The sequence below is a fragment of the Mirounga angustirostris genome, unplaced genomic scaffold (genome assembly GCF_029215605.1).
Source record: "Mirounga angustirostris isolate CCGP_5_RB_7025 unplaced genomic scaffold, mMirAng1.0.hap1 SCAF_15, whole genome shotgun sequence".
NCBI classification, from domain to species: domain Eukaryota; kingdom Metazoa; phylum Chordata; class Mammalia; order Carnivora; family Phocidae; genus Mirounga; species Mirounga angustirostris.
Genome location: NW_026991723.1, coordinates 24,168,624 through 24,312,802, shown reverse-complemented (window position 1 = coordinate 24,312,802; position 144,179 = coordinate 24,168,624). Strand labels below are relative to the sequence as shown.

Genomic DNA, 144,179 nt, shown 5'->3' with positions numbered 1-144,179 from the left:
ATAGGAGGTCTTAAGTTGGGGATGATGACTGTGCTTCAGAGGGTATAGGAACTTCCTGAGATTATAAGTAACATTTTATATTTAAGAAGCTGTGTGTTTTCTTAAGGAGATAATCTATAGCTTTCACTGGATTCTCTGACAAACATGAATCCCCAAAAAGTTACAAACTATTGGCCTAGGTCAGTACTTGGCAAATTTTTTATGGAAAGCGCCAGATAGTAAATATTTTAGGCTTGGGAGAACATACAGTCTCTATAAACAAATGGGTGTGGCTGTGTTCCAATACAACTTTTTTTTTTTTTTTTAACAAAAATATGGTGACGCATGGGCTATAGTTCTCTGACCTCCGGCTTAGGCCATGACTTGGTAGCATGAACTTTCAAAATACTGTGCTGAAGTAAGTTTATCTAAGTTTTCCCTTTTATGAAAATCATATTTAATATAATGAATTTTATTTATTTTTGTTTTTTCTTATTCAAGTATAATTTACATGGAGTAAAATGAACACATCTTAAGTGTACTACTCAATGAATTTTTGCATGTGTGTACATCCATATAACCACCACCCACATTAAGATATATTCCATCACCCCAGAAAGCTCCCTAATGTTCCTCTTCAGCTATAATCTCCCCTCCCTGGAAGTAACCATTCTTTACTCTTCTATCACCATAGCTTAGTTTCACCTTTTCTTGAATTTCATTTAAATGAGATTATAGTGCAGTGTGTATTTTTTGTGTGTGTTTAGCTTCTTTCCCTCAACATAATATTTTTGAGGTTGACCTGTGTTTTTGAACACACAGATTTTTAATACAGATGTCCTGGTTCTTTATATTGTTGTTACTCAAGACCCCACTTGCTTAACTGGCAAGAATTTATTGGTCCTTTTGGTGTTTATAGTGCTAGATTAGGGGCCACAAGGAGATGCAGGAGAATTCCTGTCTCTACCCTCCCACCACTTGGGAGTTAAACCACAAACAGACACCACAGAAACTGCAATTCAAGAACTCTTAGTTACAAATAACATTAACAAATTGAACTGAGTACTCTTTCTCATTGAAGAATTTAAAGGTTTAAATGTATACTTTTTTTTTTTTTTAAGATTTTATTTATTTGACAGAGAGAGACACAGCGAGAGAGGGAATACAAGCAGGGGGAGTGGCAGAGGGAGAAGCAGGCTTCCCGCCGAGCAGGGAGCCCGATGTGGGGCTCGACCCCAGGACCCTGGGACCATGACCTGAGCCGAAGGCAGACGCCTAACCGACTGAGCCACCCAGGTACCCCGGTTTAAATGTATTCTTAACAAGTGAGGGCTCTTGTTTCTCTTTACCTTTAGATCAGTAGAAGCCAATTTGGTTTTACACTACCGTTGGCCCATAAAATTGTGAGGAAGTTTCTAATGTCCTTTGGCCCTGTGCTTCTCAGACTTGTATGTGCATATGAATTACCTGGTAGTCTTATTAAAATGCAGATTATAATTCAGGGGGTCTGGGTTGTGGCCTCAGAATCTGCATGTCTGGCAAGTTCTCACATAGTGCTGATGCTGCTGGCATGGAAAACATGTTTGAATACAGGGCTCTCATCTAGTAATTATTACTGATGTGGTCTGGACCAGAGACAATGCTATCCAAAGGTAGTGGCAGTGAAAACTCAGAAAGAAGTAGGATATTTATGAGTTAAAATGGGAGAGAAGTTGCTGAGGAACTGGAATAGTACATGAAGAACAGAAGATACTAAGGATGATTCCCAGGGGTTGCTTTATGAAATTAGATAAATGGCAGTAGCTCTGGATATCTCTCTAGATTGCTGTCCACCTCTGGATTGCTTCTGGCCCTGGGTCTTTTGCAGCTACGGGAACTTATGGATTTGGGTTCTTACTGGAGCAACATCTATTTCCCATTATTTCTATGTCTAAACTTCAAAGGTCTGAACATGCTTTGTCTTCCTCTACTGGTTTGATGGTGGATTTTTTTCCTCAAGGAAGTCCTGCATTCTCCAGATCATAATATTTACCTAATTTGTTCTCATGCTGCTACGTAATCACCTCTGCTTTTATGTATTAATTTTTGGTGTAATGTATGCATTTAGATTGTTAACACATGTAGGGCTTATAATCTTCATATGGACTCATGTTCGTCACATCTTCCACTGCTGTCTTTGTTAAGTAAGGCTTACTTTATTACAGGCACATTTTTAGACTCTTCTGCAGCAGGCAGATCTTTTTATAAAAACCTGTGATATTGTTGATTTTAGTCTTTTGCTTCAGCTTACTCACAATCATCTCCAGGAACTATTGTTTACATCAGCTCATGTTCATGCGTGTGTTACCTCTCCACTGAGCCCCCAAACACACTCAGGGTATTTATTTAGGGACTTCATTTACACAATGCTTCTGATTATTAATTCCATATTTTATAAGAAGCACAGTCTAAATTAGTACTAGCAGGTTGTACTGCACTTTTCCCTGTGATACCCTTCCTACCCTTCTCCATAATTCCAGAGCTCTTTAGATGCTCACATAAACATTTCCATTACAAAGTCTTTCTTCTATCTTTTAAAAAAATTGTGTGTATTTGAAAAATCCCTTGCATCTAGACAGTTATCTGGAGGCCTTGATGAGATGGAAGAATGGCCATGGCGAGAGAAGCTAGAAAAGTAGTTGTAAGCTGGAAGGAAAAGAGGTCAAGATCTAAATAAGGGATGCCCTAGTTAGTAATTTCAGGATATGACAAAGTTCAAGACCATACTAATGGAATAGGTGGCTGATGGGGGTGCACAGAAGATCATAATAGATCAGGGTTGGGAACCCAAGGTCAAGGTATTCGATGGGCCATCCACGTGGCTACTAAAGTCACCCAGGCTATTGGCAGGACTTGGTGGGGGCGGGGAGGAAGACTGTGCCCTTTCATAAATGGTGGTGATTGAGGGATAAAGGAAGTTGATGTGTGAGTGCAAGGGTGATAAATGACAGCTAAGAGGAAGTTGGAGAGACTGTTATGTATCATGTGAGAGGAGATGATCATTGTTGGCAAGTGATGGTGGGGCACACAGAGGATAAAAATCTCCATCCAGATTTTGAGCTCCACGGCAGTGAGAGAATGAACAGTCTCCACTTGTGAGAGATGTGGGAAAGTAATTGCATGGAGGGGGATGGCTCTCCCTTAAGGCAAGGTAGAGGGATTAAGCAAAGGAACAGATAACTTCATAGAAGTTATTTACATAGAATGGAGCTCAATTTAGAGGGATGGTCTGGGTCAAGGGCCCAGAAGTACTGACAGAGGGATGAGGGTAGAGGAGAGAAAGGATGGCCAGGGACTCATACATTGGTTATCCCTGGTGAAAATACATAATGGGTTTTCAGTTAATGTCTTTGAGATGAGTCAGCAATGGGCCCGTGTGCAGATGACTTCTCTTAGATGATGTTAGTCCCAGCAGCTGCAATTTCTGCAATCACTTGGCCTTGGGTGGTGTTCTTCTAGGCTGCAACCCTGCAGCTAAGGCATGAAATGGTGTAAAACCCTTATTGTTATTCAGCCTTATAATCAAAATTCCTGGCTATAATTAGGTTTAGCTTTTATACCCTAGCATCACACTTGCTTGCCATAAATTGGCTGGGATCTATAATAATGTAATCATACACTTTCATAGTGTTTACAGGCTTTGGAACAGTTTTCAAGGTACTTTCAAGTACATGATCCCATATAATGCCTTGCATTTTCTGGTTAGAAACACAAAGCTTTTCTCTTGTGGTTTATTCGTAATTATGGGAAAACTCAGGCTGAGAAAATAGAATTTTATTTTTTGTTAATTTCAGTTAAATTAATTGTTTTATCAAGTGGAAATGAAAAAACACAATGAGGGGGATTAAGATGTGAAAAATAAGCTTGAGGAGTGAGAGGCAAGGTGTACACCTTGTCAGTTTTCAGTGACCCTGAATGGGTCAAGTTGAAGCTAATTTCAGCAAGTGGGTCTTTATGTTGTTCTCCAAGCTTGATGATGGCTTCCACTCTTTATTTTTTCACTTTTAACATAATGGTCCTTAGGGCAGGAGACTGTTCTCTCATTTAGCTTTGTGACTCTTCAAGATTGGAGGCAGGTGGCAGATACTATGAATATTTGGCTGGTAATGTAAAGCTCAGCTTGGCCTTGGAAGTAGCAAAAAGAAATAAAGCGTGAAGTGTGGAAACTTGCCCTCTTACTGATGCTCTTAATGCTGAAGCTTGAGTCAGCTACATCATAGATCCTGAACCCCATATCCTCCCTATTAACAAGGAAAGTTAATGAAATTCATTTACCCGGAACAAGGTAGACATTCCATAAATGTGAAGCTTTCATTTCTTCCTCTTAGCTGAACTACTGTTTACACTTGGCTCTAAAGTGACGTTGGAAAGTATAGGAAGGGTGTGGAGGTCTTCTGTTCAAGGCAAGCTAGCCTTGGTCGTGGGGAAGTATTAAATAATGTGACCTGTTTTATTTTACACTACTTGCGTGTCCCAATACTAATTTGAAAAGTTAACTGTTTTCAGAGAGCAGACAATATTTTAGTATCATTGTCAGCTATATTAAAGCACACAGACAGGACTAGCTGCTCTCCAGAGTACAGAGGTAATAGATGTGAGGGGCACTGGGGCTTTCTTCTCCTGGCCAGGGTCCATGAGGTTCCTTCCCACAGGTCATCCTCACTCTGTTTGGGTTCCCAGGAAATGGGGAGGGTGGAGAGGGTAGGTTCCTGGTACTCAGGACTTGATCCTATGGTTGGCCTGTGGTCTAGCTGTTGCCTGGCTCTGTCCCTCCCAGTGACTGGCCCAGGCTGAGTTGCTCTTGCTAGGTGGGCTCTATCACAGGGTCCTGTGCTTGTGGAAGGAACCCCATCCCAGGAATGAGGAAGGGAAGGATCACGACCCCTCTAGTGGGTGAGGGTATCAGCCAGCCATGGAAAATTCCTTGGCCTGGTCGCTCCCTGCTCTGGCACGTAGGGAAATAGCTCTCAACTTTTTATTTTTAATTTTTGTTGGAAATAAATCCTTAGTTAGCTAAAAAAAAAAAAAAAAGTATGTAAAGTTAAATGAGGGGTTTGAGAGTTGATGCTATCTACCAAGAATGTAACTGTTTGGAAAACAGAGAATTGTCTGGTCAGATAAAGCAAAGAATTTTCTAGGATTTGTCACTGAGATTTTCTTGTTACGGGAAGAAAAAGGAAATAATTCCTTATAGTTTGAATGGACTGATAGCACCAAGTATATTTGTATAGATTCATCCTCTCTCCTTTTCTCTAGCAGACCTTGATTATCGAGTGCTTTGTCACTGCATACAGCATTTTGATTAAGGGATCTCTTATGTTGTTCATCTCCTCTTATTGCACAGACTGACTCAGTGTTTCTTCAATCTCTTTCAGTGGCTTTGCACATATCATGAAAAGAAGACTGTCCAAGAATTGCCTCTTTTTTAATTTCCTCTGTTGATTGGCTTAGAATTATGGTTTATAGTTTTTTTTGTTTTTGTTTTTGGGGGGATTGTTGTTGTTTTAAGGATTCTTATTTTTTCAAACAAGAACAATGAATTTGGGGAAGGAGTTCGCTCAAACCAAAAAGTTGGTCACTTTTTGGAAAGTTTAAGGAAATGCTTATGTAAATCCAATGCCTACAATGTGCTTAAAGAAGTCCACTGATACTATTAATATCAACATATTTTCCTTTTCCTTCTGTTGGTAAGTCTTCCAGGAATTTTCACTCCAAGATTTCTGTGTGTTGTCTTTGGAGGATTCTTTCATCAACTTGGCACAGATAGAAATGTCATCTTGACCTTGTTTCTGAAGGATGTTTTAACCTTACTAATTAAGCAACCTCCACTGCTATTCAGTGAAGCTCTCTTGAGAGTGAAGAGCCTTTGATTTGGGAAATTTCCTAATTGGATAGGACCTCTCATCATAAACCAGTCATAACATGTTGATTATAGTTTTACCATTAGGAATTCCATTGCTTAACACAAATGGATTATAACAAGAATTTGATTAACCTAAGTCAATTTTAGCCTGGAGATACTTGGAACCATTGACAAGATCAAGTTGCTTTAACAATCCAGGAGTCCAAGGAAAGAAGGGCCTTTGATTCATGATAGCAAAAAAAATATTGTACAATAGAGTTTGTGATTTTATGTAATAGCAATTTTCCAATGATGGCTAAAGTCTAATGCTTCTTTTCTCTTTCTCAACTTGTATTTAAAATTTTTGTTATGAAAATATCAGAAATACACAAACTTATATAAAGAATTTCCACATACCCATCATTCAGCCTCAGTAATACCAATATTTTGTCAATCTTGTGTCATCAATCCCCTCCACTTTTTGTTTGTCTTCTGGGGGTGATTTAGAGCAAATCCAAGATACATTATTTTGCCCATAAACACATCAGTATTTGCCTCTATTTATATATCTATTTATATGTTGTTAAAATAACTATAAATGCTTACATAGTAAGCTTATATAGTGCTTTATGGTTTTAAAGTGCCTTATCTCATTGGGTTATCACAATCATTTGTTATGTATTACTATTACTAGTTAGCATATTACAAAACAGAAAAACAAAAACAACAACAAAAACAAAGCCAGAGGTTTTGAGTGTTGATGACATTCTCAGGGGCTGCTGAATAGTGACAATGGATTTAAAGTTTGGGTCTCCTACAGATAGCTCAGTTTTGTACTTGCCGTGAATATGACCACATCAAGTCTAAGTCTACTCCTTGGGTATTTGATTTCACCTGTTCTGTGCAGACACTCCCTTCTTTTGCTCTTGTGATACCTGAGAACCATCTAAAGGAGGCTGAGAGTAGCCAGAGGGAAAGTTGTCATTGGAGATATGACTTTTTATTCTGATGTTTTGACATCTGGGGTCTTGCTGACCCTGGAGAGACTGCTATTCCCAGGGCTCTAGTTACCAGAGAGTGAGAGTAAAGGACTCACTTGCCAGTGTGGTTTTCATATGTGAACCAACCAACCCAAAGCCCATACCCTCCAATCCGCATTCTTTACCTTGCTCTTACACTCCATGCCACTATTTGCCTGTCCCAATCACCATAGGGCCAGGCACCAGAAAACTAGGGACAGCCCCTGTGCCCTAAAGCCCACCAAAATGATCCAAACTAACTAATCCTAAACCTGCTTACCCTGCCTCACCCATTCCATCCCATGGAAACTGCCATAAAGGCTCTTGACTATATCTTCCTTTCACTTCCTTCTGTTGTTTCCCCATGTGGCCCCGTGTCTGTGGTGTGCCCCTCCTCTTAGGAACTGGTGGTCTGTTGGCCTCACTCTACTTGGATAATAATAAAACCTACATTTTCCAACAAGATGGTAAAAGCTGAGTAAAATCTCTTGAGACTAATATCAAGGCCTTTCTAAGATCAGACAAGCTTAGCTGGAAGCAGGTGAGGGTCCAGGGTCAGGTAATCAGGTCGGAGATCAAACTCTATGAAAGAACAGCCACAGGGACAGACGATGAGGTCAAATGCACAAGAACAACATCATAATTGAATGGCAATAGGCATTCGTTACTTTGCTGGCTTCCTGAGGTGGGTTGAATTCCAGGGGGAGCTATATTTTTCCTTAGGTATGAATGTCATTCAAATATATTCCCTTAGGACCAGAAAGGCAGCATTCCCTTGTGCCCTGATGTTGATGTCTCCCCAGTATTTTTTCCCTCAGGCTACCATTCCTGCTGTTTCTGCCTATCCCATCCTATCTTGAAATAGCCAACAGTGAAGGACTGAATCTCAGGCTTTCAGTTTCTGCCTCTACCTCGAGTGTTTCCTCTTCTCTAAGACTTGAGTTATCAAGCTAATGCTTGCATATCCAGCTCAGTGTCCACCTCAGGTAGAATTTTAGAGCAGGCACCCTAGACTTCTCTAATATCCTCATTTTACAGATGAGGAAAGTGAGCTTCAGAGAGGTAAAGGACTAGTCCTAAGAACACAGGCTGCAAAGAAGGCAGAGGCCTTTGACACTGAAGTACACATTCTCTTACTATGCTGGGAATTTTCAGTAAAATCTGACTATTATTCAATTAGATCATATCTCACAATAACAAGTTCTAGCGGGACTACTAGTTGGCGAGAGCACAATCAGTATAATAAATATTTATTTAGGTAACTGGGAAAATGGCTTTCTTAATGAAAGAATGTTCTTAAGATGGTTTATGTCATATTTCATTATAATTCTGATACTGTAATATGCTAGGTTTTTCTTTCTGACTTTTGCTTCCATCTACACAATACACTCGCAAATTTCACTAACATACAACATAAACACACCCCCACATCTGAATACTCACTCTCCTTTGCCCTTTAAAAAAAAAATTCCTTAACTCAAATTAACCTATCTTGTTGATGGGGCAATAAACTAATAAGCTGTGTGTTAAAATACTTCACAATAACTTATTAATTTTCATACGAATTGATCTTGAAATAATGTCCTAAAAGCATGCTATCATTTGAGGTAGTTCATTATTTTGTTCTGGTTCTGGGAGATAGATAATTAAAGCTTCATTATTCACTCATGAACTCACTTATCTGAGATGTAACCATGGATCCGGGACCTGTGCTAAGTACTCAAGTGACCTGGACATGATGAGGAAAATTCCAGAGGCCAGTGATTCTCAAACTAGAGGGGCTGGCTCAACCACAGAATGCTGGGCTCCACCCTCAGAGTTTCTAGGACAATAGGTCTGGGGAGGCCCCAGACTTCTGCATTTCTAACAAGGTCCTTCTGGTTCAAGAACCACATTTGGAGGGCACCTGGGTGGCTCAGTTGGTTAAGCAACTGCCTTCAGCTCAGGTTGTGATCCTGGAGTCCCGGGATCGAGTCCCGCATCGGGCTCCCCGCTCAGTGGGGAGTCTGCTTCTCCCTCTGACCCTCTCCCCTCTCATGCTCTCTCTCACTCTCTCTCTCTCAAATAAATAAATCTTTAAAAAAAAAAAGAAAAAAAAAGAACCACATTTGGAGAGCTGTTGCCAACAGGAGCTGGTGGGAAGTTCCTGATTCCTTCAGAGCCAACTCTTGAGCTTGTAGCCTTATACCAAGTAGACAGGTTTTACTATCTTCTCCTGCTTCTGCCCTGTACTGAAATTCTCTAAGAGGAGGCTCCTAAAACACAGCAAATAGTAACCCCAGGCAGACAAATATGTGTGAAAAATAGACCACAGCACCAGCTACTAGAATAGATACTTCATACTTGCAAGCCTCAGTGCTTTAAAGAAATCAGACAGGCTTTATATGTCCTGTAAGTAATTTAAGAATGAGGGATGGCTCCATATTCCTGTGTAGCATCAATTTATTAGAAATGTGATGATATTTTTGATAAACCTGCACTGCCCTCGAGCATGCCTACCCTGTAATTCAGGTGTCCTTAGCACAAGCTAAGGTCATGCTGCTACTCCTGGAAACTGCCTTTAACCATATCTACTATTGCTGATTTTAGTGTATTGATATTGTTGATCCTCATTATTTGTGGATTCCATATTTGTGAATTTGCCTATTTGCTAAAATTGATCTGTAACTCCCAAATCAACAGTCGAGGTACCTCCCTGGTCATGTGTGGACATGCGTGGAGCGGTAATAAATTTGAGTTGCCCACAGTGCGTGTTCTCAGCTGACATCCAACAGGGCAAGGCTCTGCCTTCTTGTTTCAGTTCTCATAGTGTAAAAGTGTCCTTGAGGCAGTCTACTTTATGCCATGTTTTTCACATTTTTGTGTTTTTTTTTTTGTTGGTGATTTCATTGCTTAAGATGCCCCCAAGCATATTACTGAAGGGCTATGTGGTATTCCTAAGGGCAAGAGGCTGAGGAGTGGTCTTATGGAGAAGATATATGTGTCAGCTTAATTTATTTTGGCAGGAGTTTTAGCGTTGGCCGAGTCCAATGTTGATGAATCAATAATAAATATTAAAATAGGTGTCTTTAGGGGTGCCTGGGTGGCTCAGTTGGTTGAACGTCTGCCTTCGGCTCAGGTCATGGTCTCAGGGTCCTGGGATCGAGCCCCATGTTGGGCTCCCTGCTCAGTGGGGAGTCTGCTTCTCCCTCTCCCTCTGCCCCTCCCCCACTCATGCTCTTGTGTGCTCTCTCTCTCTCAAATAAATAAAATCTTTAATAAAAAAAATAAAATAGGTATCTTTAAGCAAAACACACATTTTTTTTTTTAAAGATTTTATTTATTTTTTTGACAGAGAGAAAGACGGCGAGAGAGGGAACACAAGCAGGGGGAGTGGGAGAGGGAGAAGCAGGCTTCCCCTGCTAGTACGCCTGGTGTGCGGACTCCCTACCTCTCACCGCCACCCCCCTCCACCTCCCATGTCTACTGGTTTCTGTCTATGAGGAAGGACAAGTCAGGCTGACCTCTGGCTGATGCGGGGCTCGATCCCAGGACCCTGGGATCACAACCTGAGCCGAAGGCAGACGCTTAACGACTGAGCCACCCAGGTGCCGCTAAAACACACATATTTACCAACTCACTTCATGTTGGCATTATATAACCATCTCTCAATATGCAGGGTTTCCACCATGAAAAAGTAAAAACATCACTCATGTGACTTTAAGGATCTTCTCATGTGCAGTGGATCAGGGAGCATGGTATATTTTGCTAATTTTTTTTTCTTCCTTCCTTAGTCTCCACAAAATAGAAGTATTTGGCTGCCTTGCTCTTATAGGCAAGAGTGTGGGTCCCCTGGCCTTGCAATGTCCACATCTGAGGACCCGAACATCGGGAGGATCCCCAAGGTTTCTGAGGCCTGCCTGGTCAGGAGCCTGGAGAACTTATGAGAAATAACCACACTTAATGTTGCTAGCTTCAAAATGCTGAGACTTCTTGGACCCAGACTTTTAATGAAGTCTCCATGTTCCTGTTTCCAGAACATAAAATTCATAATGCTTCTGTGGCTTTCCAGCCTCATCGTGAAGTAATGAGTCGAAATGTGCATTTAAGGAGGGGGGAAGGAATCCCATAGTCCCGGGATAGAAGGGGTTTGGACACTGGATTATTTTTTCTACTCAAAAGAAAATGCTGGGGCGCCTGGGTGGCTCAGATGGTTAAGCGTCTGCCTTCGGCTCAGGTCATGATCCCAGGGTCCTGGGATTGAGCCCCACATCGGGCTCCCTGCTCCTTGGGAGCCTGCTTCTCCCTCTTCCTCTCTCTTTCTCTCTGTCTCTCATGAATAAATAAATAAAATCTTAAAAAAAAAAAAAAAGAAAATGCTTTAAACTGGAGAAGCGAATATCTCCTTCAGGAAACAGTGCCATGTAGTTATGGGGCAGGTGACAGACTTAAAAGTCGACCCATTAACTGGATCTTCTACCATTTTTGTAACTGAACTAATATTTACAATAATTCAATAAAACTTTTGAACAAACAAGAGATAGTGATAATAGTTATCATTTATTGAGCCCTTCCCATATTCCAGGAACGATACAAGGCACTTGTTTCACACATTACTCCATTAGCTTCCCATTTATCTTCCCTGTGGGAGAAGAATCATTATCCCCAATTATCAAGTGGAGTCATTGAAGTTCTGGGTGTTGAACAAGAGATATGCTACAGGTCACAAAGCTAGTACGCCTCGTGTGCGGACTCCCTACCTCTCACCGCCACCCCCCTCCACCTCCCATGTCCACTGGTTTCTGTCTATGAGGAAGGACAAGTCAGGCTGACCTCTCCCTCCAGGGATGATGAGCTAAAAGGTGACATGACCATGGGACAGGCTGATTTTCATAAACTGAATGTGGACTGCATTTCCGTGAACTTGGAGTAGACGGTACTTCTGGCTGAGAACATACTGTCATGCTTTTTGATCCTGGTTGATTGGAAGCCAGTGAAAAGGTGATCTGTTGTAAGCAGTTGAATTAAGACTTTTTTTGTGCTCAGTTTTTTCTTTTAAGCGTAAAGCTTCATCTTGAGCGGAAATAAGACTTCATAATACCTCAATTTCTTAACGTTTCATAACTGATTTTATTCTTTTTTTTTTTTAAAGATTTTTATTTATTTATTTGAGACAGAGAGAATGCGAGAGACAGAGAGCACATGAGAGGGGGGAGGGTCAGAGGGAGAAGCAGACTCTCTGCCGAGCAGGGAGCCCGATGCGGACTCGATCCCGGGACTCCAGGATCATGACCTGAGCCGAAGGCAGTTGCTTAACCAACTGAGCCACCCAGGCGCCCATAACTGATTTTATTCTAATAATAACCTAAAACTGAACCTACTAGGCCTAAACCTGACATTCATTTTAGAATCTTACAACTAAGTCCACTTTCTATCATTGGTTTATCAAGGTCTCTCTTAGTGCCTGATTTTATTAACAGGGAACCTCGGTGCTTGCATCAGATAGATGACTGACTCTTACCAGTTTAGTTCTTAACCAAAAGTGCTTTGGAAAAAATACGGGCTTTGGAACCATCAGCTCTAGTCTTGACCGTTTGCTTTGCTACTTCCTTAGGGGCAGGCTCAGCAAGACATTTAACTCCCATGTGCACACTTTCCTTACTGTAAAGTGGTGATAGTGATGTTTATTTTGTAGGACCACTGCAAGGAGTATAGTGAGTGCATACGAAGTGACTAGCTCAGAATCTGACACACCTCAGGCACTCCTCAAATGAACGACTAATGTTCGTTCGTTCGTTCAACGATAATGATAATGCATCTGAAAAAAATGCACATTTTAATCACGAACACTCTTGATTCATTGCCCTGTCTTTGTTGGGCGGAGAGCCCTGTGCTTGAAAATAAATTCTTGTTTGTTTCCTCCTGTAGGTGAGAGATCGGATTGTCCATCTCATTGTAACACAGTGTCCTAAGCTGGACAGTCTGGTCCTCAGCTCTTGCTCTCAGGTAACCGACAGGAGCTTGGTGGAAATCAGCGCCCATCTGCGAACCGTCAGGTAATCTCTCCTCTGTGAGCATCGTAACCAGACCCCAGTGCAGCGGTCACGTTGTTCTTTAGGACTGTGGCTTTGGTCTGTGGGTTTTCTTTATTTAAATTACTGATAGAACCAATACACGCTTGTGGATGGATGAATTAGAAGCCAGGGTTCTGCCTGATACATTTTGTAGCGCAGCCAGCATTATTCTGCGAAGTGACCTGACCCATCAATGCTGACTGGAATAGAACGAAATAGAAAGGAATGGACGCACGATTTGGGGATGTGTGAGATTTTGTCTGACCAAAGATTTTTTGAAGAGCAAATTTAGGATATGATTCCAATGACACAGTGACCATTCTATATTCCTAATGGGCCTGTCTTACAACAGCAGTAAATAGTTCTAACCTCTTCTTCCTTTTACCCTCAAATGTAAGCAAGAAAGGGGAGGGTGAGAAGAGGTAAGGGGAAGGCAGAGCAGTCAGAGAGAAAATGGCCTCCATAACAGAAGCCCACTTAGCCACGCCTGTTCACCGGAGAAAGGCATGGCCTTAAAGCTGATGCTCTAAAGGGTCTGAGCCACAACACTGTTTACTTAATTTATTCCCATCTCATGACCAGTTTCTCCACTTTCTTTTAACTCAAAATTACACAGCTGCATGGGACATGGAGGACAACCTCTTATCTTTATATAATATAGTATTATTAGCCTTTCTTCCAGTTACCATTTCTGTATAACAACCCCCCCACCCCCCGGAATCAAGTGGTATAAAATAACCATTTTATTAGATTCCCAGAAACTATGGTTTGTGAATTTGGACCGTGCATGGAAATGATTGCTCGTCTCTGTTCTACAATGTCTGGGGCCTCAGCTGGGAAGATTGGAAGGGTCTAGAATAATCTCTTACTCACATGTTTGGCATCTGGATAGGGATGACTTGAACTCAGGACTGAGCTAATACTGTCCACTGAAGAGCTTACATATGGCCCCTCCCTATGGTTTGGTCTTCCTCACGGCACGGCAGCCCCAGGGCAGTGGAACTTCCTCCATGGCAGCTCAGGGCTCTAGCATGAGTACCCCAGGAAGCAAGGAGAAAGCTGCATCACTCTGTATGAGCTAGCCTTGGAATTCATGCAGTATCATTTCCTTTGTACTCTAGTGATGGAAGTAGTTGATAAGTGTGCCCACTTTTATAGGGGAGGGCACATAGATCTCACCTCTCAACTGGAGGAATGTCAAAAAGTTTTATGGCCATTAAAAAAAAAAGGCCACTGCCCATTCTATAGTTGAAGCACCTAGGAAACATTAATAACTTATCATATAACTTCTAAAATAATTATAGATTTAGAATTTTTGAGCTGAAGAAAACCTTAAAGATGCCCCTCATCCAAACACTTGTTTAAATAATGAGGATATTGTCAAGACCCAGAGAGGGTGTGGTGACTTGCCCAAGCTCACACAGCTGGGCAACTGCAGGGCTGGGATCAGATCCCAGGTTATCTGACTACCAAGCGCTCTCTCCATCAGACTGAATGAGTATTAGCAACTGAGCACCGCTCATTACAAACAACTCCCTCTGACAGAAGAGAGCTTTGGAATGGCAAATGACACCAGCAGCATCAGTAATTGCACAAAACAGTGACTGCCACCGCTACTGAAAACATGGGGGACAGAGTAACGGCTGGGAAATCCAATATGTCACCTCTTTAATAATACTGCCTCCTATTGTGTTAGCACTTTCACAGACACTTATATTGAATCACCATAATAACTCTAAATGATAAACAGTTATTCCCATTTTTTCCCCCAAGGGAAACTGGGGCTCAAAAGAATTAAGTAACTTGTCCAAATTTGCTTAATTAGTAAATGGCACTGTGGGCCTCCACACTAAGTCATCTGGCTGAACATCCTATGCTGTATTTTCCCCAGCAGAAAACCTGTTTTAATCTTTAATATGCATAGGGGTTCCCTACTTCTATGGAAGTTTGCCTTCTCCGAGGGGAGGGGGTGGGTGTCATGGAATGCATCAGAGGACAAGGACACAAAACCAGCACTTTTGACTCCAGCACCTGCACCTGTCTAGTGAGCCTTCCATTTCTTAAGAACGTCCTGTTTCCTTTAGAAGAGGGAAAAGGGAGTAAAAGGCAAGTAGTGCTGTTCCTGCTGCTAGAAATGCACCCCTTCTTATGGGCTCCTACTGCTGGCTTTCATGCAAACCAAGCAGAGGCATTCAGAAATGCTTATTTGCTTCCTTGGAGAAGCCAGGCAGGTAAGGTATGGTGGTTTCTGGAAATAAGACTCTAGAAGAGAAAACCCTCGAGGTGATTTTTGTCTCATGAGCTTGAAGGGTTATAAACTGACTCTCCAAGGTGACTCTTGAGATTAAATGACAAAAAAAAGAGATTAATAACATAGAATATAAATAATACAAATAACAAAAAGTTAAAATATAGTTACTGTTATATCTGTGTAGATGTTTATATTACAAGCCCTTCCTTTATTATGAAAGCTGAAGCTGTCTTTGTTCTTGCAAACATTTGACAATGATTTCTCATAGTTTTTCATTTAGAAAACTCTGTATTCTATGTCTTGATTTTGATACTTAAAAATACAAAAAGTTGAAAATAGAGCTACCATACGATCCAGCAATTGCACTACTGGGTATTTACCCCAAAGATACAAAAGTAGGGATCCGAAAGGGTATGTGCACCCCAATGTTTATAGCAGCAATGTCCACAATAGCCAAACTGTGGAAAGAGCCAAGATGTCCATCGACAGATGAATGGATAAAGAAGAGGTGGTATATATATACAATGGAATATTATGCAGCCATCAAAAGGAATGAGATCTTGCCATTTGCAACGACGTGGATGGAACTGGAGGGTGTTATGCTGAGCGAAATAAGTCAAACAGAGAAACACATGTATCATATGACCTCACTGATATGAGGAATTCTTAATCTCAGGAAACAAACTGAGGGTTGCTGGAGTGGGGGGTGGGGTGGGAGGGATGGGGTGACTGGGTGATAGACACTGGGGAGGGTATGTGCTCTGGTAAGCGCTGTGAATTGTGTAAGACTGTTGAATCTCAGATCTGTACCTCTGAAACAAATAATGAAATATATGTTAAGAAAAAAAAAAGAAGAAGATAGCAGGAGGGGAAGAATGAAGGGGGGGGAATTGGAAGGGTAGACGAACCATGAGAGACGATGGACTCTGAAAAACAAACTGAGGGTTCTAGAGGGGAGGGGGGTGGGAGGATGGGTTAGCCTGGTGATGGGTATTAAAGAGGGCACGTTCTGCATGGAGCACTGGGTGTTAATGCACAAACAATGAATCATGGAACACTAAAAAAAAAAAAATACTTAAATGAAAGCAGCAAAAACATTTGAGCTTTATTTGAACTCTGGTCATGGAAATCTTGTTTATATTATCTTTAATACCTTTTAAAATAACTCTCATGATCAGAACAGTCAATGAAATTCTAGGTAAGACTAAACTTGTTTAAATACTTAGAGCTCACGGTACTTAACTAAGTAGATGTGGGGGTCAGTGGAGACCGAGCTCTTTCTCTAGGAACGTCAGACTTGGGCAAAACACAATGTGATTTGAGTTGCATTGGTGTGTGCCTTCTTTGTAACAGCAAATTCCCCGGAAGTGTCTTCTCTTCTCAGCTACACAGTTAAATATGAAGCTAATGTTTCTCCATATAGAAACACCAACTCTTGATCTGCTAGCTAGGAAGGGGGAAACTGAGTGTGCCAATTTATGAAAAGCCCCTACGAAATCCTTTTTACTTAAACTCTACAGGTATCTCGATGTGAGTGGATGCCGACGGGTTAACTATACAGGAATCCGTGTTGGCAAGAAGCTGCCACCAGCTCAAATATCTAGACCTCAGCTCTATAGGAATAAGCAAAATAGGGTAGGGAAATGAGATCATCCTTTTTTATCCAGTTGCTTTACAAAAATGAATCATGAGTTAATTATCCACTTCAGTTCATCATTTTAAGGGCACCTTAAATGTAGTCTATAATGCAGACTATGATATGGTAGCCAAAAGGAATCTGACTTTTGCTTACTGCATTCCTGGGCCCCAAGCAAGTCAAGGGATGTGACAAAATGCCTGTTTTAGTGACTCTTAATATTTGATCACAGTTAATACTAGATAGATAACATTCTATCATTATGGTAGCTAGCTCCCAAACTAGCCCCCAATGATTCCCAGCTCCTGGAATTCATGCCATGTGTAGTCCCTTCCAACACTGTATTAGCATTCATCTGTGAGACCAAGAGAACACAGCAGACCACATCTGAGAGTAGGTGATGAAAGACTGAGCCTTCCATCTGGGGCAGCTTTCTCTCTTTCTGTCTCTCTCTACCTCTCTCATTATTTCTTGTGGGAGAGCCAGCTGTTACATCATAAGGACACTCAGGCAATCTAGGAAGAAGTCCACATGGTGAGAAAGTAATTCTCTGGCCAGCAGCCAGGAAGGAACAATAGCAATGTGAGTGAACATGGAAGCAAATCTTCCCACAGCCAAGCCTGTAGATGAGACTCAGCCCTCCCAATAGTTTGACTACAATCTCATGAGGCACCTTGAGCCAGAACCACTCAATTAAGCTGTACTTGGATTCCTGACCCAGAGAAACAGAGATATTACATGATTATTATTTTAAGCTAAGTTTTGGGGTAATTTCGTATACAGCATGTAACTAACACACACGAAGAAGTGTTTAGAGCTGGTATTATTTCCACTTAATGAGTAAGACACTGATGACCTCTGGACAGTTGTTGCCTAAGCTCATATGTCACATCTGGTCACATTTATGGCTATATATTTTAACAAATACGTTCTTGAGCTCTGAATGGGCCATCTTGTAAAAATATGATTTTAAGGGTTTAATTCTACTTCTTTACATCTCTTGTAACTCCTAGCACATTTAGTACACCACAGGGTCATTAGTGTGTAAGCTCTAAATCAGTCTTGGTTGCTTAAAGCATCTTCTTTGCCAAAGATACCTGAAAATATTTTAAAAAATAAAAATAATAAACCTAGAGAGGATATTGGTTTGGAATGTGTGCAAATGTGAAAGGTCACATGAACATCAATAATCACTGAAGTTTTGCAACATCATAAAGGATGCTTAAATTATTTCATCTTATGAAAATTGAGATTTTATATCTATAAAATAATTTAGAATAATCAAATTTATAGAGAATCAACTTTCTAATGATTATAAGAAGTCAATGGATTCTCCACCTTCTAGATATTATTACTATTATTATTTTTAGTTTGCAGTGAAGTCGGAGGGCAGGGTAATGGTTTCCTGGAAGCATTTTATTTTCCTGGAAACATCAAATAATGTTCTTGTACCTATTTGCTGTTATTGGTACATATCTTTAAAATTTTTCAGATAAAAGATTACTTTGTGGTTAAGTCTTTACTCCTTAGAATCACAGAAGCTGAATATTCCAGGAATAGATGTGACAAAACAGTTCCTGTCATTGAGTTTAACTGGCGTACTTTAAATATACAATAAAGTCAAAATAATTAGGTGAGCTGTTTGCAGTGAGGGATAGAAAACAATATCCCAGGGGCGCCTGGGTGGCTCAGATGGTTAAGCGTCTGCCTTCAGCTCAGGTCATGATCCCAGGGTCCTGGGATGGAGCCCCATATTGGGTTCCTGGCTCAGCGGGAGCCTGCTTCTCCCTCTCCCTCTGCCTCTCCCCCTGCTCATGCTTTCTCTCTCTGTGTGTGTATCTCTGTGTCTCAAATGAATAAATAAAATCTTAAAAAAAAAAAAAGAAAACAATATCCCAGACAAGTACTTCTTTCAAGGTACTTATCACCTAATTTAAGAAAAAGTATCTCTCTCTCTCGCTCTCTCTCTCTCACACACACACACACACACACACGCAAAAATCTAAATGGCATACACATCCTTTAAGAGGGGGTGACTTTTGGAAAAGAGTTTAACCTCAGATAATCCTTGAAGGACTGGTAGGATTTAGGTGGCAGAGGAGAGGAAAAGGAAGTCTAGGCAAGAACAAAATCTTCCACATTGTGATTTTTTAAAAAACAGGTTATATTTGCCAAAGCTTCCCTACAAATCAGATCCTCACTGCAATCCTGTGAGGTGCTTAGGGCAGGTGTTAACGGTTCCACTTGCTGAATAAGACATATTAAGACAGAATGCTACTTAAGAACTTTCCAAGTTTATGAATATAGGAGAGAGCTTGAAAAATTGTAGCCAGCTTCCTGTATTTTTAATGGCCTGCAACCTAAAAATGATTTTGCAACTTTAAATATGTAAGAACCTATATGATATCTTTGATTTTGCTCCTTAATCTGTGATTAAATGCAAATTAAATCCTGAAAAGCCTCAAATATTTGCTATGTGGCCCTTTAAGAAAAAGTGTTCCGACCACTGACTTAGGATCTTCAAAATAAAAGAAAATATTTTTAGTTTATTATAATAAAATCAAGATATGGCACTAGTACAATACACTTAAATATGAATCATCCCATAAATACAGTTTTGTGTTTGTCACTTTTCCATCTAAACTTATGCCACGTTCTCCTAATGAACCATCATCTTTCCAAAAACATTATTCTGATGTTTGCTTGATATCCCATTACATAAATGTGATATAATTAAATATTATCTTATTGTTGGGCATAGAGATTGCTTCTGATTTTCCTTATTAAAAAAACACAGTAAAAAATATCCTTGTACACAAATGTTTGTATCCTTGGTTATTTCATTCGTATAAAGCCTTAAAAATAGAATTCGTTCAAAAAATTAGGAAATTAACATTTTTAAGGCTTTCAAATAAGTATTGCTAAAGTGCTCTCTGAAAGGCTGTACAGTGTATTCTTCCTATAGCTGTGTATGGAAGTGTCTGTCTCGCCTCACCCCTGGAAAACTCAGGGCTCTCCTACATGTAGAGCCAACGTGATGGCGGAGTATCTTATTTTAATTTGCTTTGCTGATGCTTCTTGACATTAAATATTTTTAATATTCTTTTTTAAGATTTTCATTTATTTATTTGAGAGAGAGAGAGCACACAAGCAGGGGAAGCAGCAGAGGGAAAGGGAGAAGCAGGCTCCCCCTTTTTTAATATTCTTAATGGTATTTTGCATTTCTTTATTTCTTTATTTATTTTTGTGTATGTGGGTTTTTGGTTGTTTGGAGTTTTTTTGCCCTTTTTACTATTGAAACATGTATCTTGTGGGGCGCCTGGGTAGTTGGTTAAGCATCTGCTTTCTGCTCAGGTCTGAGATGGAGCCCTATGGCAGGCTCTCTGCTGGCGTGGGGAACCTGCTTCTCCCTCTTACTCTGTCCCCCCCCCCACTTGTGCTCTTTCTTTCTCTCTCTCTCTCAAAAAAATAAAATCTTAAAAAAAGAAACATATGTCTAGCTTCATAGATTTGTAAATATTCTTTATAGATATTATGGTATTAATGCTCAGTTTTTAAAAAATTTTGTAAGTATTTGTCCAAGTATACCATTTCATGAAAAGCCTTCCAGGTGATTCTCTTAGGTTTTCTTGATACACTGAATACATTTTAAGGCAGAATACATGAATATGTAAAAAATATACATGCTTTCCAATGTGTTACAATGATAAACACATACCGTTCTATTTTTCTAGAGCTAAGCTGCTTGATTTAATTATTAATTTTTTATTGGGGTATCACTGGTAAATAACATTATATGAGTTCCAGGCATACAACATAAGGATTCAATATTTGTATATACTGCAAAATTATCACCACAATAAGTCTAGTTAATATCTGTTAAACTTAAAATCTCTGATTAAAGATAATATATGAGACAATCACTTATCAATTTGGGAGAGTCACACACAAAGCCCTTTTTATGGAACTCATTTGTTCTACGGTGGTGTTTTAAGGTGTGACCCACTGATGTTCTAGAAAAAATATAAAGTTTATACTTGGTTTCCTCCTGTGGAACTGCATATATATACTAGATAGAGAGTCTGGAAATGGGTCCAAATGGAAAAAAAAGAGGGGCATATAAAACAGACAGGAATTTAAACTACCCAGATCTTTTCCATTCATTTACTACAGATGTATTTACCACGGATCTATGCCCTTGGACTAGCAGATCACTGGACCCACATACTTCTGTTAGACTTACAGAATCGACGTGCTTCCTCTCCTCTTTGCAACTTCACCAATATCAGCCCTCTTTCTAATTACACATCTATCCATGATCTTCATAACTGATGCAGCAGTTGGTAGACAGAGGACACTTGTCAGAGTCCTACAGAATTTTATATGAGAAAAAATCAGTCAAAGCAAATAGAAAGGAAGACATCATAAATGTACTTCATTATAGCCTTGAAGCCTACTTTTCCTTCGGGTTCAATTTGTTATTTATGCTTAAGTCGTGTTACAAATGGAAACTGCCACCCCACCCCACCCCCGCCTTTCTTTCATTTTGTCTTTCATCTATGAATATCTGGGTAAAGACTGTGCTTATCATCCCATTGATGAGCTTACTGTGCGTGTCTGAATTTCACTTATAAATGTCTGACTGAAATATAACGAAGAAAAAAGTGAATATACTGTGTGCTGGGGCCAATGATAAGCCACTGTTAGACTATTACGGATTTTGTCTCTGAGACAAAAGTCGCTCATCTGGGCGATGCAGAACTAACAAAAGTGCGATTCAACCAGAACCAGAATCTTTCCTGTGTTACCGTTGGTGGTGGGCCTCCATGAATGATAGCTCAGGTCAATTCCCTAATTAGGAGACTATCTTCATGTTAGAAGGATGCTGTTTCTCTAATTACACTGATATGTAACCGAGGCTTCACTTCAGAGAGAGCTTCATAAGGCTAGAACTTACTAACAGGCAGAATTGAAGAAATTTTTTTTTTTCATTCTGGCTTGTCTCCAAAGACTGTATCATACTAATTAAAGTACAGAGGAGAGAACGACCCCAGACTTAAGAGCTTATTTTGCTGATTTTCAATATCTTACCGACATGGAGATTGTAGGCTGTGTGTGTGTGTGTGTGTGTGTGTTTCTTGGTGACTATGGCAACATCCCCATTTTTGTTGGCTCTCCTGGCATTCTCTTATTGGATTATCTGCTTCATGCCTCTTCAGGATCTTTCTTTTGTATTTTACTTCCATGTCTTCAATAAAATATTCAATTAATTCAGATGTGAATTCAAAACCAGTTATGTTGCTTTGTTTATTGCACCCAAGTCAGTAGTTCAGTAGCTTAACTTAGAGAGAGGTGATCAAGTAGGTAAATATACGACAGGCACCTGGACACTCTGGTGTCTCATTGTTTTACTGCAACTCTCGGAGCACGGGTACCTCTACGGCAGAGCCTATTTGAGCAGGATTTATTCAATTATACGAGAAAAGAAAGCGATGGGGACTTCCGAAAGCGGTTGAGTAACCTGAGAGAAACATTTACAGCAATATAAAATCTGTCCTTCCGTTGCCTTCGTCATGTAAGTGAATTTGGTTTCTTAGAAGAAAACATGAAACGCTGTTCTCATGCTCATGAAAACACGCAGGGGGTCTGTATCCTGTGGTGCAGTCATGTGGCTTTTACATTATCATTGAGGTTTGGGCCAGAAATGAACAGGAACAATGATCAAACAGAGTCTTGCCCACTCATTTACTAACAGACTCTCAGGAATGAGAAGCAGATTACTTTTTTTTCTGCGAAGCGATAAGATCTCTAACTAAAGTGTTCAGGAAAACACTCATTTAATTCTTTTTGTGCAAGTAGTCTAAATCATTTGTTTCATTTGAGAGGCAGGATTGATTTAGCATGGACTTTGGAGCCCAATTCCCTGGCCTAAACCCCAGCTCTTTTATTACCTGGGTGACCTTGGGTAAGACACTGAAGCTCTCTGTGCCTCACTTTCCTCATCAATAACATGAAGATGAAAATGATAGTTTCTGCCTCAGGATCTTTGTGGGGATTAACTCAGTTAACTCAGGAAAAGATTCAGGGGCCCAGCATATTTGAAAAGCACTTTGTGTTAGGCATTATTATTTGTTTATAAATACCATTATCATTAAAATTTTCTTTACTCAAATAATAAGTATTATTCACTATACATACATTCATGCTCCTTATTTAAGGTGGCTATTTCTTCTTTCAATTGTATTTTATTAAAAAGAAAGCAAAAATTATCATTACTCAATTTTAATAAACCCATTGTAAAGAACTCTGAATTTTCATAATTATTATAGGGAAGACTTATTCCTTAGCACTGGCCTAATCACTCTGTGGAATCCAAAGAGATATCAGAATTTCAGTATTTATGGATATTATCATGACATTTAAAGTCTTCCAATTTTTCTGTTATTAATTAATTAATTAATTATTAATTTCTCTAGAGAAAATGTCTATTTTATTTTTTAAAAAAGATTTTATTTATTTATTTGAGAGAGAGAGAGAGCATGCACACCAGTGGGGGGAGGGGCAGAGGGAGAGGGAGAAGGAGACTCCTAGCCGAGCAGGGAAGCCTGATGCAGGGCTCAATCCCAGGACCCTGGGATTATGACCTGAGCTGAAGGCAGACACTTAATTGACTGAGCCACCCAGGCACCCCTGAGAAAACATCCATTTTAAAGATGAGGACAGAAATTGGAGTTTTTTGTATGTATAATGTTCTTTAACATTGAAAGGCGTAGATTTCTTACTAGAGACATGTGCTCTCACCAGTATGAAACCTGGGGAATTATTTCAGGGACAGTCTAAGGAAGCTTTTCCCCTTGCCCTTGTTAACATTAGGAGCACTCTCCATGGTATGTTATGTGAAACATTCAAAATCCCCAACCCAGATAATCTTTGATACTGACTACAGGCCACACATATTATCTGGGTCTATATCCGGAGAGCAAAGATGATAATACTTAGGATGTTAAGTTTGAAAGTTACTTTGCCTTTAACGTTGTTGGCATGACTCTATCTCTATGGGACCATCTCAGGTTTCTGACATTGACAACTGTCCCATTTCTCAACAGTTTTGGGGATAGTGGAAATATGTTTGCTACAAACCTACTTACCCTAACTTCCCCAACTTCTTGTTTTTTTCCACTCTTACCTGCCTTCCTACAGTCCCCCAATTTTTATATGGAAACCTGGTAACTAGCCTAGCAGAAGAATCTGAAATGGACAGAAGAATTAAGGTTTTTGGAGGGCATAAATACCAAACATGGATTCTGTTAAATCAGAATTACTGTTTCTAGGAAACCCAACTAGAAGGTCAATTAAAAATGTTGCTTACCAGAGATTTTTGACTTTAGTCTACAGATTTATTTTCAATAATCTGTTTCTTAGAAGTAAATTTGTTTAGGTTGGTAGAATCACAATGATTCTCTGGCATCAGTATTTGTTAATCATCATGTCACAGGTGGATCTGATATGTGGCCAAGGCTGTGAACCATTGTTCAAGATCAGTGATTCTCAATTTTTATGTGCACCAGGATCATCCAGAAGACTTGTTAAAACACAGACTGGTGTGGGTCACCTGGGTGGCTCAGTCTGTTGAGCATCTGAGTCTTGATTTTAGCTCAGGTCATGATCTTGGGGTTGTGAGATTGAGCCCCACATCTGGCTCTGAGCTCAGAGCAGAGTCTGCTAGAGATTCTCTCCCTCTGTCCCATCCCCCAAATGCACGCGCTCTCTCTCTTTCTCTCTCAAATAAATAAATAAAATCTTTAAAAACACACACACACTACACACATACACACAGACTGGTGAGCTCCACCCCTGGAGTTTCTGATTCAGTGGGTCAGGAGTGAAGCCCCTCCCCCGCAAATTTCTAACAATTTCTTAGGTGATGCTGATGCTGCTGGTCCAGGAGTCATCCTTTGAGAATTAGCAATTTAGGTTATACACGGATCCCTTATCCTGGAAGAGGACTTTTTACTCCTGAGATCTAGGTAAACATTTTAAGATTATCAAAATTCCATGGTCACGATTTTGACAAATTCTGGGGTGGGGTTTATGCTCTCAAGTTCCCTCCTGTCTTGTCTTGCCTCTTGGGGTCCTGCTCCGTCTCACGTGGACAATGGTAACTCAGCCTCTTCTTCTAGCTCATTTGTGAGCAAAATAAACTTCAGTAGAAATGTTTCAGGGAACCCTAAGAAGGGCCTACATCACAGCAAAGAGAACACGTTCTCTAATCCTCAAGTGTCCCACCAACAGCCTTCACCTTGCTGGCTCTGGCCTCGCCCCATTTTTCTGCCTTCTGTCTCTCCCCCCCTCCATGGTCTTCTTTACCCATCCCTGTCCATGAAGAGTGGCAGAACTATCACGTGTTGTTCTGCAGACTCTTTCCCCCTACAAGAGTCTAGCAGGGTATTAGCCCAAACAATGACAGTTCCCTTCTGGGAGTAATTCTGGTGCCAGATGTTAAGATAATGATCGCTTTTACTTCATGATTACTAAATACCCATCAAAATGACAACACCATAATAACCCTCTGGATTTATCTACTATTATCATCTCTCAGAGAATCTCAAAATAGAATCTGACATCTTTAGATCTTTGCCCCTGTCTTCTTTCCTTTTTTTGTTTTTTTGTGTGCTTTTTTGTTTTGTTTTGTTTTTTGGTCTGGAAATTTTATTAGGTGTATTCATCGTGTGTACTTCTTTCAGGGAGCTGTAGTTGCAGCTTCCATCTGGTTGGGAGGGCAGGACTTGTAGTTGAGGAGGGATAGGATGGAGTTTGTGGACATGCAGGGCCAAGGTAAATTTGAGGTCCGAATTTTTGAAAACTTTGTAAAAAGTATGTGTGAAACTCAGTTTCTGCAAGAATGTCACCTGGATGTGGTTTAAAAACTTTGCAAAAACTGTAGATGGTAAGAAAATTTTGATTTTTGCCCACTTGTGTCTCTTTCAGTCTTAAATGTCATCACAAAATGAAGAGAAAACTTGGTATTAGCTGTGCATTCGTTTGTGCTTATTTATAAATCCTCAGGGTTGTTTCCATTTTATGAACACAGAGTTCTAGCAATCATTAAATATTTCCCAGAAAATAGCTTCTGGTAACTTCATTTAAGACCAAACCAAGTTTTCATGACTTCTCATATGGCACAAAAATTATATTAGTTCCTTTGTACTCTGAAATTCATTAAAAAGTTCAGGGAAAAATACTTGGGGGACCTTAGATACCTTTCAATTATGTTGGCCTCTGCCCTTAGAATGCCATTTACCAGAATGATATACAAACCAGGGAAAGAAAAACATTCAAGGAGTTATCAGAGTTGAAATTACCATTTTAGATGTCCCATATTTCAAGAATTATTTGATTAATCCTAGTCTCCTCTGTGAAATCTGAGCTTTTTGAAGGAAATCTGAGATTTTTGTAATAAGTTAATCTTTCAGGAAATAGAGGAATCCATAGAACAAATACTTCTGTATGGAGCCCAGGAACTCTTTAGGTTTCAAAACAAACAAAATAATGGAACAGTTTGAGGAAATTCAGTTTGCTGATTGTATATCTCTTATAAAAATTAACTAATAATTTGTTTATTACTGAAGAATATGAATTGAGAACTTAAAAGACATAATGGAATTTACATTATTTTCCAAAATCATCTCTAAAGGTATGGCATTCCTCAACAAATGTGTTGGTGGGCAAAGAATTCTGTCTTCTTCCAGTATCTCATTGCGTGGTGCAAATGTGACCTTTTACTTTTATTTTTAAGCTAGATTTCACTTTATTCACCCATCTTCTTTAACATTAAAGATTTGCAAATTAAAGAATACATGTAACAGCGTTAGAAATCCTGATTCTGTATTTCCAATTACTACATTAGTAAAAAATTAGTGTCCTACTTCATTGCTAAGCTGAGACTCTAGGGTATTGGTGAAAAGAGCCTTATTTGAATATCTTATCTTTTGAATACTGAATTATATAATGCTTTCCAGAGGAATAGGGAAGGGTTTTAGAATTTTACAGATCTCTATCTGACTGATCTAGTTTGTCTCATTTTCTACTTCTGGGAACAAGAGCTTTAATTTTTCTTCGTTTTAAAAAAAAGATTAATATTTTAACATCTCCTTGTATTATAGAATTGGGAACTATTTCCATGCGACATACAAATGTACATATTTCTCTGTTATTTTGGGTGAATATAAATGTGTCTCTAACAATGTACACATTGCATTCCCTGGAGCTAAAAGTAATTTTTGAGCATTTGAGATCAAATTCATAGGCTTTCCTAAGAAGAAATCCATTGTGAACTTAGAACATGATCTATCTTTTGTTAGAATATAAGTTTGGGAAAAAGTTGAGTGTGTCTTAGACAACTCTAAAACAAGGCCTGGCCATTCTTCATCAAAGGCAAAATTAATACATTCTAAGAAGAATTTATCATTGATTCTTCTAAAATACTGAGAAACTGAAAACCTTAACTGTCACACACATCAGACAAATTGCACAAGATTCTGGTTGGTCAGTATTTCCTTATTTTAAGAAATGTTAACTAAGTCACCATCGATAGAGTTTTCCACATTCTTCCTTCATGCTACCACCATTGCTGTGGGATGACTGCACTTCCTTCCCTGTAAATTGAAATGTTACGTTTTTATTGGATTTGAGGAATTTTTAGAGGCATGAAGGTAGAGGACTAGTTTGAAAATAAGGAGATTCTTTGCCAGTGTATTAACTTGTGCTATGAGAATAAGTGAAACATGTCCTTTCCTCACTGTTTCATGTAGAGCAGGGTTGGAAAAATCTTTCTGTAAAGGGCCAGAGAATAAATATTTTAGGTTTTGCAGGTCAGGTGAGTCTATTGCAACTACTCAGCTGTGCCCTTCTAGCGTGAAAGTGAATGGGCAGGACTGTGTTTCAATAAAACTTTATTTATGGACAGTGATGGTCACAGTAGCGTCAAACACACCCTTTCCTTCAGAATATAGCTGGTCTTCAAATTCAGATATTCTTGCCATTCCTCACTACTGTGACAAAATTTAAAAATGCACTTGATATTCTCAGGTTTGATGCTACCCTTCTCCTTGAGAAACATAAAGTACTTAACATAAAGACTTTTCTTACCCTTACCATGCTTACTTAGAATCTAGGCTCCACTGTCTCCACTCCCCATAGTCGGGGGTCTTGTTTTTTCACTTTTCTTAGGTTGAAGATTCTGCATCTTTTTGGCTGCACCATCACTTCTGACCTGTGCAAAATAAAAGAGATTTACAAAAGAGTCAAAGGATTTTATGACACTTCTGCCTTTACCCCCTAATGTTTTCAGGAAAATAGAATTTCTAGTAATAAAGACATTGAAAAAACACTAAGTTAAATATGCCCAGAAATTTTCCCAATTAAAGTGAGATATAAATTACTTTTGAGTTAAGAGGTAGATAATCAAGGAATAATTACATGTGAAGTGTTGGCATCTTATACAAAAATAATACACTTTTGTATGCCAAACACCTCTACCCCTCTCATAATGATAAAATAAAAAAGGACAAGATTTTAAATATTGGTATTTTCTTGCCAGTTTGTATTATTTGTATTAAGGTCTTTAAACTTTTACCCGAGATTCCTATTTGGTAAATTGCAATCTACTTTTCTTGAGTCACTCAATGTTTTTGTTTGTTTGTTTGTTTGTTTTCAGATACATTTTTTTTATTCTTATGTTAATCCCCATACATTACATCATTAGTTTTAGATGTAGTGTTCCATGATTCATTGTTTGTGCATAACACCCAGTGCTCCATGCAGAATGTGCCCTCCTCAATACCCATTACCAGGCTAACCCATCCTCCCACCCCCCTCCCCTCTAGAACCCTCAGTTTGTTTTTCAGAGTCCATCGTCTCTCATGGTTCGTCTACCCCTCCGATTTCCCCTGCTTCATTCTTCCCCTCCTGCTACCTTCTTCTTCTTTTTTTTTTCTTAACATATATTGCATTATTTGTTTCAGAGGTACAGATCTGAGATTCAACAGTCTTGCACAATTCACAGCACTTACCAGAGCACATACCCTCCCCAGTGTCTATCACCCAGTCACCCCATCCCTCCTACCCCACCCACCACTCCAGCAACCCTCAGTTTGTTTCCTGCGATTAAGAATTCCTCATATCAGTGAGGTCATATGATACATGTCTTTCTCTTTTTGACTTATTTCGCTCAGCATAATACCCTCCAGTTCCATCCACGTCGTTGCAAATGGCAAGATCTCATTCCTTTTGATGGCTGCATAATATTCCATTTTGTATATATACCACATCTTCTTTATCCATTCATCTGTCGATGGACATCTTGGCTTTTTCCACAGTTTGGCTATTGTGGACATTGCTGCTATAAACATCAGGGTGCACGTACCCTTTCGGATCCCTACTTTTGTATCTTTGGGGTAAATACCCAGTAGTGCAATTGCTGGATCATATGGTAGCTCTATTTTCAACTTTTTGAGGAACCTCCATACTGTTTTCCAGAGGAGTCACTCAATGTTTTATGAGAGAAGAATATGTCAGTTAACTCTGGAAGCAATATTTTCCCTTATACGCCATACATTTTCATTGTATGCACCATGGTTTTATATGTAATACAGCGATGCCAAATGTGTTGATTTCTTCAGGACTTGTGTCAAGGCATTGTGGTGGCTTCTCGGGAGCCCATATATCCCACAGGGTCCTTTTACAAACTGCTGACAAGGCCATGCCCTTTGACTTGAGTCTCTGTAGTGACTATTTCATGCCAAGGAAGTAGCTGTGCACTGTCTTTGCCAGAGTTACCCAGAGGCTGGCATGAGGATTCATGTGGACATGGAAGGTTAGGGAAGTGGGGCAGGTAGAACAGTCAAGGGAAGGACAATAAGCAACAGTGCAACACTGACATCAAGCAACATCACCCAGTGGGTGACTCTCAGTCCTAATGTTCCAGCAGGTCAACTGTGCAGGTCAACTCAGAGTTGTTCTACATCGATGGCAAGGGGGCTTGAACACCACTACTTTCAGAGGAGATACAAATTGCTCAGCTAACTAGACACACAGGCAAAGCAAACTGAAACAGCCTCAGGGCTGACTGTTGGGTGGAATGCATAGGGGATGGGGCAGAGCAAGAGAGCATTTGCTACTTGCGCCATGGAGGGAAACATGAAGCACTTGAATCCGGTGATCTGGGTTTGAATCCTAGGTCTAGTAGCTGTGTGATTTTAGTCATATCACTCAACCTCAGATTTAGTTTTCTTGTCTCTAAAATTGGGAAGCCTGACCTTGTGAAAGGATATTTAAAGGATGAAATTTGTTTGCATGGTGGCAAAATAGGGAAAGGATCCTGGGTAGAGGGAATATTGTGGAGGAAGTAGAGAGTCTTAAAAAGAATGCTTAATGTTTGGGAAACAGTATGGCTGGAGGACAGATCCACATGTGTGTAGGTATGGGGGTGGAAATGGGGTCCTATGGGGACACTTAAGAGGGAAGCATAATGGTCAGGGAAATGATACCTAAGTTGAGGTCTAAAGCAGGGGAGGAGGATATCAGGTCAATATGGTAGACTGAGCTGAAGTGAGAAATAGCCCATCCCACTTCAAACAGAGATGTAGAAAAACAGAAAACAAAAAGGATGTAATATAAAGCCAAACTGAAAGCAAAAAAGGTGTGGTAGAGTAAAGATGGCCAAAAATTCTTTACTATTCCTCTCATTGAGAGATGGTGACTATTTACCCTCCTTTTGAGTCTGGGTTGGCCTTAGTGATTAGCTTGACCAATAGAAGGTGGCTGAACTAACATTTAAGGTTTCTGAGGCTAGGCTGTAAGACGCCTTGCAGCCCTGGCCCAAGACTCTTTGAACACTCATTGTTGGAGCCCTGAGGCACCATGTAAGAAGTCCAACTATCTTGAGGGAGGGACCATGTGAAGAAGCCCTGAGACCCTCTCTATGAAAGTAAAAGCTGGGCTAAAATTTGAAAATTCCTCACTATAATTCACCACATTAATAGGATAATGAAGGAAAAAAACCACGATCATCTACATAGATGCTGGAAGCATCTAACAAAATCCAAAATCCACTCATGATAAATAGTCTCAGCAATGTAGGAATAGAGAAGAAATTCCTAAACCCTATAAAGAGCATGTATAAAATCCCTACTGTTAACATTACAATTAACAGTGGAAGAGTGAATGATTCCCCCTCTGATTAGGAACAAAGCAAGGAGATCTGTTCTTACTACTGTAATTCTACATTGTACTAGAAGTCCCAACCAGTGCAATAAAGCAAGAAAAAGAAAACACATACAGATGGGAAATGAAGAAGTAAAACTATCCTTTTTCTCCCACAGATGATATGACTGTGAAAGGAGAAAATTCTAGGGCGCCTGGGTGGCTCAGGTGGTTAAGCGACTGCGTTCGGCTCAGGTCATGATCCTGGAGTCCTGGGATCGAGTCCCGCATCGGGCTCCCTGCTCGGCAGGGAGTCTGCTTCTCCCTCTGACCCTCCCCCCTCTCATGCTCACTCTATCTCATTCTCTCTCTCAAAATAAATAAATAAAATCTTTAAAAAAAAATTAAAAAAAAAAAAGGAGAAAATTCTAAGAATTCTACCAAATCACTACTAGAACTAATAAGTGAGTTGAGCAAGGTCTCAGAATACAAGTTTGTCATAATTCCAAAATCAACTGAATTTTATATGCTGGCAACAAACAAATGAGGGATATAACATGTTCATTGATAGGCAGACTTAATATTAAGATATCAGTTCTCTTAAAATTGATCTACGAGATTCAACATAATCACAATGTCAGATATATATGTATATATTGAAAAACCAATCTTAAAATTTATATGGAAATACCTAAGACCAAGGAATACCTAAAACAATTTGGAAAAAGAATAACGAAGCTATAGGACTTATCCTACATGATTTTGAGACTTACTATCAAGCAATGTGATCAAGACCATATGGTGTTGGTGAAAGGATAAATGTACAAGTCAATAGGACAGAATAAAAAGTCCAGAAATAGACCCACACATGAATGATCATTTGATTTCTGACAAAGGTGATGCAATGGGGAGAGGATCATTTTTTCAAAAAATAGTGCTGGAAGACCTGGATATCCATATAGAAAAAAAAAAATAAAATTCAACTTTAAACTCACTCAATATACAAATTAACTCAAAATGGATCACAGATGCAATAGTAAATGAGAAATCTACATTTCTAGAAGAAAACATAAATATCTTTGCAACTCTAGGTAGACAGAGATTTGCTGGATGGGTCACAAAAATATAAACTCCAAAATAAAATACTGATAAATTGAATTTTATCAAAACTAAAACCATCTGCTCTTCAAAGACACCATTAAGAAAATGAAAAGGCGGGGCGCCTGGGTGGCTCAGTCGTTAAGCGGCTGCCTTGGGCTCAGGTCATGATCCCAGAGTCCTGGGATCGAGCCCCACATCGGGCTCCCTGCTCGGTGGGAAGCCTGCTTCTCCCTCTCCCTCTCCCCCTACTTGTGTTCCCTCTGTCGCTGTCTCTCTCTCTGTCAAACAAATAAATAAACTCTTTAAAAAAAAACAAAAAAAAGAAAATGAAAAGGCAAAGCACAGAATGGGAGAAGATTTTCTTTTTTTTTTTTAAGATTTTATTTATTTATTTGACAGAGACAGAGACAGCGAGAGCAGGAACACAAGTAGGGGGAGAGGGAGAGGGAGAAGCAGGCTTCCCACCGAGCAGGGAGCCCGATGTGGGGCTCGATGTGGGGCTCGATCCCAGGACTCTGGGATCATGACCTGAGCCCAAGGCAGCCGCTTAACGACTGAGCCACCCAGGCGCCCCTGGGAGAAGATTTTCAAAGTACATATAAATGACAGAGGACTTGTTTCCAGAATATAGAAAGAACATGTACAACTCAATAAGATGGCAACCTAGTAAAAAATGACACATGATCTGAACAGACATTTCATTAAAGAAAATACAAGAATGGCCGATAAGCATATGAAAAGTTATACAATATCACAGTCATCAGAGAAATGCAAATTAAAAGCACAATGGGATACCAATACCCATCCATTAGAATTGCTTCAATTAAAAAGACTGATAGCACCAAGACAAGAATGTGGAGCAACTAGAACTCTCTTATACTACTGGTGGGAATGTAAAATTTTAGTCACTTTGGAAAACACTTACTCATTTGCTTATAAAGCTAAACATATACCTACCATATGATCCAGAAATCTCACTCCTAGGAATTTACCCAAGAGAAATGGACACATGTTCCTTCATACAAAGACTTGGATGTAATGGTTATAATAGCTTTATGAATAATAGTCAAAACCTGGAAATATCCCAAATGTCAATAAAAAAAAATAATGAATAAACACACTGTGGTGTATATGTATGACATAATCCTACTCATTACCAGAGAGGAATGAATTACTAAAATCTGAAACAACACGAATCAATCTAAAATCATTATGCTGAGCAAAAGGAGCTAGGCATGTTAGAGTACAGGCTGAATGATTTACAGGAAACTCAAGAAAAGACAAAGTAATCACATTAAATCTAACCCCTGAGGTCCTAGCCATAGAGCTCTCTCACAGCAAGGCAGCTACTTCTTCAAGACCAGCAGGAGAATCTCCCTCCAGGCTGCTCAGACAGTCTTCTTAACATAATGTAATCACAAGACTGACTATCCCATTGCATTTGTAAGATCTGCTCACTTTGAAAAGGAAGGGATAATACAGAGCATGTACACCAAGGAGTGGGAATTTGGGGCCACTGCAGAGTTCTGCTTACCACGGTTGCTTTTTGTTTTGTTGTCCAAAAGCTGAACTGAGATGGATCTGTTTTCACTGCACTGAATTTCTCTATTACCTTCATATATAATGCAAACTTTTGTTCTGAATGAAGCAAGATGTATGTAAGAGACACAGTTTTCTAATGTGGGAAAATGACATAGGAGCTTTGCTTGGTCATCAAAAAAGGGGATTAGAAGTTTGAAGCTCAACACTTCTCACTCAGTTCTAGCACCGAATGTCTACCCTGCTCTGGTTTGTGAAATGATGTTTATACTGTTTAGCACATTATAGAGTTATTTAATTGTTTATAATTCAAGATTTCCCGAAGTCTGATAACTGCCAACATGTACACACACACAACAATGCTATATACTGATTACAGAAACAACATGCAATCAAAGAGGAAGATCATCTGGATCGATCCATAATGCTGTATTTTCTAAAAAAAATAGATCTGATAAAATGTTCATATTTGCAATTTTGGGTATATGGGTGTTACATTATTCTTTTCTCCTTTTTCCAGATTTACATAAAGAGTAAGTGAATCACTATGATGTAAATTTGCTGACACATTCTTTTTTTGTAAAATATTCAAAATTTTCTCATAACTTCCTTAGGAACAGCAAGCCATGGCAGATATTCATGAGAGAACTAAGACTCAAGGTCTTGCAGGGCGCCTATGTTTGAGAATTTCTGAATCTTCTAATTGGTCCCTCAGTGGTATGCCATTACTTGGATATCTTGTTCCATCTTAACAGGCTTATTGGATCTTTCTAGGGCAGAGTAACTGGAGCGTTAAGTGACTTTGAGGAAGGCTCTTGTACGTGAAGGAAATCTTATAGTGTAGATTACAACAGGCTTCCATTAAAAGCCTCTCCCATTTTATTGGGTGAAGAGGAGGTTAAAGGGTGGTACTCATTCCCCGTTGTAGGAAATTGGGTCAATTTATGATATAGTGGCAAAGGGATAATTTCTCATGACTCATTACTCTGGTCATTGGTTTCCCGAAGTATTTTCTCAAGATCACTAACTTGGTGGAAAGCCCTCAGAGACTGAAACAAAAACCAAACCAAACCAAAAACCCTACTTCCATAGTCAAATACATTTAGGAAATTTTAGCTTAAGCAAGTATAAACAGCTTTCTTTATCTTATCCAAGAAGAGATAGAGTAGGATTCTTTTCCAAATTTATTTGTGTTTTAGAAGTGTATTTGATCACCGTAGTATCTTTTCACTGTTTTGAGAAACACACTCTAACAAGATTATCTCTGATTTCTGAAATTCTTGGGTAGCCACAGAGCAAGCTGATCTTTCTCAAAGTCATGCTGATAAATACAGGCAAGCTCTCTTTACCTACCAATTCATTGGCTTTCAAAGGTTGCACTGTTATCTCCAATTTCTCACTCGCCGTTTCTGGATGCTAGAACAGAAAAGAACTGCTTCCTATTTCTTTCTTCTCCCTCTTTCTTGAAAAAATCAGAGACAGATTATATAACCTTGGCCTTCCCCTGAGTACATTGCTGAGGATATTCAAAAGCATTCCTCAGTAACTTGTGAGTGGCTTTGCAGAAGCATCTCAGGTTTTACATAAACAAGAGGTTCCTTACTCTTTCTATAAATCAACTGTTTTCTTGCTGATTTACATGACAATTTCAGATGGTTGTCAATTTGTACCTGTGCCTAACAAATTAGTCTTAAACTTCATTGCCTTCTCCTCACTCTTCCCTGATCTTCTCTGCCATATACTTAATGATGTATAAACAAACACTTAAAAAATTTTGAAAGGCAACCCAGTAGGAAATTTAGGAATCTTTTTATAAGCTCAAGAGTCCTTTCCAAATGTGATTCCTTAATAGAACTGACTAGAAAGTCCAGAAATAAACCCAAATACAGAGAGGAATTAAGTATATGCAAAAAGTGACATTTAAATCCATGGGGAAGGGATAGTTGAATAAACAGTGTTAAGACAACTAGGTAGAAATCCAGAAAAATAGTAAAGTTAAATCTAGGGGCGCCTGGGTGGCTCAGTCGTTAAGACTTTGTCTTAACCCTACGTCTGCCTTCAGCTCAGGTCATGGTCCCAGGGTCCTGGGATAGAGCCCCACATTGGGCTCTCTGCTCGGCGGGAAGCCTGCTTCTCCCCCTCCCACTCCCCCCTGTTTGTGTTCCCTCTCTCACTGGGTCTCTCTCTGTCAAATAAATAAATAAAATCTTAAAAAAATAAAATAAAGTTAAATCTACAACTCACACCTGACCCAAACCAAATTCCAGATGGCAAGGAATTTTAACTTGAAAAATTAAACCATGAAAAAAAAGAACATTCTTGTGGCCTGTTTATTTGAGCTGACATAATCCACACTAAGCAATGTCTTTGTAAGTGACAGGTCACAATGAAATTGTGGAAACTTTGGTAGGAAGGATCCAACTCTTTCACTGGGGCTGGAAAATGGTTTGGTTAGACAGAAGAGGGGAAAACTGAAGCTTGATATTTACATTTTGTGATGACCATAAGGAGCTATTATGTTAATTATGTAATCGAGGGTGGCATATTTGGGGATAGTAGGAGTGCTGATGGAAACTAAAGGGAGAGATATTTGGGTATATGAAGTGGGACTAGATCATAGAGGACTCTGATTGCCCAGTTGAAGAGTTTACCCTTGGTTCTCTTTTAATTGGGGAACCTCTGGGAATTTATGAGCTAGTATGTAGGTTTTCTTAACCTTTATTGACATTTTTGGCCAGATAATTCTTTGTCATGGGAAGCTAGTCCTGAGTATGACAGGATGCTTAGCAGCATCTCTGGCCTCTACCTACTAGATGTTAGTAGCATCTTCCCCTTTACAAATTGTGACAACCAAAAGTGTCTCCAAACATTGCCAAATGTCTCCTGGGTAACAAAATTATCACAGATTGAGAACAGCTGAGCTCTAGGATGACAGAATAATTGGTGTTTGAGAAGGACTGTCCAGTTGTGGTTGTGTAGAATGAACAGAAGGTCGGCAGGACAGGAACCTGACAGAATGTCTTAGAGACTAGCCCAGTACCCTAGGTATGGTATATTGTTACAGTAAGGGCCTCTAATAAAGTACATCTCCTTGTATCTGTGACCTTGTATAGTCCTCTCTCACACTGATGTAGGGCTTGGCCATGTTGACTTGCCGTGATCAATGGAACATCAGTAACCGTGACATAAGCTGAGGCTTGAAAAGCATTTGTGCATTGGGACTTAGCCTCTTGGACACTGCCCCCATGTAACAAAGCCTATGATAGCCTCCTGAAGACACATGGTCCAACTAACAGCCAACACCAACTTCCAGATGTGAGTGAGGCCCTCTAATGCCATGCAGCTACAGTGGAACCACCATGACTGCATGATCTTAGGCAAGAAAAACTACCTAGGGAAACCATATATCCAAGTGCATGTTACCTGATCCCGCCCAAGTTAATGACAATGAAATTATGAACAAATGAAATGGTTGCTGTTTTAAATCACTAAGTGATTGTCGTATTGTCATGCAGTGGTAGATAACTTATAGTAGGTCTGGAGTAGATCATTATCACTGCAAATGAAAACGTGTGTACACAAGACATTTGCAAGAATCCTTATTTCTTGATGACTTTTCAGTGAAGGGACTCAGTGAAAGGGCAAAGCGGGTCAAAAAATACAAGAACTTAGAAACTGAGTGCAGAGGTCAGAGTGAATTCAGGAATGAAGTTGCATGAGCAGTCTTCAAGAAAACACTTCTGTCTAAGCAGTTAAAAATATTAACTCAGCTATTTTGAAAACTACAGATACTTAGTAATTGCTAACAGTATAATGATAATAATACTTCAAAGGTTCAGTTTAACAAGGATATTTCTAAAGCTTTAAGGGCATTACCAAGCTAGCCACCTCTTCCTTTATATGGAAAAATCAATCTTTAGAATAAACAGGAAAGCACATAAACTCAAAATCAATAACAATTTATATTGCACTAATGATAAAATTCATTTCATCATGAATGTCCACTTGTATGGAACTATATTCACTTAGCAATTAGATTGCTAAGACCAGGGCCTCGAATGGAATGTCTCTCATAATTTACCAGTTAAATTTACAGATGGTGATTATCAGTGGTATTTACGGCTTGATAGATGCTGAGCGTTGACCCTGTTTATTGTACTATTCAAGAATTAACAGTTCCTCAGATGGTTAGCACTTAGCCTTATGTTTAAGAACACCAGCCTGGAGGGATGTCTGTCAAATCCCCTACTTTATTTTAATCATAATAAAAAAAATCAAAGTAATAAGCAATAAAGAAAATCCAGAATGAGATAAAAATGGAAATACAGAGTCATAACTAAAAGAAATGGCAGTAAATAAAAGAAAGTCTAAAGCGTGGAGGGAATGGATAATGTAAATAAAGTAAAAACAACCCAAATGCATTTTCACAGGCTGTTAGAATCACCGAAGAGAACATATGTATAAGTCATATGACAGAGTGAGGGTCTCTTGGAAACAGGGTAAGATTTAAAAAAAAAAAAATCAAAATGGTTGAATTTTTAAGATCTTGTACCCATTAAGCAGTCAGTATTAAAGAAACAATAGCCCTGCTGAAATAAGTGTTTAAAATCAAAGGGTAACATGCACTTGGATATATGGTTTCCCTAAGATTTATCTAAAAAAAAAAAAAAAAGTCTTTAGTCTTTAACTGTCGCTGCCTGCCAAAGCATTTTGGTTGTTAATTCTTTCTCAGGTGGTGGAGACAAGGACTGAGAAAAATTATTTGGATGCGGGGATCTGGAAGATCTATGTGATTTCTAATGTGTATTAACCGGTTGGAACTTAATGCTGGAAGGGCATGGATTAAGGAAAGCCAGTAAAATCAGAAAATGGGGTGTTCTGGTAAATCTTGTAGTTTAGTTTGTAAGAAAACTTGTATATGCGGACGTTTACTCATGTTCCGGAATTACAAGAGACTAAAATACACATAACGTTAACCAGTTTGGAATCGTACCCCTATCTTCCTTTTCTTTTTGTCCAGTTAGCTTTGCACACTCCTGCTAGCTCTTGGCTTTACCCGAGCAAACTGTTTACTTCGCAGGGCCTGGTAACACTAACGCTGCAGCCCCGCTTCTGGCCGGGTATCCCAAGTCCAAGAGGCCCCAACCCAGGCTCAGCCGGCTGGAACCTGGCACAGGAGGGACAGCGGGCTTCGGAAGCGCGGAAAGCCGCGCCACGCGCCCCTCCTACCTGGCTGGGCGGAGCCGGGCCCGCCCGGACAGCGTGAGGGCAGCCCCGCCGGGCGCTCGGTCCCGGGTGGGCGCTCAGAGCCGGACTCCCGGGCCCGGCGGGGGCCGCGCGCCGGACCAGCGTCGGAGCGCCCCGCCCCCGGCGGGCGCCCCGCCCCGCCCGGACATTCCTGCAAGTGGCCGAACCCGCCGGACGAGGCCAACTCGTCGCGGCTCCCGGCGGCAGCAGGTGGCCCCGGACTTCCCGCCGTCGCCGCTGCCCCGGCGGGCCGCGCGCGCCGTCGCGCTCCAGAGCCGTCCGGGCTAGGCTCGCCGGACAGGATGGAGGCGGACGGGGACCGGGAGGAGCTGTCCCACCTGCGCGCGGTCTTCGCCGCCTGCGACGCGAACCGCTCGGGGCGCCTGGAGCGCGAGGAGTTCGGCGCGCTGTGCGCGGAGCTGCGCGTGCGGCCGGCCGACGCCGAGGCCGTGTTCCAGCGGCTAGACGCTGACCGCGACGGTGCCATCACCTTCCAGGAGTTTGCGCGCGGCTTCAGTGGGTTCCGCCGCGGGGGGCGGTGCCGAGGCTGGGCTCCCCGGGACCCCGCGCCCGCCTCGGCCCAGGCGGGGCCCGACTCCGAGGACAGCGAAGAGGACGAGGGCGACGGGGACGCGCTGGCAGCCCCCTGGGGTCGGGCGAGTCCCGGCCAGGCTTGGCAGGACTTCCAGGCGCGACTTGGAGACGAGGCCAAATTCATCCCCAGGTGCGTGTGTGGGTTGGAGGGCGGGAGGTGAGGATGGGGTTATCTGCCCTCCCCGGTGCGCTGCCATCTCCCTCTTAACCCGCGGAGTGGGCAGACCCACTGGACCCTACTTTTCTTTGTGAGTTGCTTTTCTCCGTCCACGGACTCTATTCCAAGAGGAGATCCCCTAGAGTTGAAGAAAGGGAGTGCGTTCAGAGTCAGGGTTTGGGGAGAAAGTTTCACTTGCTCATTTCTGAGCCCTGCAAAGGTCACTTTGTTAATTACCTGGGCCACAGTGAAATCCGCAGCGTCCAGAGTTGGTTCCCAGACAAGAGTTTAGGAGCGCTCCCCATATCTCATCGCACCTTCTCCCAAGGCCCCCTGGCTGCACCCCGGAGCTACGAGTGACCGATTGCCAAACTGGCGTCCTTCATATGTAGTAGTTCTTGTATTTGTTGTTTTCCTACAACACAGAAGACAAAACATGTTGGGCATTTATATTGCTGGACTTATGTATTCATTGATGCCTACCTACTACGTACTAGGCATTTTACAGAGTTCGTTCATTTAATTTTTGCAACAGCCCTGGGAGGTGGATTTTCTTCTCTGATTGATGGAGAAACTTAGACCCAGAAATTTAGACCTTTAAGACATTAAGGAACTTGACTGGTTAATGAAAGAGCAGGGATTTGATGCCATATGTTGTTGAACTGAAAAACTTGCTTTTTATACAATGGAATAAAATAAAATTATACAATAAATTCTCTACTCTCTGGCTCAGACAGAAATGATACCAAGTTACTAAGTTAATTCTCAGGGGGAAAGGGAATGCCCGCAGGGGCAGAGCACGGAGAGAAAGATGCTCAGGTTTTATTCAAGAGTAATCTGCATCTGTCCTCGCCTTCCTGTCATGGTATGTCTTGAACTGCTATTTTCACTTCTTCCTCAGGCACTCCAAAATGTTAATGCTATAAAATGTATTTCTGCTCTTGGTTTGGATTATGATTGAAAGCCTATGGAGCTCTGGCTGTCATTATTAAGAACTGAAAGGTATCATTTTGGCTGGCAGCTTGCATATCTTAGTCATAAGACTCAGAAAAGCAAATAGCCCTAGAGGGTGAGTGGTCTTGCACACCCATTCACAGCTTGAACCCGCTGGCCTGGGAGTCCCACTTCCTCCTCTGCCCAGCTCCTCCCTCCAGTTGAGAGAGTAAGGCATGGAGAGTGACTCACTGCAAGTATGAGGCGGATGGTGTAGAGAAAGTGGGTGTGATACCCATCTTTTCTATTATTTACAAATGAGTTAAAATACAACGTCTCTACCAGGGAAGTAGAAAAATGTAAGCATCGCTATAAACTATACTCTTGGAATTATCTTTTATCTCTAACTTGGTTTGGGTCCAGCTAATTATAAAAGGTAACAATTTTAAGAGTCAGGAAAGGTGAACCCACACCATGGTTTACACCCACACCCACACACAGATCTACTTTTCACAGTTGTCAAGTCTCAGCAACAAATATTTGACACTTAACCTTGAAATGATTAGGATGGTCTTCTTAGTATCAGTATAGAAACCAGGATTTAATGTTACTGGTGATACTGTTATTATCATGATGCCTTTCCAAACTCTTCAAAGTTTATTAAATTTAATGGGCACCAGTGTCACCTGGTAGACTTGTGTTTTAAGTCACACCCCCTTGTGATTGGAGATTAACAAGTACAATATTTGCCTTCCTGTGCTTGTTCAAGTGGAAAAGAACTAAACTGAGTTGCTTCATCTGATTGTTACCATGGCAGCCGGTAACTGTTTTTGGTAAATTCGATTGCTTCTATTCCACTTCCTCATACAGCTGTTCACCTTCCCTTCCTCTCATCCAAATGTGGTAAAAAATCTTTTGTCATCGATAAGGCCGTTGGCATTATTTCAGTCAAATTAGTTCTATAGACGTTATTGAGTGCTTATTTTGTGCCAGATGCTGTTGTAGGTCCTCCCCTAGGTCCCTGGGGACAAAGAGAAGGCTGAGATGTAGTTCATGCCCTCAGGAAGTTTATAGTGTGGGTGAACCATTTCTCAAAAATTTCATCAAAGAACATTTAAAGGCAAGAGGGTTATTTGCAAGAAATTCCATATAGAGTGGACATAGCCCAACAGACTACTGCAACCAGGAGCTGTCTTTGGTCATATATTTGTTCCTTTTACTCCATGATATATCGGGGCTTATTTTAATATAAAACATTATACTTTTCCTCCAGTGGGAAAATTGTTTCTCTAGGAAAGTGTGCCATTTCATCTGGTGGCTTTGTTACTCATTTGACACACCATCTTAACCCTGGTGGCTTCTTGTCCCATGCTTATGTAGGGGGTTTTCATGTTCAGGTTGAGAAGATCAGGTATCAGATATAAGAATGTTTGGCTCCTGATCCCAGGGTCCTGGGATCGAGACCTGCACCAGGCTCCCTGCTCTGTGGAAAGCCTTCTTATCCCCCCCCCCCCAACCCCCCTGCTTGTGTTCCCTCTTTTTTTTTTTTTTTTAAAGATTTTATTTATTTATTTGAGAGAGAGAGACTGAGAGAGAGAGAGCATGAGAGGGGGGAGGGTCGGGAGGGTCAGAGGGAGAAGCAGACTCCCTGCCGAGCAGGGAGCCCGATGCGGGACTCGATCCCGGGACTCCAGGATCATGACCTGAGCCGAAGGCAGTTGCTTAACCAACTGAGCCACCCAGGCGCCCATGCTTGTGTTCCCTCTTTCACTGTGTCTCTCTCTGTCAAATAAATAAATAAAATCTTAAAAAAAAAAAAAAAGAATGTTTGGCTTCTATAAGGCAAAATGTGGTGGTGTTGACAGAATTTCCATTTGTAAGACCATTCAAGCTCCTGGTATAAAAATATTAAGCAAGTTTGGGTTAAACCCCCAGTCACCAATATTGTGATCTTAGAGAAGAAATAAGGTTGCACCGTGAAAGGATGAAAATGGTCTCTGGGATGTGTGTCAGCTCACTCTCAAGTTGGTTTTTTCTTGGAAGATTGAAAGACTCCTTCTCCTAAAGGGGAATGTCCCCAGTAGTCAAGTGACCTGTTAGCCTGTGCTGGGCAGGTGAAAATCATCTACAGGGTCAGGATGGCCATCACCACTTCCCAGTGAACTGGAATTAGGTCAGCCAACAGGTGAAACCAGAATGGGCAAGGTGATGTGGTTCTAGAAGAGAATTCAGGAAGGAAGATTGTACAGGGCCAAGAACACTCCATGAAATAGGGAGAAAATGTTGGGTGAGAGATAGAGAACAGACTTGTAATAACGTAGTCGGGCCAATTTCTTGTGCCAGGGGTGTTATGAGAGAGAGTTTTGTACCTAGTAGGTACTTAATAAACGTGCTCAGTAAATGTTTGCAAAATGAACAGAATAAACTGGTGTTCTTTCATTCCTTGATTCATATACTGAGAATGCAGTTGATGTCATGTGCATTTTCTTTTTGTTTTGTTGATACTCTCTCTTTCTCTCTCTTTTTTTAATGTTCTGGTGTGAGCTGGTCATGGTGTTCCAAGATTGACAAGGAGAGGGAAACAGGGTGTATGTGTGTGTGTGTGTGTGTGTGAACATTTGACCAGGGGTAGTGGGATGGCAGAACTCTCTCCTCTAGATGGACCTGAAGCTTTTCAGTTTTCTCAGCTCCATTTGTTGCAATTTTAAGTGTTATTTGTGAATTGATTTCACTTTGATAAATCAACTTAGAACCGCATGTTTTCACAGACAGAAACGTGAGGATCCAGCTGATACCAGCACCGCAGTGGATTTGTGCGTGGGTATGGGTACTGCCACAGTGGCCAGATCAGGGACCGAGCCAGGGTGGTGCTTGTAATGTAATAGGCCTTAGTGTGATTGGTGACCTGCCAGGCAGGGCTAGGCTGCCATTGTTGTTCAGACACCGAAATCCATCCCGTGTGGTCAGCTGTTTCTCATAGTTTCTGATCTTCCTACATACACACTGTTGAAGGGGAGGCTTTTATTTTGATCATTTAGAAACCATAAGTTTAATTGAGAAGAACCCAAACTACCGACTTGTGAGCTGTATATGGTTTGTCAAAAACAGAGTTCTTTAGCATATCCGTATAACTGTAGCGATGATTAGGAAAATCAAGAGAAAGAGATCAATGGCTGAACACCAATCCTACTTAAGGAGGACATTTTTAAAACATGTACCTACAAGTAGGCAGAAGGATAGTTTCCACACTGGTCAGGGTTTGTTTTACATTTCCCCTTCTTGGGTTCCACGTTAGCCCTTTCCAGTCTGATCGCCTTCTTTCCTAATAACGTGGTTGCTTCACGCACCCCCTTCTCTTCCATAATGTGCTTCATAAGATGGGAGGGCAGAGAGTAGATGGAGGCAAAGAAACATAAACTCAGAGAGAGGGCTGGAGACAGGGAGCAGGAGAGGGGGACAGGTGAGGGGAAGGGAAAGACAGAGATCAACAGACAGATGGACAGATAGGATAGTGCCTCAGTTTCCCCTCTCTTTCCACCGAACGAGTTCATGGCCATGAGCCACCTTGAGATGGGAGAGGCAAATCAGCTCTTGCTCTATTTGATTTTAGCTCTTCAAAATCCTCAGAATGTGATCATCTTGGTGCTTTGGATGGTGTTTGTAGTATTTGAAGATACGTTTTTCACTCACGTGGTCAGGAATATTATCTGGTGTTCATCCAAGGAGATGAAGACTTATTCCAGCCTTGAGGCGTGACAGTGGGTTGGACCCCAGTCCTGGAAGAGATTAAGGGTGTTTTTGCCATTTTTGATTAAGGGTGGTATTTACTTCTGGCCCTGGCTTTGGGATCTATCAGTGTTCTGACCACAGTCTTTGCAGAATTCTCTGCTTTTTCTGGGTTCAGAAGTGGAGTCTTTATAGATATTTATTTTCTAAGTGTTGTTGGTCTGTTGCTTTTCCTTTTTTCCTCTTTAGTATACTCTCTATTGTAATTCTGTGTGTTATTACCCTGCTGCTAAATGGGAGAAACCTGTCTGTTGAGAAAACCACAGCTCTGCCTTGAATCTTGTGAGCCTTGCTCCTGGGCTTTGTAGGAGTCTGCATGGCTTGGCTTTTATGGGCTCTCCTTGCTGGTGGTCCCTCCTGGTTTTGATCTTTGAATTTTATCTCAAGGTAATGATTTCATTTTGGCCTCCCGGCCCCAGAAACATGTTCTGGCCATCCTGTCCTTGGAGGATATCTGTCTGGCCAGATGGTTAGAGGCCCTGTGCAGACTGTGAAATCTCACTGATTGTTCAGTGCTTTGTTCTCAGGTTTTGATGAGAGATTATTTATCCTGCGCTTATGGTGTGGACACAAAGAAAAAGGCTTAAAATGGGGTGTCCTTGGTACCCTCCAGGTACAATAGACTGTTCTTTTAGCTTGTCTTTTAACCTGAAGTTTTGATTGACTCCTCTCCGAAATCACTGTTCAAATTCATGGTCATACTATTCCTGTCACTTTGAGCATGGAGAAATTTTTGCCTGTTTCTTCATTTCTGCCTGGGTTACATCATCTTACTTCATTTGAAAAATGGAAGTAGCTGCATCGCACTGATCTGCCTTGAATGGAGGTTTGGAGGCTGACAGCAGAAATGAGTCCCTGTAGGTGATGAGAAAGAGATTCAAATGCCTGGGTTTTTTCCTCCTAAAATGGTGTATACAGTATACATTCTTGCTTCATGGGTAACTTGCTTACGTAGCTCCCCATTGCAGTATGTAGTTGGAAGCAAGAAATGGGAAGAGATTCCTCATCATGAGTATTTAGGCTCCTTCTATCTGATGCTATTAGTCTTATATCAGGTTGTAAAATGGAAAGCAAACACTATTTTCCACAGGGAAGTTGTCATGGGGGAATATATGTATGACACATGATTTCCTTAGAATTAGTTCCTCAAAAAAGAATTCCATTGCTTTAACTTGTAAATATTTGGGATTTCCCAAATTATAATTGCTTTTGTCAGAGCAGTTATAAAAGCAGAATAGTGAATTTTAACCCTTAAGGACTTTGTATGTCTTATAAAAAGATCTACAGATGCAGTAGCTCAAACATGTTTCTTTTATTCACTCAATGTGCCTGCCAGTGTCCTAGGCACTAGAGAGACTTTGTAGACTTGACCCTGACCTCCAAGGAGCGTACTGTCTCACTTTCTTAAGTATGTAGGAGTTTCTGATACTTGAAGGACCTGGGATTGCAGTATAATCAATGAAAAACTACCTCCTGGTGTATACCCCCAGGCTGTGGACATTTCATGTCAAGAGTGTTTCTCAGATCAGGAGACACAGACCTTTCAGGATCTTTACATGAATACTTGGGAATCTTAGAAGACTGAACATTTTTGTTTTCATTTTGATGAAATATAATACAAACGAATGTGTGCACATTTGGACTCACCTGGATGACTCCTAGCTTACAGATTTGGCCACACCGTTTCAGAGCCTGCCTTTGTGGTTAAGATTGAGGAGCAGCTGCTTCATTCATTGTTACGGGCGATGAGGAAGGCAGAACAGTAGATGGATGATCTGCTCGTGGAGAGTCGCTGACAACGCAGCGTGTTGGGTGGTCTGTGGTCTCAGTAGAAAGTGACGGGAGGGTGGGGCTTTGGTCACATCAGTGTGGCCCCGAAGGGCCACTCGCAAGCTGCACTACCATAGTGAGGTGGGTGATGGCGATTTTGTTTCAGAGTAGATGAATGTTACTAATTCTGATTTCATTGATTCTGCAAATATGTTGGCCTTCTAAATGTTTTGGTGCTATAAGAAGTTTTTCTCTGGTTTATGTTTGTTCATGGTTAAGCAACATGGTATAAACAATATTTACATCAACTCTAACCCAAAGGAGACATTTTAAAGTAAAGTCTGCATGTTAATCAAGCATGAGATAGACTGTTCTAAAAGAATTTGAAATTCTCAAAAACAATACAGGATTGGAAACGTTAGTTTATTTTTCATTGCGTATCAGTCTTGTCTGTGTCACTTGGGGGCATAATTCTGTGAAAGAAGTTCATCGTAAATTGCTACCAGTCTTGTCATTTATCCACAGAAGAAACTCTTCTTGCCTTTTGTATATCTGTCCGTCCTTCCTGCCTCTCTTCTCCTTACCTTCCTTCCTCCCTCCTTCCTTGCTTCTTTCCTTCAAATAATATGTTTCATATCCACATGTCCCCCAGGACTGCACTAGGCACCAGGTGTTTTAAAACAGAACCCTGTCAGAAATCAAAGTTTCTTGGCCAGTTTATCTCTACCCAGGGGTGACAGCATCAGTGAGGATAGAGAGTGGGAAGAATCATGGGTGGATAGTCTGGGTCCAGCTCTTGCCGGTGGTCAGAAATCAAGCAGATGAACTAAATTCAGAGAGTTTCCTCTTGTCTTCGATGCAGAAGTCATGTCCTTCTAGCTCCTGTGGTGGTGCTGTAGTTCCAGGGAGAGACTCTGGGCACCTGTCAGATGACCTCCAGGTTCCCTTCTCTTACCATCGCGTGGGGTGTGACTCACGTAATGGAGGGAGGCTCACAAAGTCAGAGGCTCTGGGGCAGGGTGGTTAACATTGACCTGGTGGAGGAGAGTCTGGGCCCAGTACCAGCCTCCACTTTACCTGGGAGGATGGAGTTACTATCATGCTGGATGATAGGCCCAGTGCTGTCAGTGATGCCAACTTATAAAAAAGGGTGAAAAATTCAGATTTTAAGTGGAAATTGCTGTTTTGCATCCTCTGTGAAGGTCAAAGCATGGAGGTGGGAAAGGTACCATTTCCAGTGTGCATGCCTTGTTTCCTACCTGTGAGTGTGCCCTGGTAAATTCAAGTGTCAGGTATAGTTTCACTTTGAAGATCCATGTTGATGTGAGCATGTGATTGCATGGTACCCTAAATTAGGACTTTAATTGTCCTACTTCTGCTTGCAAGTTGGTACGTAGTATTTTTTGACCCAAAGATAGTCTCTCTTTACTCCTTTTTTTTGCTCTTGGATATTATTGTACTTTTCAGAGTTACCTTGTTCAGGCTCAACAGATGTTGCTGTACAATATTATGTGGCCCTCCTTGGGGAAGGAGGGCTGAGTTCTGAATGCACTGGGATGTCCAAAACCCCTTTGACCCTGATGTCTGTCTTTCTCTTTGTTTGAAGGTGGAATAATTTTTTTTTTAAGATTTTTTATTTATTTGACAGAGAGAGACACAGAGAGAGAGGGAACACAAGCAGGGGGAGGGGGAGAGGGAGAAGCAGGCCTCCCGCAGAGCAGGGAGCCCGACGTGGGGCTCGATCCCAGGACCCTGAGATCACGACCCGAGCCGAAGGCAGACGCCTAACGACTGAGCCACCCAGGCGCCCCTGAAGCTGGAATAATTTTTAAGACATGTCACAGTTTTTAAGCATGTCATAATTTTTAAGACTTGTAACAAAATCTATCTGAATGGAATGACTTCTGATTGTAAATGAAGGAATGTAGTTACAAGAGGTACCACGGTGGTATTTTCTTTCATTGTTGGAATACTTTGTTCTTCAGGCAAAACATTTTTCACGGGGATGAGAAGATGCTCAACATCACTAATCATCAGGGAAGTACAAATCAAAACCCCAATGAGATATCATCTCATACCTGTTGGGATGGCTATTATAAAAAAACCCCAGAAAGTAACACATCCTAGTGAGCATGGAGAAATGGAACCCTGGTGCACTGTTGGTGGGCACATAAAATGGTGCAGCCACTGTGGAAAACAGTATGGAGGTTTCTCAGAAAGTTAGAAGTAGAACTACTCTATGATTCAGTAGTCCCACTTCTGGGTATGTATCCAAGAGAATTGATTGAAATCAGGATCTTGAAGAGATTATCTGTATTCCCATGGTCATTGTAGCATTATTCACCATAGTCAAGAGGTGGAAACAATCTAAGTGCCCATTGGCAGATGACTGGATGAAGAAAAGTATATATATACAATGGAATATCATTCAGCTTTAAAAAATAAGGAATTCCTACAATAGGCAACACCATGGATGAACCTTGAAGAATTACACTAAGCGAAATAAGCTAGTCACAGAAGGACAAATACTGCATGATTCTACTTACATAAAGTATCCTTAGTAGTCAAACTCTTGGAAGGAGAAAATAGAATGGTAGGTGTAGGGGCAAAGGGAGGGGAAAATGGGGAGATGCTGTTTGCTGGGTATAGCGTCTCAGTCGTTCAAGATGAAAAAATCCTGGAGATTTGCTTTACAATAATGTCAGCAATAAGGTCCTGTAAAAATTTTATTAAGAAGATAGAGTTCATGTATATTTCTCACCACAAGAAAAAAACCTATAGAATTAGGAATTTTTTTAGAGAGATGAGAAATTTGAGAAGGTACCAAACCTCTGTGTCTTAGTTTTTGTCTTTTGTTTTGAGTAGTCCCAAATACAAGCTTTGCCCCTTTGATGTACTCTTACCTGTTGTTTCTAGGTGAGCAAGCAGAAACACTTGAGATAATGACACATTCTTTTATTTATTTATTTAAACGATTTTATTTATTTGAGAGAAAGAGCATGAGCAGCGGGGAGGAGCGGCAGGCTGAGGGAGAAGTAGGCCCCCCTTGGAGCGGGGAGCCCGATGTGGGACTCGATCCCAGGATCCTGGGATCATGACCTGAGCTGAAGGCAGACGCTTAACTGGCTGAGCCACCCAGGCACTTCAAGATAATGACACATTTTACGGGCAAACACCGCCCCCCCCACCGACCACCACACACACACACCAAGGGCAACCACTCCCTTCAATTTCAATTTTTTAAAATTTAGTTTGGGGACATATTATGAGATGTTCAGCCAAGAAACCCCATTGTGATTATTTACAATGATAAAATTATGGAGCATGTTCAAGTGGCCATTTGGTTATAGTGATATCTTTGATCAAGAATGTCTTTTAAATGTCTGGATATAAAGCAAAAAAGTGCAAGTGAGTTATTCGGAAACCTGAGTGCAGGGATGAAAGGGTCCCCTGCTGTCAGCGGTAGAGGGGCTCACTGAGGTTGCGGCACCCGCTGGCCGTTGCATCGCTCGATGGGACAGTCACTTCGTAATTGTTGCCTCCGTAGAACAGAGTCACAGTCTGCTCTGGGCTGGGGTGGAAGAATTCCAGAACAGTCACCTGGCATTTGCTTGGAAAATCCATGTTTGAGGACGTTCGTATGTTATGTTTTCTGACAGAAATGCTATAAACCAGTGTTAGTGTGTGTGATGCGAAATATTTTTCTTCTCCTCCTCGGGGATACATGGCATAGCACATACATCTGGCAGGTAGGGTTCGCTTGGGGGTGTTAACGAATGAATTACAGTGCAGGGATTCCTGCTCCAACATGGTGCATGCATTCCAGAAAAACGTAATATTCTGCAAACACACGGGACGTATGGAAAAAGGAAAAAAAGGGATGGGGCCGACCACTCAGTATCGTACACACTTGTAACCAGAACACTCAAAAAAACCCAGTAACAATCCTAATAAGGTACTAGGACAATAAAAAAAAGTCATGTTAGAGTCTTAATAGACACAGAAATATAACAGTCCAGGAATACCTGTAGAGAGTATTAAAAAATGAAAATCTAGGATTTTGTAGGTTATTTTTTTGGAAGATGGATGGAGGAAGCTTGATGGAGGGACGTATATAGGTTGTGGCTGCTGAGTCATAAGGCCAAGGACAAAATGCATAAAGCTCTGAGAGAACCGAGACAAAGCACGTGGATAGTCTGTGCCAAGAGGAAGGCCCCGGGCTCAGTGTCCCATGCTGTATTCGCCTGCAACCTGCTGCGAAGCTTTGGGGGTGGACTTGCCTTTGGTGGCTGTTACTTGGGGGGGGGGGAGGGGGAGGCACAGCATTAATATGCTGGGAAACACAACTTCTACTTTAGCATAGCTCACCTATTGACCTAGGGAATGAGCTAATTAATGCTATAGGAACACAATTGTGGCGGAGCAGTCCTAGTCTTGAGTACAGATTCATGAGGGTCTAGAGCAAGGCACAAAGCCATGCATGACCCTGAGTGAGGCTGGTTTCATGTGGATAGATTTGGAGGCTTTGTACTGGTCTAAAGGGATAATGCATTGCCTTGCTGCTAATAGATATCAGTGAATAAGCTGTCTCCAGGCCAGTAAAAATCTGTAAGTCCGCAAAAGTCTGCAGATCTTTCAGACAGGTTGTTACAATCCTAATGAGCCCTGGCGACAATTAAAATATTATGATCTAGCTAAGCGTTTGGGGCCTTAAAAAGTGACCTACTCCGTCGAACGACACTTAAAGTTCTTACTCAGCAACTGAAAAGTAATTCAGTTCTTACTGAATTCAATTTATTCAACTGAATAAGTTGAATAATTTATTTAACTCTTTTAGGCAGAGCTAGCTTATATATGCTGTGAAGCTGGTACATTTTTGTGTGTGTTTTTAGCCCCAGAGTGCAGTGATTTAAACCACCGTATTATTTAGGGTTCCCTAGAGAAACAGAAACAATAATGTGTGTGTGTGTGTGTGTGTGTGTGTGTGTGTGTGAGAGAGAGAGAGAGAGAGAGAGAGAGAAACTTATTTTAGGGAATTGACTCATTGATTGTGGATGCAGGCGAGTCCCAGCTCTGCAGGGAGGTAGACCAGGAGGCTGGAGACCAGGGAAGGGTGAGTGTGGCAGCTGGAGTGTGAAGGCAGTCTCGTGGCAGAATGCCTTCTTCCTTGGTGGAGGTCAGTTTTTATCATACTGTCTTCAGTTAATGAGATGAGGCGTGCCCACATTATGGAGGGTAATGTGCTTTACTCAGAGTCTACTGATTTAAATGCTAGTCTCATTTACAAAATACCTTCACAGCAGTATGCAGACATATATGACCAAGTACTTGAGTACAGTAGCCTCGCCAAGTCAACACGTAAAATGAACCACAGCCACTAAGAAACTTTTTCGGATATTCTCAGTTTTTGAGATTCCCTGTGTCTTGGGAATCAGTTTTGAAAAGATCAGAGAGCATTTTTTTAAATGCTTCTAGGTTGTAAAATATGTACCAAAAAAACTTTCAGATATTTATTTGAATCTAGAAAGATCCCTGTACATATGTTATGTTCCTCCTGTACCCCTTCCAAATGCCTGAACACTCCAAAACAGCATACCACATTTCTGTGGCGACTTGCTTGCCCTACTTAATGTTCATGGCTCTAAGATACCCCCTGGGAGAAATGGGCTTATTTTTCTTTTCTTTTTTTTTTTTTTTAAAGATTTATTCATTCATTTTATTTTATTTTATTTTTAAAGATTTTATTTATTTATTTGAGAGAGAGAATGAGAGAGAGAGAGAGCATGAGAGGGGGGAGGGTCAGAGGGAGAAGCAGACTCCCTGCCGAGCAGGGAGCCCGATGCGGGACTCGATCCCGGGACTCCAGGATCATGACCTGAGCCGAAGGCAGTCGCTTAACCAACTGAGCCACCCAGGCGCCCCTATTCATTCATTTTAGAGAGAGCGAGAGAGAGTGTGTGCATGAGCGGGAGGAGGGACATAGTGGGTGAGTGGGGAGCCTGACTCGGGGCTCAATCCCAAGACTCTCAGATCATGACCTGAGCTGAAACCAAGAGTCGGACGCTTAACCCACTGAGCCATCCAGGTGCCCCCAAATGGGCTTATTTTTCAAGTTCATCTCTACCCCTCCATCCTTACCCTGCAGTCCCACTCTCTATCACAGTATCTCTAAGTCTGAACTGAGCAGCTGACGAAAGAGGCATTTTGGATTGAAGCAGCCTGCGCCCTGCGGCAAGCCATGCCAACATTCCACACTACTGCCCTTGCTCGAGCAAACCATCCGCGTGCTTGCTCACTTCTCTCTTCCTTCTCCTTCTCCCTTTTTCCCACCTTCCCTCCTGCAAATGCTGTGGGAAAGACATTATGCCAGGAAGCCCAAAGGCTGAAGTTTTAATGAGAAACAGTATGAAATTCCTTAGAGTAGGGACACATTTTTACTCTAGTGTCTCCAACTACTAGTTTTGGTCTCTGAGTTGGTAGTTGCTAACAGGGATGCAATTTGAGAGGCATAGGGAAGCTCAGATGTGTTCCACCGGATAGAGGTCCTAAAATTCAGCCATAAGAAAGCCGATGGTTCCACACTCATATTCCCAGGACAAGGCATTTTTCAGTTCCTAAGAATTCAGCAGACACTGCTTTTAAATCCCATCTTTTCTCAGGCTTTGCTACTCAAGGGCCTCAGACTTCAGCATTGGCAGCACCTGGCAGTGGTTCTAGAACTGTGGACTTCTGAGCCCCACCATAAACCTGTGGAAGGACCTGCATTTTAACAAGGTCCCTGGGTGATTTGTGCGGTATTTAAGTCCGCCAGGGAAATGAGAAATGAGTATGGGATGTGGCCACATTGGGTTGTGAGTTGCTTATAAAAAGAAAAGACCCAGAAAGAGCATGTTGAAGAGGTAGAAGGTGGAAAGGTGAACTTCACGTACTCCAGAATTCTGCCTTGGGTTGCCTCTGGTTGCCTGAAATCTGAATTTTGAAGTGTTTGTGACTGAATTGACCCTGAAGATAAGTAATTGATACTTCACCGGGGATATGGTATATTTTGTGAATGTATTCTTCAAAGGCAGACAGGCATACAGCATAGTGCACAGAGCTTAAGTGCACACACCTTGCTGAATCTTCCCCGATGGAACACCCCCATAATTGGCATCCAGATCAAGAAACAGAACGTTTTACCACATTTGCAGAAGCCCTCAGTGCTCCCTTCTAATCCCTGTTGCCCCCACCCACAGGTTAGTCATTATCCTTTGCCTGCTTTTTTTTTTTTTTAAACTTACATACAGGGGCTCAAACAGTGTATTTACCCTCCTGTCCTCCTCAAACAGTGTATTTACCCCCATGAGCTTGGAGTTGTACATCTGTCATTTGCATTGCTGTAGGGCATACCTCTGTGTGAAGATACGACAATTACTACTAATGGTCATTTGGGAAATTTCTGCTTTGTGGCTGTTACCGCTGTAATGAGCAGTCTGTCACATGTCTTTTGGTAAGCGTATGGATACATACAATGCATTGCTTTGAATAACTTCAAAATAATTTAAGATTTCCTTGCTAACTCACAGTCATCATCGTGAAGCTTTCATTCTGGGCTGTAGTATAGCAATATCCCCAGGATTTGTGGAGATAGTCATTCAGCTTGTCTTTTTGAGTTCCTGTATACGTTTTCTGTTCTTGCTGTCAATCTGGCAGGTTATACTTCATCATTGTCAGTTCTTCCTTCCTTCTTGGTTACCTTCGTCTGCTAAAGATTCAGAAAGCACATGATCACATATATTAGAATGACGTTTTCAAACCCCTGTTTGAATGCTGGTTATTCCTGTACTGAGCAGGGGTGTCTCAGAGGCTGGTTTTCATTCTTTCTTGGCTTTCAACCTTCTTTTGGATTCTTCTTGGTGCCAGATCCCCAAGTTTTAGGTGGCTGGGGCACTGCCGCCATTTTGAATTATCATTATTTTTTGCAGTCTTACTAATTTTTATTCCTATGTTAATTCCTTTCCCCCTCTGTTCATTTTGAAAGTTCCTCAAAGTAGACATGATAGTTCTAAATTATCTTTGTAGAAATTACGCCATTTAGATAAGCACGAACATTTATTTACCTTGTTATGAATACATGTGAGAAGTAGGTGTTTAGCCAAGAGCGGGCGTGGGCTGATGCTTGGATGAACCCATGAGAGTCTGGCAAGGTGTGGGCTTACACCTGTGTCATGGGGCCCCAGCCCAGCAGATGGTCACTGAAATTATTTGGAATGTTCTTTTCTATGAGTCTTGGGGAAATGCTACAAAAACTATTCATGGAGGTAAACAGATACCGTAGCTTTGTGGGTTCTCCTTGTCCATTCAAATGGATTATTATAATAACTCTGTGATAGCTCCTTCTTTAGTACTTGGATTGAAAGCAACTATTCAGCACTTATTTCCATTTTGTCTAGTGGCTTTTGGGTCAGTTGTACCACCCAGAGGGGATGTTACCACACAGATAAGAGCGGAGGGAAGCTCATGCCACAGGGAACCTGAACAGCAAACCAGGAAAGAGTAAAGGTTTGGGATGAAAAATATAAACTGAGATAAACATAAATACACAGCTCACTGAAATTGCTTTTTTTTAATCTGATGAACCGGTGAGTTAAGTTGATGACTCAGTTAAGAGACCAGTTTTTCTTTTCTCAGCTCTCCTGAGGGGTTGAGGTCAGATTCCTTCAGGAGATGGTGTTTGCAAATCTGAAGGGTGTTTGCTCTTCTAGTGGGCTGCAGCTCTGGGAACTCAAAAGTGGATTAGTTTTCAGGACAACTGATCCTGGTATAAGGTGAAAAAGTCAGATTTTAATAGGATTTTTGGCTACCTTCTTTTATTTCAATCACATTCCAGAAAATCACCCTTCGATTGTTGAGAAAATCATATGAAAAGGTAATTAAACTTTCCTGCTAGATGCTGGGAAAGCAATGAAGTGGACAGTTGATAAGCAGTGAAGTGTATCTCAGGCAGCTTCTACCTTGTGGAAAATATGCCCCAGGCACCACTGAATGAGACCAGGGGTCTCTCGGAAGGTCTTAACTGTTGAAATGTCGAATTAATGATGTCAACAACGTTTTAATTTAAAGCGCTCAAGAAAATTTATAAGGAAATCTCTATAGCTAATTTGACTTTAGTTTCGGCTTTTTGATCCATCGCTAAGTAAAACAGAGAGACTGGAAAGCCATTATTGATTTATCTTTATTTGATGGTCAGGCATGAAGGGAGGTAGGTAAAAATCAATGATTCTTTAAAAAAAAGTAGAGTAAAAAATTCTTTGATATGCTTTTTGTGGAGTAACTCGACAAACACTCCTGTATGTACAAATAGTTTTAATTTAAGATGGTTCGAGGATGCCGTAGAAGAAAATTTCCCGTTTAATTACATGATCTTTCAGAGCAAACTCTCGTAACCCTCAAGAGAGGCTTTTAAGAAGGCCAGAGTAAGCTGTGTTCGATCTACGACCGTATCATCCATACTCCAGCGTAAGGTCAAATTTAACTGTCGAAGAAAATGTGACTATAGCTTAGGCACCAAACAGTTATCTTTTTGTGATATCTGTAATAATTTAGCATTAAATGCCAACCAATCAATAATTAGTAGTAGGTTTTTTCAATACCTATTAAATACAAACTTGAGAAATAAGTTTGCTGCAGAGTGAACAGGTAGGTCGCACTTAATCCCAGAATATGCTAATTTTAGGAGAGAAAAATGTGCTCTTTAGTGGTACTCATGATTCTGTAGGATATTAAGAAGTCTTCTGGAGATTTATTTTTATATTTTTTTATTTTATTTTTTATTATTTTTTAAGATTTTTTATTTATTTGACAGAGAGAGAGAGACAGCCAGAGAGGGAACACAGGCAGGGGGAGTGGGAGAGGGAGAAGCAGGCTCCCCGCCGAGCAGGGAGCCCGATGTGGGGCTCGATCCCAGGACCCTGGGATCATGACCTGAGGCGAAGGCAGACGCTTAACGACTGAGCCACCCAGGCGCCCCTGGAGATTTTTTTTAAAAAGACAGGCAAATGCTTATCTTTTATAGAGGCTGGTGGTGGGTAACACAATATTTTAAATCTGTGTTGGTCTATGTAAAATCCTGCGATTTAATTTGTGTTTTGAGGACTCACATGTATATCATAATGTTTAGAAACTTAAATGTACATATTCCTCTGTTATAAATGCATCCTTGTTTATTATTGAGGAAATATATTCAGGATTCACAACATTAGTTCAGCCATTCAGCTGGAGTTCCGATTTCAGCAACCTCGCTGTTGAGAGAAAGTGTATGTTCTTTCCTGTAGAGCTCAGATGTGTTTTCTGGAATGCCCTGCTTTCTCACTGTTCAGAGGGAATTGGCCCTTCTCAGCGTGGCAGTCCGATTTCCCACAGTTAGTCTCGTCCCCGACCCTGTGACCAACAAAGTTCATCTGCTCCCTCCTTAATACAGCCTTCCTTGGCCAGCCTCAGATCCAGCACAGAACTCTACCCTCTCCGCTTCAGCTCCCACTGAGTCCTTCTCCAGGCTCTGGCCTCCTTCATTCATTAATGCAGGATCTGTGTCGGGTCAGATCTCTGGTGCTGCAAGGGAAATGGAGGCTGATAGGGTAACTAGGAAGGTAAGCATCTGCAGAAAACTCAGTCCACAGAGCTTCAGATTAAGTGTGGCAGGAGATTTGAAGGGGAAGATTTCTTCTGGTTGGAACAGTCAGGACAGGCTTCATGGAGGAGGCAGCTTTGGGGAGAGCCTTGACTGATGTGCAGGGTTTGGTTTCTAGACAGGAAATACAGAAGGTTGTGGGGATTTTGATCAGAGACCAATATTGAAATATACTTCACCCAGTAGGGGGTGAAGGTGTTTCCCATGACATATTTGATCTGAACAGTGTCTCCTTTGTTGAAAATTTATGTATTATGTGTTGGGCTCTGTACAAACTGTTGGAGGACAGTGAGCACCTAAGAGTGCTTAGAATATGAGCAGGTTGAAGGAAATGAGATAGGAAGTAGAGTGGTTGTAAAATTGATCCTCCAACCCAGAATTTTCTTGAAAATAAAATGAGAGGAACTAATATACTTAAAATTATGTAACTTTATTGGAATATTATTTTATTGTCTGACAAATTATGCTTTTATTTTACGTGTGGTCCTCTGACATAGTTTTATCAAAAAAGTTTTAAAAATAAAGTTATTTCTAAAATACATACCCATTTTATATACATTAAGGAAAAGAAAATCCTTCTACCAACTATATGAAGATTAAAAAAATTGTATAAGTGGAATAGTTACTTTTGGAAAATATTCTAAGTATTTTAATCAGTTTCTTATCTCTACTTGTAGTACTTTCCTGAAGAATATGTCTTTTTTCATTGTGGTCTTTTATGCTTTTTCCACCCCATAAAATTGCTTGTAACGTTCTTTAGAAGATTACGATTATTAAATTTGAAATTATTGACATCAGCAATTGACTCTTCTCTGTGGGTCATCATGTTTTCAATGGAGAAAACATTCTCTGTCCAAGTGCTGACATACAATCATACAGAAAACTCAGCAATAAGCTTAGAGCAAATTCTGATAAATGGAGGATATTCTCAATTCTATTTAGTTTTGGTATTAAGAAGTGTAGCTATTGACATATGTAAATATTTCCGCCCTTGATGGTCACAAGGTCTATGTTTTCTGCCTCCCTTCAAAGTGCTTTCTTTGACAAACACTTTGACAGGTTTCTTAAGTTTTACAAGACAAGACCTGTCAGATAAGTTTGTCTCCATTTATGACTCTTAGGAATGTTTTCCCATACTAAGATGCTTCAGAATTGTAGGCCTTTTCAATTTCATTTCATTTTGGTACAGAGTATAATTTAATCAAGTAAAAATAGGAGGTTGAGATATTCCAAATCATAATTACAGAATTTTGGGATTGAATTTGTGCAACATTTGAGCTCTCATTTCATCTGTTTAGTTCATCAACGCCTTCCTGTTTTCAAGGCTTATTTTTCAATTAATTCCAATCTGCTAACAGCTTCAAAAGCCGAAGACAGCTTTACGGCTCCCATCGTTGACTAATTTGATAAAAGTTTTCCAACAGATTTTGAACAAAATGCAATGCCAACTTAGGGGGCAGGTTTACAACAAACAGAGGACGATTTGCTAAGTAGTTCTTCAAAGGTTCAAATGTTTCCAAAGCCTGAATGTGAGAAGCCACAGAGAAAAAAAGTAATCACCACAAAAATGTTTAGATGCTGTAATTATATGTGTGAATATATTTGAAATTCTGATAGCAACAGCTTTCTTTCAGTTGGTAGAATATCAAAGCCTGTCTGGATGCCATCAGATGCACCCACCCCAGTTCCACATGTATTTCTACTTCATAGATGGCTTAATTTAGTAAAAATTATAATTTTTAACCACAGTGCTTTACTTTTATATTTCACGAAATTTATAGTAACATTTGTAATAAGTTCAGAAGTTTTACCTTCAACAGAATGAACTTCCAAAAGCTTTACTATGATGCCATGATGTGGATGGAAAAAAAAAACAAACTGTTATTGGAATTAACTCAACTGATTTTCTTTCTGAAGCATTGATCAGAATGATATCAAACTGGCCTCACTTGCCTCTGCAAAGTTGTTTTTCGGCTAGTGGAGGTACATAAGCACCTGTCACTTCACCATGTATATTTGTACAAGAAAACTTGGAAATGAAGATGCACAGAATCAATATAGAAGCACAGTCTTTTGATGGAAGGGAAAGGTCCTACTTTACATGCTCTCATTCTGCAGCTGCATGAGTGACATTGTAGACCCCGAACAGTTTTCCTAAAAGATGTAGATGCTGACCAGTTTTCCTAAAAGATGTAGATGCTGATGCTTTTTCAGGAGATTTGTTTTCTTCTGGTTTTCATGTGGTTAATGGTACCACTCTGGTCCACCATGGTGGAGGCTAAATGTTGACAAACTTAAAAAAACAAACAAACTTATTTTATTTGGAAGAGTTTTAGATTTACAGAAAAATTGTGAAGATAATACAGAGTTCCCCTATAATGTGTACCCACCTTCCCCCATGACTAGCATCTTGTATTGGTGCCATACACTTGTCACAATCAGTGAAGTGATATTGGTACATTACTGTTCATTTAAGTCCATAGTTTATTAATATTTCCTCAGTTTTCCCCTAATGTCCTTTTTGTGTTCCAGCATCCCATCCAGGACACCACATTCCATTCAGGTATCGTGTGTCCCTGGGCTCCTCTCGGCAGTGACATTTGACAAACATTTTGAGCAATTTACACATTTATCACCATCATTCTTGTAGAGAGGAAATTTGGTACTTAATTTTTTTATTAAGCATGCACCTTTGTTGTTCCTTAAGGTCATGGTTGCCAGAAGGGTTTATTGCAAAATATTAAAGCATTTCCATTCAATAAAATAACTAGTTATACGTTTAAATTGTACTTACCAACATGGTTAAATTCCAGTAGCAAGAGCATTCCAGTTACTTTCTATTGCTGTGTGGCAGGCCGGTCCGACTTCTGTTTCTGTAGCCACTTTATGTACCCTGTGCCTCTGACTTCTTAATTTCCCTTTGATTTGGCTAAACTGCCGCCTGGCAGGGTAGCAGCACAACGGGCTGGTCGCCCAGGCGGCCAGCAGGGCAGTCGTCCCCGGGCTTTCTCCCCCATCCTCTGAGACCTGCGGAGTTATCTGTCTCCAGCTTCTCTTATCCGAGCCTAATTTGTTTTATCGGTGAGTATTCTCTTCCTGGCTCCTGAAAGGAAAGGCCTCGTTATGCTGTGTCTGAAAAGGGTCAGGAAAGGAGAGCTGGGTTTATCACTGATTGTCTTCCCATTTAGCCATGTGTTTATGAGAAGTCTCACCACTGCAAGGATGTGTCACACTCTCCTGGGTGAGTAAAAGCTGGAGGTAAAAGGTGCAGATCCACCAACTCCCCTTGGCTTATTGTAATGCAGCTGTTAATAACTTTAATATATAGTTAGTACAGAGTTCAGTAACAGTTACCTACTGTTAATGTAGCTTTTTGATGAGAGTTTATCCAGAATGTTCCTTTTTTTAAGTCAGAGTGGACAAAATACAGGACAATAGCATGAGATTGTCCCAGGTAACCCGGTGACAGATGTCATCAAAAGGAAAATTTTGTACAGGAACTGATGTGGCACTCTTTTATTTTCCTCCCAATTTCCCACCTTTCTTACCAAAATAGAAATTTTCTGTGAAAATATACCAACTTGTGCTAACATTACTAGATTATGCCTACATTTAACTTGACTCCAGGTAAACTGATAGAAGAGAAATACTGGGAGCATGAATGTGCATTGTCAGTACTCTTCAGTAAAGAGGTACATATTGTCACATATATGGGTACACACACAGAGCACACTGACAATGTGGTGTCCGTATATAAAAATAAGTTGATATGCATTTAGAACCAAAGGCCTGTTTTCTTGTGTATAGAAGGCTAGGCCTGCATTGCCCCATCCTCATTACTGTGCTAAGGGCCTTCCTTATGTTCACAGACTAGAACAGGGATCCAGGGAGGGCCCATTTGGCCCTCGGCCTGTTTGTGTAAATAAAGTTTGATCCGAGCACAGTTAAGCTCATTCATTTGTGTGTTGTCTATGTCTGTTTTCATGCTACAGTGGTAGTGTTGAGTATTTGCAACAGAAATTGTATGTATTTTCTGACTAGTGCTTTACAGAAGACTTTTACTGACCCCTTCTTTTGGAGTGCTTGTACCCAATTCCAGCATGGGTGGGGATGAGCCCACCCTCCAAACCAAGCAGTCCTTGGACACCAGCAAGGTGTTCAAGAATTCAACTCAATTCTGACACTATCGACTTGGAGATAGCATCAGATTCCATAGGTTAAGGGTTCAGTCCTCCAAGACTGCCCCCATCCCCCACTTCAATTGCCAGTCACAAGCCCCAGGCTGTTACCTGTGCTTCCGACTGATTGGAGGTTCCAACAACTTCCTCCTTAAGTTCGGTTAATTCACTAGAGAGGCTCACAGAACTCAGGGAGACATCTACTTATATTTACCACTTTATTAAAGGATATGACAGAGTATGAATCAAGAGCCACATGAAGAGATACATAGGATGAGGTCCCGGCCTGAGGAGTTTCTGTCCTCATGGAGCTTGGGGGCTGGCTCGGTGACACATGGAAGTGTTCTGGTTTCCCAAGCATGCAAACTCTCCCCAAAGGACCAAAAAGATGTTCTCTTGGGTTTTATATGGAGGGTTCACTACGTAGTCATGATAAGCTAAGTTGTTAGCCATTGGCTGATTCAACCTCCAGCCCTTCTCCCCTCCCTGGAGGTCAGGGTGTGGGGTGGGTGGGATTGAAAATTTCAACCCTTTAATCACAGGGTTGGTCCTCTTGGCAACTAGCTACCTTCATTAATAAAAAGACTTCCTTTTCACCTTTATGGCTTTGAAGGTTTTCAGGAATTGTGGATAAAGACCAAATCTATCTAAGAAATGTATTTTTTGGTCATCTGAATGACCAAATATATATTTCTTATAAACCATGCTATCACACCTCTGGACTGTGAGCTCTGCAGACTGACCTCAGGCATGACCCAATTTTCATTTCTCGGTTTCCCCTGCATTGACACCCATAAGACAACAGAGGTGAACTTTCTCCGTGAAGAAGTCTCTCCATGAAGTTTCCACACCACGCTGCTTTCTCCCTTTTGCCCCTTTCCCCAAAACACAACCCAGAGGTACACAGGAGATAAACACCTACTTCTAACACAATGGGGTAGAGAAGTCAAGAGCAATAACGGATCATAATAATGGCCAACATTTATCGATTCCCTACAGTGTGCCTGGTATTGTTGTGTGTGCTTCAGTCTGGGTGAATCCTCATGTCATGTGGTAGGTTCCGTCACTCTCCACACTTTATGTCTGAGGAAATTGAAGCTCAGGAGGCTAAGTGTTTTGCCCTGGGTTGCAAAGCCAGGCTGTGGTAAGCAAGCATTTGATTTAGCCAGGCCATTACACTTTCCCCACGTGCTATTCACTCAAGCAGCCCTCAGCTGTGCGGAGTGTGCCCTCCCCAAACCTTTAGCACGGTGCCTCTTGCTGTTTTTGTCCTCCTCCCTCCATTGGCAAACTCCCAGTCACTAAATGTCAGTGATTTCAAATAGGAAACAATTTGCAATTTGAAATGTTTCTAGACTTCGAATCATCTCCCAGGGAGTTTCCATTTTAAAATCTTGGCGGGAATGCTACCCATCTCAGTACTTAGGGAAGTAAAATACTTCTCAGGGCAATGAGAATCCCGAAGGAATTTTACCTGTGGGAGATGTATTTGGGCAGGGGGCCCTGGATGAGTCACTGGTGGTTGAACACCTGGACTGGATCATCTTGTGATTGAGGAGCAGAAAGCAGAGCCAAGGAAGGCCCAGGCCACTGGAGTGGCTTGTCTTTCCCTCTGTGGGATATTGGAACCAAGTTGAAGAGACCATTGTTTTCTCTAGAAGGGAGAGTCAGATAATCACTTTGTGACTGAGTTAATGAAGAGCGAGAGCTTTTGTGAGAACACAGACCAGAATCACTTCCAGTTAGAGGCGGCCAGCATCAGGCGGTTAATGGGCACACACCGCGCACCGTGTCTGGAAAGAGGCGGATTTCACAAAGAGAGCTAATGCCGTCCTATTCTAGGGGCAGAGCTAGATTTGGTTGTTGGAATTTATTTTCCAGTTAGTTGGGGTTTGTTCTGAAAGTATGTGTACTATGTAATAAAAGTATGTTTTGAAGTCAGGAACTTTTCTCTAACTTGTGTGGGGGTAAAAGGATAAGCCTTTCCACTTACTGACCAAATGACAGTACAGTTGGTTTGGGGCATCTGGAAAGATCAGCTGGTGTCACCTGAGTAGGCATATATCCATTTTTCTTACCCCAAAAGAGAAATAAACTATCAGATTTTTTTAAAAAAGCAGTTTTAGGTTTGTAGAAGAATTAAGAAGGTACAGAGATTTCCCATGTACCCCCTGCCCCCACACCTGCACAACCTCCCCCATTACCAGCAAACCCCTATCAGAATGATACATTTGTTACAAATAATGAACCTATATTTACACATTATAACCACTCAAATTCCTCATTTTACATTAGGGTTCACTCATGTACATTATATGGGTTTGGGCAAAGGTACGGTGTGACATAGACCCATTATTATATTATCTTACAGAGTATTTTCATTGCCCTAAAAATCCTCTGTGTTCCACCTATTCATCCTTATCCCCTCCCCTCGAATCCCTGACAACCACTGATGTCTTTACTATCTCCAAGTTTTGCCTTTTCTAGAATGTCATAGAGTTGGAATTATGTAGTATATAATCTTTTCAGATTGGATTCTTTTGCATAGTAATATGCATTTAAAGTTCCTCTGTATCTTCTCATGGCTTGGCAGCTCATTTTTCAAGTGTTGGTTAGTATTTCCTTGTCTGGATGTACCATAGTTTATCCACTCCCCTACTGAAGAACATCTTGGTTGCTTCCCAGTTTTGGCAGTTATGACCAAAGTGGCTGTACCTATTCATATGCAAGTTTTTGTGTAGACATAAGTTTTCAACTCCTTTGGATAAATACCAAGAAGCATTGATTGCTGGATTATATGGTTAAGAGTATGTTTGGTCTAAGAAACTGTCACACTGTCCTCCCAAGTGATTACGATTTTGCTTTCCTGCCAGCAGTGAATGAGAGTTCCTGTTACTCCACATCCTCACCAGAATTTGATGTTGTCAGTGTTCTAGGTTTTGGCCATTCTCATAGGTGTATGGTGCTATCTCATTGTTTTAATTGGCATTTCCCTGATGCCATATGATGTGGAGCATTTTTTCATATGCTTATTTGTCATCTGTATATCTTTGGTGAAGTGTCTGTGAAGGTCTTTGACCCATTTTTTTTTTTATCAGATTGTTTGTTTTCTTATTGTTGAGTTTTAAGGGTTTTGGGGGGTATATTTTATATGACAGTACATTATCAGATGTGTCCTTTACAGATACATCATACATACAGATAACCTCTGGTCTGTGGCTTATCTTCTCATTTTCTTGGCACTTTTTTTTTTAAAGATTTTTTTTTAAGACTTTATTTATTTATTTGACAGAGAGAGACACAGCGAGAGAAGGAACACAAGCAGGGGGAGTGGGAGAGGGAGAAGCAGGCTTCCCGCAGAGCAGAGAGCCTGATGCGTGGCTCGATCCCAGGACCCTGGGATCATGACCTGAGCCCAAGGCAGAAGCTTAACAACTGAGCCACCCGGGTGTCCCGGCACTGTCTTTTATAGAGCAGTTTTTAATTTTAGTGAAGTCTAGCTTATCAATTCTTTTTCTCATGGATTATGCCTTTGGTGTTTTATCTAAGAAGTTGCCACCATACCCATGGTCATCTAAGTTTTCTCCTTATCTTCTAGAAGTTTTATAGTTTTGCATTTTACGTTTAGGTCTGTGATCCATTTTGACGTCGTTTTGGTGAATGGTGTAAGTTCTGTGTCTGTATTTGTTCTTTTGCAAGAGAAAGCCCAGTTGTTCCAGCAGCATTTGTTGAAAAGACTATCTTTGCTCCTGTATTACATTTGCTCCATTGTCAAGTATCTGTTGACTGTATTCAGGTGGGTCTCTTTATGGGCTCTCTCTACTCTGTTCAGGTGATCTCTTTGTACGATCAGATTCAAATTGTCTATAATTTTATACATTCTGTAGCAAAGGAAAGTCAAAGTTCATGAAAACTTCTGAAGTTGTACATTTCTGGATTAAATGACATTGGACTTAGATTTACCTTTATCTCCACAGACTTGTTTCAAAATCCTGTGCTTAATTTTCTGCTTCAGCCAAAACTTTATGAAGATGGGAGTAGTTAAGATGCAAACTTGGTCAAATCATTGCTTCCACTTAACCATTCCAGTGGCTTCCTGCCCTCTTGATAACTGTCTCCTCCTGTGTCTTTGCTGTGCCTTCTGGCTCCTGCTAACTTCTCACCCCACATCCACATCTGATGCTGCTGCCGCCTCCCCTACTTCCAGCTCTCCAGCCCCAACAGCTTCTTCTGGTTACAGGAGCAGCTGCCTTACCTGCTGCCCCCGCACCGTCCCGCCCCTTCAGCCTGGGACAGGCCACCACTCCTTCACCCTTTTCCCACTCGCTGCCTAGTTGACATCTACTCATCCCTCAGGCTATCCTCCAAGTGCTGGTCATGTTCCCCTGTCTATGCTGCCAGAATATCTTGTACTTAATCTTCATGGCGGGTCTAATGGGGGAAGGAACCCCCATTAGAGTCTGTTTGTCTGTTTCTTAGCATTTTACTTCCAGGATCTAGCATCCATGCCTTGGATGGCATGGATGTTTTAATTTCCTGTACTCAGATGTTAGGGTCATAATGTCAATTTTCTTATGCCAAACCCTAGTGTAGGATGATGCAGCCATTGGTACTTTATACTGTTGGCTTTTGTTCATAGAAAACTGTCTTGGGTTTTAGATCTATTTGACTTATAGTTTGAATAACTAGGTTAGCCCCCCCCCCCCCGATTTAATACTTAATGCAGTGAGACTTGGGATCTAAGAGACAGTTTTCCTAATGATCTTACTGGGTCACCATGTTCCTTAGTGTGGAGTGTGTGTCTGTGCTTGACTCTTTCCCAGAAGTGTCCTTGGAGCGGAGGTGTCCAAGCATTCTCAAGGCGAACACTATTCCAGTATATACACATAAATGTTGTTATATCTGTGCTCCTCTAAGTAAATCCTGTGAAAACGTGTGACCCTTTTATAATTTGTACACATCCTAAGTGGACCTGTTTTTCTTCTAAGTTCATGTAATAGTCCTTTCAGCTTCAGTGGGAATATTTGTGATATAAAATGCTTATTTCCCAGGGACCATTTTAAAACTCTAAGTTGTGTTTTTCATCAGTAATTACCCACCACCACTGTCTTTTTTTTTTTTTTAACAAATCATCTTGTAATTTATCAAATAAGATGCATAGGCTCAGGATTTAAACATCTAAAGTTGGTTGGTAAGTCAGGGCGTGTTTTTCTCTGATCTGCATTTCTCTGATATCTTTCTCTACCTTTCATTCTATCTCTTTTCCTTCAGACATAAATGAGATTATTTTTAGTGTTAGGGGCTCTCTTGGCACAGAAGGGTAGAGACTGTGTTTTGTCTTGGCTGACTAAAGCCTATGGCTCGACCCTTAATTTTTACTGAACATTTGTCAAGTGCACCTGTAAGCAAGTCTACGTGGTATTTGTGAATCCAAGTGTAACTGCATGAGGTGAGGCCCCAGACTCAATGAATTAAGAGTGCTTCAGGCCTTGTCACCACCAGGCATCATTCTCAGTCCTCACATATGCCACCTGGGGTCAGGCCAGAAGGAAACAGAGCTTGTGTGTGGCGATGTGTATTCTCTGTTTGCTTAACCTTTGATGTGGGGAGCAAGGACACCGGGGGAGGCCAGTGACTGTGGCACTCCTAGGAGCAGAACAGAGATTGTCTTGGCACCAAGTCTGTTGAGCTGAAGAATCCACATGTGTTTAGCTGCCTGGGCAGGGCACAGCCTTTAAAGCTCACAGAGAGGGGCAAGGTATTATCTCTTGTTACAGTAAGGTGTTTTTTAAATTTTTGTTTTGTTTTCTCCATCAGATGTCAGAATTGCCAAGTGTGTTCTGTTGGCTGTCTCTCGGCATAATCCAGACGGTTCTCTAGTTTCACAGAACCAGACCAAATGAAACACACAGGCATATGGGGGCCGGGGAAGGTGGGAGGGGTCCTTATTGTCTACAGTTGTGCTTTCCTGAAATAGCTTTAAGTAAACCAAATTTTATAAGATTATCTCATTTTAATCTTCATCATGCCTTCATTCTTTAAGGGAGACTCTTTATAATGTGGACAGTCCTTGCAGCAATAATGCATAGCATCCTCCAAAGCAATTTTTAAAAAATCTTGATATGTTAAATTTTCTTAAATGAAGACAAGCGCTTGGGTCCCCTAAAGACCAGTTCAGCATTTACTTTTGGCCCACAGAGCTAGTTCTTCCATGGGGAGCTGGACTCTGGAGCCAGATGGGCTGAGTTGGAATCCTGGCTCTGCTACCAGGACAGTACTTTGCTGTCTCTGCCTCAGTTTCCTCTTTGGTAAACAGGATACTGGTGATAACTTCTTTATAGAGTTGCTATGAGGATTAAGTGAATAGTACATGTAACTGCTGGATCACTGCCTGGACTACATACGTAAGGTGCTTAATAAGTATCTGCCTCAGTATATGATGTTTCGCAGTAGTATTTTGTTCCCTTGAGAGAGAGTGGGTGGTGGTGCTAAAGACTTGCCCTGGTCATAGAAACTTTTACATAGTTAGTATAAAGCTATCAAGTAAAAAGATGAGGAAGTAATTTAATCTGGATGAGGATAGTAAAAAAAAATAGGAAACTTTATGCCAACCTTTTAAGTTCAAACTGACTGTAACAAAGTTCCAAGTCCTAGTGGCTTTACAAAACACAAACATTTCTTTCTTGTGTGTCATTCAGATTGAAGTAGTCAGGTGGCCCTGCTGAGTAGTTAAGCTCAGTGTGGTGATTCAGGAGCCGAGCGCATTCTATCCCATGACTTCGCCTTATTAGAATTCTTCACTTCAGCTGTGGGAATGAGGAAGAGAGATGGAGGGAGGTAGAGAAGGAGTGGGAAGAGAGAGAGGGAAGGGGGATGGAAGGAGAGATGCTGAGAGAGAGAGAGAGACAGAGAGAGAGAGAGGGAGAATATGAATGAATAGAAGCTGAGGATCTTACGAAGGATTTTTGGGGACAAGCATGGAAGTGGCCAACACAGCATTTCTGTTCCCGTTCCATTGACCAGAACTAGTCACATGACTCTAGTCTTCCTGCCTGCGGTTCCTGGAAGGCATTTCTCCTGTGTGCCCTGTGATAGGAGGCAGGATAGATGAGTATTCAGCTAGCCTGTAGCACAGTGGTTAACCATATCACATATTTTCTGTAATGCCGATATTTTCCGTAATTGATCTGTTTGTATATTTCACTGTAAACCATTTCTGAAATTCTTTATAATGTCAAGACCAGCAAAAAAATTTACAAATCATTATGTTTCTTTTTTATTTTTGAAATTTGCAGAAAATCAGGAAAGCTGCTGATCTCTCCTTGTGAACATTTTATTGTGCTGTTAGCCAATAAGCAAGGACTCTAGGTGACAGTCTCTTAATGGCCATCTCTGACAGGCAGGTTCCTGTGAAGGAGAAAGTTTTTATGTTTTGTATCCTGCTGGTGATCAGTAACTGACAAAAGTAATGATCCTGTTATGCACTGAAGTTGCATGGGACAATCTAAGAGTAGTTTTGTTTTGTTTTGTTTATTGCTCTAGTAAATACGGCTCACTATTGTGACTAGTGTTTGTACTCAGCTCTGATGGGAAGGATGGTGGCCACTTCCTGTGTCTTATATCAAATAAAGTGACTTAATCCTGCAGCTTTATTAATAATATTTCACTTGAGCAGTTCTTTTCAATCATAATTGGCCTCTGCACAGACTGAGCAGTTTATTTCTAAGTGCAAACCTGGGGGATTTTATAGCTCATGGACACACCTTGAGGCCATGCTTAACTAAGCCTCTAGATTAATATATACCTCACATTTTGCAGTGTTTCATAGTTCTGTGAATTAATTTTGAATCCCATTTCTTCTGCCACGGTTCAGATGCTTTAACACAATTGGGAAGCAAAATAACGTTATGACGGATCATGTGGTCTGCAGCATCAGACTAGGGTGGAATCCCAGCTCTGTCACTCAGTCTCTCTGGGACCTTGGGTCTTTTATTGATTGCTGTGGTTCCTAGGAATTTCTAGTAACAAATACCAGACTGGTGGCTTAAACAACTGAAATTTATTTTCATACAGTTCTGGAGGCCAGAAGTCTCAGATCAAGGCACCGTGGAGTTGGTTCTTAATGAGGCCTGTCTCCTTGGCTTTTCGATGGCCACCTTTCCGTGTCTTCACAGAGTCTCCTCTCTGTACACTTAGCGTGTCAGCCACTGGACTTGAGTCAGGAGTGCTGCTAACCCCACTGACTCACACCTTTGTCCTCCAGGAGCTGAGCTGCCCAGTTTTTCTTTTGAAACGACTCTGGAATATGTGTCTTTTAATAAAAGTTAATAATGACAAGTATGAGGATTGTCACATATAAATACATGTGAATTTATATGAAGTAATTTTTGACTAAAATAATAGGTACATTCACTCTTATGATCATAAAGGCTGAAATATGTCTTATTAGGGATTGGTGGAACATGTTATTCTTCAGTTTAATGGTTACCTTTTGGTAACCATTGGTTACATTTTTCTGTACAACTTATTACCTTTCTTTTTTCATTTTCTATTTCTATTTCTATTTCTACTCCTTTCTTCTCTTCTCTTCCCTTTCTTTCTTTCTTTCTTTCTTTCTTTCTTTCTTTCTTTCTTTCTTTCTCTCTCTCTCTCTCTCTTTCTCCCCATGCCCAACGTGGGGCTGGAACTCTTGAGATCAAGAGTTACATGCTGTACCAACTGAGCCAACCAGATGCCCCCTATTTACCTTTCTTTTAAAAAAATCCTACAGTAATAACAAAGAATGCCCCTACCTGTCAGTCCCTCCCTATGCATTTCTCTTCCCTCACCAGTCTATATCTTCTAACACTAAATCATGACTTGGAAACCTAAATATATACAGTTTTTATTTATCAGTCATACCTCAATAAATCTGGGAAAAAATAAACTTGCTGTTACATTTTAAAAATAATACAGAGAATAATGCCACAGCATCTCTGACTGCTCTCTCTTCCCTCCCTTCTGGTCCTTCTATATTGTTGCTTTTCTCTTTTTTTGGTTCTTATGTGTCTCATTCCTGAAAGTATTCTGAAAATTTGCCTTTTTATTTTTTACTTGGTTTAATTTAGCTTTTAATTTTAGGTTTTCTTTTCTTTTTTTGGGGGCAGAAAAGAGCAAGTTAGTACCTTATATCTAAACATCAACCTTGTGGAGCCAAGACTAATTCAGCCATACGAACACGTTATAAGGAACTTTATCCGCGAGATCAAACTGCAGAGCACAGAAATGGAAAACCTGGCCATTGCGGTGAAGAGGTATTGAAGCCCTTCCTGTCTTTCTTCTTTTTTTTTTTTAGAGAGAGAGAGAATGTGAGTTGAGTGGGGGTGAGGGGAGGGACAGAGGGAGAGAGAATCTTAAGCAGGCTCATATGCGAGCCTGGAGTCCAGCACGGGGCTCGATCTGATGACCCTGAGATCATGACCTGAGCTGAAATCAAGAGTCGGATGCTTAACCAACTGAGCCACCTGGGTGCCCGAAGCCCTTCCTTTCTCAGTGGCATGTGGGGTCCTTTAACTGGCTCTGTGTCCAGGTGGCACATGGACTGAACTTCACGATCACGTTATGATGTGGATGGACTTCCCGAACCTCGGGCATCTGGAGCTTCCTAAACTGAACCAGCACGAAAAAAGCTGAGTCGGGCAGTACTCTGTAGGGGCAGCCAGCAGTCCCATCAGTAGGTCGCCGTGATCCTATCCTATAAACTTCTCAAGACCAGATTCCCTGCAGAACAGTTCAAAGAGGTTTGCTATCTTATATCCAGCCACTTGAAACATACAGGAAACTTCTTTTCCAGAGAGGCGGACAGGACTGTACTTGAAGGCTGGCCTTGTCACAGGTGTGTGACTTTGGGCAGGTTTCTGTATCTGCAGAACGTGACTGTAAATATTCACGTTCTCAGGGTGTGGAGATGATGTGCTGGGTGTAAACCCCTGCACCAGGTCAACCACATGGTGGGTGCTCAGTGGTGGGACTTCCTGTCTCTGGCCCTCCTCGCCCAGCTTGGACTGGAAGCCAAAAAGCTTGAAACCCGTGCTGTTATATGGTTTGTGTAAGCCACAGCTCGTTCACGTTGATATCTTACTGGCTTTACCAGCAGCCCAGTGCAGAGGAAGAATTTACATGTGTTGCAGTCCAAACATCAGCCTTTTTGCTCCCCAGAAGGACCACAGTCCTTTGGCATCAGTGGGAAAGAGAGCATTTTGTTTGCTGTAGTTCCCGGCTGTTCTGCCCCAAAGATGCTTCTCGCTGCCATCTGTTTCACCAGCATCTCTGAGTGTGTGGTGCATCCTGCTGGTCTCTACCCAGAACTTGTGAAGGCCCCTCTGATAGGATGCGCCCCATCGCCAAGGGGGCAGGAGAGGGTACTCCTCTGTCTCTTTATTCTTTCCTTCCAAATGATGATCAGACTGTCTAGTTAACCTTTTGGAGTTTGAGTGAAGGCAATTAAAATATAGGAGTGTTTTAAAACGATGCTACATAGGACTTTTTATAGTTCTGGAGTCATGCAAGAGTGGAGCTATTCACAGGGAGTTTCTTAAGAACATTTTCAGTTCCCGACTCTGAACTTTTCGTTCAAGTTTGTCTGCTAGGGGCATTCAGTAGGATAGAAGGGTCCTATGAACTCCAAATTCTGTAAACTGGGGGTGATTCACAGACGCACATGTTGAGTTTTTAAAGTGTCCAGGAATACCTGTTAAAACAGACAAACTTCGATACACACACACACACACACACATTTATATGTGACCTTTAAGGATAGTACCATGTAAACCCACAAGGGAAAAAAGAATGGCATTCCTCATGTTCTCATCACCAGCCAAGCTGCTGCCCACCCCCGCGGAGTGAGTATGTTACCTGTGCTGGGCCGTGTCCTGCTTGTCTCCTTCCTGCTGCTTTGCGGTTGGGGTGGGAGCCAAAGTCAGGCTCTGTCCCAGCTGTCAGAGACCTCACTGAAGTGCTTCCGTGATGACTGTGAAGTTCTCTTATGTTCTTAGCGGAGGACCATCCGCCCTCACCTGGGATTTTGGATGGGGGCAGGTCTCTATCTTTTCGCTCTGTGCTTGCACCTGAAGGATGGTCCGAGTGTCTGGATGGGAGCCCTGGACTAGGTTAGAGTGGACAGTCTTCATCACACCAGACATTTCACTAGGAGTTAGGAATTGCTGGGGCAAACATGGTGGCATCATAGACTACCCTGATTTACCAAAAAAAAAAAAAAAAAAAAAAAAAAAATCATTGCTCAGGAGTGAGGAAGGCAGAAAGAACACATTCAGGAACAGTCCTGGATGTCACGAAGGAGCGGTCGGAAAAATGGTCATAGGGAGAGAACAGACTTGGCTAGTTTACAGTCCCAGAGTTGACCAACAAAACAAACTTGCTGTGGAGATACGTAATTCCTAGATTTCAGATAGCAAGTGCTTATAAATGAACCAGAAATAGCTAACTTTCCAAACAAGGTTAACATCCCTTCGGGCAGGCTGTCAGGTAAGGATGAAGAAAACACAAGCGGAAAATAGTAGTAAGTTACTCAAAATTTTATTTTGGAGCCTTCTCCCCACCCCTCAGGACTCATTTGGAACTTTATATAAAGATTAAAGTAATGCATGCACAGAATGTGTTACAAGGGAGTCAGCAGGTAGAAAGCAGGTAACATGGTGTCTCAGAAGCCGTCAAACTGGAAGACGGGAGGTCTTCTGTTTAGGTCCTATTCTCTACTTTTTATCAGCAGTGTGTCATTGACCCTCTAAATCCCGTGGTGGGATTTAGTCTCTTGTCATCTAGTGGAATAGGCAAGACGTATGTATGAGAAAATTTAGATAGTCAGACGTACAGCAGAGAGAGAACAAAAAATACTAAAAATACTTTTTTTAGGGTTTAATCTGCAGCCTCAACCACTGTAAAGTGACAGATGTCTCTATACTAGCCAATTGCTCAGGAAAACTATCCCAGAACTCTCCTCAACGAAATGTTCCCATTTCTAACTTTTTGGCAAATCAGTGTGCTCTGCCTCTATAGAGAGGAGATTTAGGGATGACATTAGTAAAAGAAACAGAATTTTTCTACAATGTAAAGACTGTATTTTTATTCTAGAACTTTAGGGAACCTGATTAGAAATATTTTTTTTTTAAGATTTTATTTATTTGAGAGAGAGAGAATGAGAGACAGAGAGCACAAGAGGGAAGAGGGTCAGAGGGAGAAGCAGACCCCCAGCTGAGCAGGGAGCCCGATGTGGGACTCGATCCCGGGACTCCAGGATCATGACCTGAGCTGAAGGCAGTCGCTTAACCAACTGAGCCACCCAGGCGCCCCTGATTAGAAATAATTTTTGAGATTCCTTTTCCCCCCTTCTAACTGTAGCATATCACATTGTGTGTTTTGTATAATAATATTTCAGAATTCTATCTAAAAATCTGTTTGCCATGGGGTTCTTTTTTTGTCCAGGAATATCACTCAGTCGTGGGAGCAAAAAGGATTTTCAGAATTTATTGAGAGCTTCCCAGTGATTTTGATATCTTTAGCTGTTCTTCGCCATGATCTAGTTTAATACTATTTTGTCTAGTTTATACCATTTACTAAATATCTAGTTTTAATGTTATTTTACAGCCAAATGGTCAAAGTGCCAATCCTGTCTTATTATGTGGAAGGAACAGGGACTATTATTTTAAATGGTGTGTTTCTCCTCATATGTAAAATAGGGCTTGAAATAGATGAGGTTGAAGCTGTCTCTGCAGGTTGCAGTGAAAAGGTGTGCATCCTCTTGCATTTCAGAGCCCAGGACAAGGCAGCCATGCAGTTGAGTGAGCTGGAGGAGGAAATGGATCAGAGGATTCAGGCAGCAGAACACAAGACGCGGAAAGACGTGAGTTTATGGGATTGGCCCATTCTTTCCACGAATCCTGGTGGAGCGCGTTTTACAGACCGGGCACTGGGCAGGGGCTTTCAATGAGGGCATTTTTGGCGGTGGTGGTTTCGGGGGGAGATTAAGGAGAGAGATAATAAATAATCAAATAAAGTAGATAATTTCAGTAGCTACGAGTGAAGAGCAAGTGTGGTCGACAGCGATGGGGAGAAGTCGTCAGGAGGTCAGGGGCCTCTCTGTGGAGGTGCCGTGGGAGCTGAGGCCCAAGGAAGAAGGCAGAGCCCCCCTTGGGTAGAGGAGGGTGGCTCAGCTTTTATGCCACAGTCTCCCTGACCATGTCCACTGCCAACTTTAAATTTCTAGATTGCAGGGAAATTAAAATTCTCTCTACGAACTTCAGTGTTTTATAATGGAATGTATTTTATTCGTCACTGAAGGAACTCTTACGGTTGAAAGTTGTTACCTTCAATGATTTCTGTAGAAGCAATACTTGTCTGTTTTCCTTATAAACTATAGCTGGGTGAAGGCTAATGTTGGGGTGGACGTTTTCTATTCATTTGCCCTGTTACCTCCGAGAGGCAGCAGGATGGAGTGAGAAGGGCCCGAGTATTGGCATCTGATAGGCCTTCAGTGTGCTTCCTGGCTCTGCCTTTGCCTGGGCAGGTGGCCCTGGGAAAATAACTGGACCTCTGACCTTTGTGGTACCATTTTTAGAATGGGGTAATGCCACCAACCTGCTTCACGGAGGTCCAGCCTGGTGATGTATATGAGTGCCTGGCACCGTGGCTGTGGCCGGCCTGCTCTTTTCTGTTGCTCTTCGTGCTTTGTGTCCTTCCAGATTCTTTGCCTCAGACTGCTTTATCACATGTATGACTTCAGGTCTCTTTGTCGTCTTATCTCTTAATGACCAGTTTAGTAACTGTTTGGAGGTCATATTCAACAGAGTGAGTGCCTCGGAGTCCATGGGCCTGCTTTAGTGCAGTGGAGAGCCCATTCTTCTGTGAGCACTCCATTTGTTGTAGTCGAAAAACAGGGAAAATCATATACTCTTTCCTGCCCTTTTCCCCTCTCCATCCATTTAATCTGTGTGCTCATTCCTTCGTCGTACACTTACCAAGTACGCGTGCTCTGTTGCCATCAGTCCCACCACTTCTTCCAGCCACGTATGTGAGGAGCAGATTTGTGGTTGGTGTTGGAGCCCTGACCGGGGCCCCCTCCCCTTGTAACTTCATGTGCGGTTCGTTACAATATCTGGCTCAGCTCGGCTCCCTGCGATTCTTCACCGCACAGCGCTGGTCGGGCATGATCATCGCTCTTCCTTCGCTCCATCTGTTTTCTTTGCCCTTCCTTCCCGTGTTCCCCAACTCCGCCAAGCGCAGAGAAAATCTCCCCTTGATGCTCCCTTGCAGTCCTCTGGCCTTATTCAGCTCTTCCTGACCTTGACTCCTGTTGTACCTACAGTGTTACTCCATTGCTCCAGGTAAGTATTTTAGGTGTGAAGTAGAATTGACAGACAAGGAACTGCACAGGTTTACAGTACAGAAGATGGTAACACTGGGTGTACCCATACACCGTGAAACCCCCACCACAGCCAAGACAATGGGTGTATCCGTCCACCATCTAGGTTTCCTCAGGCCCCTTCCTCATGCCTCCCTTCCTCCCTCCTCTGCCCTCCTTGCTAGGAAACCACTGGGTATCTTCTTCGGTGAAATATGTTAACACCTTTTGTTCACTTTAAAAATTAGGTAGTTTTCTTGTTATGGAGGGTTTTTTTGTTTTGTTTTGTTTTAAATACAGGTTTTTTTTTTTTTTTTAAAGATTTATTTATTTATTTTAGAGAGAGAGAGCGCACAGTTGAGCAATTGAGCAAGAGGGACAGAGGGAGAGGGAGAGAGAATCTCAAGCCGACTCCTCACAGAGCCCGACGACCTTGAGATCATGACCTGAGCTGAAGCCAAGAGTCGGACGCTTAACCGACTATGCCACCCAGGCACCCCTGTTAGGGAGTTTTGAGAGTTCTTTATATATTCTGTTTTTAAAATTCTCTCCCACACTCTGACTTGTCTTTTCAGTCTCCTAACAGTGTATTCTGAAGAGTAGAAAGTTTTCATTTTGATGAAGTCCAATTTGTCAATTTTTCTTTAATGGATCAGGCTTTTGGCCTCTAAGGAATCTTTGCCTAATCCAAGGTCACAAAGATTTTTCTGCTGTTTCCTTCTGTAAGTTTTATTTTTTTAGATTTTACATTTAGGATCCATTTTTGCAATATGGATCAAAGTTCATATTTTTTTGCAGGTGGCTATCCAGTTGTTCTAGCACCATTTGTTGAAAAGGCTATTTGTTCTCCATTGAATTGCCTTTGCACTTTGTCCCAAATTGGTTTACTGTATCTGTGTGGCTTTATTTCTGGGCTCTCTGCTTTGTTCCATTGATTACTTTATGCCAATATTACATTGTTTTGGTGACTATTGCTTTATAATAAGTCTTGAAATCAAGTAATATTAGTTCTTCAACTTTGTTGTTTTTTTCTTTTTTTTAAATTTTATTATGTTATGTTAATCACCATACATCATTAGTTTTTGATGTAGTGTTCCATGATTCATTGTTTGCGTATAACACCCAGTGCTCCATTAAAAATACGTGCCCTCTTTAATACCCATCACCAGGCTAACCCATCCCCCCACCTCCTCCCCTCTAGAACCCTCAGTTTGTTTCTCAGAGTCCATAGTCTCTCATGGTTCGTCTCCCCCTCTGATTTTCCCCCCTTCATTTTACCCTTCCTACTATCTTCTTCGTTTTTTAACATATAATGTATTATTAGTTTCAGAGGTACAGGTCTGTGATTCAACAGTCTTACACAATTCACAGTGCTCACCATAGCACATACCCTCCCCAATGTCTATCACCCAGCTACCCTCCCTCTGACCCCCTACCACTCCATGATACATGTCTTTCTCTGTTTGACTTATTTTGCTCAGCATAATACCCTCCAGTTCCATCCACGTCGTTGCAAATGGCAAGATCTCATTCCTTTTGATGGCTGCATAATATTCCATTGTATATATATACCACATCTTCTTTATCCATTCATCTGTCGATGGACATCTTGGCTCTTTCCACAGTTTGGCTATTGTGGACATTGCTGCTATAAACATTGGAGTGCACATACCCCTTTGGATCACTACATTTGTATCTTTGGGGTAAATACCCAGTAGTGCAATTGCTGGATCATATGGTAGCTCTATTTTCAACTTTTTGAGGAACCTCCATACTGTTTTCCAGAGTGGCTGCACCAGCTTGCATTCCCACCAACAGTGTAGGAGGGTTCCCCTTTCTCCGCATCCCCGCCAACATCTGTCATTTCCTGACTTGTTAATTTTAGCCATTCTAACTGGTGTGAGGTGGTATCTCATTGAGGTTTTGATTTGGATTTCCCTGATACCGAGTGATGTTGAGCACTTCTTCATGTGTCTGCTGGCCATTTGGATGTCTTCTTTGGAATAATGTCTGTTCATGTCTTCTGCCCATTTCTTGATTGAATTCTTTGTTCTATGGGTGTTGAATTTGATAAGTTCTTTATAGGTTTTGGATACTAGCCCCTTATCTGATATGTCATTTGCAAATATCTTCTCCCATTCTGTCGGTTGTCTTTTGGTTTTGTTGACTGTTTCCTTTGCTGTGCAAAAGCTTTTTATCCTGATGAAGTCCTAATAGTTCATTTTTTGCCCTTGCTTCCCTTGCCTTTGGCGATGTTTCTAGGAAGAAGTTGCTTCGGCTGAGGTCGAAGAGGTTGCTGCTGTGTTCTCCTTTAGGATTTTGATGGACTCCTGTCTCACATTTAGGTTGAAAGAACTTTGTTGTTTTTCAAAATTGTCTGGGCTATTTTAGATCCTTTAATTTCCATAGAATCAGCTTGTCAGTTTCTTAAAAACAAAAAGAAAAAAACAAAAAACCCAAACATTCTGGGGGGTTGATTTGGTTTCATTGCATTTATAGATCAATTTGGGGAGAATTGGCATCTTAACAATAATGAATAATTTGATCCATTTATTCTCCATTTATTTAGGTCTTCTTTAATTTCTCTTAGCAATGTTTTGTAGTGTACAACATAAAGATCTTATAAATCTTTCCTCAGATTCATTCCTAAGTATTTGATATTTTAATGCTACTCTAAACAGTGTTGTTAAAACTTTCAATTTCTGGTTGTCCAATGTGAATATATAGAAATACACTTGATTTTTACATATAGATCTTATACCCTATCTTATTGTTTACATTGTTCACACTCAGCAGCTTTTTTGGTAGATTCCATCAGGTTTTCTAGGTAAATGGTATTGTAATCTATGAATAAAGACAGCTTTACTTCTCTCTTTCTGGTGTGAATGATCACTTTATTTTTCTCTCCTTATTGCACTGGTTAGAACAAGAAAAGGGAGAGCAGACATCCTTGTCTATAATTTCTCTCTCAACAAGAAGTATGATGTTGGTGGCATGCTGTTCATAGAAGCCCTTTACTGAATTTTGCGCATGTTCCTGGTTGGCTAAGAGTTGTTTTAATTAGGAATGGAATGTTGGATTTCATCAAATGTTTTTCTGTATCTATTGAAATGATCATGGCTTTTTTCTTTTTTAGAACATCAATGTGGTGAATTACATTGATTTTCAAGTATTAAAACACACTTGTACTCGGGGGATAAACCTCATTTATTTATAATGTATTTTCATTTTTGAATCTTGTTGAATTCATTTTGCTAAATTTTGTTTATTATTTTTGCATCCATACTCATAAAAGATACTGGTTTGTGGGTTTCTCTTAATGTGTTTGATTTTTGTATCAGGCCAGTGCTGGTCTCATAGAATGAGTTGGGAAAGCTTCCCTCCCTTTCAGTTTCCTGGAAGTTTATGATGAGTTGGTCTGAACCACCACCATCTACCTAAGTTACTGTAGTGACCCCCTACCCGATCTCTTGGCAGCTTGACAGGTTGGGAATGGAAAGAGCTACATGGTGATAATTTCCTTTATTGAACTCTGAATAAAATGTTTTTAAACCATAAAAGTTGTTTAAGGTTGTGGCCCTGGATTTAGTGAGAAGACTTGCCTAGTTACATCGGGGTCCACTTCAGTGCCAGGAAGGCTGTCCGAGGTAGTGCCTCATTGGGAGGCTTCCCGTCTTCATCCACCTGTGAAGTGGCGACATTGCTGCCTCACCTGTGGAGCTGGATGAAGTCAAGAGACGCGCTTAGAAAAGGTTACCATGAGTGAAGATGTTACTCTTCTCCTACACATTTCCTCCTAAGCATAGAATATTTAATTTACATGGATTATTTAATTTATATGGATTATTTAATTTACTTGGCTAATTTAATATAATCCTCACATTAATCCAATAGGGAGGGCGCCTGGGTAGCTCAGTCGTTAAGCGTCTGCCTTCGGCTCAGGTCATGATCCCAGCGTTCTGGGATCGAGCCCCACGTCGGGCTCTCCACTCCGCGGGAAGCCTGCTTCTCCCTCTCCCATTCCCCCTGCTTGTGTTCCCTCTCTTGCTGTGTCTCTCTCTGTCAAATAAATAAATAAAATCTTAAAAAAAAAAAAATCCAATAAGGAGATGAAGGCTCCAAGTAAGTTGTCTCAGCTAGACAGCCAGTAAGTGGGTTGCAAGACCCTGTAACTCAGGCGGGTGTTCAGACATGGGGTCATGTCTCCCCTGCAGAGAGGCCTTACCTTACCCCCTAACTCAGTTCCTGTCACATCTCCCTGTCAGCTTCTCCCTGTATTACTTCCTGAGGTCGTCTTACCTCCTGTCTTCCCCCACCAGCATGCGCGTTTGTCTGCCTTGCTCCTGCTCTGCCCCCCTGTGCTCAGGACTGTTGGCATATAGTGGGCTAGCAGGGGATCGCTGCACACTCAATTTCACTGGCTAGTAACATAATTTATTTGAATACTAAACACAGGGCACAGAGTTCCATACTTTGCGAAGAGAAAAAGGACATTTGAAGATGTCTGGGCTCCTGGGACCTGCAGCCCGTGACCTCCCGGGGTGCCCCTTGCCATTCACTGATCCAGGCAGGACACATGTGAGAAGAACCAGCCCATGTGGAAGCACTTAGCATAGAAATTTGCAGGTGATGTGATTTGAATTCAGGTAAAGGTGTAAGCTCTTGGAAAAAGGACAAACCCACTGGACCTTCCTGGGCCCTGATGACATCATAGGGTTCAGGCAAGCACGTGGGCCCTTGGCTCTTGCCATATCTTTTAATAAATAACAGCAATAACTACTTAAACTAGTTAATAGATGTGCCCTGGCCTCCTGTCACAACATGAGTAATAGTCTTAGAGGCGTCTCCTGGTGATGTGTGCATGTCGGCTTTCACTTCCGCAGGTTTCAATTCCAAAAGAGATGTACCTCCAAAGTCATTTGGTTTACTTCCGCCATCCCTTCTTGCCCTCCCTGTGTGGGAGACTTGGGATCAGCCTTACTTTGACACCAAACATTTCTTGCTCTATGGGGTTTTGAAGAACCTGTTTAAATCATTAAAATCTTTTTTTTTTTTAGGAAAAACGTAAGGCTGAGGAAGCCCTCAGTGACCTCAGACGTCAGTATGAAACAGAAGTAGGGGATTTACAGGTGACAATAAAGAAACTCAAAAAGGTATGTTTGTGGCAGTGAGGCTTCTAGGAATAGCCTCAGTGTATCAGTGTGTTTAAGTTATTAGCAACTAAAGACATTGGGAATCATATTAAAGCAGCAGTTGGAATCAGATTTCAGGGTCAAACTGGGCTCCCTGGAAAGATGGATTTTTAAAGGTCCCTGATTTTCTTTTCCGTTTCAAGGGCAACCTATCTTCTGCACAGGTCTAATAAATATTTCTGACCCCTTGAACAGTTGTCCATCAAACCCCAGTTTTCCTTCCTCAGGTGCCCTCAATGCCCACATGTTCAGTGGACTCTGCTCATGACAGGAGGGATCCTGTCTTTACTGGTCACGTATTCCTGTATCCTTGCCCCCAGCTAACCTCAAGGTACATGGTCAGTATTCAATGAATATTTATTAAATGAAGTAAATGCTCTTCTTCTATGCAGAAAGTTCCAGAGCTAGGGGACCCCTGATCAGCAGGAGGTGGGAGAGAACTTGCTGAAATGTGAGCAAAAGTGTGATTGGGTTTGGCCTTTGCTGTGTTTGGTTTCTAATGAGTAGGGTTTGTTTCACCCAGTGGTATGCTGGTAGCTACTTAACAATGGGCTCTGGAGGGGGAAGGGGGTCAGGGAGGAATCTGTAATATTTGCTGATTTCCACGGTGTTAATGCTTCCACCATTAACAATTTCAAGCTACCAAGTTGACGTGACTGAGTGCAGAGTTTGGGAAGAGGTGCGTCACATTGGCTCTCACCCGCCGGCACAGGCTGTCCACCTCTTGCGTGTGGATTGTCTCTATAACGAGTGGAAATACCTTGGCTAAACTGAAAATGGATACTTAAAAAAGAATCATCCCTGAAAGTGGCATTGTGACTTTGGGCACATTACTTTGCTTCTCTGGTTGTTCATGTGATAACCTTTAATGCTGTTTCCAATGTTTATATTCAATGAGATTAAGGGACGATTAGCTGTATTTTGTAGGCTATTGCAATTCAAACCTCTGGGATTCTCTGGGATTATTAAAAATCCTCCCCAATAACCTTCTTGGGAAATTATGATCAGCTCAACCTTTTCTCTAATTGGCAGAGGCCATTAGACCAGACATAAGATGCTTGAATTGCAGAATTTGAACAGACCAGTCCCTTGTTGATGCCAGAGTCACAGATTCTCCTAGCCCCGGTTCTCGGTTATTTTCCTGTCTTCCCACATCTTTAGGCTAGAAGCAAGTTATGCAGAAAAGACACAAAATTTCTTGCCACGATGAGGCATATGATGACGACCACATAGGCCCTGAACAGTAAGAGTCAGAAGTGATGGGACTGGAGTTCTCATCGAGACGATGCTACTTTGTTCCCATTATACCTGGGACAATTGGCTTCATTATCTTATCATTTCGTTTCTCATTTGTAAAATGGGATTAATAATGGACTGTCCTGCCTAACCCTAATAGCTGAGATATTACTGACTTTATAGTTTCTTCAGCTCTTTTTCATAATTTTTAATTCTCAAACTTTTTCTGAGGATAGGTAAGTCTCCTGCTTTCACAGCTGAGGACACCAAGTTCTAGAGTCACAGAGCTAATAAGCCGTGGAGTTGTCTTGCTACACAGTTTGCGCTTTCTCACTTGTACCAGACTTCCCACCGGCTCGGGAGGCTTGTTCTGCAAGAGAACAGATGGTGATTTACGTGAGGGATGTTAAAGGCTTAAACTGGAAAAGTTTACAAAATTGATATGACTGCCATTACCCTATGCCATGGATTCTGAGGAACTAGTTTTTTCCCTCCAGTTCTTTTTCTCTGAAATTAGCATGAATCTGAAAAAATCAAGGGCTCTTCTCAGAGTGAGCCACGTGGCAGTCATGGCCTCGGTGTGTGAAAACCTTTAGTTGATGCATCTGGTAAGATGAAGAAAATCCAGCATCAGATTACTTAGGCTTTGACTTAGAATTGATGAAATATAGCATTCATTTTGGTCAGTGCGTAACTACTCAGTTAATGGAAACCCACGGATCCTCACCGTTCCCAGGGACTGTCAGGAAACAAAAAGACATGTTTGTTGTCCATGTTAGAGATCTCCTGAGCTGGTTGAAAGTCTGGTAATACTAACAAGTCAACCAGAAAGCAAAGCTCCGGTATATATTCATAGAGAATTGTGTGTATATGTCACTAGCTTCTTATCACACTTAAATGTTATTGATTTCAGTTATTTTAATAAGCATTTACTGGAGTCACTGTGAAGAAAACAGGTGAATCTGACACTAACTCTGCTGTTAAAAATCTTAGACTCTGGTAGGAGAGAGAAGGCATTCATAAATAATTATAATACAGGATAGAAAGTGTTAAGTGCAGATGAATTTCTAGGAGAATATAAAGGTCCAGACTCATAGGCAACATAACTGAAAAGGCTAAGTTAAATCGCTTAATAGTTGAATGGCTTCCCAAAAGGACTTTTCAGTTGTTTCGAAAAGAAATTCATTAAGTGATAAAACCCCCTTTTTAAATGCTTAAATTATTTAAAGCAAATTTTCAAATCTTCATGGATTATATGTAGCTTAATAATTCACAAAGTTGTAAAATGTTGAAAATGGAAGACTTTTAGAATTCCCATATCTGTATATTCAAGGATACTCATAAACTTAACTGAATCAATCCAAAGTGAGTTTGTAAATGCACAGCCTTTATTTGCTCTTTCAGCTAGAAGAACAGTCGAAACACATAAGTCAAAAAGAAGATGTGGCTGCATTAAAAAAGCAAATTTATGATTTATCAATGGTAAGAATCACCTTTCATTTACAGAAATACATTTCCTCTTCAACGACTAGACATAGTCATGCTGTTTATCAGTGTTCCGGGGATGGAGAGAAATTAGTACTGCAGTTAGAGAAAGCCTTTGACGTACCTTTGACCAAAGGTGTTATTCAGGCTTTTACCCTCAAGGATACCCCACCTATTGTGAATGCTTTTATTTATTTCTTAATTTTTTTTTTTTAAGATTTTATTTATTTGCAAGAGAGAGAATGAGAGACAGAGAGCATGAGAGGGAGGAGGGTCAGAGGGAGAAGCAGACTCCCCACCGAGCAGGGAGCCCGATGCGGGACTCGATCCCGGGACTCCAGGATCATGACCTGAGCCCGAAGGCAGTTGCTTAACCAACTGAGCCACCCAGGCGCCCGCTTTTATTTATTTCTTACTCAAAGCAATGACGGCATGGCCCTTGCACTTCACATAGTTAACCCTGCATTCCTACAACTTCAGCTCTGGTCTGTGTCCCTGGCTTTGTGAGATGAGGTTATAATTGCCCTTTTCTTCCTCCAGCATTCCTCTTTCTGCCCATTTCCCCCCTTGATGACCCTATCTTTGGTCTTTCTGTTGTCAAGTTGTCAGCATTTGCATCTGTTTTTTCATCATCATTAAGTTGTCTTTATTTTGTTTGTAGGTGGACTCTAGAAGTTGAAAGCCACTAGTGAACATTTCCTTTATTAGGACTCTAAATATTCTCATTGCAGAGCCCAGAAGTGAGCCAGCTGTGCTATAAGTGTGTTTCTTTCTCTCCAGTCATTATCCCTGCACCACTCAGAAGAGAAGGCTCCCAGCTTCATGGTCAAGTTGGAATGCACCATCAGTTCCAAATTCTGCCCCTTCTTAGTTGGCTCTGTATTTGGATCATGACTTTCTTGTAGAATTGCTTATTTTTCTTGCATTTCCTGGTTGAGTTTTTGGTTTCTTGTAAAAAGAAACTCTGGCATCCTCAGGATATCATCCACTGATGCCTTCCAACTTTTTTTTTTTTTATTCTTCCCAATGCGTGGAATTTGTTTTTTCTCCTTGAAAATGTTAATTCTAGAGTCTACAGAATTTCAGTTCTTACTGGACTGATCGTTTTTTTAACTCACTACCCATATGTCATCCTGGAATTTCTGAGCATTTTAGGTAGCTGGCATAGGATTCCTGTGCAGCTAGGTAAATAGATCTGTTTACCTCAGGGCCTCCTCCCTGAGAGAGTGTTTTCCTAGGAGCTGTGTGTGTGAAGCTGGCTGTCAGACTGGGAGACCCCTGATGACCAGAAGGAGTGGGATATGGATATTCAGAGACAAGCCTCAGCACACTGTATAGGGGTCATTCGGTTCTTTTTCTCTTCTTTTTTTTTTTTTTTTTTTAAGATTTTATTTATTTGTTTGTTTGAGAGAGAGAGAGAGCAAGTGAGGGCAGAGGGAGAGGCAGGGAATCTGAAACAGACTCCACGCTGAGCACAGAGCCTGAGTGGGGCTCTGTCTCATGACCCTGACTGAGATCAGGACTTGAGCCAAAACCAGGAGTTGGATGCTTAACTGACAGCGCCACCCAGGCACCCAATTCAGTTCTTTTTAAAAAGACAAGCCCTGTCTTACAGCCTTAGGAATCGACTCTATCTGCTGTTCTTTGCTAGTATTAGAGGGGATGGCCTGGGGCTGGGGGCCGAGTTCCTTAATACACAAATTTAACCTGTGTTTTTAAGCCCCATTTCTGACTGTTCGGGGGTTCTGCCTGGCTAATTGCCTCCTCCTTTGCTCTATAGCACAATCTTCCCCCATGCCTCTTCCAGACCTCCTGTGCTCCTGCTCGCTTCTCTTTTGTCAGCACATTTCCACCCATTTTCCATCTTCCAGAAATGTATTTAATTCATTTGACTGTTGGGGGGCCCCTCTTGCATTCTTGCAACTTGTATTGGTTTATTTCATGTTATTTGGCATTTCATGTGAATGAGGTCTCCAAAAGGAAAGAAGAGTGCTCAGTCCATCATTACACACCAGAAGCCTCCAGTGTGTTTTTGTTTTCTTTTTTTAGGAAAACATAGACATTTTTTAAACTACACTAGTTTATTTTTAAGCACAAAACTTACAAATGTTAGGTGATCGGATTTATTGTAAAAACTAGCCAGTCTGCCTGGTGATAGGTACTATTAATTCCACAGAATATTTTCAGTAGATTCATAGCTCTCATTGAGTAAAACAGATGTTTACATATTTGATCTGAGCTCATTTGCCAGTAACATGTTAAAGTATGTCATGATCATGATTTGACTGGTGTTTTTTGGCACCAGATGTCAGACATTAAAAAAAGAGAGAACAACTTCAAGGATTTAGCTTTTTGAGACTTTAATACTTTATGATAATTTCAGATCACCTTGAATTGATAACTAGTTCTTTGAACACCAAGATTTGAAGAACTATGGAGGTGTAGGTTTGGGGTGCGAGGTTCCACTACACTTGACTCTCCTGGGTGGAAGACACCCCGAATCTAATGGCCTGCGCTGTTTCTTTTCTCCAGGAAAATCAGAAAGTTAAGAAAGATCTTTTAGAAGCACAGACAAACATAGCCTTTCTTCAGAGTGAATTAGATGCTTTGAAAAGTGATTATGCCGATCAGACTCTGAATTCAGAAAGGTATGAAACTTTGCATTTTATTCTTTAGTTTGAGTGGAATGTTTATTTAGATGACCATCCGTGTGAATGAAGTCAGCTACGTAATCATAAAGGGTTATTTATTGACCTTGCTCGTATGTTCTTTGCTTTCCAAAGATACTGCTTTCAGTGTCCTATTTCCTGGTGATTTTTGTGTTTTAAATTTTTTTTAAGAAAAATACTAATTAGTTTAATTATTGACTGCTTTGGAGAGTGCAGGGCTTAGTAGATGTTTGAATTATTGGGAACAGAAGAATATACCTGAAGTATCGGGAGTCAGTGCTAATTGAAGTGCACACACACACACAGGCATGCATTTATGTATATATGCAAATACCTATATAAATATCTGAATATATATATGGATATTTATAAAGGTATTTACATTCACATATTTGCATGTAATATGGATGTATATGCATACAAAATACATACACACACGTGTGTGTGTGTGCGTGTGTGTATAAACATATACACTTGGGAAAAGTATCCTTTTTGCTTTGTTTGCTTGCAAACTTTAATCACAATTAAGGTCCTGTAATGGTCAGCAGTGAAACATTTAAGTACTTACTGTATACAGGTTCCTGAGTTACAGAAGGAGTTATGAGTGTGAAATAAATAAATAAATAAATAAACAAACAAACAAATAAATAAAAATATAAGCAAAGATGTGATCTCTGCTCTGTGAGAACTTGAGATTCGTGGAGAAAGTCACAAAGCTGAAGGGTTATGGAGTTCGTGTAGGAGCTCAGCAGTGTCAGAAACAATCCCAGCCGCAGTGGCTCAGGTTGGGTCCTTTGCCATGTGATGGTAGATAGTGTCCTTTTGATTCAGGGGCAGTGAAGAGCTTTATTAAAGAGGAGACGCCTGAGATTGGCTTGGGAGGAGCTGATTTGTGTCGGTCAAGGGGGGCAGGGGTAACATGCATAGAACTTTCCTAGCATCAACTCTTGCAATCCACAGAATACCCTGTGAGATAGGGACTTTTAGTCTTCCCATTTCAGAGGGGAGAAGAGAGTCTCAGAGCTGTTCCAGGTGAGGCAGTAAGCAAGGCAGAGGCAAGAACAGAGAGACAGATAAGACTGTTTTGGAGAACAGAGGTCAGACCTCTGGACAGGAAAAGGTATTTTGAATAGCAAAGTAAAAGTTAAACAAAATTTAAAAATTTAAAAGCTAGTTTAAATGGAAGGGCCCAGCATTTTTGGCTAAGGAACTTAAATTCCTATTGTCAATTGGGAACCTCTTAGCTTTATCATCAAGAGAGTGAGCGGACAGGTTATTGTGGATAACAGTTGAGAGCCTGAGAGTCTTTGGTTTGTCTGCTTAGAAATGGGGCTGAGGTGGAATAGGGGCTGGTGGTAAGTGGCTAATGTTCTCAGGGAACGTTACGGGGAGGAGGCCAGGGCTTTGTAATAAAGCAACAGGAATCGCTGAGCATGGGTTTATGGCAAGCGGAGAAAGCCCGGTCCCGTGGACTCCTCTGTGGTTTAGGGTGAGGCGGGGAGGGCCAGGTGGGGTGAGGAGAAGGAATCACCAAGAAGGAGGAAAATATCTGGGTTAGGATTGCATGAGGCAGGGAAGGAGCAGGGAAGGGTCAGAGGGGAGAGAGCACGCTGGATTGAAGGGACTGTTAATGAGTCCCTGGGGAGAGGGGGCTTAGCAGAAGGTGAAGGGTCAAGGCGTCCTATGAGGAGCAGAGCTGGGTTTGGGAGGGAGAGCAGGACCTCGCACAGGAAAGGGGGGCGTGTGGGCATGTGGGGCTGCTGAAGGCACAGAGGGACTAAGTGGGAGCCCCGGGGGATAGAAAACCATGGCCAAGGACACAGGTCTTTGAGAAAGGTGAAAGGGGGTCTGGGAGGGTAGATGTAAGGCAGGACTGGATACCTAATTCTCGTTCAAACATAAAATATGGTTTTACAGGGATCTGGAAATAATCCGAGAGTACACAGAAGATCGAAATAGTCTTGAGAGGCAAATTGAAATACTCCAGTAAGTTCTCATATAAAACGCTCATTACATTTACATTTTCCTGATGTTTTGTGAATAAGACACATGCCCCATGTCACATGAGTTGCCATATTCTCAAGACTGGGTTTGCAGGTCCATGCATGTTTCTTCTCGCTGTGGTGCATTCAGCACTTGGCTTTCTCCTGCTTTTAATCCTAAATAAACTATTCAAATCCAGGGACTAGAGTCTGATTCTCTCAAAGTCCTTGCAAGTCAGGTGAGATGTTATTATACCTCCATAAAGACTCAGAGCTCTGACCTCAGCAGCTGTCTCTACAGCCCAGCACACCGGGAGGCTGTCAGGAATCTCCTGTTAGCTCACGTCACAGCACTAGACACATGCGATCATTCTTGCCCAACGTATTGTTCTTGGTGAGACGGCTATTTTTCTTAGGTTTTTTTTTTTTAAATCCTACTGGAAATATTATACCTGCTTTGTCAACTTCACACCCGTGTTACCATAATTCCAGCCTCTGAGGGCCTTCTCCACAAACCCTCCCCCTCCTCTACTCCCATGCTCTTTTTTACTCATGTATGTTCTTCTGGTTTGTCTTCCCAAAGGAAGTAAGGTCAGGCTTGGCAAGTTTGTTTTCTCCATGCCTGTTAAGTCTCACCAGTGGCAGTTACAGAGTTGACATGTTACAATAATCCTGCTCATGCATTTATTCATTCATCCAGCAGGTTTTCATTCAGCAACTTTTACGGGTCAGGTATGCCAGGAGCTGAGGATAGAGCGGCAAGTAAAAAGAAAAGAAAAAAAAAAGTCTCTTTATGGGGCTCATCTAGGGGAAGAAGATGGAAACTGATCACTAATTATAGAAATAAACATAAAATGCCAAAGGAGAAGTGGGACAGAGGGAAGAGGTGTACCTGCTGGGGCATATAGTACAGAGATTCCTCCTACCCAGGAAGGTCCAGGAAGTGTCCTGGCGGATACAACAACTGAGCTGAGATCTGAAGGATGGATCAGCCTTAAGTACGGAAAGATGGGCCACTCTCAGGCGGCATTGTCCTCCCTTTGTAGAAGAGGTTGCTGAGGCTCTGACAGGTCAGATGACTCCCATCAGTGATGTGGAAAGTACATGCCTGCATGGGGTTTGAACCCAGAGTCAACATTAGAACCTTTCATCGGTACCCTGGTGGACAGTATCAGGCCACGAGGAAGATGTGGGAGTAGCCAGGAGAAAGAAGTGTGACATAACACATCACTTCCACGCCTGGCTGGGACATGCACAGGGGGACAGAGGGCAGCACATGGGGCCAGCTGGGGCCTGGCATTTAGGAAGCAGAGACCTGTAGGAAACCTGTTCATATCTTGAAGCTACCTGAGGGAACAGTGGGTTCCAACAGCATAGCTAATTCTTTAATGCTCTGAGACCTTTAAAAGAGAGGGGATCCCTCAATTAAGTTGTAGTTCTCGTAATGAATTATGATCTCGGTTTATGAGGTTGGAAGGGGAGTGGTAGAAAGTTGCAAGAGGTGGTAAGTAATTCTGCGTTCTGAATTTCACAGCCTGCAAAGAAAGTGGCTTTTACCCCAACTTTCCTTATCTGTTTGTTTGTTTATTTGCTCTGTAGAACAGCTAACCGGAAGTTACATGACAGTAATGACGGCCTTAGGAGTGCCCTTGAAAACAGTTACAGCAAGTTCAACAGATCTTTGGTATGGAGTAGAATTTTATAATACATTTTGTTCTTTCTTGTAGTAGAGTATTTTGATGAAGATCATGTATTTTCTTAAAGGGGGAGCTTACAATAATGAGAAACTATTCCATTTAATAAGAGAAGGCAGCATTTTCCCAAATTAAAGAATATGCCACCCCTCTGCAGAAATAAATGTCTAGATGTTCACCAACTCTCTGTTAGCTGTTCAGGGAAACCAGAGAAAGACATATAAGGTGTGACCTGGGTCCTGGAAGAGTTTATAGTGTAGTGTAGGGAGTTAAGATGTGCACAGATAGCAATGATATAAGAAAAATTGGGAAATCTTATGGAAGTAGGAAGAAAATACTTCCCATTTCAGAGGAGGGAGAAGGTGCTTCTGGCTGAGGAGTGCACTTAGACACACTGAGTGTTCTTTATGGTCGTGAGATGATCAGAGTGGAGGTCTTGGATTTAAAACCCTGCTACAGAAACAAGCTAAGCCCCTCTTGGAATTTTGAGGAACTTCCCCGGACTACACGTGCCCGAAATCCTCTTCTCCCACTTTTGGGGGTGAGCTTCGAGTTTGGGGTTCCTTTGCCATAGCTTTAAGTATGGCCAAGTCAGTCACTGAGCCAAATTTATAGTTTGAGAAGAGATAAATCCAAAGAAGTTGGTATTGCAGGGTCCTGGCCAATGTGGGGAACCAGGATACCCTGTTATGGCTTATGCAATGGTATTTGGATCTAAGACACAATGAGGAGAGAGTACTATAGGCAGTTACCTTGGTGTCTGTGCTCACATTTGCTCATGTAGGATACCAAACTTTTTTTTTTTTATTCTTATGTTAATCCCCATACATTACATCATTCGTTTTAGATGTAGTGTTCCATGATTCACTGTTTGTGCATAACACCCAGTGCTCCATGCAGAATGTGCCCTCCTCAATACCCACCACCAGGCTAACCCATCCTCCCACCCACCTCCCCTCTAGAACCCTCAGTTTGTTTTTCAGAGTCCATCATCTCTCATGGTTCGTCTACCCCTCCGATTTCCCCCACTTCATTCTTCCCCTCCCGCTACCTTCTTCTTCTTTTTTTTTTTTCTTAACATATATTTCATTATTTGTTTCAGAGGTACAGATCTGAGATTCAACAGTCTTGCACAATTCACAACGCTTACCAGAGCACATACCCTCCCCAGTGTCTATCACCCAGTCACCCCATCCCTCCCACCCCACCCCCCGCTCCAACAACCCTCAGTTTGTTTCCTGCGATTAAGAATTCCTCATATCAGTGAGATCATATGATACATGTCTTTCTCTGTTTGACTTATTTCACTCAACATAATACCCTCCATTTCCATCCACATCGTTGCAAATGGAAAGATTTCATTCCTTTTGATGGCTGCATAATATTCCATTGTATATATATACCACATCTTCTTTATCCATTCATCTGTCGATGGACTTCTTGGCTCTTTCCACAGTTTGGCTATTGTGGACATTGCTGCTATAAACATCGGGGTGCACGTACCCCTTCGGATCCCTACTTTTGTATCTTTGGGGTAAATACCCAGTAGTGCAATTGCTGGATCATATGGTAGCTCTATTTTCAACTTTTTGAGGAACCTCCATACAGTTTTCCAGAGTGGCTGCACCAGCTTGCATTCCCACCAACAGTGTAGGAGGGTTCCCTTTCTCTGCATCCCCGCCAACATCTGTCGTTTCCTGACTTGTTAATTTTAGCCATTCTAACTGGTGTGAGGTGGTATCTCATTGAGGTTTTGATTTGGATTTCCCTGATGCTGAGCGATATTGAGCACTTTTTCATGTGTCTGTTGGCCATTTGGATGTCTTCTTTGGAAAAATGTCTGTTCATGTCTTCTGCCCATTTCTTGATTGGATTCTTTGTTCTTTGGGTGTTGAGTTTGATGAGTTCTTTATAGATTTTGGATACTAGCCCTTTATCTGATATGTCATTTGCAAATATCTTCTCCCATTCTGTCGGTTGTCTTTTGGTTTTGTTGACTGTTTCCTTTGCTTTGCAAAAACTTTTTATCTTGATGAAGTCCCAATAGTTCATTTTTGCCCTTGCTTCCCTTGCCTTTGGCGATGTTTCTAGGAAGAAGTTGCTTCGGCTGAGGTCAAAGAAGTTGCTGCCTGTGTTCTCCTTTAGGATGTTGATGGACTCCTGTCTCACATTGAGGTCTTTCAACCATTTGGAGTCTATTTTTGTGTGTGGTGTAAGGAAATGGTCCAGTTTCATTCTTCTGCATGTGGCTATCCAATTTTCCCAACACCATTTGTTGAAGAGACTGTCTTTGTTCCATTGGACATTCTTTCCTGCTTTGTCGAAGATTAGTTGACCATAGAGTTGAGGGTCCATTTCTGGGCTCTCTATTCTGTTCCATTGATCTATGTGTCTGTTTTTGTGCCAGTACCATGCTGTCTTGATGATGACAGCTTTGTAATAGAGCTGGAAGTCCGGATTGTGATGCTGCCGGCTTTGTTTTTCTTTTTCAACATTCCTCTGGCTATGCGGGGTCTTTTCTGGTTCCATACAAATTTTAGGATTATTCGTTCCATTTCTTTGAAAAAAGTGGATGTTATTTTGATGGGGATTGCATTGAATGTGTAGATTGCTCTAGGTAGCATAGACATCTTCACAATATTTGTTCTTCCAATCCATGAGCATGGAACGTTTTTCCATTTCTTTGTGTCTTCCTCAGTTTCTTTCATGAGTATTTATAGTTTTCTGAGTTCAGATCCTTTGCCTCTTTGGTGAGATTTATTCCTAGGTATCTTAAGGTTTTGGGTGCAATTGTAAATGGGATCGACTCCTTAATTTCTCTTTCTTCTGTTTTGTTGTTGGTGTATAGGAATGCCACTGACTTCTGTGCATTGATTTTATATCCTGCCACTTTACTGAATTCCTGTATGAGTTCTAGCAGTTTTGGGGTGGAGTCTTTGGGGTTTTCCACATAAAGTATCATATCATCTGCAAAGAGTGAGAGTTTGACTTCTTCTTTGCCAATTTGGATGCCTTTGATTTCTTTTTGTTGTCTGATTGCTGTGGCTAGGACTTCCAATACTATGTTGAATAGCAGTGGTGATAGTGGACATCCCTGCCGCGTTCCTGACCTTAGGGGGAAAGCTCTCAGTTTTTCCCCATTGAGAATGATCTTCGCTGTAGGTTTTTCATAGATGGCTTTTATGATATTGAGGTATGTACCCTCGATCCCTATACTCTGAAGAGTTTTGATCAAGAAAGGATGCTGTACTTTGTCAAATGCTTTTTCTGCATCTATTGAGAGGATCATATGATTCTTGTTCTTTCTTTTGTTAATGTATTGTATCACAATGATTTGCAGATGTTGAACCAACCTTGCAGCCCAGGGATAAATCCCACTTGGTCATGGTGAATAATCCTTTTAATGTACTGTTGGATCCTATTGGCTAGTATTTTGGTGAGAATTTTTGCATCCATGTTCATCAGGGATATTGGTCTGTAGTTCTCCTTTTTGATGGGGTCTTTGTCTGGTTTTGGGATCAAGGTAATGCTGGCCTCATAAAATGAGTTTGGAAGTTTTCCTTCCATTTCTATTTTTTGGAACAGTTTCAGAAGAATAGGTATTCATTCTTCTTGAAATGTTTGGTAGAATTCCCCTGGGAAGCCATCTGGCCCTGGGCTTTTGTTTTTTGGGAGATTTTTGATGACTGCTTCAATTTCCTTAGTGGTTATAGGTCTGTTCAGGTTTTCTATTTCATCCTGGTTCAGTTTTGGTAGTTGATACATCTCTAGGAATGCATCCATCTCTTCCAGATTATCTAATTTGCTGGCATAGAGTTGCTCATAATATGTTCTTATAATTGTTTGTATTTCTTTGGTGTTGGTTGTGATCTCTCCTCTTTCATTCATGATTTTGTTGATTTGGGTCATTTCTCTTCTTTTTGATAAGTCTGGCCAGGGGTTTATCAATCTTGTTAATTCTTTCAAAGAACCAGCTCCTAGTTTCGTTGATCTGTTCTACTGTTCTTTTAGTTTCTATTTCATTGATTTCTGCTCTGATCTTTATGATTTCTCTTCTCCTGCTGGGTTTAGGCTTTATTTGCTGTTCTTTCTCCAGCTCCTTTAGGTGTAGGGTTAGGTTGTGTACTTGAGACCTTTCTTGTTTCTTGAGAAAGGCTTGTATTGCTATATACTTTCCTCTTAGGACTGCCTTTGCTGCATCCCAAAGATTTTGAACAGTTGTGTTTTCATTTTCATTGGTTTCCATGAATTTTTTTAATTCTTCTTTAATTTCCTGGTTGACCCATTCATTCTTTAGTAGTGTGCTCTTTAGCCTCCATGTATTTCAGTTCTTTCCGACTTTCGTCTTGTGATTGAGTTCTAGTTTCAAAGCATTGTGGTCTGAAAATAGGCAGGGAATGATCCCAACCTTTTGGTACTGGTTGAGACCTGATTTATGACCTAGGATGTGATCTATTCTGGAGAATGTTCCATGGGCACTAGAGAAGAATGTGTATTCTGTTGCTTTGGGGTGGAATGTTCTGAATATGTCTGTGAAGTTTATTTGATCCAGTGTGTCATTTAAAGTCTTTATTTCCTTGTTAATCTTTTGCTTAGACGATCTGTCCATTTCAGTGAGGGGGATGTTAAAGTCCCCCACTATTATTGTATTGTTGTCGATGTGTTTCTTTGCTTTTGTTATTAATTGCCTTATATAATTGGCTGCTCCCATGTTAGGGGCATAGATATTTACAATTGTTAGATCTTCTTGTTGGATAGATCCTTTAAGTATGATATAGTGTCCTTCCTCATCTCTTATTACAGTCTTTGGTTTAAAATCTAATTTGTCTGATATAAGGATTGCCACCCCAGCTTTCTTTTGGAGTCCATTAGCATGGTAAATGGTTTTCCACCCCCTCACTTTCAATCTGGGGGTGTCTTTGGTTCTAAAATGAGTCTCTTGCAGACAGCATATCGATAGGTCTTGTTTTTTAATCCAGTCTGATAGCCTGTGTCTTTTGATTGGGGCATTGAGCCCATTTACATTCAGGGTAACTATTGAAAGATAGGAATTTAGTGCCATTGTATTGCCTGTAAGGTGACTGTTACCGTATATTGTCTGTGTTCCTTTCTGGTCTATGTTGCTTTTAGGCTCTCTCTTTGCTTAGAGGACCCCTTTCAAGATTTCCTGTAGGGCTGGTTTTGTGTTTGCAAATTCCTTTAGTTTTTGTTTGTCCTGGAAGCTTTTTATCTCTCCTTCAATTTTCAATGACAGCCTAGCTGGATAGAGTATTCTTGGCTGCATAGTTTTCTCATTTAGTGCTCTGAATATATCCTGCCAGTCCTTTCTGGCCTGCCAGGTCTCTGTGGATAGGTCTGTTGCCAGTCTAATGTTTCTACCATTGTAGGTTACATATCTCTTCTCCCGAGCTGCTTTCAGGATTTTCTCTTTGTCTATGAGACTCGTAAGTTTTACTATTAGATGTCGGGGTGTTGACCTATTTTTATTGATTTTGAGAGGGGTTCTCTGTGCTTCTTGGATTTTGATGCCTGTTTCCTTCCCCAAATTAGGGAAGTTCTCTGCTATAATTTGCTCCATTATACCTTCTGCCCCTCTCTCTCTTTCTTCTTCTTCTGGGATCCCAATTATTCTAATGTTGTTTCGTCTTACGGTATTGCTTATCTCTCGAATTCTGCCCTTGTGATCCAGTAGTTGTTTATCTCTGTTTTTCTCAGCTTCTTTATTTTCCATCATTTCATCTTCTATATTACTGATTCTCTCTTCTGCCTCATTTATTCTAGCACTTAGCGCCCCCATTTTTGATTGCACCTATTAATAGCCTTTTTTATTTCGACTTGGTTGGATTTTAGCTCTTTTACTTCTCCAGAAAGGGTTTCTCTAATAACTTCCATATTTTTTTCAAGCCCAGCTAGTATCTTTAAAGTGATGATTCTGAACTCTAGATCTGACATCGTAGTAATGTCCGTATTGATTAGGTCCCTGGCATTCGGTACTACCTCTTGTTCTTTTTGTTGAGGTGATTTTTTCCGTCTTGTCATTTTGTGCAGAGGAGAATAGATTAATGAGAGAACAAAATGCTAGCAGAGTAACCACGTCCCCAGAAAATATACTCTAAACAAATCAGAAAAGACCTGAAGCAATGGGATAAGAAAGGGAAAGAGAGAAAAAAGAAAAAGAAAAAAAAGAAAAAGAAAAAGATAAAGATAAAAGCAAAGACAAACAAAACAAAACAACAACAAGAACAAAAAAAACCAGAATGTGATCAAATATGATCAGGCTGGTATATAGATCAGTGCCACACACTAGATCTGGGGTGTATTTTGGTCTTTTAGAAGAAAGTGCTTCCCAAAATTTTAAAGAAAGAAAAACTTATATATGTACAAAAATAAGGGTTGATAGGATGAAGGGATGGAATATGACTGTAAAAATGGAAATTATAAAAAATTTTATAAAAGGAATTGATAAGAAGTTGTTTGAAAAAAGAAAGAAGAGGGTTTAAAAAAAGAAAAAAGAAAAAGAAAGAAAAAAAAAGGGAGAGGATGTGATCAGGCAGGGGAATAGAAAACACCATATACTAGAGATTTAGGGTATATTTTAATCTGTTAGAAGAAACTATCTCAAAATTTTAAAGAGAGAACAACTTATATATATATAAGCCAAAAATATGGGTAACTACTATGAAGGGATAGAATATGACTCTAAAAATGAAAAATAAAAATGTTTTTTTTTTTAAAAAAGGGATTGATAAGATGTTGGTTGAAAAAGGGAAAAAGAAAAATTCAAAAAGAAATAAAAAGACAAAAAGACAGGTAAAAAAAAATTAACTTTAAAAGACTAAAGAATCATGGTAAAAAAGCCGTGAATTCTATGTGCAGTAGCCCCCTAGCGCTGGAGTTCTGCCATTCTCATTGATCGGTAAACTTGGTCTTGGCCGGCTGTTCTCGCTGATCTTCTGGGGAGGGGCCTGTTGCCGTGGTTTCCAAATGTCTCTGCCGGAGGCGGAATTGCCCCGCCCTTGCCCCCTCCCGGCTAAGTAATCTGCTCGGGTTTGCTCTCCGGGGCTTTTGTTCCCTGCGAGCTTTCCGTACAGCTTTCGAGGCGGAGAGTGAAAATGGCGGCCTCCCAATCTCTGCCCCGGAGGAGCCGAGAACTCGGGCCCCGCTCCTCAGTGAGCCCCCAGAGAAAAGCCGCCAGTCACTCCCGTCTCCCCGGTCTCCGGCCGCTCTCCGTGCTCACCTGACCTTTGACCGCGTGTTTCTATCTCTGGCACCCGACCCCGGGTGGAGTCTCCAAACCCAGCAGATCCCTGCGGTGCACCCCCCCGCGGCTCCCCCCGGGGGAGGAAGGTGAGTCTCCCCGGATCTGCCGCTTGTTGGGTCCCTGCTGGAGGAGCAGGGGCCCCACTGGGCCCCGGATCACGGTTTATGGCCACCCCGAGCTGAGAGCCCGCGCCTGGGCTCCGCCTCTGCAGCCGGCTTCCCTGCTCCGTTACCTGGGAGCTCTGTCGCACTCAGGCACCCCGGTCTTTCTGTGACCCCGAGGGTCCTGAGACCACACTGTCCCGGAGGGTTCCACCCCCTGCTTAGCCACCGGAGTGACGTCCCTCCGCGGAGCAGACTTTTAAAAGTTCCGATTTTGTGCTCCGCGGCTCTATCACTTGCCAGAAGCGGCCGACGGAGGCCCCTCCCCCGCCGTCTATCCTCCCGAATATGGCCTCGGATTCACTTCTCCGCACGTCCTACCTTCCAGAAAGTGGTCGCTTTTCTGATGAGAGAGTTGTTGCTCTTCTTTTCTTCGATCTCCTGTTGAGTTTGTAGGTGTTCAGAATGGTTTGATCCCTATCCAGCTGGATTCCTGAGAGGAGACGAAATCCAGGTCTCCTACTCCTCCGCCATCTTGCTCCGGCCCCCCACCCCCATACCAAACTTTTAATTACGTTAGAAGTTAATTAGTGTGCTATATATATATGTGTGTGTATATGTATTATGTATAAATATGGAATAACCAAATGTTGCTTATATACTTTGTGTATTACAGCGCATAAATAATATATCACCAGGGAATACAATTTCTAGAAGCAGTCCCAAATTTGATGGTCATTCTCCTCATCCTCTGGGCTATGACAGGTATGGGAATACCTACTTACTTTCGTTTGAATTCTGGATCAGAGTGAAAAGGAAAGTAAATTTCCTTAGAGATGAATTAAAACAGTAGAATCTACTTTGGGCACTAATTTCTATTTTCTACTATGTTATTTTAATTTTCTGAAACATGTAAAGATTCAAAGTAGAAATGTTTCAGAGAGGGCAAGTGATTTCCATAAGACATTGTTATGACTTGATTTTATGTATGCTTCCCCTGACCTCATTCCCTCGTTATGTCTTGTTCCTCAGAAGTGAACTCTGTGAGAACTCTTACAGGGAAACAAGCAGAACTATAGTGTAGGATGTTGCCATATATACAGGATATGATGTTGAGACTCTTGGCATGATCTGCAAATGTTTAATAGCTCAGCATAATATTATGTAAGCTGTGTTCGAGGACAAGGAAACTTTCAAAACAAATAGAAATATGACTAGTAGATGTTTGTGAGCTGTTGTATTGAAGGAGTCAGAGAGACTTAACAGAAGTGAGAATTTAGCTCTATTTTGAATCAAATGAAGGATATATTGGTCCTGCCGTAACTTGAGATCTAGCAACAAGGACTGAAAGATCACATGTATGTACTTGTGTGTATAAATACATATGTCCATTGTTGTTACTTAAAAAGTTAAATTTGGAGCATATCAAACCTTGAAAGTAGAAGTGAATGCATAAACTATGGGCTTCCAGCTCTCCATTTCCAATGCAACTTTCCAATTCATATTCATTCCCTTTGCATTTGAGATCTTTTGCTCTAAAGAATAATGTACTGAGGGTTAAGATGGCAGAGCAATAGGGGGACCCTATGCATGCCTCGTCCCTCAAACACAGCTAGATAAATATAAAATCTTCCAAATATCTGAGAATCGATCTGAATGCTGAGAGAACAAAATGCAGAACTAGAGGGAGAAAAGAAGCCACATCATCGAAGGTAGGAGGTGCAGAGACATGATTCTGGGGAGAAAGAATCGTGGGTGCTGCAGAGGGGAGGGAGCCTTGATCTCGGAGAGAGGAGAGAGAGATAAAGATATAGATGGAAAGCACTGCCCTGGGGATTACGCAAGAGAAACACTTCCCCAAAGCCACTGACTGGGAAAGCTAGAGTGGCAAGTTTTTACAAGCAGAGAGCTCAAAGTCCGAAGTTTTAGAAGTCCCTGCCACTGCCGGGTAGAGCCTGGTGGGCATAGCAGTGGTCCTTTGGGGAAGAAGGGCAGAGCCTGGGAGTGGACAGCGTGGTCTGAAGATCCCCTGGGTTGCTGGGGGAGAAACAGTTCCCCTTCTTAGAGTGCATTTGGGAGAGGTGGCATGGCCTCTCGGGGGACAAAGTGCTGGCAGGCACCAATGTGCTGCCCCGTTCACTAGCATAGAAACAGAGACATCTGCTGAGGGCAGTAAACCTTGGGGCCAGCTTTTTGCTGCACTTTACCATAAACTCCAAGCCCCCATGTGATTATATGGCTGCTTTTCTGGGACAAACTGGCACCAGCTGCAGCATGGTGAGACCCTCCCGCAGATGATCAGTGTGGATCTGCATAGCACTGGACCCCTAAAATTTGGAGTTTTGAAACCCAACCACACTCCTGAGATAAAACACAGGAGTACTGTGCCACCTGGCAGGCAGACAGCGTGGACGCTGACAGGGTGGAGGCAGAGATCTCATGGAAGCTGGGGACACAAAAGGGGAAAAAGACTGCTCTTCTGTGAGGGCTTTCTGAAGAGTAGCAGGTGCAAACTCCCTGCTCCAGGGACAAGAGAGTGGGGCAATGCCATTTTCCCCCACCCATCAACACTGACAGACTTCAGTGAGCAACACAGCGCCGCCAGTAGAGGCTGGAGCCATCACCCCACAGGTGCATTTTTACCAGGGCAAGTCAACCTGAGAACCAGTGCAGTGGGCACCTCCCCCAGAAGACCAGCACAAACCCCTTGCATGCACCAAGTCTCCTGATCATAGAGTGTTGCAGAGCTTCAGCTCCCGTGGCAATAGGATTGGGCTTATTTTAATAAACAGACCAGAGCATACCTAGTTAAAATGCCACATACTGAACAAGGTCCAAACACTCCCCACAGCAAGCAAGGAGAAACTCTGCAGAGGACTGACCTGAGGGAAAGAGCAGCCAAAATAGAAGAGCAGAGTGCATACTCTGAAACACTTCCTGAAGCATCAGGTCCTGGAGAGTATAGGACCTTTTTTTAGTATAGCCATTACTCTCAGGAGCAAGAAATATAAACAGGCTTTCCTAACACACACAAAGAAATAGTGACCTAGACAAAATGACAAGATGGAGAAATTCACCCCAAAAGAAAGAACAAGAAGTCACAGCCAGAGATCTAATCAAAACAGATATAAGTAAAATGCCTGGGCCAGAATTTAAAACAACAATAATAAGGATACTGGCTGCACTTGAGAAAAGCATAGAAGACACTAGAGAATCCCTTACTCCAGAGATAAAAGAACTAAAAACTAGTTAGGCTGAAATAAAAAAAATGCTATACCCAAGATACAAAACCGATTGGTTGTAATGACAACAAGGACGGACAAAGAAGAGGAATGAATCAGTGATAATAGAAGATAAAATTATGGGGGTGCCTGGGTGGTGCAGTCGGTTAAGCTTCTGACTCTTGGTTTCAGCTCACGTCTTGAGATCAAGCCATGCATTGGGCTCCACGCTTAGTGCAGGGTCTGCTTGAGATTCTCTCTCCCTCTGCCCCCCTGCTCTCCCTCTCTTTCTCAAATGAATAAATAAAATATTTTTTTAAAAAAGAAGATAAAATTATGGAAAACAATAAAGCTGAAAAGAAGAGGGAAAGAAAAGTATTGGATCACAAATACAGACTTAGGGAACTCAGTGACTCCATAAAGTGTGATAACATTCCTATCATAGGAGTCCCAGGAGAAGAGAGGGAAAAGGGGACAGAAGGTTTATTTGAGCAAATTATAGGTGAAAATTTCCCTAATCTGGGGAAGGAAACAGACATCCAAATCCAGGAGGTACAGAGAACTCCCATGAAATTCAACAAAAGCCAGCCAACACTAAGACATATCTTAGCAAAATTTGCAAAATTTAGAGATAAGGAAAGAATCCTGAAAGCAGAAAGGGAAAAGAAATCCTTAACCTACAAGGGAAGACAAATCAGGCTAGCAGCAGATCTGTCCACAGGAATCTGGCAAGAGAGTGGCATGATATATTTAACATGCTGAAGGGAAAAATGTGCAGCCAATAATACTTTATCCAGCAAGGCTGTCATTCAAAATAGAAGGAGAGATAAAAAGTTTCCCATACAAACAAAACCCAAAGGAGTTCCTGACCACTAAACCTGTCCTGCAAGAAATATTAAAGGGGACCCTTTCTGTGGGAAGGAAAGACCAAAAGTAACAAAGACTAGAAAGGAACAGAGAAAATCTCCAGAAACAGTGACTTTACAGGAAGACAATGGCACTGAATTCTTATCTATCAATAATTACTCTGAATGTAAGTGGACTAAATGCTCCAATCAAAAGATAGACGGTATCAGAAGGGACAAAAAAAACAAGACCCATCTATATGCTGCTTCCAAGAGACCCATTTTAGACCTAAAGACACCTCCAGATTGAAAATGAGGGGATGGAAAACCATCTATCATGCTAATGGACATCAAAAGAAAGCCGGAGTAGCCATACTTATAGCAGACAAACTAGATATTAAACCAAAGACTGTAACAAGAGATGAAGAAGGGCACTATATCATAATTAAGGGGTCTATGCAACAAGAAGATCCAACAATTGTAAATATTTATGCCCCCAACCTGGGAGTACCCAAATATATGAATCAATTAATAACAAACATAAAGAAACTCATTGATAATATATAATAATAGTAGGGGACTCTAAGAACCTTCATACAGCAATGGGCAGATCATCTAAGCAGAAAATCAACAAGGAAACAGTGGCTTTGAATGATACACTGGACCAGATGGACTTAACAGGTATATTCAGAACATTTCATCCTAAAGCAGCATAATACACATTCTTTTCGAGTGCACATGGAACATTCTCCAGAATAGATCACATACTGGGTCACAAATCAGGCCTCAACAAGTACAAAAAGATTGAGATCATACCACTCATATTTCAGATCACAATGCTGTAAAACTTGAAGTCAACCACAAGAAAAAACTTGGAAAGACCACAAATACATGGAGGTTAAAGAACATCCAACTAAAGAATGACTAGGTTAACCAAGAAATTAAAGAAGAAATAAAAAAATGCATGGAAGCAAATGAAAATGAAAACATGGCAGTCCAAAACCTTTGGGATGCAGCAGAGGTGGTCCTAAGAGGGAAGTACATAGCAATACAGGCCTACCTTAAGAAGCAAGGAAAGTTTCAAATACACAACCTAACTTTATACCTAATGGAGCTAGAAGAGGAACAGGAAATAAAGCCTAAATCCATCAGAAAAAGGGAAATAATAAAGATTAGAGCAGAAATAAACAATATAGAAACAAACAAAAAACAGTAGAACAGATCAATGAAACCAAGAGCTAGTTCTTTGAAAGAATTAATAAAATTGATAAACTCCTATCCAGACTTACCAAAAAGAAAAAAGACCCAAATAAATAAAATCACGAACGAGGAGAGATCACAACCAACACCACAGAAATAGAAATAATTATAAGAGAATATTATGCGAAATTATATGCCAACAAATTGGGCAATCTGGATGAAATAGATAAATTCCTAGAAACATACAAACTACCAAAACTGAATCCAACAGTACATTAAAAGAATTATTCATCACGATCAAGTGGGATTTATTCCTGGGCTGCAGAGGTGTTCAATATTCACAAATCAATCAATGGATAAAAGAAAGCATAAGAACTACATTAATAAAAGAAAGGATAAGAACCATATGATCCTTTCAATAGATGCCAAAAAAGCATTTGACAAAATACAGCATCCATTCTTGATAAAAACCCTCAACAAAGTAGGGATAGGTGGAACATACCTCAACATCATAAAGGTCATATACGAAAGACCCACAGCTAATATCATCCTCAATGGGGAAAAACTGAGAGCTTTTCCCCTGAGGTCAGGAACACAAGAGAGATATCCACTATCACCACTGTTATTCAACATAGAACCAGAAGTCTTAGCCTCAACAGTCAGACAACAAAAAGAAATAAAAGGCCCTCAAATCAACAAGGAAGAAGTCAACTTTCACTATTCGCAGATGACATACTTTAACCAAAAAATTACTAGAATTGATAACATGAGTTCAGCAAAGTCACAGGACATAAAATCAACGTAGAGAAATTTCTTACATTTCTATACACCAATAATGAAGCAGCAGAATGAGAAATTGAGGAATAGATCCTATTTACAATTGTACCAAAAACAGTAAGATACCTATGAATAAAGCTAATCAAAGAGGTAAAAGATCTGTACTCTGAAAACTATACAAAACTTATGAAAGATATTGAAGAGGACTCAAAGAAATGGAAAAACATTCCATGCTCATGGATTGGAAGAACAAATATTGTTAAAATGTCTATACCACCCAAAGCAATCTACACATTCAGTATCAAAACACCTATCAATCCCTACAATGGAATATTAGCCATCAAAAAGAATGAAATCTTGGGCACCTGAGTGGCTCAGTCGTTAAGCGTCTGCCTTCGGCTCAGGTCATGATCCCAGAGTCCTGGGATCGAGCCCTGCATTGGGCTCCCTGCTCGGCGGGAAGCCTGCTTCTCCCTCTCCCACTCCCCTGCTTGTGTTCCCTTTCTCGCTGTGTCTCTGTCAAATAAATAAAATCTTAAAAAAAAAAAGGAAAGAATGAAATCTTGTCATTTGCAATGATGTGGATGGAGCTAGAGTGTAGTATGCTAAGCAAGATAACTCAGAGAAAGACAAATACCATATGATTTCACTCATATGCGGAATTTAAGAAACAAAACAGATTAACATAGGGGAGGGAAAACAAACAAAAGAGAGAGGGAAGCAAATCATAAGAGACTCTTAACTATAGAAAACAAACTGAGGGTTGATGGAGGGAGGTGTGTGGGGGAAGGGCTAGATGGATGATGGGTATTAAGGAGGACACTTGTTAAGATGAGCACTGGGTGTTACTTGTAAGTCATGAATCACTAAAATTCTACTCCTGAAACCAATTTTACCATATATGTTAACTAACTAGAATTTAAATAAAAACTTGAAATCAACCAAAAAATAAAGAATAATGTACTTAACTACCCTGGTGATAACAAAATTGTCAGGTCCCCTTTCAGGAAGGTCTATTACCAGGGCTTATTGGTGATCACTTTTAGGAAAATCCTGTCCAGGTATCGGATGTTTTCATTGCTCACTTATTTGTGAAATAATAAATGTTGATGGTTTATAGACATGTAGGCAGCTCACTTGCTCTGTTATTGAGAAATAGACATTACTTTTTAAAAATGTGTGGGTGTGGTGTGATTTTTCTTGACTGATATTTAAGATAAATTCTAAACATATAGGGGAAAAGATACCATAACTGAAAATTATTTTGGAAATTTTACCATGGTTCATTTTGGAAAAGATTATACACCATGAATTAGGCTCATCAGTACTGGATTAAAGAACTCCTCAAGAGTAGGTTCTAAGGGACAAAGTCATCACACCCCAGTGGCTCAGAGAGACAGGAGTATAGCACTTGGGTGCCCATCACCCACTCAGGGTCTGGCCTGATGTCCTCTTTGGAGGGTCATTAGTTTAATATAAGAAGTTCACATTTTATTTTCTTTTTGATGCTAATATAAAAACTTGTAAGTTTAATTTTATTGCTTTTGTGGCCCTATTGGATTTTAACTTGTATAAACTTTTGTGTTTTTTCTTTTTCTTTTCTTTTTTTTTTTAAGATTTTTAAAAATTTATTTATTTGAGAGAGAGAGAGAGAGCGAGAGAGAGAGCGCAAAAGGGGGTAGGGTTAGAGGGAGAAGCAGACTCCCCACAGAGCAGGGAGCCCGATGTGGGACTTGATCCCGGGACTCCGGGATCATGACCTGAGCCGAAGGCAGTCGCCTAACCAACTGAGCCACCCAGGCGCCCCTTTTGTGTTTTTTCTAAGATTTGTAACAAAAATATAGCTTGTCCTATATTTGTACAAACTTACTTACGAAAATATTCTTTGGGCAAGTAAGAATAGTTTACTTTTTAAAAGGGTGTACATATATAAGTTGACCTATATTTTTATTTTTTTTTAAGATTTTATTTATTTATTTGACAGGGAGAGAAAGACAGCCAGAGAGGGAACACAAGCAGGGGGAGTGGGATAGGGAGAAGCAGGCTTCCCGCGGAGCAGGGAGCCCGATGTGGGGCTCGATCCCAGGACCCTGGGATCATGACCTGAGCTAAAGGCAGATGCCTAACGACTGAGCCACCCAGGTGCCCCTGTACCTATATTTTTAATTTGGAGTCTAGATATTCATGGAAGTGATTTCTCAATTCTGTATTTCACTTCTTCCCTCCTTATCAAAAATCTGAATAAATTTTTTAAAAAAGTTCTAATTAATAATGACATGGAGCTGAAGTAGTTTGTACTATATTATAATGAGAACAGTTTTCTTAGGTTCCTTATAGTGTGGCTAAAATCAGTTTTAGAAGGAGAATTTCATAAATGATGAAACAACAAAAAAACATATGTATACACACAAACACAGAGCTAGGCTAGTGGTATGGTTTGAATATGTGCCCCCAGGATAAAGACTTTGTAATTGAGTAAACATATTTAGAGAGAGTTTGGTGGTAAAGTTCTTAATTTTTAGTTAATTTTAAGCATTTGCTAATGGCACTAAAATATTTTTTTTTTTTAAGATTTATTTATTTATTTTAGGGAGAGAGAGAGAGCATGAGTGGGAGGGGCAGAGGGAGAGGGAGAGAGAGCTTCAAGCAGACTCAGAGCTGAGCACGGAGCCCAACGTGGGGCTCGATCTCACAACCCTGAGATCATGACCTGAGCCAAAATCAAGAGTAGGACACTTAACTGACTGAACCACCCAGGCGCCCCATTATTTCAGTATAAACTTAGGTTTTTGTGAAAATCAGATGGAAAAACAAAAGTATTAAATACGGAAATGATGTGGTTTCTTTTGATTCTCTTGTTTGATGTTAATTTCTCCGTCACTTTTAAGATGTTAGAAAGTTTTACAAATGGAAACGTCCATAGAAGTCAGGGGTTCCAGCATTTATCCAGAGCACCTCCCTGTGAAACCTCTCCTACAAGAGTCTTTCTAGACTATGTATCAACACCCAGTGGCAGAAAACTCATATGTCGTATTCTGGTACCATACCTTTCTAATTGCCTGTCATTTTTCACCATATTGATTAGAAATATGACTCCTAGAAAAGCTTATCAGCTGGCCCTTATTTTGTCTTGTGCATCCTGGGAGAATGTATTCTTCGTCTTCATGTCTCAGCTCTCTGAATATTTGAAGGGGGAAACCATGAAGACTTAAGCTGAGTTCATGGAACCATTTCTTGTGTCTGAGGGTCTTATATCATCATGATTCCCTTTCCCATCCAGGTTCTCAGCATCCCTTTTAAAAAGTAGAGCTGTTATCCAGAAATGGACAAGCTGTTTGGAATATGGTCTGACCACATTAGAGTAAAAAGGTTCATATCTTCTGCATACATTTTTCTTAACTTGAGATTGCATTCATGCTCTGGACACTGCAATTCCTTTTGTATCAGGAAATAAAGTGATTTTAAAAATGGCTTCATTTTTATTAAATATTAGACTTGAGTGTCTTCATCTTAATTGATTGTTGCACAGAATAAGCTGATGTTGCTTTGAGCATTTTGTTTCCCCTGATGAATAATCATGGACTACATTGTGGTTCTTGGTAAAAGTGAGAGTGTTGGTCTTCTTGAGTCCACTGCTGTGTGTAGTCCTGAGCTTTGTGAACCCTCAGGTAAAGCTCTCTTCTCCTTTATCACCAGGTCATCCCGCTCCTCCTATGTGGATGAGGACTGTGACTCGTTGGCCCTCTGTGACCCTATGCAGAGGATGAATTGTGAGGTGGACAGCCTTCCCGAGAGCTGCTTCGACAGCGGCTTGTCTACGCTGAGAGACTCCAACGGATATGACTCGGAGGTGGAATACAAGCACCAGAGGGGACTTCAGAGGTCACATGGCACACAGGAGAGCCTTGGGGGCGATGCTTCAGACATAGATGTAAGCCCCAGAAATCACTGTCTCCTGGGCTGTACCTTCGATAGAAATCTGTCACCCTGTTTGACTTGTATCTGTCATGGGAATACGACCTAAAGGTTATAAATATGAAACATAGTCAGTAGAACGTTTTTTTTTTCTCCACCAGAGTAGGGAGAAATTTCCACAGATTGCCATTTGGGGCTACTCTGTTCCGTAACAGCAATGACTATAGATTCAGCTGCCTATTTTTCTTCTCTTTAATCCATGATGTATATGTGTAATGAGAGACTTTGTTTTTTAATGGCTGACTAAAAAAACAACAACAAACAAACCAGGTTCCTGATCTAAGGGATGAAGAGACGTTTGGTGCAGATGGTGTGGCCACCATGTTAGACTGGAAACCCCAGGGGTCCGCTAGTGAGGGCAGCATCATCAGTTCTTCAAGAAAGCCCATCTCGGCTCTGTCACCACAGGTAGGTAGTTTCAGAGTTATTTTATTCATGAGCACTGTGAATTTTCGGTGCTGTATAACTTACTAGGAAGAACACTGGCACGACCTTTGTCACCCATTGTGGCTTTTTCCCCCTAGACAGACATGGTGGACGGCGACCCTAAGTCTTCCAGCTCACAGAAGGCTTACAAGATTGTGCTCGCTGGGGATGCTGCAGTGGGGAAGTCTAGTTTCCTCATGAGACTCTGCAAGAATGAATTTCGAGGAAATACCAGTGCCACCCTGGGTATGGTTCCTTCTTCCATCAGTAATGGGGAAATGACCTTCTTTTAGCTTGATCTTGTTTTCCTTAGAGATTAGATAAACAGATACACAGGTCTCTCTGTATACATATATAACATATAGGGATATGTATGTGTGTATGTGTGTGTGTGTGCCCTTGTCTATAGCATGGTCTTCTTCTGTTTTGGCGAAGACCTAACTTTAGGAAAAGAAAACCGACAAAGATATCCACTTAGTCAGTCAGAGCAACCAGACCAAGTTTAGAACCAGAGACGACAGATTCATTTATTCAGCAAACATTTCCTGAATTCTGTTGTGAGCCGGATACTGTTGTAGGTGCTGAGGACACACAATGAACAGAGTCAACTAAATCCCAGCCTGCAAGGAAACTTCATCCCAAAGGAGGGCAATGGGTGAAAATAAAATAATTTGAAATTTGGAGAGAGGCAGTTTTTACTGCACCAGGGAAAGCTTTTCTGATAAGATGCCATTTGATGTTGATAAAGTGACCTTCTTGATGGCCACTTTGTCATGGTCAAGATCATAGCCAGGTGTATGATCCCTCCCCCTCCTTTACAACGGAATACATGAGTAAACACTCATGAGAACGGGAGAAGAAGTGTCCTGATTTCCCAAATTTGCATAATAATCAGTAAAAGGAGTTGAGGGTATGCAAGTTATCATTCACCTTTCTTCTTTATCTAAAGAGTTCTTATTTTGATGACTAGAAATATTAGAACAGATTAATTACCCTCTTCACAATGGGCGTCTTTGTAAATTTATGGTTCTTCATGATACCTTTCAAGATAACAAAGCTGAAAGTTCACTTTAATTTGATTCGTAAAAAGACCACGGTGTTTTGTTCAGTTGCTAAAGAGCATATATACATATCTCATATGTATCCACACACAGATACGTACACACATACACATATTAATGTGCACACAAGCACACACATGTAAACACGGAGACATACCCGAGTTCATCTAATTACACGGGCAAATAGAACATAGGTTTTCCTTTTCTCTGTAGATTAAATCCTCCCCCAAGTTAGCCACCCTGCAGGTGGTGCATCTGTGCACACATGTGTGGTCTGACTTGTAATTAGTAGTTGAAGGCCACCCTCCTTGAAGGGCCACATTCCTCCCTCTCTACCTCATCAGCTTCGGCTTGCCAGCTTTTGTCTTATCTACAGAGGGCTTGAGAGTAAAACCCAGTGGAATTATTTACATCATGTTCCCCATGTTCTCTTGTAATTCCTTTTCAGGAGTCGATTTTCAGATGAAAACTCTCATTGTGGACGGAGAGCGAACAGTCCTGCAGCTCTGGGACACGGCCGGTCAGGAGAGGCAAGTGCTTTCCACAGCGCAGCGGGCTCGGCTTTGGTTTGCATAGACGGGCCTCGTGGCACACTTGGTGGTTTTTAATGCTCATAATCCTGTAATGATAATACACTGTATAATTACATAGTATATTAGGATTTCAGGAATGCTTGCATGTTTCCACATTCTTTCCTCCTCCATTTACCTGTCAGTTGTGTGTGGAGATCATTAGGCTTCCTCTGAGCTGCTGTTCAGTTGGGAAAAGGGGAGTGCCCTCTCTGAACAAGAGAATTTAGGTCACATGTCAGTGTGAAGAGTACTTAGCCAAGCTCAATGAAAGATGGACGAGGGAATCTGTTAGCTCCCCTCAGTTCAAGGGCAGAGGCCCGAACTAAACAGAAAACTCACGTCTGGTGACGTTGCCTTCTCTTGCGTTCATTGCTGATGACCGGAAGCATCAAGCATACGTTTTAATCCTGCCTCACTCTTTGGAAAGAGCATCTCTCCACTTGTTCCACTAGTGAGTATGGGTTGCAGCCCGCCTCTGTACCAGGCACTGTTCAGGCTGTGAAGATTCCACAGGAAGCAGACACAAATCCACAAAAGCTACTCACATGGAGCTCACATTCTCTTAACAGACTGAGACTTTCAACGTTTAAAAAACATTTGTGGTCAACATGGCCTTTTTTTTTTTTTTTTTAAAGATTTTATTTATTTATTTGAGAGAGAAAATGAGAGACAGAGAGCATGAGAGGGAGGAGGGTCAGAGGGAGAAGCAGACTCCCTGCCGAGCAGGGAGCCCGATGCGGGACTCGATCCCGGGACTCCAGGATCATGACCTGAGCTGAAGGCAGTCGCCCAACCAACTGAGCCACCCAGGCGCCCCCAACATGGCCTTTTTTAAGATGCTATAAAATATTGCGGTTGGCTTAGAGTTGGGACATATATGTTGAGGTATGCTCTTCCCCTAGCGAACCGCCCCGCACCCCACAGGTATAAAGCTTCTGGCATGCTGTGGTACTCCACATTGTTAGGTCGTCTTCCACGCCACCCCCACAGTACTCCCTTCCCACTCCCCAAACCACGATGTTCTCTCTTGTGTATCTCCTTCCCTGTGTCCCATGTGTGGGTTTGGAAGCTTGTTGACGGGGCTGAAATTTTTAAGAAATTATGCTCTCAGCGTTGTCCTGGTTATCCTTTGGGGTTTGTAGACATTCTTGGGATTGTTTGATGGAGAAACTGCTTGGCTCTCATAGATCACACCCCAAATTATTCTGTTAGCTTCCACTGAGTCATTCCAGTCGTCCACGGTAGCTCTGTCACAGTGCCAGGTTGCCATGAGATTCTTCCAGATGGGGGCTTATCTTAGAAGATGAGAAAAAAGGGAGCATAAAAGAGATGAAGAAGGGGCAGCACCTGACCAACAGACTGATTAGAACCATTATTTACATGCTTTTCTCTCTGCCAGATTCAGAAGTATCGCCAAGTCTTACTTCAGAAGAGCAGATGGTGTTCTGCTACTGTACGATGTTACGTGCGAGAAAAGCTTTCTCAATGTACGAGAATGGGTGGACATGATTGAGGTAAGACATCAAAACCAAGGAACAAAAAATTACACCGGCGTCACAGACCATCTTAGAAAACGCGATTTCTCTTCTTTGTTGAAGTGCACACCATTAGAGATCCAGGCTCGTCAGGAAGGACTGGATGTGAGAGGGGGAGTGTCTCATGGCACTTGGCAGTATTGGTCTCTTCCTCACTAGCTGGGCGAGTTTCCACAGAGCCATGGATACCACAGAAGGGAGTTTCTGGGAATAAAACTTCCGGTTTTCTTACAGATAAAATCAGAACCCCTTATGGTATTTTAAACATGGTAACATCTGTGCTTTTTTTTTTCCCTTTGGTTAAATGAGATGGTGTCTTTCATCTGAGGAGCTTTCATATCCTTTGGTTTCATGGTAAATAATTTCTAAAAGTAGGAAATGATTTTGACCACAGTTAGTATGCTTCCAACGGTTAATAATTAACATAAAACTACAGTTCAAGCTGTCGTTCAGTATACTCTCTTGGAAAAAAAAACAGTGGCTAATATAATTTTTCAATTAAGTGTATTATCTCTAATCTTTAATAGTCATTAAACAGTGCAATGTTGGCTAAACAGAGAACTGATTGTTATATATCAGGTTAGCTTCTAGATTCTTCTGTTGGGCCTATTTCATACCATTTAAAAAAACAGAATTAATGTTCTCTTTCTAACTAAAGAAGTGATGTGAGATGTGCATTTTGTTCTACGAAAATAGGACCTAAAATTATTATAAATATGATGGAAGTGTGTTGACATTTATGTAGCATTTTTATTTCACGAAATTTCCACATGTTATATTCATCTCTGTAACATATCTGAGGAAAGAAGTGAGAAGTGTAATGTTACTCTCACTTTTTATGAGAAACCCGAGGCAGAGAAAGTATATGGCCCTGGCTTGTGGTTATTTAGAGGGCAGGGGTTGAATGGGGCCTTGGATCTCCTGATTCAACCCTGGTTGCTGCTCTGGTAGAGCACCAGAGGAAGCAGTGTGTTGAGAAAAGAAGCTTTTGGTGTCCAGAGAGGAGTTCCAAGGTGCATTTAGTGCACAGAGGAGAAGCATCTGCTCAAGGGAACAGACGTACCTCCCTGGGATAGAGCAATGAGTCCAGAGAGTAACATAATCCCCACAGACTCGTACCCACAGATATTTAAAATCCACGGCAAAACTTTTTATTGTTAAAACTTTTGTACTTAGTCTGCATTTTAAGTCCTTGGATTATGTGCAAGGCCAGGAGGCCCAAAGGCAAGGTCAGCCAGTGTTGAAATAGCCCTTAGTGACCAGCCATGGTGTGTGCCGGGACCCGTAATTTGCCATCATTTGCTAATCACCTACACGTGGTAAGTGACCTTTTCAGCTCTGTGGATCACCTTTCACACGGTCTGAAAAGGACGAAAACTATGTTCAAGATGAATTCTTGAATTTGCCATGGGGAAAAATTAGATACCACTTGGCATTTGACTTTCACCTTCGGGAAAAATGGGCATGATAAACCTCTGCCATGGCTCAGCCTTTGTAATTTGAGGAAATTCTGTGAGGAAATTCTATACGTGGCCACTCTAAATACAGGTGGAAACTGAGAGTGTGATTGTTGGGGTAGGCTGGAGGGCTGAGGGGTAGTAGAAGGTCAGTGATGAATTAATAATTAATACACTTCGATAAAAACCACTGGGTTATACAGTCCTACAATAAAGCCGTGGGTAAAATAAAACGAAGGCCATTTACTTACCTGTTGTGAGTAATGTATTGGTTGAATACTTGGGTGAACATTGAATGGAGGAGACACTTGAGATGTGAGATCTCTTCCCGACTTACACATTGTGGAGAATTTTTGGAGAGCTTCCTTTGTGCACGTTCCAGAGCCTGCAATGCGCCCATAGTCAGGGAGCTTGCACCCGAGGAGGGGAAACATAACAAGCAACAAACAAATAAAATAAATGAAATGATAGAATATGATAAATATTGTGGAAACGAGAAGAAGGCAGGGTAAAGGGCCTGATGGTGTGGTCAGGGCAGCCTCCCTGGAAGGTGGTGTTGGAGTCAAGACTTTAAGGAGTTGTCCGTATTTACTGGAATAACTTTGGGAAATCCTTTAGAAGCTTGGGTTCTTGGCTCACTTAAGGGAGTATATGTTGAGTGGCTTCCAAAGGTTGCCCACTTGGAACCTGAACAGTTTACCAAAGAACACAATTAATGAACACCTCAATGGACGGAACACCTAGTTTTGGAGAGCGCCCTTCATTCCCTTCCCCTCTCTGCTGTTACTGCACTCCAGTGCCCTCGGTTGGAGAATGGTCTGAAGAGAAAGGAAATCGAATGTAATGCCATCGTTTTTAAGGCTCATTTCTTGATCCTGGGGCAGGGGTAGCCGCGAACTGAAAGCACAGCTGGTACCCGTAGGCACTGCGGAAGGTCACTTCCACATGCCCTGGTCAGGGCTGCCACTGCCCTGGCCTAGGAACCAGAACACTGTTTTTCTGGGCCAGTCAGGTTGTCATCCTCTGTTCTCTTCAGAGCCTGCGGAGGTGTGGTGTGCCCTCACTAACCCCTTCATTTTACCAGTGGGGAAACTGAGGCAGAAACATGCAGCATTTCGCCTGATTTCAGGCCCTGTGTGGACCGGGGACTTTGCCTAAGCTGATTTGAGAGCATTAGCCTTAGAATCGATTCCTTCGAATGATTGGTAATTGACTCCTCGTAAGAAAAATGTTGACCTTTGGGACCTTCACATTTTGCTTTTGTTGTAAACCAGATTGCAGTGAGTGTGGAACTTGCAAGCTCTGTTTTTATCCCCTGATGGCTGAGGGATTTCCTGTGTGTTTTGTACCTGAGATAATGAAGTTGACTTGTCATCAGCACCGTTTGGAGTGAAAGTCGCAGAAAATTGTGTGGGTGCCATGGCCCCGTATAATTCTGTGCTCATGCCCCTTGAGTTCATATTGGTTCGTATGGTGGCAGGGATGATGGGGAGTATTTGGACCGTGGCCCCGGCCTTTGCAAGATCTTGTTTAACCTCTCTGAATTTCAGTGGTCTCACCTGGCGATGGGAAGAAGTTTGGCTCTTTGTAGAGAGATTTTGAGGCTTGAAGATATTACCTGCAGGTCATGTGGCTCCCACGGGGCATTTGGAGAGTGGAAGCTGCTGTTGGTACGGCTGCTCTTGTCAGTGGAACTTGTTCACTATTTGATGAGCACACAATTATTTTCCCTCTGGCAGGATGCAACCCAGGAGAGTATTCCTATCATGTTGGTAGGAAACAAGGCTGATCTCCGTGATGCTGCCACAGCAGAGGAACAGAAGTGTGTCCCAGGATACTTGGGAGAAAAACTGGCCATGGTAAGGGCAAAAGTGGGTCTGTTGGGATAGACCTTAGCCATTCATGAGCTTTGCAGTCAGCGGCCCTTCACTTCTGTCTACATTCGCTTTCAGAGGTTCTTTGGCAAACCTCCACCCTTTTTGATGGGGCTCCTGGCCTTCTTATTCAGGCAGAACTCCCAGTGCTGCCCCCCTGCACTTTATTTATTTTATTTTTAAAATTTATTTGAGAGAGAGAGAAAGAGCACGCGTGAGCATGAATGGAGGAGTGGAGGGGCAGAGGGAGTGGGAGAAGCAGGCTCCCCACTGAGCAGGGCGCCTGATACGGGGCTTGGTCCCAGGACCTGAGCAAAGACAGACAGAACCGGCTAAGCCACCCAGGTGCCCCCACAACCCCCACCCCCGCTACACACACGTCAATGAATGTATGAATGTAAGTAATTGTACCAAGGATTAAACCCCTTATGGAGCTAAAATGATCACTTGGTCATTTTCCCCCGTTGAAGAACGTTGACAAGGAGCAGCCAGAATTATCCTGCCTTACTCCTCACCCTCAGCCGGCTCCTGGACTCCTCTGATTCTGGAATCCACGTCAAGGCAAAAGAATGGGTGTCCCGTTTAGAAAATGTGGTTTAGTTCCAGAGGGTTACTGTGCCAAAGGGCAGTGTGCTACCTGCGTGGAAGAGAGTTGGGAAACTTTTTTTTTTTTTCTCTAAGATTTATGCTTAGTTGAATAGTCTAAAATTATTTTTTGGTTATGTGCTTGTATAGAAATGAAGTTCATTTCCATCCAGTAGATTACTGGGGGTAGCGTTCATTCTCCCGTAACAACCAGTGTGTGAGACTGCTCCAGGTCCCCCTTAGGACCTGTCTTTCCCAAACAAGGCATCAGAGGTGCCGGGGGTCGGATAAGCCCACGCCATTGCAGTCTGATCTGATGCCCCTGCCTTGGTGGTGCGCGTGGGCGCACGGGGAGACTGCGCTGTAGTGCGTGCACATGAACTGTAAAAAGAAGTTTCAGTCACTGTTTTAAGTTGGAAAATCTTTCTTGTTAAATTTTAGAACTATGGACCAAACATGCTAAACATCAAAGCTAAGCAGTGAGGCACAGAAGAGATTCATTCTGCACGTTTAATCCTATGCCCTTCGTTGTGTGCTGGGGAAAGACTAGAGCAGGCAGTCCTTGTCTTCATATAGTTCATTTCTGGGGGAGATACGTATTAAACGTATGCAGTCCGCGTGCCACATTGTCCCACACGCCCCCTTAGCGCATAATTCCCGGCCACACACCGGGTTTATCCCCTCCTCAGGATTTTTGAGTTCCCAACGTTTGCTCACTTATGCATCTCGTGACCCCTACCCTCCTGCACCCTCGGGGGCAGTCTCCATGTCACCCCATAACATCCTAGCCATAGAACTCAGCAGCAGCACTACCCGTTCCCACTAGAAATCCATTCATGTTCACTGTAGGATTGTTACATATTTTCTGTGGATGCGAGGGCTCATGGGTAGAGGTCCCACTGTGGAGTCTTTTCCCCTCATTTCGTTCTCTCTCTCCATGCTCCGGAGTGGCCATGACATCCTCCCCTTACCCCCACAGGATACTGCGTCACCCACACCCAGGTCCATGGCACATGCAATTCTCCTTCCCGCAGGGACATTGTCTTGAGGCAGACACACACAAATAACTTCATCAGTTACAGTTTGGCAGGTGCAATGCAGGAAAAACACAGAGGGCTGTGAGGTTTCCTAATAGCAAGACCTAACATAACAGGGACGTGTCAGGCTTAGACAGCACTGAATCTTAACTTCAGGGGAGGATTACAGAAAAATTCAAAAGGTAGTTAGGAATCAGCCTGGAGAAGGGGGGCTGATGGGGGGAAGGGCATAATGCAGGTAATGGGAGCAGCAGGTACAAAGATCGTGAGGTTGGAGGGAATTTGGAACATTGGAGAAACAGAGGAAAGGTCAGAGTAACCGAGGCAGTGCGAGCGAGGGAGGAGGGTGGCAGGTAAAGCTAGGAGGTGGGCCGGGACTACATGGACGAGAGGCCTTGTCGGCCATGGGGAGGCATCTGAGCGTTACTTGGAGAGGAACGGGAAGCATTGAAAGGCTTGAAGCAGGAGAGTGATATCATCAGTCATCATATACATAACCCCTGGGAGGTAGAATAATAGAGCACTAGACAGTGTCTGTTGGTTTTTAGCAACATGGGGGTTGCTGAATCTTGATAGGAAAAGGTGATAGTGTGAAAGGATGCATGTTAGCTGCCGGCCCAAAGGAGACATACCTTTGATGGACATTTAATTTGTGAGTGGTTACCTTAAGCTATCATTTTTACCTCTCTCAGATTATCTGATAGAGAACGTTTGTAGCAACTGGTAGGACTGTGGGGAATAAGAACCTTAAAACATGAAATTGTGTATTGTGTTACTTTTAAGGCAAAATAAAAACCCCCTGACTAGGAGCTGTGTCTGGAATAACTCGACTCAAATTCACTGTTTTTTTTAAAGTATCGAAACTGTGAATCCAATGTCTTAGCTATTAGCATACTCAACAGGAGAATGTGTTTATTTTATTTGTGGGTTGTAAAAGCTAAAATTCCAGGAGCCTCAAATAAAGGCTTCATTTAATTGTGCCTGTTTCTTTTCTACAGACCTATGGGGCATTGTTCTGTGAAACCAGTGCCAAAGACGGCTCGAATATAGTGGAAGCTGTTCTCCACCTTGCTCGGTAAAGTGGTGTCTTATATTTGGAAAATGAAAACAGGATTGAATTTTCACGTAGTTGGTGCATATATCAGATTTCTGGGCTATGACACGAATATACATTGGAAAACACTGTCTCGTATTTCAGTAGTGGTTAGAGAAACAATCGAACACGGATTTTATAAAAACTGGTAGTGCTGCTTATTCACTGTGAACATTGGCGAAGTGCCTTTTCCGCCAAACAAAGCAGGTGCATCTGAGGTGTCGTTGACATTTCTGCAAAATGTCACCGCAGAGCTAATAGCTGACTTGCATGAATCATTTCCAGGAACCAGATTTTAAACACAAGAGACTATTATGAAATTAACTGTCTATTATGACATTTTCTGGGGTAAAGGGGAAAAAAAACACAACAAAGCAAATTGTATATCACGCCAGTTGGAAGCACTTTATTAAAATAATTACTCAGGTAATTATTAAGCTCAGGCGATGGTGTTAATAATAAATAACGTTTTGGGATGTAGATTAGAATGAAAATTACATCCTTGAGGAACTTGGATGTAAATGGGTTTTTTAATCCTTGGAGTAAATTTGATTTTTAGGAAATAACAACATTATCTGTTAGATTTATGTCTTCTGCCTAGTTTCCTGCCACAAATGAAAAGATGATTCTTTACTGGCCTAAAGAGATTAAATATCCAAAAGAAAAAAGAAAGGAAAGGAAAAAAAAAAAAGAAAATGAGCATGAACAGAATTCAGGCGATAGATCTTTAATTGCTGACAAAGTGAAGCCATAATTTTGGGTTTGTGGTTTTTTTCCTGATCATTTGTGAAATTTTACAAGAATCTTAGCTTTAGTATGACTTTTGGCCTCTTCTGCTCATATACGGTGACAAGTAGTGTTTTCAGTGCTGCTTTTCTATCAGTGACTTGGTGTTTATAGTGCTTATTAGCTGCTTAGACTGGGGCCTTGGGTGAGATCCTTGCCCTCACTTGAGAAAATCAGGAAATGGACCCCAGGACTTTAAACGGCCTGCTTGACATTAGTCTGTGGCAGGGCTTGGCACACGCCTTGGGCTCAAACTCAGAGTCTTTGGACATTATCTCCTTTGATATCTGTCCAAGAGAGAGAGCCACCTGCCCCCACCACATTTTTGTGCAAAGCAAAGACAGTGCTGTGAGTGTGACCTAGAACAGGTGGAAGAAAGGTAAACATTTAAGATTCAAGGTTAATGACGTGGTTTTAGTAGGAGAATCATGGGCTCATACCACATTTGTCCAACAAGAGCCCAAGTAAAACCTTCATAAGCTGGGTGATGTAATTGACTCCGTGCATCTGTGGGTGCGAAGGGGCTGCTGGCCATTTTGGCCAAGGAATGTTCATTCAGCAGAGGTGGGAGGAGATTCCGTGCAACACACTGAGGGTGGATTCACTGCTGAATTGGTAGGTGTTTATACTTTCTTGGGTGTTTGTACTGGTGTTTTGCTACAAGGTACCTGGGGATTCCTGGGTGGAGGTGACGTGCTTGCTGGGCTAGAGGGGTCTGGCAAGGGCCTGCAGGTCTTCAGAGCATCACTGGGCCCGAAGCTGAACCGGACCAGGCAGGGAGGACACCCTAGCTTTGGCAGTGGGGTGCTGGCCTGCTGCTCCAGCCCCGCAGAAAAGGACGCTGCACGCCAGGCCCCCTGCGAGGCTGTTGCCTCCTACCCTGCTTAATGGAGGACCGTGGTGTCAGGAGGCTCAAAGTGCGGTCTTAAATCGCCCCCCCGAACAGCTGTGGAGTCAGACAAGTCCCTGCCTCCCTCTCGGCATCTCTAATGTGTAAAATGAGGGAGGGGGCTGGAGAAAGCGACCCCCCAGGTCCTCTCTAGCTCTGCCAGTCTGTGGTTCTACATAGAACCGCCGGTACCCCACGGAATACCGGTTGCTATTTAATGCTGAATTGTCTTTATGGGGTCATATTAATGTTAAATGACTCCAGATTGCCATGGTCACACCCAGAGTGCCGAATTGATTCTCTTTATTGTATCATAAAGGTGGGAGAGGCTGTGAGCCGCCTGCGCTTTCTCCCCACCTGCTCCTGCCCCGCGCCCTGTTTCCAGTGCAGCTCGCACACAGCCTTGTGCTTCTTTACTCACCACACCTGTGTGCAGAGGCCTTTGGGTCACGAGCTCACTCTTTGGGAACCACTCATCAAGGAGTTATTTTATTGTTGTTATTGCATGATGGCCTGGTGTGAGGTCTCTGGTTTTGTCACAGTAACGATGTGTTAAATAGGAAAATTATAAATAAAGCAAATATTAATTTGCTTTATATCCTGCCTTCAGATTTGCTTGTTAAAGTGCCTAAGTCTTACATGGAAATGGTAGAGTTGCCGCAGGTGAAAAAGTTTTACATCCTGGGGCTCCTGGGTGGCTCAGTCGGTTAAGCATCTGCCTTTGGCTTAGGTCATGATCCCAGGGTCCTGGGATCGAGCCCCATGTCGGGCTCTCTGCTCAGTGGAGGGGGGGGGGTCTGCTTCTCCCTCTCCCTACTGCTCATGCTCTCTCTCTCTTGCTATCTCTTTCTGTCTCTCAAATAAATAAATAAAATACTAAAAAAAAAGTTTTACATCCTTTAGAAAGTTATGTATAATGTAAAACATGTTACGTTCTCGATTTAGATCTTGTAAGGCAATTCCCATCACGGGCACCTTTCACGCCGTGTCATGTCATAAAACGTGAACTAGACGAGTTTATGGCTTTACACTGTCGAAACAGAATTCTGTTTCGAAGGGAGGCCATGAATGTTTGGTTAACACCCGAAACTAGAAACTACAAGTACTACTTTTTCTGGAAACCTCTCAATCCCAACAAAACTGTTTTCTAGAAATGCAATTTCCCCATAATGCTGACAGGACATTTATCACAATCATTGTCCATTGGCAAGTGAATTTGCCATCACCAGAACCACGAGCTTTACACATTTTGCAGATCCAACTTCCAAAGGCATTTAATTGATTGATGGCCTGAGATTTGAAAACAAAACAAAACAAAAAAGCTCAGGTTGATGTATGTATCTGTTCAGCTCAGGAGCTGAGCCTGTTGGGATCCCATAAATCTACCCGTGAGACAGAGTCACCTAACATGCAGTTGTCAAGCATGTGGTAGTTTTTGGTGAGAAAGGCCAGTATTCCCAGCCTTAAACCTGTTGTAGGTGTTTGGAATATCTGTCTGATTTCCGTGAAGTGGGAGGGACATGCCTGCACTTATGGTGGATTAAAGAAACGAAAGGCCAGATGAACAACGTGGGTACATACTTTTCCTCCTTAATATTTGCTTTCAGGTTCAATAAAATGTCTGCATTATTGTGAGCACTCAGCCCGTGGAGGCCACATACATGGTTCAGTAGAGATACCGAGGAAATGAATATTTGCAGGCTATGCAATTTAACGAGAGGAAAAAAAAAAGAGAAAACATTTGACCAGGCAGCCAGATGATTGTAGCTTATAGAGGCCATTAGACCACCCAGAAGGGAGAGATATGGGTTGTCTTGTGAAGGTGCTATGATTATTATACCCATTGTACAGATAAGAAAGTGGAGGAGTAGAATGCTAATCAACCTGCTCAAAGTGACACAGCTGCTCAGTGGCAACATTGGGACTTGTCGCTGCCACTCTGGAGCATCAGCTTGCTGCTTCAGTGTTGGCAATCTCAGGACTGCATTCCACATTCTCTTCTTCTTTACTCTCTCTCTGCCTACTGTCTTCTACCCCCAGGGTTTCTAGAACTGTCTCTAGCTGATGACTTCTCCAATTTCTGTATTTTTAACCTCCACCTCTTTTTAAAATTCCATAACCACATCCCCACCCATCAACAAGAGGGAATCCCAAAGGCTTGACTGTATCCAGCATGTCCAAACCCTCACAGTCTGGCCTCACCTGCCTTTCTGGTTGCATCTCTTATCTTGCTTCCCAAAGGAATGATATCTGTAGACACAGCAAATGTTATTTCTAGTTGTGGCCAAGCTCTTTTATGTCTCCTTGCCTTTATGCAGGCTGTTCCTTGCACCTGGAATCTCTTTCCTCATTAAGTGGAGGTCAATTCCTGTTCTTTCAAGAGGTCCCTCCAGTGTCAAAGTGTCCATGAAGCTCCATCTCCACAAAGCCTTCCTTCCCTGCGGGCCAGCACGACTGTGGTGTACCCTTTGTATTCATGCATCACACCGTGCAAGGGACCTTGTAATGATTTGTTTAGCCTTTGTCTCTCCCTCAACGCTCACTAAGAGAGGGTCCCAGAGTTTGGCATAAATTGGGCATTTATTGAATGACCAAATGTCTGAGATGATGGAGTTAGAAGTTGTTATTAGTTTTCTGTTGTTGCTGTAACAAATTCCCACAAACATAGTCTCTTAAGCAATGCACATGTATCACGTTCCAGTTCTGGAGGTCAGGAGTCTGAAATGAGTCTTATGGAGTGTTCTAGGTTGGATTGTGTATCTTCCTTCTTTTCCTGAGTCTTTGTTTCCTCATCTGTGAAGTGAGGATAATAATGCTCACCTGTCACCTGTCAGGGTTGTGTGTGTGTTTATGTTGTGTGATTGTTTATGTGTATTAAATAAGAAAAATGTGAAAATGTATAGTACAGCGTTTATTAGCTCGCCTTCAGCAAGAATTAATTCCTCTTTTTTTTCTTCTGCTGAGATGTCTTCTTTCCAACTCATAGTATAGTGGTTTTCAAAAGTTAGCACATATCAACACCATCTGGAGTCGTGCTGACCAATTTGGTAGCCACAAGCCACAAGCAGTGTGGCGAACCCAAATCAAGATGTCTTGTAGGTACGGATTTTGAAAACAGTATAAAAATCATAAAATACTTCATTATTTTTATGGATAACATGCTAAAATGATAATATATTTGTTGTACTGAGTTAAAATATGTTAATAAAATTAAATTTACCTGTTTCTTTTTACATTTTTAAATGTGGCTACTAAAAAATTTAAGATCACATATATGGATTACATTATATTTCCATTGAACCACGTTGCTGTACTCGGAATATGCCAGTTCTTAGTAGTTTCAGGTATCTGCCCCTCTGTAACAAACTAAAACGTGGTTGCCTAAAACAACTACCACTTTTTAATTTCTTGAAATTACCAGAATGTGCTGGATCTCAGTTGGAAGGTCCCTCGACTGCTTTTGCTTGGGGTGTCTTGTGCATTTTCAGCCAGATGGCCGTGGGGCTAAGGCTCCGGCTGGGCGTCTGCCACCAGGGTCCTAGTCCTTCTGGCCACTCGTCCCCAGGGCCACTCTGTGGCCCTCTCCACTGAGGAGCCCTGGCAGCCGAGAGCAGCTTTAACACCTGGCTTGGAGTCCTAGCCTGCCAGTTCCTCTGCATTCTGTGGATCTAAGCAGTCGCAGACAGAGGCAGCACTGCGGAGGGAGAGCCCATGGTGGGGGCTCCCTAGTCTTGATGGGGGGGCCCCAGGCACTGATGGGGAAGGTGGGATTGTTTGGGGGCCTCTTGGGAATGAGCTGTCACAGTCAAGATTGCCATTCAGGGTCTTGTCTAAGGTGGGACTTCAGGGTCTGCTTGTTTCACGGGCATCCCTGAGAATACACTTGGAGGGATACTATCCCTAGGAGGTCTTCACAAGATCTTAGAGAACTTTTGCCATTGTAGCCTCTAGCTGTTAATTCTAAAAGAAATTTAGGAAGAGGCAAAAGGAAGATTTCTTCCCCCTGGATTTTAACCATTCATCATTGTCTTCATGATCTTGTATAATTCAAGAGTGGTTTTAAAGTCACATTGCTTTTGTTAAGGTCAGCAAGTGCTAGTCGGGGATGGAAGCCGGGTCCCAGAGTGCTAAGGAGTGCGCTGTGCGTGTGGCAGACTGGAAAGCATGTGAAACTGCAGGAGAGGGCAACAGTAGGTCGTGTGTGTGCGTGTGTGCACGCCCCTGTGTACACGTGTCTCGTGTGCACCTGCCTTGTGCGTGGTGAGCGTGGCCTGGTGCTCAGAGTGCAGGCGTGTGTCCAGGCCCAGCTCTGCGGCTCTCCGGTAACCAAAGGGAAACTGCTTAACCCTTTTTTTTTTTTTTTTGCCTTTGCTTCCTGACATATAAAATGGGGCCCAACAAATTCACATGGTCCTTGTGAGGATTAAGACAGTCAATACCTACAAAGCATTTAGAACAATGTCTGGATGACATACAGCAAGTGCTCAGCAGTGTTGTTTTAATTTTACAGAACCATTTCTGGTTTAGTTTTGTACCTCAGTAATTCATTTTCTCTCTGTCTCTCTCTCTCTCTGTCTCTCTCTCCCTCCCTCCCCTCCCCCGCCCCCCAGGGAAGTGAAAAAAAGGACTGATGAAGATGACAGCAAATCCATTACCAATCTGACTGGGACCAGTTCCAAAAAGTCAACCCAGATGAAGAACTGTTGCAATAGTTAAATCCCGAACATCCCTGGCCTGTCAGGTCTTCAGTCCCAGAGTACTGAGTGTCTGTGACTTGTTTGCTTCTCGCAGAGGGGTGCATCCTCCAGACACAGCCAGGTGGAAAGTTGCAGTGTGGGAATCTGAACTGTGCTCTTAGATCCTTCTGGAGCCCCGGCTCTTTGCTCTTTTTCAGTGAATGATTGAGGCCCCCTGGTTAAAAGTACTTGTCTTGTCCTTGCAGAGTCTCAAAAGATAACGTGTAAAAAAATGTTAAAAAATCACATGCTCAGGGGCGCCTGGGTGGCTCGGTCGTTGGGCGTCTGCCTTCGGCTCAGGTCACGATCCCAGGGCCCTGGGATCGAGCCCCGCATCGGGCTCCCCGCTCAGCGGGAGGCCTGCTTCTCCCTCTCCCACTCCCCCTGCTTGTGTTCCCTCTCTTACTGTCTCTCTGTCAAGTGAATAAATAAAAATCTAAAAAAAAAAAAAAAAAAAAAAAAATACATGCTCAGATCGAAGCTGTAGAAGAAAAACTCCCTGACAAAGATCCACATGGTAGCTGACTTTGTAGATAACCTAGAACTTTTTTTTTCAAATATTTGATACTAGAATACTAGTAAAAGGGGATTATCATCCTAGCTTTGCTGTTAACTAGCCTGTAGTCTCAGACCTGTTAGCAGCCCACGATAGATCTGTTTCCTCATCTGCAAAACAAGCAGCTTGGCCTTGCAGGCCTTGGCCCCTCAGATTTGGTGCACTGTACGGAGTGGGAAGGAGACCATGATGGCTCACAGTTAATAAGGACTCTGGTTAGTCATACTTTTTAAATATTGGGGTATTGATTTTTCTCATTTCTGAAACAACAGAATTTAATTGAGAAAAAAAATGGTAATGTTGTAGGCTCCAGTGGAGACAGAAAAATCTATTTTTTTATATACAAAGGAAGAAATATTTGTGTGACAAAAAGAAAAAAAAACAAGGTACTGACATCTCAACAAAGTCCATGGTTTAAATTCCATGTTAAAAATTCTAATGAAAACATAGGAGGCTACATACTAGTAAAAGTACAATGCCCAGGAAAGTTGTCACTCTTCACTTAAAAATATATACCAGCAAGTCATGGCCATGGGCTGGGGAAAGGCAGGAGCTGGAGTGATGGCTAATGGTGATGTGGTTTCTTTGGGGGGTTGAGAATGTTCTGGAATTATACTGTGATAATGGTTGCATAACTTTGTAAATATATGAAATAACACTGAATTGTTAAAAGGGTGAAGTTTATGGTATGTGAATTATATCTCATTAAAAAAAACCCAACACTACCACTTTAACATTTTGCCCAGTGAAAATGTGCATGTTTGCTTCAGACCTTCCCATCACTTACAAGCATAATCTCCAATATGGTGCAAATCCCTGAACTCCATAGTGGCCAGCATTCACTTCCTGAAATAATGAACAGTGAAAGAAATGTTATGTATGGTTTTGGAAACTCCTCTCTTCACAAGAGGCATCGTCCTTAGGAATGGGAAGTCAGAGTCCTTTGTTTAATATGACTAGTGACTCCTCCCCACGCAGCGTGGTGGGTCTTGCTCTCCTTCTAGAACCTGCAGTGCATCCAGTCTTCTCCATTGAAATGTCTCTAACAGCTGAAGGAGTCAACACCTGATCCTAGAGAAGCCTGGTTTTTGGTTTTTGGCTTTTGGTTGTCTGTGGCCTTGAACCAGTTAAATTATCCCCAACCAGAGATTTGAACTTACCTTGGTTCACATAGGTCCAGGTTCCAATTAGTCTGCTGAAAAAACCTTAAACAATAACTTATTTATTGTATTATATAAGCTAATAACATTCCTTTTTGTTGAATTAAAACAACTCCATGGAGCTGTTTTTCTCCTGTTTATGATTTTTATGATCAAATCTTTAGTTCCCTAGCTTCATTTTTTTTTTTTTAAAGTGAAAACTGACTGGATATGTTACACACCGAGATTATAAAGAGCCACAACATGCTTGAGTTTGTAAAAGCATGCCTTCTCTCTGTTGACATCTAGTTTTTTTACTGGAAAGTTTGTTCTGTCCCTGGCGACTCTACCATGCTGTTTAACAGCTTTGGTCACAGAAAAAGAAGTTTGCATTTTTGACCAGAAAGAGCCCCTCGCTGGTGGAATATTGTCAAAGTGAATGGGGGAGGATGTGGTTATTTCTGTGCCATCGTGAGATGCACATTTGGCCACGGCTGGTTGCCTCTGTGGCATCTTTGGAACCCGGGTTAGAAAGGATCTATGTGTTGCCATATGGGACACTTGTTCAGGTGTTTGGTGTACTTGCACAAAACTGTGTTTGTATAAGTGTTACTGTGTGGCCTTTATTTATTTCCCCCCTAAGTGTCTCTTTATATTTGTCTGACAGTTTGTACATAGAGTATATCTTTGATACAGAAGTATTACCTTGGCTGTTGCCTCCAGCTTGTATGGCTAGTTTACACCCACACTGATTTGGACAGAGTTTGCATGGGTGCCTTTGATAGACAAGGCAATCATCTTTATTTGAACCTGGAAAAGTATTTTGGCAACAAAATCCAAATCAGAGACTTAGAGCTCTGGTGAGCAGTCTTCTTTGAAGAGAAGTTACTTAAAAGCTCTTTCAGCTGCATTGGTGGGAAATCATCATTATCACCAACATTTCATTTCAGGAAGATGTTCTCAAAGTGTATTTTTGATAAGAAAAAAAAATTAATGTTTTTAACCTAGACTTAATGTGACACATTCACATAGTCCTGTGCAACTAACTCATCTTGACTCATTTTTTCCTTTGAGGGCTTTTAAAATCACAATTATACAGTGCTCCTTTTTTTTTTTTTATGTATCCTGACACATTGGATAATATTTTCATTTCATCATGGAAAAGAATGTTGGATAAGGAGACATTTTTCACTGTTAACTTTTAGCCTCATGCATTTTCATAATTTATTTTTTCTACTTGCTGCTTTATATGACATATGTGACATTTGATTATTTAATACCAAATGTGATTTGCATAAACCCAAGTCACACAACCCTCTTGCCGGAGATAAAATTGAGGTTAAAAGATAAAGATTTATTTTCATATTTGTACAGTGATCGGCCTCAGAGTGAAGGCTTTTGTGGGCTTTTATTGTATATATGTGTAAGAAATTTCATATGTATAAAGTAGGCCTCTGAGTATTGAATAATTGTTTCATGATTTTGATTTATATGGTTTACATTTTCATAGTATCAGCCATATTTCGTTTATACTGTTTATTTCTCTTCAAACCATTAATAATTACACCATAAAGTGTAATTTTATAGCAGTGCAAATGTCTAAGGAACTACAAATATTTTCTGCATTGTAAATTCAATAAAGCACGCTTCCTTTGGCCTTTGGGGTGTTTCCTTCAGCTTTACTGCAGGCATCCCTGAAGTAACTTTAATTCTAGGATGTGCCTGGATGAAGCCATGCCTCTAAAACACTTGTCTTCTCTGGCCTGGGCAGCTGGCTGGCTGGAGAAAAGAATGAATATGTGGCATTTGGTGCTGTGGCCCAGCCATGTCCTCTTGGCCAGCAGGGCATCAGGTCGACGAGCTTGGGGTGTGACAGCTAGAAACAGTGAGGCTTTTGTAGAAAAATTTCAGGACGTGCCCTGGCCATCCTCATGACCTCAGAGGTTAGTCCCTTTCTCTGGGACACCCATTCTACTCCTTCCATTCCCCACACTGCCCAGCCAACTCCTGCTCCTCCTCCTATTTTAGCTGAAACTTCACTTCCTTCAGGAAGTCTTCCCTCTCAGCCCCTAAACTAGGATGAGGCTGCATGCTCTCACTTGCATAGGACCCTTTTTAACTGAGCAGCATCATTATTGCCCTCGTACTTGTTGAACTAGACACCTGCCCCGAGCCCTGAGCCCTTTGTCCGCTGCTGCCTCCCTTCTGCTGTATGCAATGCTAAAATGGCTAAGCAAATAATTAACTTTAAATAAGACAGGCTTTGCAAAGAGTTTCGGCAGACACGCACAGATGCACATACGTAGTAGTCATGGATGGGGTAATAAGAGGCAGCATATTTTAATGGCCACAGGTCTGGTCTCTGCAGCCAGCCTGCCTGGGTATGAACCCAGCCTCATACTCCTACTAATGGGTTAACAGTGAACAAGTGCCTTACCCTCTGTGTACCCCTGGGGCTTCTTTGATAAAATAGGGATAAAAGTACCAATCTCATGGGTTGCTTATGAGAACTAAATGAGTTAATGGATATAAAAGGTTTGGAATAGTACCTGGCACTTTGACCACCCTCAATTAAAAAAAAATCAAGATGTTTTGGGGGCACCAGAGTGGCTCAGTGGGTTAAGCACCTGCTTTCAGCTCAGGTCATGATCCCAGGGTCCTGGAATGAGCCCTGCATCTGGCTCCCTGCTCAGCAGGGAGTCTGCTGCTCCTTCTGCCCCTCCTCCCACTCATCCTCTTATTCTATCTCAAATAAGTAAATAAAATCTTTCCTTATTTTTTATTTAAAGATGTTTTAAAGCACCATTGATTGCATTGGTTTTGTTCGGGACCCTAGGAACTGCCATCAATGAGTAGCAGAAATTTACCAGATTACTTGGGGCATGGGGCATTATAGAGGATTCACTTTGACATAAGTTCATTGACAACTTCCCATATATATTCTTGGTATTTCGATGGACATGAAGTTGGGTACCACATCAGATAGGATATTGTGTAGATGGATTGAAAGAGGAGGAAATCACTGAGGGAAAAATGAAGGTCTGAAAGTTAAAATGGAAAATTGTGGAGTCCTTACAGGTGTCGGACCTCCATTTCTTAAGGTCTAATTGGATCAAGTATTGAAGGGTTGGAGGAAACACCAGAGATCTGATTGAGAGTGTCAATCTAAATGACAGTAGCCATGGTGGTGGGTGATGGGGCTCCTGAACTAAACAGAAAGTAACCTTTATGTTTATACCATGACAGGTAGCCTGTTGAGAAGGATCTCTGGTGGATATATCCAACCATCCACAAGATGGGGATTCATTCCCAGGAAAGCATATTATTTTGCAAGCTTTGAAGTAAAAATAACATCTTTTCTTTCCAGATCTAAATGTTGAGATATGTTTTCATAGCCGAAGATGGAAAGCAGGCAAAAGTGCCTCAACTCAAAATTGCAGGGTAAGGTGAATTTTCAAATGCAAAATTCTGTAAATAGTTACCCAATTTCCTTTATTTTTTTCTGCATCTGTGTATTGAGTTTATTTATGAATTTATATTTCTTAAATTTCAGTCGAATAGGGATTTAGTTGTAAGGTCCTTTAACTTGTGACCTCTCAGGCTGGCAGTTCATGAGCCACATTTCATAGCATTTGACATCGACTTTTGTAGAGTTTCTCACTGTACCTTTGGCTTTTGGCTTTCTGAAAAATTTTCCATGCAAGTTTTCTGGCACATCTTCCCATTGCTGTGCAGCAGGGCAGAACTCAAGGGTTGGATAAAGATCCCTTCAGGGGGCATCTTAGGAGTAGTTCCAGTGTCATTTTGGGGGTTCTTTAATTCACCACAACTATTTTCTTTTCTTGATTCCAGAAACAGATGTTTTCCCTGTTAGATGAAATTCCCAAATTTTCCATGATCTCTAAGGCCCTCTGTGATCTGGCTCCTACCTGTTCATTCACTATGATTCTAGATGCTGGGGATGGAGAATGAATAAGGTAGACCCTCAAGCAGATTACATTCTAGTGAGGATTGACAACAAATTTGTAAACAAAGATCCACATTCTGCTTCCTCCTCCCCTGTCCCCACCCCAAAGTCTACATTTGGGCTTGGGAAACTGTTCTCAGACATGCCATACCCTCTCACCCCCACCCTTTACTCAGGCTCTGCTTTCTGCCTGGAGCACCACCGTCTATCTGCTCGTGTCCACCGTGGGTGTCTCGGTTCCTCCCAGCAGTTTCCTCAGACCCTGAAGTCTGAGCTGTAGCTCTCCTCCATGATGTCTCCCTGTAGTGCCCATCATAGCACTTTATCAGTGGTTGCAATGATCAGCTGACTTGTGTACCTGCCATGCTGGATGATTTCTGCCTCCGTCAGCCCCCCCCTTTTTTTAAATTAACATATTATTTGTTTCAGGGGTACAGGTCTGTGATTCATCAGTCTTTCACAATTCACAGCGCTCACCATAGCACAGACCCTCCCCAATGTCCATCACCAGTCGCCCCATCCCCCAACCCCCCACCACTCCAGCAACCCTCAGTTTGTTTCCTGAGATTAAGAGTCTCTTACGGTTTGTCTCCCTCTCTGGTTTCTTGTTTCATTTTTCCCTCCCTTCCCCTATGATCCTCTGTCTTGTTTCTCAAATTCCTCATTATCAGTGAGATCATATGATACATGTCTTTCTCCAGTTGACTTATTTCGCTTAGCATAATACCCTCCAGTTCCAACACATCGTTGCAAATGGAAGATTTCATTTTTTTTTTTATGGCCTCCTGCAGCCCTTTAAACTTGACTGAGTGGAAGTAAACTTTCTCCACCCTGGAGTACACTTCATCACACTCATGACTCTTCTGAGTCCTCTGGATCAGGGTCTCAGCTTTCCTGTGCCACAGACTCCTTTGAAGCCCAGGAACCCCTCAGAATAATGTTTCTAATAAAGGAAACCAATGCTACTGAAAGACTATTCCCAAGATATTTTAAAAATTTTGTGATAACATGATATTTGTATTGCTTTATTGGCACAAGATCTGGTGATAGGTCTAATAGGCACCATACTTATGATGTAGTGATGAAAGTAAACTGTATTTCGAGAGGTCTGCACCAATCTAAATTATGAATATCCATGGTTTTGTTGATGGCACAGTCACAGGTGCCAATGATATTACTGCATTTTGTTGCCAGCATTTTATATGAAATGAAAAGCTAAATTTCAGTTAGAGTTTAGTTAGTGAAAATAAACATGTAATTTTTGTCCCAAGTTAGAAATACGGATTTCTACCTATAGTGGCAATGGGCCCATGGCCCCACGTAAGAACCTCTGGCCTTGGATAAGAAGATATATTCAGATGAGAATTCCCATAAAGCAATCAAAACTCCAAGTTTGACTTAGTGGTGTTGGTCTTCTCTCTGCTCCAGCTCAGGCCTGCTTCATCCTGGAAGCCTGGCATGGGAAGAGGGGTTTGGTTGCCCTGGTCTGTCCTGCATCCCTGATGACTACTTACTACTGATACACTCTGAAGGCTCCAGGCAAGGGAAGCATGGTGCTTACACCAGGGATACTGTCTTACGTGTTAGCAAGATAAATCTCACAGAAGAAAAGGGATGCATGTGGCCAGCCATTCTTGACCATCAAGTGTGCTGAAGTTTAAGGATAAAATATGACCCTTGCAGGAATGTGTTGGAGTGCAGCTCCTGCCTCAAAACTGCAGTTCTGAAACTAGCCTGATTTAATGATTCTTCTTATGGCCATGAATACTGGCTGAGGAAGTAAGGAAGGTATAAAGCCCTTAAACCCTCAAAATAAAAGCAAAAATAAAACAAATTGACAGCAAAACTTCCACAAGTTGGCAAAGGGTGCATAAGATTGAGGATAAGATCGGGTTAAAAGTCAGAAATATTGAATGTTTTCTGGGGTGAGAAAGCATATAAATTTTCTCCTCTTTAAAATACCATTAAAACTAGAGTCATATGGATGTTCTTTTAGATAGTTAGACCCGCAAGGACAGAAGACAATTATGACAAAATCGTGAAGCTGCAAAGTAGAAGGGAAACTGGGAACTGAATTAACAACCTAAGGAAGCTGAATTCTAAACCAGCAGTGGGAGAAAGCTGAGAATAATTTAGATTTACATTGTGAATTTCCCAAAAGGCTGAGGAACTAGGGAAGCAGGTACCTCTGTAACTCGTGGGAGGTGGGAAGGTGGTGTGAAAGCAGTTTGAGAAGCAGTTCTATCCTTAAGTATTGTTCTCTCATGCTATGCCACTACTATCCAGACCAAAATCTGGAGATGTATTTTCTGGAGTAAAACAGAGCTGCTAGATTGGGGGATGGATGCCAGACACAGTTGAGTATTGGTACTATTAAAAAAATGAGGGAATTAAGTGACACTACATATTCTGGGTGCTTGGTGCCAAAAGCCAATATTCCCCACTCAGCTTTTAGGACACTGATATCTTTATCTTCCCAAGATTGAAAGACTTTTCCCTGGAGTATGACCAGCCAAGAGGGAAGACTTTAAGATACTGACATCAGACATCCTTCCAGCAAATACAACCCTCCCACATCACCCTACAGTAAAGTTCAAAGTTGGCGAGTCACTCCCCACACTTTCCATCAGGATTTTAGCTCCCCTGAACAACCCAAGGATCACCAGATATTTGTGGCAAGTCTCTAGCTTGGAAAATGGAGACCAAATAAGACAGGAAAATATCAACTTGGGGAAATGGAGCCCATGCAGAAAAAGAAAAAAAAAACTATCATGAATATATTTAGATAGACAGACAAAGCTATTTGCAGCCATGAAATGAGAACAAGTTACTATCAATAAGGTACATTTAAAGAACAAAAGTAAGCTCTTCGAAACTAAAAACATGGGAGCAGAAGTATAAAAAAAAGTCAATTATAGAGTTTAGAAGATAAATTTGAGGATAAATTTGAGGAGTCATTCAGAAAGAAACACACAAAGAAAGAGAAACCAGGAGAGGAAGGAAATCCAACATCCAAAAATAGCTATTCCACAAGGAGACATCAGAGAAAACAGGATGACATGGTCAAATAATTCAAGACAAATTTCCAGAACTGAAAGGCATGAGTTGCTAGATTGAAAGAGCATATTGTCATTAGGGCCCTTTGCCCAGTGAAAAAACTCTCCCCAAGTTTGCAGAGAGGAAAAAAAAAAAAAAAGGAAACAGAAATAAGAATGGTTATGTATTTTTCAACAGAAATACCAGAAGCAAAATGACATTGTAGCAATGCCTTTAAATTTCCAAAGGAAAATTATTTCCAAATTGTAATTCTATACCTAGCTAAACTAGGTCAGTAATAATGACATTTTCAATATATTTAAGGTCTCAAAAACCTTATCTCTCATACACTATACACCTTTTCAAAGAAGCTTGAGGAGAACTTGCTCCAACAAAGGAAGAGTATGTGACATGGAATACAGGAGATAAGACCTTCAGCACAGGATGGTATAAAGTCCAATCCCCAGGGAGACAGACAGTGAAGGAAGATCCCAGGCTGAGAGACGTCACCAGATGTAGAGGATGCTGGTCCATATTGGAGCAGTGTGACTTAAGAGAGTTGTCACCATGAAGTGCCATTACATCATTTTTTTATTTGAGGACAGAATGGTAGGGTAAACCTGGCCTTGATCCTCATCTGTGTACTCCTGTCCTTGCCTTGTGCTGGTGAAGTTCCTGCTTGCTCCTTCATGCCCTGCTGCTTGGATTAGCTGCTCATTCCATCCCATAGGAGTGTTCTGTTTTTACCTCTCTTGGGAAATGGTGGGTGGCCATAGGGAGCTAGGAAAAAAAAAAATGGGGAGGGAGAGAGAGCATATGAGCTGCTATCTGTATTTGCTGCAGACATCCTGTACCCAGCTCACAGTATATCCTCCCAGATTGCCAATCTTTGATAAACCCTGTTTCCAGTATAACTACAGACAAAAGGGTCTTCACAACAGCACTGATTAGGGGGAGTACTCTCTGAAAGTCTGGGCAGAAAAGAAAAAAAAAGGTATATTCCCTCTTCCTGAAGAACATATCATTTAGTTAACAAGATCACAAAAGAGGCCATCCCCTCAGTACTGGAGAAAATGGAGCCATTGGAGATTCCAGCCATGTAGCAAGGGAGAATATGCATTCCCACAGGTTTCTCCATCAGCTACTGGGTTGTGTACTCTGTCCTCTTACCATTTTGGAGGCTATTCAAATGGCTGTAAACAGATATGCCCCTTTGAGGAGTTTAAAACTCCTGAGATTGTAGACTTGATGGAATTTCAGTGGGAGCACTGAGCAAGTACACAGATAAATTACTAAAAACATATAGCATGTATAACTGACCTCACACAGATGGTCTATCCTAAGGGCTGAAAGATATTTACCAGAGCATACCAATGGAGCATCAACCAGACCTGTGGTCAGCTCAGATTTGAGCAAGTCACAGAGAGGATGTATCTTTCTTATTGTAGATAGGAAAACTCGTATTTCCTACGTGTTTTCTGTGTCCTACAAGCTTTCTACAAATTTTCTCATGTTATCCTTGCAGTAACTCCTGTTTTAGCAGATAAGGAAATGGGTGTAACCAAGCCAAGTGACTTAGCTAAATGGATTCAGGGTCTAAGTGACAGAGCTGGGATTCCAACCCCAGTCTGTCTGAGTCTTTCCACGATAGCACACTATCTCAGACAATGTAAGTCTCAAAGGTCACCCAAATTTATTGAGTCTAAATGGTCTTGGAGAAGAAAATATCTCACTTAAAAAAAAAAAAAAAGCACAGCAACAGGAAACTTCTTTCTATTGTCTTGACTCACTGAACCCAGAAAGAGCAGATAACGTTGTACTGTGGCTACTGTTCTGCTTCAAATTCAAGAAGCCAACTGAGTGCCTTTTTCCCTGTGGCAGGCCAGGACTCTTATAGTTCTTGTTTTAGAATGAGGATGGATTGTATAGGGTTTTGGGTATTGGAAGTCTTGAGTATTGGAAGCCTTCAAGTTATCCTAAGAACTGGTTCTTGATTTCCCAACTGGATAGTGAGCAGAAGAAACACTATTCTGTCTGTGGACCTAATCCAGTGAGTGGATGTCCAGGATAGAATTAATGCCAGTGCTGAGAGGGATTTTAGAGATTATCTGTGCTAAGCATCTCTGTAGCCAAACCAACGTAATTTCACTCCTTGGTGAGTCAGAAACTGTACCAGGTCGAGTTGTTACACAAAACTATTTGCAGCAAATAAGGAGATCATGGGGAATGACTTCCAAAGTTGTGACTCCCTGAGCAAGGGTGGATGGGGTTCTTTTATTTAGGGTTAGGATGAATATTTAGATAGAGAAGCCTTGTCATTGTATGTAGAGGCGGGCATAAGGTCGCACATGCACCTTGAAGAAACATGCCTATACACACATAGTATGTTATGTAAATGAGGCTTGTGCTCCTTGTTGGGCAGAGATTTTAGTATTACAATGAGGTAAAGGTAGTTGTTGGTCATTCTAGAGGTCACTCCATGGTCCAACTGCGCAGGTGGAAGTCAGGGGTTAAGCTCAAACTGGTGTGGGTGGTCTGGACCAGCTGGAGGTTCTGTCAAGGCAGTTGCCCTCGCTCCAGGGGCAGCTTCACTTTCCATCTGCGTAAGAGATAATCTAGAAAGAGGAGCTTAAGGAAGAATGTGGGACCAAGGTCGATGAGTACTAGCAGGTGGGCAGTAAAAGTCATGTCTTGGGGTCTAGCTGGTGACACTTTGTTTTTAATTGGTGAGGTAATAGTCTGTGTTCAGGGATAGCCTGTGATGATCTGTATGGTTTCAGAGCTGGACACAGGGTCCCTCCCTCCCTCCCTCCCTCCCTCCCCTTCCTGCTCACTCTCCCCCTCCCTCCCTCCTTCCCTTCCTCCCTCCCTTCCCTTCCCTTCCTTTCTCTCTTTTTTTCTTTCCTTTCCTTTCCTCTTTCTTTCTGTTGGGTGCAGAGATGAGGGCATGAGGGCGTGGGGGCTCTGCTTCAAGGCAGAAAGAGGAGAGAAGAACTAGAGGGAAATGGTCTTGTCATTAGTGACTCCCCTGTTAGGCATAGAAGTAAAATTCTTTCCCTCAAAAACAAACAAGTACATAGGACCCTAACCTACCATACTTTGGGTATTTATTGCAAAGTACTCGCCATCGGGTAATTTTTTTTTTTGAGCGATTCTTTTTTTTAACATAAATGTATTAACCATCAGGTAATTTTTAAAAAAGTAAGCCATATAATGGCAAAGACTTAGGAAATTAACTATTGGTCTTAGGGGGAAAGAACTGTGCATGTAAATCTGTTATATGAAGGAATACAAATCACATAGTGACTCATCAGAACGTAAATTCAGAAAACCTACTCAATGTGGCTTTTTTCCTACTGATATACTTCAAGTTTTTTAAAAAAATACAGTTTTTTTCCTTTCTTTTTTCCTTCCCTCCTTCCTTCCTTTTTAATTTCCTTCCTTCTCTTCTTCTTTCTATGAAGTATGGACTTACTTATTTTTTTCCATTAAGTCACTGTTGTGGGTTGAATTGTATCCCCCTAAAATATATGTTGAAATCCTAACTTTCAATGTGACCTTACTTGGAAATAGGGTCTTTGCAGATGTACTCAGATTAAGATGAGGTCGTACTTGGCGAGGGTGGTCCTTAATCCAATGTGTCTGGTGTCCCTATAAGAAGAGAAGACAGACACACAGGAAGAACTTCATGTGATGATGCAGTCTGAGATTAAAGAGATGTGTCTACAATCCAAGGAACACCAAGGATTTCCAGCAACACCAGAAGCTAAGACGAAGGTATAGGGCAAATTCTCTTCTAGAACCTATAGAGACAACATGCCCCTACCAACACCTTGATTTTGGACTTCTGGTCTCCAGAACTGTAAGAGAATAAATTTATGTTGTTTTAGGCCACCTAGTTTATGGTAATTTATTACAGTTGTCCTAGGAGAATAATATCGTCACCAAACATTTCCAGAATTCCTGCTATAGTCAGTAGCGTTGAGTAGGGTGATAGTGGGGAGGAGAGAAAGAAACAGGTGAATATGATACAATTTTTTAACCTCTAGGAACTCACAGTCCAGCAGTTAAGTTAGGAACCTTTGTGATTGCCCCATCCCACCCACAGGTATATACACTTCTCAGAACAGGCCATCAAGGACAGGTGGAACCTATGGTGATATCTTTGTGTTATACTTTCAATGCAGGAGATTGATCATAGGCAAAACTGTGAGGAGAGGAAATGCGAATGAGTCTGTAGAATCAGGCAGTAATTTAGATTGGCTTCAGAGAACTGAAAGCCAAAATTTTAAATTATTAAAAGAATGATAGTGATATTGAGGGTTCTGTTTTGGGTTATTTTGGGGTCCTTGGCCAAGATGAATAGAGCTGAATAAATCAAACAGAAGAGGGTAGGAAAGTTCTCTCTGAAATACTTCTAGCCAGGATTCAAGGGGAGTATGTGGTATGGAGATCACTGGCTCTCAAGGACCTGAATACACTCTTTCACCTGGAGGTTTCCCTTTTATAGATATATTCACACACATGAAAAATGCTTACCATCGCGACGTTATCTGCTGTAGCAAAGTTTGGAATGGGAACTAAATATACATTTAGGGGCGCCTGGGTGGGTCAGTCATTAAGCGTCTGCCTTGGGCTCAGGTCATGATCCCAGGGTCCTGGGATTGAGCCCACATCGGGCTCCCTGCTCGGCGGAGAACCTGCTTCTCCCTCTTCCACTCCCCCTGCTTGTGTTCCCGCTCTCACTGTCTCTCTCTCTGTCAAATAAAGAAATAAAATATTTAAAAAAATACATTTAAAAAATGGGTTAAATAAATTATGGTGTGCCTGTACGATGGAATATTATGTAGCCTTCAAGAAGAATGACCCAGCTCTGAAACCATTTCTAACACCCTGTTAAGTGCAAAAGAAAGATATAGACTGATACGTATACTATGATATGGTTTGTGATATAAAGGTTATAGATACATATATGCTTATGTAGGTACAGGCTACCTGTGGAAAGACCCGGAAGAAAATCAGGGGAAGAAAATTGGGGAGCTAGGAGACAAGGGTGAGAATGAGCTTATCCCTCAGTATACCCTTTGGAGCATTTTGAGGTTTGCTTCATGTACATGTATTGCCCATTAAAAAAAAATAATCACAAAGCAAAAAGAAAACCCAGCCAAGCAAAATACCGGCAGTCTTGGTGCTGGCAAAAACGACCCTTTTGCCCATCGATTCCAATCTGCTTGGCTCATCTTCTCTGGCTCGCTGGCATTTTGGATCTTCATCCTGGCTCTCTCTTGACTCTCAATACCCACCACCAGCCTCCTTTGTCCTGACAACCTACTTTAGACAGACTCCTCTGGCTTCTATCTCTGGCACTTCTCTTGGTCACGGTGCCATGAATGCTCTCGGGCTCTCTGGAGCTCAGCTTGCTGGAGCGCGCCAACTCCTGGTCAGGCCAGCCAGGTCACTAGACAGCATGCACCTGGCTGCAGACATTGCCTAGGTATGAGAAGGGAATGGTCTACGTGGTTGTCCATTGTCTGGATGTAGTAGTGCAGCTGCCTCTAAGGACTTTTGACCTCCGGCTGGCCCAGAATATGTGGTTCCTTCATTCACTTGTGTCTTCATTGGTTGATTTGTGGGTTCTTTTGTTCATTCTTTTGTTTATTCAATACTCCTGAACCTGATAGATAATATTAGGGGTGTGCCAGGGGAAAGATTTTATAGCCCTCTACTTTCCTTTTCCCCAACCCCATGGATAATTTAGATTTTATTATGTCCTGATAGCATGAGATTTAATAATTAAAGCAACTGAACATGTTGTATGCAGAGTGGCAGCTTCTGGGAATTACAATTAAATGACCTCCCTTTCACCCTCACCAGAAAGGATCTAAAAGGTACAACAAAGGGACATTTAGTTTAATGACATTTGCAGATGAGCCTTATTTCCCTTGGCTGAAAAAAAATTTTTTTTTTTTTTTGGAACCAGTAAAATCCTTATTATTGAAGCTTTTTAGTGTTCCAGTTCTCCCAGAGGACATCTTAGGGAGAACAATGAATGCCTGTAGGCAATTGACCACTTTCCATCTTCAGCCACCAGGGATCTTGGGTGAGGTTAGAAGTGCTGCCAGGAACTCCATCAATATCGAAAATGCCTCTGGCTTGATTAAGCTTCGGAAATACCTTCATTGATCCTATTCAAATATTTATTGAACGTCTCCCTCAGTCAGGGTATACTAATTGACCTCAGAAAAGTCACCTTGGCCCAAGGCCTGGGAGGGGAAGGCACACATGTACACGGGGCAGGAAAGGGAAGTTCCTGGTGGGGTGGCTGAAGAATGGGCTGGCTCAGCTCCAGAGAAGGATCCAGGGGAAAAAGCCATTAAGGTCCCAAAACACTGATGGGGCTTATAGCTCCTGTTAGCAGAGGTGTTCTGACCTGAATGGTCATCCAAGCAGTAAAGGAAAGCTACAGAGTGGCAGCTAGAATGGTCCTCAGGAAGACAATGGCTTTCATTAAGTGGAGGAACCATCTTGAACAACTGCACAGAAAAAAACAGCAGGTTTCTTGAGTTGCCTTCCTTATAGAAAGTGTTCTTGAATGAGACAGTTTAATAGCATAGTACAGACTCTGAAGACAGACTAACTACCTGGGTTTGGATTCAGGCTCTCCCTGTAAGTTTGCTTAATTTCTCGGGACCTCACTGTCTTCATCTGTAAAATGGGGATATTGAGAGTACCCACCACGTAGGCTTGTTTGAGGACTAAATGAGTAAAGCACTAAGATGGTAAAGGAACCATAATAAGTACTCGAAAATGGAAATAGTTATTTTAACTGTGCCCTTCTGGAAATCACTATGTCTTCCAATGAGTGGAATTAACAATTCGCCTAGTTTTGAATTTTGTACTTGTATGGGTAATAAACTTTTTGTGCTGTGAAATACATTCCCCTCCCCCTTTTGTGGCTTTTCTCTGTTGTCCTTTCCACATCACTTTTTGATCTCAGGCAGATGATGCAAATGACGACAGCCATGTGATCTGTCATCCCCAGAGTTAGAACATAGATGTGCTCCTTAAATTTGAAGAGGAACCCATCGTTATTGGCTTAAAATGTCACAAAGAGGTTGCAGCTGAAAACCCCCTGAGCTCTTGAATGATTCCTCTCAGATTTCTGCCCCTCTCATATTGAAAGTATCATTGAGGGACACCTGGGTGGCTCAGTCGGTTAAGCGACTGCCTTCGGCTCAGCTCATGATCCTGGCCTACTGGGATTGAGCCCCAAGTCGGACTCCCTGCTCATCAGGGAGCCTGCTTCTCCCTCTCTCTGCCCCTCCCCCTGCTCTCTCTCTCTCTCTAATAAATAAATACAGTCTTAAGAAAAGAAAGTATCATTGATGTTGGCTAAATCATTATCTTTCCCAAAACCTGCCTAAATGATCTTTTCCCTGAACCTGTGTGCTCCTTATATTAATTGGTTGAAAATAACTTCTTCATGAAATACGGGTCCTTCGCGTTTATTCAAAATGGTTTGCATTGTATACAAGTTGACATTGCCTGAGGAGAAAGTCAAAGACGTTGCCATCAAGAACAAAAGAATTTTGAATTTGTCCTCAAAATTGTGACAATTAAGAATATTCCCGTCAAACTCTCTCCTTTGCAGAACTTTGGCTCTCACCAAGTTGGCGTTGGCCTTGTCCTTTCCATCCCTACAATGCACCTCCTGGCTTCTGAGTCAAGCCTCAATAAGTTCTGAATAAATTTTATTTTTGCAATTGAATTGTAGTTCCGACCATATGGACCTATTCAGATTTTCGTAACAATCCACTTCTAAATGATTTTCTGTCAATTCAGTTCAAGTTGCAAATCAGATGTAACTGTCGTGCTGAAAATAACTGTTGAGAGAAAAGCAGTTCCCAAGAGTCGGTTGCAACTATGACTTAAAGGGGCTCCTTCTTTAAGGCCAATAACTTTTCACCGAAAACACGCAGGGTCATGCTTTTTCTTCATAGTGTATTTTGTTTCAGTGAATTAAGGGAATTATTTCAGTTCCTTGAGCCAGCAGGGTGCAGTGGAGAAAGGTCCCCTTTTAACAGCGATCTTTCTGAATAGCAATGCGTCAGTTCTCCAGCGCAACCTCTAGGTGGCAGTGCAGCCCAAGACAACAACGTGCATGGTCCTCTGCTTCCTCCCCTCCCCCTCGTTCTGGGTTGGCAGCACAGGTTGGATTGGCATGCGGGGAAAACAATCATTAAAAATAAATGCAATCAAAAGAAGTAGGTTATTATAGTGGCACATTGTAACTGCTTTAGTTAGAAGTCTGTCGGCCTCCCGTTAGAAATGTCCTTTAGGAAGAGTTTACCACTTGGCTGTGAAAATTTGCTAGAGGTTAAAAGTGACATTCTCTGGGTCTCAAACTTGTAGCCTATTTAATCCTAAGAAGTTTGATTTCAGATGGTCGAGTGGCTTTGAAGTCGCGCACAAAGACACACAGATGGATTTGTTTTTCTTAAGGCAATTCATAACTGTTTTTGTAACCTTGAAATGCACTATGACCCAATGACATATTGTGGTTTTGTTGGCCAAATGAGGGTGTATGTCCTTAGTAGGATCTTAAGATTAAATTCTGGAAAATACTGACGTGTGAGCAGGGAAAATATTAGAAAGTGCAGCTTACTTGCACATTTGTATAGATTTAGCAACAACCCCCACCTCCCACTTTATCTGAGGCCAATCATTTCTCCTACTCCTACTTCTGACACCATGGTTTCTTCCACTTTAAAATGAGGAGTCGCTCTCGATAAACATCATTCTGCGTGCGTCAGGATGTTCTGGGTTACAGTGTGGTAACGAGCAACTCCCAAGCCTGAGTGATTTACCACCACCCAAATGTATTCCCCACTCGTACAATGTGTCTAACAGGGACCCTGCTCCACACTATCACGGAAGTTCTACCATCTCATACCTGCACCAGGGGAATATGTGCCCTTGGGCTTTCTTTTCTGTGCTCTGTTCTGGAATGTTCACATCACTTCTGCCCCATTCATCACTTAAAACTAGTTATATGGATGCACTCAACAGCAAGGGAGTGGGGGAAGTATTGGGTAAACATCTCAGCATCCAGCCTATGTCCCTTTCAGCTCTGTATTTCCTGATCTATACTTCTGTTGGGGTGCTATTTATATTTTATATAAATATTTATATTTATATTTTAATGCCCTCAACCATCAATACCAAGTGCATGTTAATTCTTCTAAAACTAAATTTAATTGAATACCTTGATGAACTCCCAAACCCCCATTGAGGTAAAGGCTATGTAATTTTTTCTGAGGACCCTTACTCTCCTTTCCTAGGCAAAATTAATTGCTGCTTCTCTGCTTTTGTGGCACTTTGTTCATGCTGATGGTTTTGCATTTGCCACAGTCCAATTTGTTGCTATTCTATCTACTCTGATAGAATATAGTCTCCTTGATGGCAGGCACTCATTTTTGTTTTTTAAAGATTTCTTTATTTATTTGTGAGAGAGAGAGAGAGCGCACGGGTGGGAGGGGCACAAGGAGAGGGAGAGAGAATCTCAAGCAGACTCCACGCTGAACACGGAGCCTGATGTGGGGCTTGATCTCAAGACCTTGAGATCACGACCTGAGCTGAAACCAAGAGTCAGATGCTTAACCGACTGTGCCACTCAGAGGCCCGGGCAGGCACTCATTTTTATCCATCTTTGTACTGAATGTCTGAAAAGACATAAACACAAATAATAAATGGATAAAAAAGTTAATCTATGAAAAATAATGATAAAAATAATATTTTTGAGCTCTATGTATTTAAAATATTAAGTTTTAAGTGTATGTAATATGCATAGGTACCCCATCTCTTTCAATTTCTATAATAATTCTATAAGGTAGATAGATGAGGAAACTGCATTTATTTATTTATTTTTAAATATTTTATTTACTTATTTGATAGGGAGAGGGGAGGAAAGCACGAGCAGGGAGAAGAGCAGGCAGAGGGAGAAGCAGGCTCCCCACTGAGCGGGGAGCCCAACTCTGGGCTCCATCCCAGGACTCTGGGATCACAATCGAAGCCAAGGGCAGAGGCTTAACCGACTGAACCACCCAGGTGCCCCAAAGAAACCTGCATTTTATAGCAGTCAAATAACTTTCCCAAGTTTATGAGGTAGAAAATGCTAGAGCCAAGATTCAAGTCAAGGCCTTTTTGATCGCAGAGTTGTACTTCTGAAGCGTTATGCTATACTGACTTCTATCCTGATTTGTATGTTTTAATATCAAAAAATAACTTAAAACATAATTATGATTGATTGAAAAGTTCACCCTGCAAAGTGGTGTGAACTTGAAGTAAATCCTCCCACACCTGTCTGGAGATCTGGCTTCTGTTTCCCACGCCGGTTCTACACTTACTCATTGTGTGACTTTGGGCAAGGCTCTTCATTTGCCTTGTCCCAGCTTCCATATCTGTAAATTGAGAGTTAAGTTTGGACCATTAATTTTCAACCTTACATACTGGTGGTCTTGTTAAAATGCCTGAGATTCTGCAATTCTAACAAGCTTCTTGGTGATTTGTTGCTGTTCTGGGGAGCACATTTTGAATAGCCAGGAGCTAGATGATTGCTAAGGCTTTGTACTATCTGATTCTGCAAGTTGTTAGACGGCCTTGATAGAATTCTTCTTAATTTATATAATTGGCACAAAAATATGAAGCGATTGATCTGGTGATCTTCATGTACAGGTCCTTGATCATTCAGCCCTGTATTCATTCTCTTTCAGCAAGAAATTGAGTTTCCCTGGAGATTTTCTCCAATCCTCAATCTCTGCGCTTCAATGCCCATGAATTTGGGAGGCATCCGTGTTTAAAATTTTCTGGCCACAACCGTTGGATCAGGGAATGTCTTGAGGCAGATTGAAAACCAGTAAAATATAATCAAATGTGTTCCTGAGAACACAGGGACAGAGTCAGAGACATTTTACTGCTGGCCTTGAACTTGAAGGACTGGAGCTTCCACGGCCATCTCACCTTATCACCATGAGCATAGTAAGGTACCCACACAGAGAAAATAGTTGTAAGACAGAGGGAGAGATACCAAAGCCTGGGGAGGTCTTTGGAGCTTTACTTGTCAAAGTACCTCGGCAGGCTCACCCATACGTGGTTGGGTACATTTATTAACTTGTGTGTGTGTGTCCTTGCGCCATGTGTGACTGGCCAATGAAAGACTTGACAACTCTGCAGTTTCAATCTTCTCCCAGATAGGGACCTGGGCTCAGCATTGGAGAATGAGCCTGAGGGATTAATTCACGAGAATTCAAGGCTGAAACCACCACTAACAACCAAGCGTAAAATATGACAGAGGCGTGGATGAGGCAGAGAAGTAGGAAATGGAACAGACAGGACCACACTAGAGATTCAAGGCCACAGGCCAAGGGATAAGGACGGAGCCCACAGAGAGTCTTGGAGCCAGTGGAGTCTGGCTGTGGTCTCTTCCACGGGAAAACTCTCTGGCCTCTGCACTGGGTGAGGAAGGAGTCATGTGATGTGCCAAGCCAGGAGGACATAGAAGGAGGTTGTGTTGCTCTTTCAGGCCTTAATAAGGCAAAGACACAGACTACGGACTGAAATTTGTTTGGTCAGGAAACTGCGGCTGCTGGCAATGCTTCTCTCTCTCTCTCTCTCTCCCCCTCCCTCCGTGTGCATGTGTGTGTGCGCATGTGTGTATGTGTGTGTGTGTGTGTGTGTGATTATTTATTTTCTGTCAGAAGCAGTAATCTCAAATAGTCTCTTGAGACTGGGCAGCTATTATGGATGTCACAGATGAACTCCTTGTAGGATGGCCGACTTCACTTTGACCTGAGGCAAAGCTCTTTAAATTTTATTAGGGAAGCAGGCCAACCACCCTATTAGACCTTTGGGTGATTAAAAGAAAATCATCCTATAAAACGTTCCGTTATATACATCTGTTAACTGACCATGGCTTCTTGATGAATTTAAAATATCTGAGAGGCCGATAGCATAACAGTAACAATTTATCTGAATCAGACTAAACACACTCAGTTTCATGGAATATCATGGGATCTGTGTTTTTCCTATTTATGAGCAATCCGCTTCCTTTCCTCCAACCCCCCAAATATGGTTGCTTCAGCATATTTTGAAATCCATGTTCCCGTGATTGTTTTTGTCTTGCTTCAGTAACTCTGGAGCATTTATCCATGTAATAGCATGGTCTTCCACTCCACTGCCTATATAGCCCTCATGGCTCAATGAATTTGCTTGATGGGATGCAGACAAAATGCTGCTTAGTATATTTTATGTATCTAAATGAATATATATAGCAAACAAAGGAGGTAGACATTTTAAAAAAGATATAATCATTTTGAGGCAAATGGCTATTATATATTTATCATA

At 41.6% G+C, this 144,179-nt stretch overlaps 1 protein-coding gene across 1 annotated transcript; it reads left to right on the top strand.

Moving 5' to 3' along the window:
• The first annotated feature begins 39,107 nt into the window (after positions 1-39,107).
• On the top strand, positions 39,108-126,425 carry RASEF (RAS and EF-hand domain containing). Its single transcript, XM_064579172.1, has 17 exons — positions 39,108-39,632; positions 70,142-70,288; positions 73,803-73,893; positions 80,448-80,543; positions 83,223-83,300; positions 85,836-85,951; positions 87,890-87,958; positions 89,554-89,638; positions 97,687-97,775; positions 106,750-106,984; positions 107,299-107,436; positions 107,553-107,700; positions 108,964-109,045; positions 110,487-110,601; positions 113,819-113,938; positions 116,574-116,650; positions 122,954-126,425. Exons 1-17 carry the CDS (start codon positions 39,211-39,213, stop codon positions 123,057-123,059), a joined length of 2,214 nt encoding a protein of 737 aa, XP_064435242.1. The 5' UTR covers positions 39,108-39,210; the 3' UTR covers positions 123,060-126,425.
• The last annotated feature ends 17,754 nt before the right edge of the window (positions 126,426-144,179 follow it).

Excerpts from the sequence above, each read along its gene's own strand:
- RASEF (XM_064579172.1), top strand. The coding sequence starts at position 39,211 with ATGGAGGCGGACGGGGACCGGGAGGAGCTGTCCCACCTGCGCGCGGTC. Across the intron at positions 73,894-80,447 it reads AACACAAGACGCGGAAAGAC|GAAAAACGTAAGGCTGAGGA; the intron begins GTGAGTTTATGG and ends TTTTTTTTTTAG. Across the intron at positions 89,639-97,686 it reads GCAAGTTCAACAGATCTTTG|CGCATAAATAATATATCACC; the intron begins GTATGGAGTAGA and ends TGTGTATTACAG.